This window comes from Erithacus rubecula (assembly GCF_903797595.1).
Source record: "Erithacus rubecula genome assembly, chromosome: 4".
In the NCBI taxonomy this organism is placed as follows: domain Eukaryota; kingdom Metazoa; phylum Chordata; class Aves; order Passeriformes; family Muscicapidae; genus Erithacus; species Erithacus rubecula.
Window position 1 is genome coordinate 13,807,845 of NC_136686.1, and position 144,179 is coordinate 13,952,023.

A 144,179-nucleotide genomic window follows, 5' to 3' on the forward strand; every position below is an offset into this window, starting at 1 on the left:
GTAGTTACTGAATGGCACTTTTGAGGTAATGCAGAACTTTGGAAGGCAAAAAGACACCATAATTTATTTTCTTTTATTTGGTTATTACTGGAATGAAATGTGTTTAACAAATAATACTCAATGCCCTGAAATGTGAGGGCTGGGAGGACTGATATGCTTATGTAACCCACTAGCCCCACAGTGTAGCAAAAGAGGCCATTGCAAAAGGAGGGAAATAAAGATATGGCAGAAATAATTGCATTGGTTTTGGTAAATGGTTCATGTTCAACTCAGCCTTGCTATAATTACATTCTTAGGTTTGGACTCTCAGTGAATACTCTGCTAGTAAGCTCATGAATGAAAGGGGATTTGAGGAAAGGCAGGGCTGCCTTTCTGTTACTCAGAGCAGAAAATTAATCCGTGCATGTGGCAGCATGATATTCCACTACAGGCAATTCAGTCTTTGACATTATCCACTGTTGTGCCTAATATAGAGATAACAAAACTGGGGATCAGAAGAACTGATCTGGCCTTGTTTCATGTGAGGGTTTGTTTTATTTCCAATTTAAAATCCACGCAGAAAGGATTTATGGAACTTGTCACTCCACACAGTAGCTTGGGCTTCAGTGGAGTAGGATGTTGCATGCTAGGCAAGGCAGTTTTTGGGTGAAGTTGAGGAGGCTGAATACCAGCATTCACAGTGCCTGAAAGGCAAGTGAAACTGCAAGCCTGTAGCTTGCAGGTGACACTTGTTAAAGTGAGGAAGGAGGAAAGCTTTTTGGTAAAACTGTGGCAAAAGGGGAAAAACAGACAAGAGAGGCCACAGCAAAATAAAGACCATCTCTGAAGTTCCTTCAAGGCAAGATTTTCTATAAATTTTTAATAGAAAGATTCCCAAAAGTCTATAGAATTTGGTGACATGCAGGAACTGAACAAGCAATACTGTATAGAAATCATATCCTTGTAAATGTCTGTAATGAAAGAAAAACTAACTTCTTTTAAGCTTCTCAATTTCTACCACTTGCACTGTTGCCATCTGGGACTATTAAGCTCCAAACTCACTGTCAGCAAATGACCCTTGTGCACAGGGCCAGAGTTTGTTTACCTGCCCCTTCTTTTGTAAAACTTTAGATTATTGCCCCTAGAAACACCACAATTAGTCAAAATATAAAGATTTTTACAAAATACTTTAAGGAGAGGGAAAAAAAACATCAGCATCGCTCTTTTCCACTCACTCTCTTGCCCTCAAGATGCATTCATGTCAGGTTTGTAACAGTTTTGCTGTCAGAATGCTTTTTACCTATTCAGTCCTGCTAGGCCACTACCATGATTAATTTGGGGGCACAAAAGTGGCAGAGAGATACTGTTAGCAAAAGTGACAAATTTGAAGTGTGCCATCCCAGCACCACAGAAGAAACTGGGAGCTGTGTCCCAAGACAACATTCACTCATCCATAGGAATGTCTCAATCACAGGAATGAAGAACAAAGATCAAAATCAGTCAAAACTGGAGAAGAGGACAATGAGTTTGCTAGTAACTCTAACAGACACATGGACACATTCAAATCCATAAAGAGATTTAAAAAAAGTCTCTGCCCTTCTGCTCCTATCCCTGGATGGGAGGCCAGGAGCTGCTGGGGCTCTTCAAGGATTTTTTCAGTAGTGTGTGGGCTGTTTTCACCATAGCCACACTTTTTGAAGGCACCTCTTCTTGTCAATAAGTTTTTCTCCACCAGAAGTGTATAAAGCATAGATCTGATGGATTTAGCACTTGCTTTTGTCTCCTTCATGCTTTGTGAATGCCAAACAACAGATCTCTGGGGTCCACTTGAGCATTCTCATCCCTGCGAGCATTTGTACAGCAAAAAAACCCAGCCAAACAAAAAAACCCAAAACAACAACAACAACAACAACAACAACAAAAAAAAAAATTAAAAGAAAGAAAGAAAGAAAAAGTAATCTGACCTATATAGATGTGTTTGTTGTTTTTGGACTGTCTTTCATCAGTCAACATTTAAATACTTTGCTGTCTTTGAAAAAATCCTGGGATTTCTAAATCAAATTAAAATCTCAAACAGAAAGAAGGCTGACAAGCTTTTCTTAGATTTTTTTCTTACTGGACAACAGATTTTCAATATTGCTTCAACTTCCTTTCTCTTTCTTTCTTCTCTCTTTCTCTCTTTCTCTTTCTCTTTCTCTTTCTCTTTCTCTTTCTCTTTCTCTTTCTCTTTCTCTTTCTCTTTCTCTTTCTCTTTCTCTTTCTCTTTCTCTTTCTCTTTTTCTTTCCATTTTTTTTCTTTGTTTTCTTTCTTCCTTTCTTCCCTTCTCTTTGACCACAGACATCCTTAATATGCAGAAAAGTTTCCCACTGGATTGATGCATTTCCAAGTTGCTGTTCTCTTCCAGGAGTGTGAAGGTAGGGCTGTCCCATGACAATGCAAATCACTGCCTGTGGGCTGCCTCTTTCTGGAAATAATGAAAGAGGAAGAAAAGGAGGAGGCAAGAAGTTCTAGCTGCAATTTTTTTGTTGGTTATTGGTTTTGGGATTTTTTTTTTCTTTTTGTTCTCATGAGTTACCTGCACAGTGTGCTTGATTTTTGTGTGAAACAGAAGTGGCCAGTGCAGCACGTGGTGTGGATATGCAGCTGCGATCCTCTGGCGAAGCCCAAGGTGAAGATGAGGCAGCTCCAGCAGCAGGGCCACCTGGGGCCTTGGGGACCACAGGGTGCAGGTGACAGCCAGGGAAGCTGAAGTTAATAGGGAGAGCTGTTCTTCAAGAATGACAACTAGATCCTGCAGAGCTATCACTCAGAAGAGAAGTGAAACCTGGTGAATGTGGTTTTGGACACAAGTAAAAATACGAAAGCTCAAAGGGTACTCAAGAACAAATTACTTGCAGTTCTGAACTATTATCACATTTTTGCTTGTTAATTTTCTGCAAATGTAAATGTACAATGGAACTGTTATAGGGTGGAAGCACAGAGAACTGTGTGTCCTGCAAGTCTTTTAAATATATTATAGCACAAATCAGAGCACCTTGTCTTTTAAGATCAAAAGTGAGAGTGGTGCTAGGGAAAAGTGCTAGAAAACTTCAAACTGATATTTTTCCTTTGCTTGTTTATTTTTTTCATGAATGCTGGCCCCAAAATACTTTTCTTCCTGCGGTATTTTCAGTGTCATCATATCATGTGATGACGGAGTATAATTGTTGCCTTTTTAACCTGTAGGAGTGTCTTAGCTGTTAGCTTAATTCATTATGAAAAAGTAATAGCTTCAAATGTGAAAATAAAGAATTTGCACACCTGCCAGAAAACCAGAATTAAAAGATTAAGTATGGCTGTGCAAACCATTATTTCCCAGTTTAGAGTACCTGTTCTATTGATACCCACAGCATTTGCTGAAAAAAGAAATAGGTATGTTTCTTTTATGAAACTTTTATAAACAGGTCAGACTTAGAAATTGAACATATTGGATTTTATTTTATCTTGGGATTTTATCTGACTATTTTAACAGTATAATAGAATGAACAACCTAGGAATGTGTAAGTCCTTTGACCTGTGAAGGTAAACCTAGTGAATGAAAAGGCAAGAAGTGCTCAGTTTGGCAAGCTTTGTCATTGAGTTATTCTTCCTTACAAGCAGGAAGATGGAAACAGTGATAGTAGATATGACTCAAACAAGTGAGGACTGCAAAATTAGATCCTTGGCTGTATAGACACAGTTACACTAGGTTGAAATCATTAGGGGTATACATTCCTTGACTTCATATTGAGACACATTAATCGGGAGTTTAACATGGTTTAAATTTACTGCAGTTTAATCCTCCTCATTTTCACTTTCTGCTGGGAACTTGTATTACAAAACATGAAAATTGTCATGATACCTAAGCGCTTTGGCACTGTGTTGCAACAAGCATGTTGAATACAAAACTTAATTCTACCAGATTAATGTCTCTGTAATCTGAGAGGCTGAGATGCTGCTATTTTGAGGTGTATTTTGGTATGCTCTATTTCATCTATAGATGAAATAACAAAATGAATTGTTGTCCTATTTGGTGGGGGGCATTCACTCAAGAAAAGAGACTCTCAGGACATTGTCTATGCTCTTTTTGGGTAACAAAATATATAAGTGTATCATTGTTAGGACCTGGAAATTAGAGGCTTTAAGAAGGAGGTAAACAAAATATGCATAAATCACAGACAATCTCTGTTTCCAGTAATCTGATATCCTGTCCACAAAATGTTTAATTTTGCTACAGCAAATATCAAATATTTGAATACCAAATCCTTTGTCAGACAGAAATAATCTAAATTTCACCTAGTGCAGAGTAGCAAAAAATATTTGAACTTAACCATTTCCAGACTCCCATCCAGACTATTTCAGAATCTGGTTTTCTATAATCACAGTTTTTCTCTCTGCCTTTTTATTAATGTTACCTCTTGGCTTACAAGCAAAATATGGCTCTCAGGTAGTACAAGGCAATGTGACCATTATCTTTGCCAGAAAGCAAACAGCTTGTCCAGGATTCACCTAGAAAGGACACCAGTTTCACACTAAGGGCTTAGCAGAGCTTGATCAATGGGTATGTCAGTCTATCTTATTATTTTCCTCAATATATTAGTCATAGAATCATCTTTTGACATGTCAAGAGCATGGTCATCTAATATTAACTATTCATTCTGTGAAGCCTCAACATACCTCTTCATCTGTACATTCAACTTTAAGTTGATGTAGCCTTTCATTTTCCTTGTAATAATCTCATTTCTATTCTTCAGCTGAGACCCTTTGATTGGCCACCATGGTGGCTGACTAGATAAGACCTTTAAATTTACAGCTTCTTTTGACACTCAGTCTTGCCCTGGACAAGTAAGGTACAGAAAGGAAGAAAAGACTGATAAAGGTAAAAGACAAATCCACAGGTTGATGTTATGTGATGAACAAAGTGAACAAAATTGTCTCAAAAGCTTTGGTTTACATGGATGCTGAAGAAGTCTTGGCATGTAGCAATCTGCATGAGACCACATCTTTTAACTTTCATCATGTCATGATGAAGTAGTCACATGAAAAGCCCCTGGGAGGGGGCAAACAGCAGACTTGGAACAATACACAATGGTTACATATCGCTCATAAGTAAACCTTCAAAACTAATATGGTTTTGGAAATGGTGGTGTCATAAACAACATAAAAAACTTTCATCAGGATTTACCTAATATTAAGCTTCTTACATGACAGTGGCAAAACAGCTTTAGAGAACTTTGAGCTTTAGAAAATTTCTGCCGTGATTGATTTGGACTATGCAATGACCTTCCAAACTCCTATATGCCTCTTCCACACAGTTATTAATTTTTTTTTTTTAACCAGGATGAAAATGTAATAAACACATGCAGGTAGAAGAAAACAAGAAAAAGAGAATGAAAGAAGGAGTATTTTACACAGAATGACCAAAAATAATAGACTTTAAAGCCCTTCTGCAGAGTACTCTCAGAAAGTAAGGAACTGTGCCTCCAGTCCACATACTTGAATGATTTCTCAAACATCCTTGTGTCGTACTAAAGATTTATTAAAAAAGTGTTTTAAAGTGTAGTCCTCAGGGGTACAGCTGATGCCTCCTATCCATATTTCCACTAACATCCTGGATTGCACATTCCATAGAAGAGCATAAAGTGCTATAGCATCGAGGGTTTTAAAATTTAGTTTGGAACTTCTTCACCCTTTCCATAATTACTTTCATTATTATTTTTACCTTGTAGTTCCTATATTCTTGTAATGACACATAAGAAGGTGCTTAAAGGTCTTCTTGAAAGTGGCATTGCAGAGCGCGTAGCAGGCAGGGTTAATGGTACTGTTGATGTAACAGAGCCAGTAACCAATGGTCCATACGGTGGTAGGGATGCAGGATGTGCAGAAGCTGTTGATGAGCACCATCACATTGTATGGGGTCCAGGTGATGATGAAGGCCAGGAGGATGGCCAAAATCGTCCTTGTCACTTTTTTCTCCCTAGAAGGGGGTGGTTTCTTTTTGGCTGGCTGCTTTGTCATCTTGATGATTTTCCGGGCTACGCTATTCTGCTTCTCCTCTCCGTTTGTGCCCACAATCTCCACAGTAGTATTAGTAGGGGCAGAGCAGTCCCCCTTTTGGGACTTGGTGACTATCCTGATGCATGTCAGCTTGGAGTTCTCTGCTTTAACATGGTCTTGGGAGGCAGAAGCCTGTCTGGCATCTTTGGTAACTTCATTCTCTTTCAAGTTGGAAGCGACCACACTGATGGAGGTAGAGTCATTGGAGCTCTCCTTTTCCCCTTGAACACAGTTATTGGTCACAGTCTCTTCACTGGTTTTTCCATTCTGAATTTTGCTGTGCTCCAACCCATCTCCACTGGTTGGGATATTGTTATTGTTTGGTTTCACTATTTTACCTTGGACAAGGCTGGAGGAAACTGTTTCTTGATTTTGGGCAGCTTCCTTTTTTCCTTTCTTTATCCGACTCTTACTGGCTCGAGAGATTTGCCAGTAAAGGACAGTCATGATGATAACAGGCAAATAGAAGGCTGCAATGGCAGTGCCGAAAGTGACAGCAGGGTTGGAAAAAAACTGGATGTAGCAATCCCCATCCGGGACAGTCCTTCCTCCCACAATGAATTGCCAGAAGAGAATGGCAGGGGCCCAGAGGATGAAGGACAGCACCCAGGCGGCTGCGATCATCATGCCAGCCATCTTTGTGGTCCGCTTCACGGGGTACGTCAAAGGCTTGGTGACACAGAAGTACCTGTCAAAGCTGATAATGAGCAGGTTCATGACAGAGGCGTTGCTGACCACATAGTCAAGAGCCAGCCAGAGGTCACACACCACAGGCCCCAAGGGCCAGTAGCCTATCACAGTGTAGAGGGTGTACAGGTTCATGGAAAAGATGCCGATGATCAAGTCAGCGCAGGCCAGGCTGAACAGGAAATAATTGTTGACAGTCTGGAGGTGCCTGTTGACTTTGATTGACACCATGACCAGGATGTTCCCAATTATGGTGACTAGACTGAGAGACCCTGCCACTAGGACAATGAACACCACCTCAACAGCTTTATAGGGGCTCTCCAAGGCCATCACATTTTCAGTGGAAGAGTTTATGTACGTTGAGTTATTCATTTTGCTTCTGATAACAAGATGCCCAGTTACAACTTAAACCTGCAAGGGAAAGAAAAGAACACAGATAACATCAGGTAGTCCCTTTGTACTTAAGGAATGGATCCCAAAAAAACCAATTTGGCAGAAGTTTAAAGCTAGAATATGTATTCAGGAAAAAACAGTCAGTTTTGGCTGAAGGAAACACCTTACAGTGTACAGTTTAGGAAGAGCAGAACAATAGGCTAGCTCTAAACATATGACAAAGGCACACATTTGGACCCAAAACTACAATTTTAAGTTCTCAGATGCATTTTTCTGTTTGTTTGTTTGTTTGTTTTTTTAACTAATATTGACTATTTTAAAACTAATATTGACAAAATGTTCATATTTTGGAACTGAACATGCATATTGTTTTCTTTCTTGCTAACAAAATAGTTCACTTTGGTCATTTCAAACCCTATTCCAAATAAAAAGTCCAAAAAAAAAGACTGAAGGGTGTAACATTCTTATAACCCAAAGAGAAGCTGTAATCTACTGAGAAGCAGGTCATGGGAATGAGATCTCTGTTTCTGTCTTTCTTTCATTTTCCACCTGGGCATGCTTCTGTGAGGCTTATGGAATGGGGTTTATCATATCTCCCCTCCAATTTTCTTACCCTGCAGTTCCGTGTTTTGGGGAAAACATACAAAGATTTTGGCACTGAATCAAACTAATTAGTCTGTCAATAAACAAAAGAAAGTGGGTCCATTAGTAAACTGATCTCAGTTGAGCATTTGTCTATCTGGTTAGATGCATACATATTTTATTTCTATTTTTTTCATTTTCAGTAAGATTAAAGTAATTTTTTCTTACTTTTAGTATTTGTACCTGGATAAGGCATTGCTATTTGTTCGGGATTTTTTTTTTTTTAACATGATATTATCTTTTGATGCTTGCTTGATTGCACTTTCCACATTATTTTTTACATCACAATATTTTTAATCTGTATCATGTTAAGCTACAACAAAAGGTCTGAAATGGATAGCAGGGTAATGCTAAATAAAGAAACAGATAAGAATCAGTTCTGTTTCCACATAGCAATTATTTTTGTGCCCCATCTACATTACTGACAGTGCTCAATAAATAGAAATTAAATTGCTCATGATACACATTTGACAGAAGATTACAATAACGGTGCATGCTTTTGCCTTCAGGATATATTCTATCTTTTTGTGAATCCCCTGAAACTGAATAGAATGCACTTGAATTTTATAGCCCATCTCTGAGTGCTCATTATTTATGAGCTGCACTCAAGGGATTATTGAAGCATGAAGCCAGATGTGACAGAGAGGTTACATTTTTTTCTAATTTCAATATTCTGCTTTTTGTTCCCCCACACATAAGGCAACACTTCTTTAAACATGGTGATGCAATCAAAGGAACACAAAAAATTATCTATGTATGGTTCCTCTATACACCAGGGATTAGAGAATTATCCTCTGGTCCCTCTGACTAACCTGCTGATGCACAGACATATGCAGTCCATGCCACTTCAAAGGAGAAATGCATTTTTACTACCATTTCAGAACTATGTCTTTTTTTTCCAGATGCAAAAGAAAGAAGATAATGCAAAATGTCAGCACAACAGCAAAACTCCTTCTGACCTCTCAGAAAAATAAGCAAGTCTGTCTCCATGGAATAGTCAAAATGCTGTACCAGGGTAAAAGGTTTTCTGTCTGAAGCAACTTGCAGTTTGTACTTAAAGAAATACAACTGGCATAGGGTGGGGCTCATGTATTTGCCTTTGCTGTCAAAAACAACTAAAATTTATTTACCACTTCTATGTTGAAGTAAATAAATGAATAAATACAGGACCATAAGGCTCAAAAGACATATTTTTCTTGTTTTCTATTTAGAGGTACATCACTAAAATCCTTGGGATCAGGTTCAAGGTACCAAAATCAGGAAGAGGAATGCTTTAGCTAAGTGTGTTGTTCATGCAGTCAGAATAGGCTGTGTGGAACGTAGAAAAATTTCTACTCTGTGTCAAAACATCAAATGGACACCTTTAATATATAGGACTGCCATTTCAGCAATTCCCAATCTATTTTTCTCCCAAAGCTTCACAGCTGAGCATCTGGTTACCCAGTTAAATGTAAGACATCTAGTTAGATGTAAGACATCAATTTTTTGGACAAGCCAAGAATTTCTCCCAAGCAGAGTTGTTTATGAACATTTTTAACGGAATGGATTCTTAATGAAGAGACAACATCATGCATAGAGATGTATTGCTTAAAAAAAAAAAGAAAAAGAAAAAAATATATCAGCAGAAGAGGGTTTCTGAGCCTGGGCTCTGCAGCTGCCTCTGGTGACAGAAAGTGATTGGGGGACCAAAATGGAAATGAGTGAGAGTGGATCAGAGATGAAAAAAATGTGCTTTGTTATAAGGAAGCAAGTGTTTCTCTAAAATATCTTTTTGAAAAACTGTTCAAAAGTTCTTTTTTCCTCCCATTGAAAACAAAATCAGTTTTAAAAACTTGAAATTTGTGAAACCAAATTACCATCTCCCAGCTAACTTTATTCCTGGGTCTTTTCAAGTAAAATTTTTACCCATTTTCAGTGGAAATATTGGTAACTCAGTAATAAATCCTCTAATTTCATGGGAATCTATGGAATGCAAGGAGATGGATGAAAGCTAAAAGCTAATCTTACTTGCTAGGAATAGGATTTCATTTTGAAGCAAACAAAGGAGTCCCTTTCCCAGTGGTCTCTTCTTGCACAACAACTTTCCAGCCCTTAGGAAGGTTAGCTCAGGACTGCAAATCACATGGACACTTTCAGCTTTCTGAGGTACAGGGAACATCTGTAGTCACCAGTTCCAGTAAAAACTTCTCTTTGGCTGCATCAGTGGGATTGTAAAGTGAAGCATACTTTACTGTTGTGGTGGTTTGTAAAGATTTCCTGAATTTTTTATCTGCTGAGACTTGGGCAGCCTCCCTTGTACCTGAAAAGGACTAATCAGTGTGGGATTTTTAATATTTACACAGTGCTACACTAATGAGAAAGTTTATGCTCTTTGTGATAAACACGTGTAAAGATAAAAAGTCCTGCTGTTCCTCAGGGAAGAGAAGGAGAAGGAGAGGAGAAGGAGAAGGAGAAGGAGAAGGAGAAGGAGAAGGAGAAGGAGAAGGAGAAGGAGAAGGAGAAGGAGAAGGAGAAGGAGAAGGAGAAGGAGAAGGAGAAGGAGAAGGAGAAGGAGAAGGAGAAGGAGAAGGAGAAGGAAGGAGGAGAAGGAGAAGGAGAGGAGAAGGAGAAGGAGAAGGAGAAGGAGAAGGAGAAGGAGAAGGAGAAGGAGAAGGAGAAGGAGAAGGAGAAGGAGAAGGAGAAGGAGAAGGAGAAGGAGAAGGAGAAGGAGAAGGAGAAGGAGAAGGAGAAGGAGGAGGAGAAGGAGAAAGAAGGAGGAGGAGGAGGAGGAGGAGGAGGAGGAGGAGGAGAAGGAGGAAAACGTCTGTTTTTCAAAGAAAAGAAAAGCTTTTGTTTAAACTGTTATAATCCTTCACATGCATGCCATAAATTGATATTATGATCCTCAGTAATGGTTGTAGGGAAACTGTTAGTCAAGGAAGGCATTTTTTCATAGTAAAGAAATTTCCATCTCCTGGGTGGGTGATTAGTGTAACATCAAGGCCACGAGAAAATTTTCTTGTGGAGACATCTCCATAGACTGAAAAGAGAATCCTCCTCTCCCAAATGAATTAATAAAAGACTCTTTGACTTTTTGAAAAGATGGTAATCTGACTGGTTTTCTGTATGTTGTCAGTGTGAAAGAAAAGAAGTGTGTGGGGGGAGGAGGACTATTCAAAAACTGTTATTCTATATTATTTTTTTTTCTTATAGTTTCTAGTAATAACGTTTCTCTTTGTACCATTTAAAGTTGGGCCTGTTTTGCTTCCTCCTAATCCTATCTCACAACAAGAAAATTTCAAATTAGCAAACCAAAACCACTACACTAAATTAGTATTTCTGCCTGGTTAAACCAAAACCCCTATACTTGTCTATGCTGATGAGAGGGTGTAGGGTTGGAGAGACACATCTGATTTCCACTGTGGTGTATTGTCACTGCTCAAAGTACTAAATTTACACATGCAGAGGCAGGGCTGTGCCTGTTTCCTAACACAAGAGCCCCTGTGATCTTCTGGGATCCTTCCTGCTGGCTCCAGGAGGGTTGGAATCAGGTGCACAGAGAGGGTTCTGTTTCTCATCATGGCCACTTGCTGCCTCAGTCCAGCACTGCCTGTGGACTACTTTTGTTTTAGTCGTGCCACAAAGCTCATCTCTCCTGTTAGAGAGGCAGCTGTTCTGGGAGCAGATGTTATTCATCAGGCAGACCTACGGGGCATAGACATTTTAAGGTAATATGACCTCCTGTGTGAGAAATACCAGATCTTATTCTTGAACAAACAGAGCTCTCCCCTGCAAGCCCATGGGTGTTTGTGTGAGTTGCACAATATGGCACTGACTCCCATGGGCTACGATAATTTATCTTTCTATGCTGAGTGCATTCTTGCTAAACAGAGAATACCCAGAAAAGGAAAGGAATGTCTCTTGTGACCTGAAAAGCACCCAAGGTAGTTTTCTGAAATATATTACAAAACATATATGACTTTTTGGAGTGGAAACACCATAATCACTGCACAGAAAATGTCCAAAGCCAAGAAAGCCACATATAAAATAATTCATTATTCGATATTTGATATGTGCTTGGGAAATGCTCCCAGTGCAGTAGCTTTTCCCTCTAAAGAACTCATAGTACTGAAAATCATTCCCTTCTGTTGACTGGGCAACAGTTTAGGGCAGAGGTGGGGCATACTTAAGCATTGCATCCTGCTGAGTTGTGCTTTCCACTTACGCTTTCCACTACCCTGACAGGAACACATCCATTTGATGCAGGCAAATCTTGTAGCAAACATTGCAATTTTAAATTTCAATATATCACAACATCTGTCACAAAAAGACTACATAAATGTTTGGTGTATTGAAAAAAGTGGCCAATACATCATGCTTGTCAAAGTTTAGACAAACCCTTCTTCTATACTGTGCATATTGACAAGTTTAATTTTGTAAGGATTTAACATCTTTGAATTCTCTGAAACCACATAAAGGTCAAGACAGGAAGAAGGTAACAAATGATCAGCACCTGAAAGTTATATTTGTGATTTAAAAAGGATTACCCAAGAATGTATCTGCATTGCCATTCTGAGTGCACATCTAGGCATGTCTCAATCAGAAGGAAATACACTTCTTAACTTTCTTTTTTTTTGATCTAGCTCCTCTTCAGCCCAAACCCATTTCAATTTGATTTGATATTTGCTGTAGTAATAATGGAATGTTTTTTCCTGAACTGATTCTTATCCTGAGCTGAAATTTATTTTTGATTCTAAATTTCTTCCTGGTACCATTTTAAACTCACAGTGTGAAAACAAGAAGAGAGAAACAAAGTGCCTTCATGTGTGATAAATATCCTAGGCCTGGTACCCAGAATTATTATAGACTTAAGAGAGAATATAGATATAGTCTTGACTTTTGCTAAAAATACATTTCAGAAAATACTCAAACACCTGAAGACTAAAATCTTCACCATATAGATTAGCTTCTGCCATCCTTTTGAAACTAGAAACATTTTTGATAAGTGTTACTGTCTTGGCGTGGTCTTTTTTTTTAATTTTTATGTCCTTTTGTTTATCTCAATCAATACATGTCCTACAAAAAAAGATATCCTGTGGGCCTGCTTGGATCTACTCTTTCCCATCTAATTGTGAAGGATAACTAAGGGCAAAATTAAAAATTTCTGGACAGATCTTGAAACAAGTAGATCAGAGTAAAAAAAAATATTAAAAAAACAAACCAACACTGTGCCACAAACAACAATTGAAACAAAGCAGAAATTAAAACATCCCCTAAAAGCAGCAGGGGACAGTACATGAGTAGGTGTCAATGCTGGCACCAAAACTACTGCCCCAGGGCAGGTTAGAGTCTGAGGATTTGTAGAGCTGTTAACTACATCTTGCACACTGCTGCTCTTGCAGTCTAAAACTGTATAGAAGGAATTACAGAAAAATCATATAGAAGTAAAATAGTGTCATGAGCCCAACTTGTTAGTATTAAATATCACACAAGTAGAAGTACAGACAGTATAGTAAAAAAACCCCAACAACCAAACAATAATCTCTCTAGTTTCAGAAAACGAATAACAACAACAAAAAAAAAAAGGTATTTTTTCTACAAAGATCTGGATAACAAAGTATTTCTAATATATTGCTATTGTTATGATTGTCACCATTGGTACTAAGGCTCATGAAGTATTATCTTTCTGTCAGTATACTCTTGGCTGCAGAAATGTTTTTGTTTTTCAGAACCTGTGTAATCAATGTCTTTGGGCAGCTGATACGATTACAAGCTAAACTCTGCATTGAGCAAACCTGAAAAATATGCTTAATTGGCATGGTTCAATCTAACTGGTTTTGATGCACAAAAAAGTTTTTTACCTCCTAGACTAGACAACATATTTTCATTCACATGCCTCCTTATTCTTGCTAGGATTATCATAAAAATCCTTGGTCCAAACTAGTGAGAAAATCAACAGTTGTCTTGGTGAAGTTATAGAAGATTTCCCTCTCTACTCTTTGGAACCATGAGATTTATCCATGTGATGAAAGTGACTGAATGCAATGATCCATACCATTCCTTCTGAGTCCCATCTGCAATCCTGTGCACCTCACCTTGTCAGAGGTGCATACACAGTAGAGGGAATTTTCAGAATGGCAATTTTAAAGCAGAGGGTTTCAGCATTACATTTCAGGCAAATAATAAGGGATGCTCTTGAAAGCTAGAAGAGAAGAACATTTTTTATGGGTTGCTTTTTTGTCTGGTAAATTGCAAAATAAGTCTATTTGCTGAGATTAAAATAAATTTATAATCTAGAAATCAGAGAAAAAAGAAAAATTTAGTCTTTGGAGTACGAAAGTAAAAATTGAAGTGTCCCACAGATGCTTTCTCTAATGGGCTGAGTTAAATGGATAGGATCTCCATCTAGAGGCAAAGATAAGCAGCTGCCACATAAATCAGTCCCTTCCAGTAGTAGAATGGCTTAAAAATATTTTAAAAACGTACTTACCTCTCAGACAGAGAAGACCTGCATTTTATTGTGATTTTAATTTTATTATAATTAATGAGCAGAGATATAATTTCATGAAAACCTGAAACCATTACAGTTAAATATTACTGGAGCAAGCAGTTTGGATGAAGAGGTATATTATCTGGGATAAATTCAATCAATCAGAGCATTGATCACACCATCACACCATGATTGTGGCTTTGATCCCTGGATGAGTCTTCACTTAAGATCTGGACTTGGTGATCTTTGGGGGTCCTTCCAAATCAGAATATTCTGTAATCTAATTAGACTGGGTCAGCCAGTCACAGAAACACATGCTTAGGCCTGAATTTATTCACTGCAACCACCATCATTTAGTCATCAATTTGGGCATGACCCATCTTAAAGTGTTTCACAGAAGGGCATTAATGGTCTGGAAGAGTGGATGATGACACCAAAAGGTAAAATCTAGGGACTAGCTCATACCACATACACATTTCATCAGTGCACCTATCCTGATTTCTGTTAGCAGTGGTTATAGGAGATACAGAAAAGAGACATTAAAGTGACAGATTTCAGGAAATTACTTCTCCTTTCCAGCTTGTGCTGCACCACTGTTGTTGGAAGTTGACTGAAGCTCCTCACATCCATCAATAAAACAAGCTTTGTCTAACTATAACCACCTTCTTCAAGATTTTAATTAAAATTTTTGTGCTAGAACTCAGACTAAAATTATACCTATCCTCAGCCATGAGAAAGGTTTCCTCGGTAGAAGAGTTATTTAAGTTTCTGTTCAGATTGAATTGAAGATCATTAGGTTCAAGCATATAACTTTTGAAGGAAGAGTGTGGTGAGAGTTAAGTAGTTTCTCTGCAGCCCAGCACAAATTGGAGGCACAATGCTTCATTATCCCCAGATCACCTATCACACCTGTGCTGTAAAATGCAAAAACCTTGTAAGAGCTAGTCAAAGTTCTTGAGTGACAAATGGTGAACCTGGTGAAAGAGCAGAGGGATCAGAAAGCCGACTGAAACCAATTTAGAATTTATTCTTACCCAAAGCTAATGCATAAGAGGAATGCATCTCTTTTAAAAAACATACAAGCAGACCTAAAAAAAATCCCCCTCAAATCAAACCAACAACCAACCAACCACCCCCCCAGACTAAACAAAATAATAAAAATAAAAACTCAAACCTCAGTCTTTCTAGCCTTTCTTCAGTTTCCTTGGTGTTTTTTTTTTGGGTTTTTTGTGGTTGTTTTTTTTGTTTTGTTTTGTTTTTGTTTTTGTTTTCTTTTGTTTTTTTTAACAAGCTCCTGTAGGAATATTGGTCATGAAAATACCCCAGAGAACTGCAACACAGTACAAATCTCTCAAGGAACCATAAATTAACCCATGGATCAGCCCGCTAGTGAGTCCAGAAAAGATTCTTTGATATTTCAGTGAATGTCAGCAAATCCTCCAAGTCATAAAAGTCCTATCATAATAAACCCATGGAGACTCTCACTCTGTTCTTCAGACAGAGTCAGAGAAGGGCTTCTGATGGGAATATTAACATGAGAGCCCAAAGTTACTGTTATTGAATCTAAAAAAGTCTTTCATTTTCCCAAGGTTGTAAATGGTGTAAGCAGCTGGCTTTTGTATGGGATTTTCTTATTCTCTCACTAAGATCTATCCTCAAATTTGCTTTGGAAAGTACCTTATTTCTTTACTCAGCAAATGCTTTTAAAATTCTTATAAACATCATCATGGTCAGTCTTACATGAAATTTTCAAGATCTTGAAAATCTAGTCTGTTCTTCTGTGTCCATAAATTCTGAGAATTTTTACACATCTTCCATTTTCCTCAACAGCTTACCTAAGATGTAGATTAGAACCACGGAGAAGAATTCTGACTTAGACATAAAAGGGAATGGCTCAAACTCTTTGCAAGAATTTAAGCATATATTGAACACAAGTTCAATTTTGTTTCTGAGAGGGCAGTTAAATCTTTTTTATGCCTGTGTTACTGTAGGCTGCATTCAAAGCAGTGATAGTGAAATACTGAAGGAACTTAATTGGCTTCTTACCTTACCAGAAAGCAGTGATATCTAAATTTCCAAACCAAAACCTATATTTCCAAACTCATTCTGCAGTCTGAGAAAAGTTTGTTAAAGATGGAGAGTCAATGCCTAGCAAAATACATATAAAAACATTTTAAAATCTGAAATGAAGTGTTTGCTACAGCTAATTATAAATATGTTGATCACGATCATGATTGCTTACTGTAGGTCTGGACGATCATCTCCCCTTTTGTGAACAGAGAACCTCAAAGATTGCATAGTTGTTGCCAAAGAAAGGAGAGATTTATTTATCAGCTTTTCACAGCTTCTGCATTAGAATAGGTTCCCTAAGTCTCTGACTGTGCTGTGTTCCACTATATGACTGCTACCAACTTTAATTACATAGACTATAGCCTTTTGACTACATTACAGTTTTAACAAATCTGTGTCTAAATCTGGCTCTGATGCATGGGTCCAGATATTGATCCCAACATGCTGCAGCTACTCTTAGCAAGGCAAAGTACCTTAACGTTGCATTAATTCACCATGCCTTTAACAAAAGTCTCTATTATAACATAACATATTGTTTAGCAAGCTTAACTTAATAACAGGAAACCGAGGGATTTGCCTCTGACCATGTACCTTCTATAAAAATTATATTCATCATCACTAGGCAAGGAAGACTAAAATTCATAAGCAAACATTCTCAAGCTCTCTGCCCATTTTGGTTTTTAAAGAGGCACTGTAAAGTCTGTTCACATCAGATTCTGATCACTCTTGAATATTGACCAAAATAAAATAATGGGAAAATTTGAAATGTAGGGTTTAAGAAGGAATAAATTGAATTCTTTGAAGCCAAAAAAATTAAAGCCGGAGGAGCATTAACTAGTGCAGGATGGAGAAGAGCAGGCTATTGCTGTGTGCACAGGTCTGCAAATTGCACAAATTTACCTTGCTATTTCAGCAATGAAATCTGTGTGATACAAAATTTCCACAGAGTGATGGTGATGAATATATTTGATGCCCCTTGCACATTCCATTCTACGTCAAAGATGAGTTTTTAATTAAAAGAGAGAAAGAGGTTGATTTTGGAATTCAGAAACCATGCCATTGTATTTTACCATGTGGGAGCCTCTTTTACATTGTGGCAGAAGCACCAGGTCAGCTTCAGCACAACTTTTTGTATAATGACTTGCTGAATAAGTCAGTTCCTCTCCCATTTGTGGTGTTGAGGATCTCAAACTCTTTTTGTCACAGTCCTGAAATTCCACAATTTTGCTGTGCATTACTCTCTGCCTTTCCTTGGCAGACTTATCTGTTACTGTCTACAAGTTTCCTGTTTCTGCTTTTACATCTAAGACCATCTTTCCACCACAAACATGTCTAAGGACAAAAAGACTACTGATGAATCTATTTCATTTTCTAACTTCTCACTTTACCCTGTTTTTCTGCAGTGGTCCACTTCTCTGAACCTAAATCCATCTTTACATGACTTCATGGTAAAGAAAACTTATGGAAAGTAAAATCCAGATAGGAATAGTATCTAGCAGAGTACCTAGGGTACAATCTCCTCCATCAATCTGCTGTGTCCCTGAAGTGTCATGTTGGAGATTAAATCCCTCCCACTGTGTCATGCAACAGCAGCAGAACGACTCAGCAGTGTTTGCAGCAGTGATTGCTGCATTGCAATGTGTCTCCACACTGCACAAATCTATTTGAAGAGCACAAGAACAGAACATACCTAGAGAAAGGCATACAAGCATGTGTGGGGCAAGAGAAAATAATAAATGGGGTGAATGTGAGAAAGAAAAATAGGAACAAGACTTAGACATGAATAAAAAAGAAGTTGATTAGAAGAAAGAAAGAAATTGTGACTGCAAGAGAAACAGTTCTGCAAGAGCATTCACATGGGCTCTTCAAATTGTCACCCTTTAATGCCTGTTTTCAGTACAAATTCCTCACTAACCCTAGTTTCAGTACCTGTCTGTATTATCCTATGACAGCCCACTGAGAGATGGGGTAACATTTCTTCAAGCCTTGCACTTTGAACAGTATTGTGGAAACTGAAGAGACTTGAAGTTATGAAACCTCACCTCAATTGTCATTCAAACATTTAAGTTCTTAAATCCACTGCCATTCACTGAGACTTGGCCTCCATAACCTCTTCAAGGAAGAGGATAGAAAATATTTTTAAAAAGTTATAATCTTCTTTAATAATCAGAAATTCCAGTGTATTAAATATTTGCATAGAGATAATTTTTTATCCAATATATTGCTTTTGTTGTATTGTGGGTGATTATCTGGGCTGGGAACAGGAACCTATTTCTTCCTTTTCCTATCATTATTTTCTTGCTAGTTCTACTGCAAAGCCGTTTTGGGCTTAATAATAATGGGATCATAAAGAATCATTTCCACAACTGGTCTGCCTCTATGAGATTCTGATGAACAAGTGGGTTTCAGATTTTTATCTCCAGGTAAAATTGGCAGTTATCAAAAGGTTTCTGTATTTCTGCCTGTCATCTCTGGGGATGAGTAAAATATTCAAAACCACAATGGAAAGAAATTACATAAAGTGAACAGAAAAGGGAAACTGACTCAACCTGGGGGACCCCTGGAGTGGGGTGTCCAGTGCATCAGATCATCCCTTCTGTGTCAGCTGGACAGATAAAGGCACAGCTCAGTGCTGTGGTACAGCCACAGCTCTCCGTGAGGTAACATCTTGGGAATTTCAGTTGTTTTGGAGGGTTTTTCCCCCCTGCTTTTGGTTGTATTACTAAGTGCTGCCTCATTATCTCCTTTCCTTAGCAATGACACTTTATCCTCAGATATTTGCAGCAGCTTTGCATTAGGACTATAGGACTATTTGTAGCCTATAGGTCTGGGACAGACCTACATCACTCTTCTCATTCATGCATCTCCCTTTTTATTTTTCCTCACTGTCTAATGCAACACCTGCTCTCCTTCAGCCTCTTTGGTTCTTCTTATTTTGCTCATCTGCTCTCTGCTGGTCACATTCATCTTCTGGTTATCATTTTTCCTTAGGCTACCACTGGTTTCTTTTCTCATCCTCTGGTCTAACAGATACTGATTTTGCTGGAATTGCTCAGATCCTACTACTATGATTACTTTAAACTGCAGAAGGACAAAAGTGATTCCTACAGTCTCAAATAAACCTCCTAAGGAGTGTAGTAGGAAGCAATGCTGTGATGGCACACTCTGGTTCTGCCCTCCCACTGAAAACAAATATTGGGTGAGGTTGATCACTGTCTTTAGCAGATAAACTGCAGAAGTAGTGCTAACCTTCAGCAGAGCTTTGCTCTGAAGTTTGTAAGAAACTGACACATCATTACTGACTGTTGCAAAATCATGAGAGACAATTTTGCTCCCTCTTTAAGAATTATCAGAAAGGCAGAGTATATTTTTGTAAGAAAAGTGATGTAAATTGTTTTGGATGAGAAATGCAGGCAACCTGTGACTGGAGAATCAGGAGACATAATTAATGAATACTTGAGTATTCTGCCAATCTCTGTGTTAGGCCATGGTGGGAATCAGACCCCTCTTAGCAGGGATTATTTTCAGGAAGCATCAAGAGCAATCTATGGTGAAGGTGGTTGAAGGGGCAACCTTACAACAGCATTTTAACAATGAGAAAGTATCCAGTCACAGACCAACAGCAGGACTATGGGGAAGAGAAGATGGTAACATTACCTAATTTATGTGTATATAATAAACAATTATCTTATACACAGAATGTATGAGTATGCTGAATTATTTCCCCATAAGCTGGTAAACACCAACACTGTCACTACCCAGAGTGGAAGTGAGGTAACCCAGTTGGGAAGGTGGAATGAAGATGGGAGGTGATTTTCCCCTGCTGAAATTCGTCGCTGCCTGCAGCTCTCAGAGTCTGAGGCTGGACACAGCCTCAGTAGCACCATGCTGATTTGCAGATGCTCCCCACGCCGACATGCCTTGTGACATTCTTTGAGGAATCTGTGGCTCAAAGGCGCATTTCACAGCTCCTTGCTCTCAGCCACTCAGGCTATAAGCCTGTGACTTCAAAGGGACAGCTGAAAGGAAATGTTTGCAGACAAAAAAGGGAAAAAGAAAAAAAAAGATTTTCTACTTGTCCCTTTTTTTCTATTCATGATATAACAGGCTTAAGATGTTTTGGTATAACTGCTTCTCAGAGGGTTTTTTTTCCCTTCTTACTTTACAGAAACCACAAAAAAAACCCCTGGCAGTGAGGAAGAAAACAGCTGTGTGATCCCAATCCAGATGCTTTCATCTTAGAGTGGGCTTGTCAAAGAGCAGGCAAATCACTTTCCATTCTCTAAACAAGCTCCTTGGGTCAAGCTGGACTGATGTCCAAGACAGTGACCCTCAGTTTTTTTATTTTAAGCCTTTCAGCAATAGCACATGCTAAAGCACTACTGCTCCCTGCTGCAGACCCAGACACAGATTAAACACAAAAATCCTGGAGGGCTGGTGGTGCCCTTTCAGGCTGTAGGCAAATCACTAATGTGAAATTTTCTCACTTCTTAGTGTAAATGAGGCTCAGTTCTAAATTCAATACTTTTTAAGGCTTTAAACGTGTTGTCTATAAAATCATAATATCTATAATATCTATAATATCCACATATATAAAGTCCTGAATGTCTTTCATTAAATTTCTTAAGTGTTTGTTCGGTTTGGATTGTTTAAAATGTTTTTATTTTAAGTATGTACAAAACTATATTAAAATAGGATTAGTATTTTAAAAAGTTTTTAATTAGTTTGGATCTGTTTGCTGCTCTGCTCTTGATCTTTTGTGATATGCAGTGCAATCCCATTGAACGTTCGAGGCACTGAACAGCAAACAATTAAAATGCAGACACTATTATTTGTTAAAAGATATAATGGAGGGATTTACAGTCAAGTTAATGTTTACCTCTTAATCTTTCTAATTTTATGGTTGGAAAACACCCTTTAAGTTTAATTATCTGCTTCTATATATTTACTATTTTGCAAATGAATATTTAAAAATGTAATTTTTCCTTACAGAGACCTTTTATAGTTTTGTATCCACTCATGATTCTGATCATCTTAAACAAATGCTATCCAACCCACGATGTCACTGACACAGGAATTTTTTCTCTAACTAATTGTGAAAAGTTTGTAGATCTCAGACCTTGTAATTTAAAGGATAGTGTGCTTTCTCCTTAGCCCCATCAAAACCATTTCAATGATAGCACATTTGCAAAGAAGATCAAGCATCCAAAAGATGACATTCACAAATAATGTAATTAAATCTGGTAATAAGAAAAATGTCTTTTCTACCTACTTCTGCTGGATTTTGTGATTTACTAAATTAATACCCCATACCTCTGCAGAACCTGTTTATAACTGAACATAAGAACACAGTTCATAGCTATTTTCAAATACAGGTATGCCAGACAGCTTAAGACAGCTGAACTTTTACACTTTCTCTGGAAGAATCACTTCTTGCTGCCTTGTAATCTGCACAGGTGAAGGGTGGTTGTTGCTCCACATCAGGTAGTGAGAATCTGATGCAATTTGTCTTGTGCTGAGCAGAGTCAATATGACCTCAACTCCCATGTAAATATGGACTTCAAACACAAACAGAAATTTGTGTTTCAGGCATTCTAGCAAATTTGTCATGATTATGCTGCACATGAATTGTGATGCTATCTGTTCTTTCAGTACTGGGAAACAGGGTAATGTTTGAGAGTAAGTCAATGCTGATGCAGCTTGTTCTGGTATCTGGCTGAGAATAAAGATAATGTAGCAAGAAGAGGAAAAAATATCATGCATTTATTTCTTAGCTTCTCTTTCTAAATCTTGTGATGCACATTGTGTTTCTATGGTCAGGAATTGGTTCATTCTCCCTGTGTTTGTAAGGATAAAAATAAAGCTTATGTAGTGAGTTTGGATAAGTGAGCCAGCAGTTTTGGTTTTTCAAGGCTCTATGCAAGAAGTAACAAGAGACATTTGAGATTTTTCTCTGTCTGAAAAGAAAGTTTATGAAGTTGTTCTGACACTTGTAAACAAACCGACAAAGGTAGTGCTATTATTGATGGGGAATGTCAAATAATTTAGCTTCACCTTAGAAATCTTTTTTCCTTATGCCCTCCTATTTTTATTTGAGGTGTTATATCACCAAGAGTGACAACAACTACTCCAGCAAACACAGAAATTTGTTAAAGCTAATCACAATTCAAGTAATCATTTTTTCTGCTTCCTTAAAATGCGTTTGTTCTGCAACAGATAGAAAGTCAAAAGCCCATAAGCCTTCAAAGCATAATCTCTCTTTCTCCGTATATGTACATACAGAATACATATTATTGCTCTATTGTAGTTTTATTGTTTCCTATCTTTTCCATTCTTTACTAAGATATTTCTCAATATGGTTTATCTGCATTGCATTTTTTTCCTCTTTATCTGTTTTTTGTGTCATCATGTACACAAGGGGTTTAGACAGAACTGCGAATATTAGACAAAGAAAAATAAATCCAATATGATCCAAATTATATGTGCTAATCATCAATAGCCAGTGTTTCTGTCAGAAAGTGCACACCCATTGAATGTATTGTGTGTTTATATCTCTCCTCTATATTGTTTGGGTTTGAGATTCACAGAATTAATCTCAGCTCCCTCTGTAGCTAACAGATCTATCTATCAATGACAAAAAATACACAGATATTATTTGCTTGTGCTAGATTCACTTCATCTGCTCTGCAAACACACTACTTTTGTACAGGTTTAAAATTAATTAATTATCAGTCTGTTCTTGAAAGCAGCAATCACTGGGAGGATATTAGAGACAGGATATTAGAGAGTGTTCACGGATTGAGTTGTGAAATTCCACACATCAGCACTGGCGCTGGAAGCCTGACTTCAGAGAGTGCTGAGAGCAGGGCTCCCCTATATAAGCTACATTACTCATCCACACTCCAGTTTCTGAGCCTGAAATCTGACAATAAATTGTTCTGAAATAAGATCAATAGGTCAAAAGCCCTGTGCATGTCAATGGCAAAATTTTTGTTGCATTTGGTAGGCTTATGACTTCTCTATGAAATAGGGGAAAAACAGGATTGGTGTCTGGGGACTAATCCTAGTTCATTGTTTTATTAGATCCAGAATCATATTCTGCTCTTCCCTGCTGTAAATTGTCCTGGGATCATCCTTGCTATTCATCACTTAGGAGAAAACTCTGTCTTCAGTACCCATTTGTAACATTAAGAGTGCTCAACCAAGCATTTCCTCTTTCTGAAGGACAGTATTTCTCTTTTCTCTCCTTAAGACACAGTCATGCAAAACTACCTGTGGCTGTGACTCTTACCAGGTTATTGGCATATATATTCTGAAACAAAAAAAATACATCTGCAAAGTATAATGTTGGGTTCATGTTTGGAACCTAATAAGCTTCTGATATTCTGGAGCTGTAGATACACTCTGCTTTGCAGGCTGGTTCTCCAGATGTATTTATTGGACAGTGCTTCCCTACTTTTAAGCATGAGCTGCAGTTCACCCATCCTGTTTATGTCAAAATGGATTCCCACGTATATGACTTAAAATGAGTTCATAAAGTAGCATGAAACTTTAAGTTATAAAATAACTTGGTAAACGGCAGAGACTAGCAGAATAACAACAAAAATTAGCATAGTAACTTTCCTATGAAGATTGTGATAAACAGCAGAACAACTGAGGAATAAAATATCATCTTTTTAATTCACCTATTCAATGGAGGAAATGTCACTGATAGGTTTCCTTCATAAATTGGAAATGAAAACTCTGAGGGAGAAGAGCTACTGGGATGTCATGGGATGGAAAGAGTTGGAGGAAACCCTGACAAAGACAAGGTTATCATAGTACAAACAGGAGAAAAGGAAGGAAATTACAGGACTGCCAGGAACAAGTTTTTTGTCTGAACGAAATAAAATAGATATAAGTCATCAATATTCTTATTCAGGTCTTGTCCTTTAAGCGAATAAGACACAGGAACAAATAAATAACAGCAAAACAAATTGAACTCACCCACACTTTTCCTCCCTCCTCCTAAAAAAAAAAAAAAGTTTCCTGTAGTAGAAACATTAGTACAAAACAGACTTTTCTGTAGCTCCTGTATGCCAGTCCTGTGGTGTAAGGTAATGTAAAAGCTTCCAGGCAACCGAATATTTTCCCCCTGCTGTAAAATCTCTGGGTGGCTTAGACCCAACATTTAAAAACACTTACAAATGTGAATAACCTCAAGATACCACGGGTGGCCACATCTGACAATTTAACACGAAGGCGACTAATTAAAGCTCTTTCTGCATAAAAGGAAAGCAAAAAGCCAAGCTATTTATATGTCCCCTTCTCAGAAAAAAATCAATGGAAACTACAGAAAATTTCTTGAAGAACTGTTGGAAGTTTGGTTCTTTCAATTCAATCACAGAACCCACATGGAATGGCTGAAGTGATGCAATATTCCCTAAGGCACCTAGACTCTGCCTGCAAGGCTGGGGATAAGAATCATCACTGAGATAAACATGGTGTTTCCTCCTTTTACTCACCTTGCTTTCTGCCCTGATTCTTACAAGTTTTACCACTTCAGCAGCAGTGGCTGTCATCCACCAGCTTTGGATACCTCCTTATTTTCCAACAGCCATGAAACAGAGGGAATGTCCAGGGTCAACTGTGTCTAACACATCAGAAGTATCTCTAATATAGAGATTTCTAATTTTTAAAGAAATGCTTTTGTCCAATAACTGAGGCATCTTGGAAAGTAGTTTGAGAGCAGACCATATATCCAAGATCAATGACAAAGGATATACTGTCAGATGAAGTGAAGCATGGGACCTGTGAGGGAAGACTGAGGGCAGGGAGAGTGTTTAGCCTGAAGAAGAGATAGCTGTGGTAGAAGCCTGCCAATACCTACAGGGAATCTAGTGAGAAGATGGAGCCAGCCTTTTTATAGTGGTGTGTAGTGGAAGGATGAAAGAAATAAGACAAAAGCTTTTGATAACATTGAAGGGGAAAAAAAAAATCACTATGAGGCCAGCAAAGCAGTACCTGTACACACAGATTTGTGTACAGGCTCCACCCTTGGAAGTTTTTCAAGCTACGGATAAAACCCTGAACAACTTTGAGCTCAGCACTGACCCTAATTTGAGTATGAAATTGAAGTGGAGACTTCCCAAGGCTATATCCACACAAATTATTCTATGTTTTTGTGATTCTAGCATATGCCATGAAGTTTGCAGGTGCTCTGAATCAGGAAAGCAGAAGCATAAATATCTTTGTTTAACATTGAATCAGACATGTTGAAAGCAACCCATGTGATCGTGCAGAAAGAAGTCTGTGAGAAAAGCACATTGTAGAGAAAAAGGAAAGAGCATCATGCAGATCCTTGGCTTCTTGCTCAGAGTAAATCAGCATCTGATCTGCACCAGAAGTAACTTCCCCAAAGTTTGTCCAAGAGGAGCCACCTGCCTGCAGTATGCAATCTGCTGCTTCCCAGGAGTTGAAGCTGAGACAACCCAGGTAATCTGAAAGACCCCTTGCCCTGATTTCCACAGCTCTGACCTGTTGTTGACCCCTAGGTATTCTTTGCAGTCAATCTGAAAGAGACCCCAAGAGTGGATGGAAGATCCCATAGAGACCAGCTTAAGGAATAAAGATCAGACTCTTACAGTTCTGCTCTGATTACAGCATTTTCCTGGAGAAAGGTTTAATGTGAGCAAAGCTGTATGCTGGCAAAATTTCACCACAAGAGCAACTCCTCAGGTGCATACCTTAGCTCATTCAAAAGCAAAATGCCTTTAAGTGCAAGTGAATCAAGCTCCAAGTTTGCCCTTAACCCTTATTTCTGTTCTTGTTCACAAGTTCACATAGCTGTTGTAATGAATTGTAGGAAAAGATTCCAAGCTCTGCACTCTGTGCCAAACAAGTGCTGCCCTGAGCATTAGCAAGAGGAATGCCTGTTTTAGCAGACTGTGGCAGAACTGCAGAACAGCAGTGAACAGAATCACACAGCAGTAAGCCTTTACATCTCCATTACATTATATGCATTGTATAATATGTATCTTTTCTCTCCTGTTCCAATTGTTTTTACTGGCAACAGTGACAGCTGTCCATCTCTGATCCCAAGCATGCAGGTCTGAAAAGAGCAGCTGGTTCCTCTCTGAGCATAATAGCCCTGATATGAATGGAGTCTGCACTGATGATGTGGCTGAGATTCATTTTCCATTTTCCTCAGAACAGAAGCATCAAGAGTGCCAATTACATACAGTTCAAACACAAAGGCTTTTAGGAAGGTAGACATACTCTTTGGGTTATAATTTCTGCTGTTAACTTGGAGGTTCTGTTGTTCATCCATTGTTGAAGAGGATGAGGTTATAGAGATTCAGTCCATTTAAAAAATAGTCAGTTCGCTGATGGGCTGTGAAGAGTTATCTCTATAACTAATCCAACTCTAATTACAACCCAGCCAGATAAGTATTCTCAGTTTTTTGATTGCCATTATAGTATCAGAAATACACTTTGCAAAATACTTGGGTATGAAATATAAAAGTAGAAGGATGTGTTGTGGCAGAACTGTTACACTACAAGTGATGATGATATTGCACATGATAACACAGAGTTTTTGCAGGAACAGGATTTTGGTGTAAAAACAATTACTTAGATTGAAATTTTCTGGAATCAGTGTCTGTCCCTGAAAAATGTGGGCACAGCACATCATCCCTGACACATAGGCATGTCTGGCACCCAGAAGTGCTAATGCTTATGGTAGTCTATTTATCCATTTCTGACTCCTGTCTGTCCATTTTTTTTCTCTTTTTCCTGCTCCAAGTTTATCTTGCTCAAAGATCTCAGAGGTCAGAGATCTACAGGGCATGGGTAATGTCTCACTCACCTCAGGGCAATGCTGGACACAAACAGCAGGCTAAGACACTAGAGCTGGTCTTTAACTTCATGGCTTGCCACAGCTCAAGGCAAGGAGGAGACCTGGAGGTTTGTGCACCTTTTAATTTTCTTGACTGTTTACAGGCAATGAAACAAGCAAACACTGAGGGGTTTTTTTAGCACATTTTCATACAGAGCCTATGCTTGCTGGGAAGTGGTTGGATTTTGGAGCACATCACTGATGGCAGGCATTACCATGTAAACACACAGAGCTTTTGCTAAGAGAGAGCTACAACAATGCTCAAAGAGAAAGGAGAAAGCAGGGTATAAGAAAGAAAAAAGGGAAAATGAGAGGATTCATTTAAATGCAGTGGAGCTAAGTTAAAACCTGGATCAAAGCCTTGAAATGATACCATGAAGTTGGTGGAAGCATAGTAGAACTGCCCCAAATGAGACTACTAAATAATAAGTGACTCATGCTTATAATTCCCTCTCTCTTTCATCTTTGTGTGCTGAAGGTAAGTGAATCGTTATTCCATTCCTACATTCAGTGAAACCATAAATAAGCCAGTTATTCATATTATTACAGCTCCAGCTGTAGTGATAAAACCTAGCAAGGGCCTGAAAGATTTTCAGTAGTTTCACCAAAAATAGCAAGAAAAAAACAAGAAGCCCACCATCTCCAACTGTCATCAAGTTCTTTATATATTAAACTACTCTAGAAAAACATAATATATTGCCAATTTTATGTATTATTGCCTCATGCATACCAGATAGATTGCATCATCTTTTTTGCTTTAGAAATTCTTTCAGTGAATCCAATAACAGAAAAACTCCATGGAATACCTATACATCCTGACTCATTAATTCACACTTTTCACTGTCTCTCTGATGCCATTTGAAATTAAAGTGCTGAAAATATTCCAAACACATTTTCTTTCCTATAGATTGTTTGATACATATCAGTGTTTTCCATCATTTGTATCCACTAAGCTGTGCACCTTGTCTCTCTCACTGTTCTGTCTTTTGCCATGCTCCCAGGAGATTAGTAAAGATAAGTTATTCAAGTTTTGACAACTCTGCAGGGCTGCTTTCAAAGTGGCATTTTTTTTTCATGGCATTTTTTTTCTACTTGGAGAAAGTGTCTTTCCTTCTTGAACAAACTTCTGAAAAATATTCTGCCTGGTATTTTATTTTCCTGCTAATCTTTATCTCCACTGTTGTAGACATTCAGGAAATAAAAGTGCCAGTTCTGTGACCTGAAGGGATGTGGTGCTTAGAAGGTGTTGAAGAAAGGTCTTGTCAGAGGGTTACCCTTCTTTGGATTCAGAGCAAGTCCCCTACGATTGGCTGTTCCTTCTGAAAACACTCTTGCAAACTTTCCAATGGTTGTCTGAATCCAGAAAAAAAAAAATTCTTTATGACACTTAGATGATTTCATTCCTTCACAACATCATAGATATTTGAAATACCACTTTAAAATACACTTTAAATGGAGAAGCTCACAGCTTTAAAGAAAGCCACAGGCATTTCATGCCTTGTAAGAAATTGTACATTATGATAACTATTTTAAATCCTGTGAAAGAAGTCAAAGCAGGGGTGCCCAGAGGGGTATACCTTTTAATTATTATTGTTTTGTTTTCTTGCATATCTTAATATATTCAAAAGAAACCTGAGTAGTTTTCTGCAAAGAATATTTCAGTTACTAGTAATACCACTAGATAGGAATAAAAGTCATGCAGGTATCAAGAGCCTAGTTATGTGTCAGCATGCAGTTCAATACCTGGCTTCTTGTGGTGGTTACAGATTTACTGACCAATTACAATACAACAAATAGAGAGTGAAGGAGAGTGGTTTTATACCTATAGCACTGGTACCTAAGTTAGAAGACTCATCTTCAGCTTTTCAGTGAATGAGGATGGGGAAGTTCTTTCACAGTCATTTGGCTTTTCAGACCTCTGAATTAGGAATCCAAAATCTTTCCCTCTGCTCTCTCTTAGGCTTCTAACCCAAGCATCTCAGCTGCAGCTGAGTGGAGCATGAGCCCCCATCATGACAAAGATTGAATTGTGCCATTTTGCCTCTGATATCCAGTTTATTCTTAGGGAGTCTTTCAATATCTCATCTTTGTCTCATCTCTCCCCCACAAATTATTGTGCAACATGATGTGGAGAAAAGGACAGACAAACAAGGATGTTATAAGTATGTTGCAATGAGTGGAGTAAACAGCATGGCAATAAAGTTAACCAGCCAGTCTCCCTCATGAGTTGCTTTTTATTGTGTTCTGATGTTCTGTCATTCCCCTAATGCTGCCCATTCATCTTGTGCTGGGTTACAAGTCAACCTGCCTACACTCATGTTCTCTTAGGGCTGGAGAGATCCAGCTGTGGCCCACACACAGCAAATAAACTGTCTCATAAAAATACAAGGGTTTTTTGCCTGACTTTTTGTATCGTTGCTATGGAATAGATGATTGCAACTGGACAGTCCATAAATACCTTCTTTGGCATATGTCAGATAGTTAGGCATCATTTATTTGAGATGCCAGGGCAATATCAGAGGGATTTGGGGCAGGGAATGAGAAATATGGTACAATCTAAGCAATGTGTGGTGGCACTATACTTGAGGGAAGATATAGGGAAATGGAGTTTACCTATGAGTAAACCGAGCAATTTAAATTTTCTGGTACTCCTCTAGTGTAGTAACACTCACTGAGGAAGGAAAAAGTTGTTTTATGAGGTGGGGGGGAACAAAGAAAAGAGAAAAATTCAAGTGTGTTATTGTAGAAGATTATAGTGGTAATTTATATGAAAGCAGCTGCTCAATGTCTCACCCTGAGTCAATTTGAGACAAAAGGTCAGTGAACACAGTGATGGCAGTTCAGTATTTTCTTCAGTAAGCAGCAAAGTGACTTTGCCTTCTGCAGTCTTTCAACATGAAGAAAGATTGCCTTGATTTTTTTTGCACTTAAAGAAAGTAAATAATGTCCAGCTCTAGAAAGTTCAATAAACCTTTTTGGTTAACATATTTTAGAAACTCCAGTCAAACCATCTAGTTAATCTGAAATCCTAAAGCAGATGCTTTGATAACTCCACAATATTTTCATCTTCTAATTCTGTCACTACAGCAGGCAGAAACTTTTTGTGCTTCACTATAGAAATGAATTTCCTGCTTCTTATTTTTCTGTTAAGTCATAAAAAATCCCCCTGCTATAAAAGATCCAAAACCAATTTACATCTGTCTTTTCATATCTGGTTCAAAAGTTACCTTAAATGCTCTGTACTGTCCAAGAAGTAGGTAATTAAATAAACAATTTAACTGCAAGGGAAAGAAGATCTTTATTCCTGTATTTGCCACAAAGTACTTTAAGCAACTGGTTCCAAGCTGTATAATGACTCCCCTGGGTTAAGATTTTTCTCTCTAAACATTTCAGATAGAAAGGTCTTCTACCTCTTCTGTTTCTACTACGATTAATTTAGCCGACCTACTGAGACATCAAAGACTTCTACTGTCTAGCTGGAAGAGAAAAAGGAGAGGATGATCACATGAAATGCACTCTGTGTCAGACAGGTTGAACTCAATGCTTATTTTGACCCATTCCTCACAAATAGGGGACTTTAGAGAAATTTGAAAGTCCACAGACAGGAATCTGGTAGAAGAAGGTGGATTTTCACATGCTGCACATATGGCTGCAGAGCTCACTGCCACAAGAGTGGTTTGTGGTCTGATCATCATTTAAACAGGGCTGAATTAAGGAACTCACAAAAAAAAAACATGCAAAATTTTCATAATACATATGCACAGGGAGATGGCATTCCAGTTCTCACCCAGCTATGACTGGATTTCCAGGACACTTTCTAAGCAGTACAATTTAGACTCTTTTTTCTTTTCTTTTCTTCTTCTTCTTTTTTTTTTTTTTTTTTTTTTTTTTTTTTTTTTTTTTTTTTTTTTTTTTTTTTTCTACTTGCTTTTTGTTTAGCAGCTTCCTAAATAGCTGATAAGATTTGAAACATTAATGAACATAAGCAGAGGGAGAATTTGAAACTCACTGGGCAAGTCTTGTGATTTCATGGTCCAATACTATTTGACTATCATAAGGTGTGCTGAGATCAACCCTGACCATGCACATCTTTCAGCCTTTTTTAGATTTTTAGGTCTTCCAAGTATGGTGTTTTTTAAAAAAAAATATGCTTCCTCTCCATGCTCTTATGTGCTCCAGGGACTTTAGTTTAGTCCTGCTCTGAGAGTGAAGCAGGAAGGCTTGAAGAAGAAAATGTATTGGCTTTTGTATCTGAAGGTACTTACATTGACATAATTGAAATTATTAATACTGCTGACAGGATGCGCCCAATCTATAATTTGAGGTAATGTTTGGCAACTTGAGCAATGTGAATCATGAATCATTCATTAAGTGAGCAATGCATTTAATGAGTTAGAATTAATTTTTCTATGTCCTCTGTGATTTTGTTGTGTAATTTAAGGTCACCAGCAGTATTTTTTTGTACATCATAATTTCATTGAAGATTATATGTAATCTCTATACTGCAAATACATTATTTGCTTCAGTTCAAACTTTTTTTTGGTTAGGGGAAAGACTTTGAGAATGGTGCCTGCTTGATATTTCAGATCCTCTTTGGCTCTAAATTGGCACAGCTACATTGAAGTTAGCAGAGCCTTACTACTTAAAAAAAAAAACAAAACAGGTCACAATGTGGCTTTGAGCAGGGATCTGTTTCTTAGTCAGTAGGTTTCCAGGCTGCCTACCACTTGGCCAGATACCAATACATTCCAATTAATTACAGTCTTTTTGATTGCTTCACCAAAATCCTCAAAGGTTAGTAACCTCAGGACATGGTACCATTGCATTGTGTCAGCCCAAAATGTAGTGGCTTCAGCAGAGGAGCTCATCTTTCCTGAGATTCAAGTAAGGCATCTTTTTCTGCACTGACTTAGGCTCCATTTTTCTTCTGGTATATCCTAATAATAACCAAGAAAATCCCCTTTTTTCTGCACAGTCCTTTACCTTACATTTTAGTTGTATGTGCTCTGTCTCTGGAGACAGTCATCCTCACACTCCATCACCAGAGGAATGAAGACAAAACACCAGCTTCCTGAGAGACCTCTGAAATGTCTTTAACTACATAATAATTGATGCTTTTATGGAGTTCCAGATCATATACTGATATTGAACACTTCAGTGGTTTAATCCTTCTTCACACAATGTGTAGACAAATAATAACTTGATAGACTTCATCATTCTTGAAAGGCAGACAGAGCAGACAAGCCAGCATGAAAATATTTTAATTATACTTTGTCAGAAGTATATCACAGGAGATAAGAGTGCTCTTCTTTCACCAGTTTCATTTGGGGAATTTTCCTAAGTATAAATTTATTTGCTCTTAATTGCACTTGGGTTCAGATGCTGTATTTCCAGAAGGCAAGAAGAAAGTGAGGCAAGATAAGAACAAAAAGTAGCAGAACAATACAGAACTTAGGAGAGCAACTTCTTGCTTTAGGCCAGGCTTGGAATAGAAAAAAAAAAACTTATTAGAAAACAACAAGTAGTACAGAAAAGAGGATAGGACAAATCTCATGTTTCATTAACTCTTTGCTTTTTGCAAGTTTAATACAGCAGAGTACCACTGGACACAAATCAGCAGTGTTAACTCACTGCAGAAAATCTTCCCTTTGGTAGATGTTCTCCAGCAGAGTATATGTTCTGCAGGCATTTCTCCCTACCTTCCCAAACTATATTTATAAAGTATAAGTATCTAGACTGTAAATGAATGGTATCTGGGGTTGATAAAGCACATAGAGAACCTGCTTTCTGATCAAATATAAAAGTTATGTCATAATTTTTTTTTTTTTTTTTTGAGCTGAATCCAAGCTTACTAAGCCAGAGAGAAATTTTTCTACTATGTTTCCATAGGTTTTGGATTGAGCCCCTGTGAAACTCCACAACACAAAACAGGGTTATTGATCATTATACTGCTCAGCTTCTGCTTATGTGGGCATTATTATTTTTATGTTGTATGAAACAGCATTTGATAAAGGTTGTCAAAATTATTTTGTCTCCTGTGCGAATGTAGTATTGCTTTTATGTGTGGCTGATGTTTTGTTACTGGTGGCTTATCTTCTAACAATATGACATGGTAGGAAACAAGTGAGAGAATAAAAGATAACAAAATACGGTAAACCATCTAAACAATTCTATTTTCTTTCTTGTCAGTGTTATCATAGCATCATAGGCTACAGAGTCCCCATAGTGCTGAGACAGATTGCATTGAAGGACTAAAGATAAGACTTAAAATATTTACCTGGGCTTCATTGAATGTAGAAAGTGATGACAAGTTTTTCTGTCACCTTGGTTGCCACTTGAATGTCTCTGAGCAAGATCTAAAGAAAGGATTTCCAAGTAGTAAGATTTCTAGAATTTGGCCTATTCTGCTACCATTTAAAGTCAATAACAAAGTACTCTTGACAGTCATAGTGGTGAGGTCGTAGGAGGACAGGGAATTGAAATTCTTCCCATCCTACAAACTCTACACATACTATCAAGGTAATGGGATCAAGTCCCAGCTTTCCAGCCATATACCTTGTTAGACAGTAACTCCAAAACATAGGCACGTATCCACTGTGTAATTCTTACAAACTTTTTTTAAATCTTACCAAGCTTTTAGCATCAGTAAAATTTCCCTGCCATGAGAAACAATAACTCAATTAAATGTTGCATGAAACTGTTTCTTTTCTCCTGCTGTATATTTGCTGACTATTAATGCATCCTGTGCTATTCAACCCAAGGTAGACAGACATCTCTATTTCGCTCTATCTAGCTTTCTCAATGTAATTAATTTAATTTTTATAACTCTTTCATGATTAATATAACTATTTTCTTTGGCAAAAAATTTTCCTAGTGCCTTCAATTCCTTCTTACACCGAACAAGAATGATGTAAGATATCTCCCTCAGTGGAAGGAGGAAAGATGTTCCCTCCATTCTTTAGACTTCACATTTTTTCTTTCTTAAAGGCAAGATAATTGAAACAAAAGACAAGAGGGCTAAAACTACTGTGGATAAGACACTTAACTCTTCGTTTTATTCACTTTCTCCCTCTTCAGTTTTATGTTTTGCATTAACTAGAGGCCCTTCACTGTTTTTTTTTTCTTTCCCTAGAAAGCTTACTTTGATTTCAAAGCTGATGTTTGTACATGGATGCACCTGAGAATTCCCATTACATTTATCAGCTTTGTATGTAATGCAATTATTTAGGAGTACATTAGAACCTTACATATTCTATCTTGGCTAGCCTAACCACTTCCATCAGCTAATTTTGCCAACTCTGTATTTCCCTTTAGCCTATTGACTTCATTAGGTGGTAAGAATTGCAGCTAATTATGAATAACTACTGCAGACTGTAGTCCATTCATGTGCTCAATCTTATACTGAGGTTTGACAGTTATTATTTCTGTTTCTTACAATCTCTTTGGGAAATCTTTTTCCTTGAGTGTGTGGGCTCTGAGGAGAGCTGAAGGATGGAGGTGAAGAGTCGTAAAGAACATAAACCAAGGCCTAAATAGGACTTGAGGGTATTTAGGTGAGGATATTCATGGGGCTACAAAGCCCACATGATATAAAAACACACATTGGTCTGAAAAGCTTCTCAGTCAGAGAAATGAAGAAAATTGAATTGTCTCCCTGTAGGACATATTACTAATTTGTTTTCAGCCCACACTGATGAAATTTTGACATCTCAACTATTTGCACATAAAAGACAGTGGAAAAAAATTGCAGCGTGGAAATATTGGGCTGCAAAATATTTTCTTTCTTGACCAAAGATTATTAATCTCAAAAGGCTGATGTGTTTGGCATTCAAAAATTTTTACAATACTTCTGACCAATGGATATATTAGTGTTGAAGTTTTTTTTTTTTTTTTTTTCCATTGAAATGTTTGTTTTGTGGTGGTGGTTTGTTTTTACTTTTTATATTTTAGATTTTTAAGGAAAAGATTAATTCAAAAGGTTTTAGACACCACATATTTCTGCATTAACTCAAAAATTCAGTTTTTCTCATTTGATTATTTTGGGCCATGGATTGTTTCTGACATGCCGGCTAACACATTTCCTTAATGGTTTCTAATTTTCCTTTTCATTAAAACATTTTTGATAAATTACATGCTCTCTTTATTTGATGTAGTTGTTAATACACTATGGGAGGAAACAGAGGAGAAAAGCTTGTTTCAATGTGGAAATGAAGCCTAAAACCCAATAGAAGGAAAATCATGGTTTTGATTTCTGTGCAACTGGAATATCCTTCCTTCCTTCCTTCCTTCCTTCCTTCCTTCCTTCCTTCCTTCCTTCCTCCCTTCCTCCCTTCCTCCCTTCCTCCCTTCCTCCCTTCCTTCCTTCCTTCCTTCCTTCCTTCCTTCCTTCCTTCCTTCCTTCCTTCCTTCCTTCCTTCCTTCCTTCCTTCCTTCCTTCCTTCCTTCCTTCCTTCCTTCCTTCCTTCCTTCCTTCCTTCCTTCCTTCCTTCCTTCCTTCCTTCCTTCCTTCCTTCCTCCTTCCTTCCTTCCTTCCTTCCTTCCTTCCTTCCTTCCTTCCTTCCTTCCTTCCTTCCTTCCTTCCTTCCTTCCTTCCTTCCTTCCTTCCTTCCTTCCTTCTTTCCACCAAAAGAGAAATTCGATTAAACTAAATGTTCAAGCTACCTTGTTTTATTTGAATTACCTTGACTTAATTGGATGAGAGAGCTCTGTGGCAAAATGCATGCCATCTTTCAGATTTCATGAGGGCTCCATCTCATCCCTGCCACCACAGGCAGGTGTCCTTATCCTCACTGCAGGCTTGGCTCACAGGAGTCATTAGGAAGAGGTCACGTATCTATGCATTTACAGATTCTCATTGAATCACACTAACCTTTTGCATAAGACAAAATTTTAATATTTTAAAAAACCTTTTTTTACTTCCACCTCAAATTTCTTTTTCTGCCTAAATTTAGCCTGCATGAATTCCTGAATTGCTTCATTGCTTCATGCTGCAAGGCAACTTTCTACTGGAAGTGGCAAGTTTGTGCTGATAACAGTGGTACTGGCATCACATGAAGTACAGGAATACAGGTACCACAGTGTTGCCCTCCAACAGAGACATCTGAGACAGTAGAAATGGACTTTGCATTTTTACTGATTAAACACAAGGATATCAGATCAGGGGAACTAGATCACCAGTGACTGAAGAATTACTACAGAGTAAGCTACAATTATTATTTTGGTTTTGATTTAATCCAGATTCAGGCTGGAGCTACTTTACTTTCAGAAGTTGGCTAGCCAACTTCATATTACAAGTGCTCATCTGCCTTGCTTCCATCCCCCTTCATTGGCTGTGTAATTGGAAAAAGTCAGTACAACTGCACTTCTGTGGTTTGGTTTTAGTTATTCACACTGACAACACTGTGGAATACTGCAACATATTGCAGTTTAGAAAATCACTCATATACAATGGCCTTTCATAAATATCAATTTTGAAAGCTCTTCTGAAACTGCATGGGGTAGATGGGTATAATTGATTTTTCAGTCAAGCTAAGGAAGCTGGTGAAGGCTATGGTAACCCATAATGGGTTAGAGGAATTTCAACAACTGTACTGTAAATAGTTCTCTGCTAAGCTCTACCCAAGCAACATGACTTCATATTTCAAAACATATTCAATGTGTGATTCCAACTCTTGTTTTGGGAAATACGGAGCATTTTCCAAGCAAACTAGATTTTTCAGTGAAAACTGGGTGAAATATAAGGTTGCAGTTTGATTTATTTTCTGAGACATTTAACTGTTACATTTTAAATGAAAGCAATGAGAAACAGAAAGGAAAAGGCCTGCCAAAGGTTACAATGGAAACCTAACACTTTCACAGTTCAAGTCCTGGTACCTCACTTCTTGGTGTCTCTATGTGAAAAGCAACCATATCTCTGGAGGCTTTTCCACTTGAGGAATGTAAGTTTTATCAGAATTAATTAAAATCTATAGATGCTTATTATACCAGACTCATGAGATGAGATGACTCATTACTGGAGACCAGTAACGTTCCTTAAATCAGAGCTGAATTCACTTAACTCTTTTACTTATGGTTCAAACTCAAGCTAAATTCTCCTCTGTGGGAACTTACCAGAAGAAAGCATTGTAAATTGTCCATCTGTTGCATTAGATGACCACATTGTTCCCGGACCAAGAGGCCCTCATAGTTTCCTTCTCACTTGCCTTCCTGCTATTTGGTGCAGCACATTTCAAAGGCTAAAAGAGCATCTCTGAAACCTTATCCCAGAAACCCAATAATATGCCCTGAGGAGACATTCTCCTTCGAGGGCAAGTCCCTTTGGTACTAATTCCCATGCAGGTTTGTTTTCCTTCTCCTCTCCCATACTGGGGCTAGACACGTGTGCTGGTTTTGCATGGAAGTCACTAGGAAGAGGGCACACACATGCACACACAGAAGCTTTTCTCTATGAGAACTTCCTCTGTGAGCTGATGAAACTAATTGGACGGTGATTTAATAATTGACAACTGAGAAACTAATTAGAGAAGTAACTTGTCTCTATGAATCACATTGTTAAAAGCAAAGAAACATCAAAAAACCAGGAACCCTGATGGCCAGGTGGGAGGAAAAGCCTTTTGCTAAAATCCTATTCCTCCCACCTCAGCATGGCCACAGCTTGACGAGGCCCTGCCGCCATCTCAAGCAGCCGGGGGGAGGTGAAGCCCCCCAGCTCCCACACGGCTGGGGGAAGGCAGCTGGGCTCCATTTCAGCAGAGCCCCCACGGATTTGCCTGCGGAGCTTTGCAGTTTCATTCCACCTCCCCAGAAGGGCCTGCTCACCCTGCCGTCCTGGCACAGCTCGAGCAGCGCCATTGTGGCCTGGCCCACCCCCCTGCACCTTCCCTGTAAAATTTTAACCCTTCCACTGCTCAGGTAAGACTTGCAGACCTTCTGTCCTCCTCCTTTAAGTAAGAAGTAACAGAGCAAAAAAAATACACTAAAGTCAGCAAAGTAAGAGTAAGGTTTCCAGATGGGAAAAGACTGAGGACATGCCATGAAAGTTAGTTGAGAAATCTTTTTGTAAGCTATGGGCTAGACTGTACTGCACAGAAGATTCCTATAAATCATGGAGAAAACATGGAGGAGTAGAAGTCTTTAAGAAAAAGATCCATTGTCTGGAAGGAAAGGGGGATCTCTGTTCTTAAAAATGAGGTATGAACAGAAAAAAAATTGAGGAAAAAGAGATAAAAAAAAATCTTTTGCTTTTAAACAGCTTACTCTAAAAACTAATACTCCATGAGTTTGAAATGGCCCACAAACACAGTTCTGGGAAGGCTCTGAAGATGAGAGGAGCTTCATGATTTTATAGATTTCTTTTCCTGGGCAAATGTGAATTGTGAAACTGAAGACACAAGAGAATTTAATTTTTCCTCTTGGAAAAAATCCCTAAAGCCAAACAATAGCCAAAATACTCCTCTCCCCGAAGTAAACTGAAACAATTATTTGAGTAAAAGACTGACAGAAGTGTCTCTATATGTGGTAGTTAAGAGATGTGGGAGGTGGGGGGGAGGAGGGAGTGGTCTGAAATCTTATTCTGAATTTCTTATTTTCTCTGTGTTGCAAATGAAGTTCTTCTTTTTACCTTTTTAAATTCTAGGCCTGCCTTGTTATGCTCCTAATCCTATCTCGCAACAAAATTGAATATATTAAAATTGACAAACCTAAGTTAAACCAAGACAATATGGGTGTCCATTGTGTCTCTCCATGGCTTGTCATTGCTTCACTTTTAAAACCTCGAATTCTCTTCAGCAGATGTGAGAGCTTTAGGCTCACTTCTTGCCCTCCGAGTCACAGGGAAATCCTGAACATACAGAACCAGATATTGTGTGAAAACAGTAGGCACTGTAGGTTGAATCTTTGTGTTTAATGATCAGCTACTAAACCTGTAAAGGCTCCTAATTGTTTTACTAAAAACTCTCAAGGGAGGGCTGACCTTCACAATATAGTTCCTACCAAAGTTGTTTTTCTTCTCCCAGGGCTTCTCTTTTAAGATGTTTTCATTTTCCTGTCAGCAACTCTATTCTCTATTACTTCAGTTTCTCTTCAGTGGTTATTCAGATTAAGCAGTTAGAAATTCTTTGCACTTGAGCTCTGGAGTTTTCAGTTGTGTAAATGGTAGGCAAACTGGAGTCCCTGAAGAAGTACTTCCTTCCTCAACATGCTGATAAGTAGATCAACTCAGATCCTTTTCTTCAAAGCATCACACTTCAACAGTTGAACCGTGTGTTTTCAGAGACTATACTGGAAATAAATGTCTGCTGCTCCCATTTTCTACAGCCTGTGACCACAGTGATTCCACCATCCCAGCAGTGACTGCTGCTCTGCTCTGGGCTCTCGGTACCTGCCAGGGCCAGGAGTTCTCTCATGGCACTTGTGGTGTCAATTATCTGTGCATTTGACTCAAAACACAGATGTTCAGATACTCTTCTGAATATTCAATCAGGTAAATTTAGGACACTCTCATCACAAAACACAAATATTTGTGATTCTCTTGTGCATCTACTTTTTTGAGTTAGGTGTATAAACCTTTCCCCCACATTTCCTTCTGGCTTAGAATTAGAAGCATTTGGTTCATATACAACAGTTTCAAGGAATTCTTAAAACAAGAGCATAGTGGGAGCACTAAAGACTGTCAGTTGTAAAATTCGCAGACAAAACAGACAAAATGTTTAACAGTAGAGTTCAGGTAGGTGTCATCTAAATTATCCTATGAAAGTCAGTGTTTCTCTGCAAGTGCATTGCAAGGATGGCTTCTTATACACTCACTGCTAATATTTTGAATGCCAAAAACAGATTATTTGTCTTTGTTTTAATTAGCTGATGTTTTCAGTTGTCTTGGAGTGAAAAGTTGCACAATTGCAACTGGTACAGTCACACAAGGGAATTCAGACACTTCTGCATCACCTCACGAGAAGCAGGGATGAGAATGGAGTAGGACACACCATTCTAATTGGTATTGCAGAAGATCACCTAATATCCAAACTCAGTGCTCTATTTTCCTATATCACCATAGAAAAGGGCTTTATATTGCAATTATCAATAACATCCACTGTGCCTTGTTTCACACCTGCTTAGACCCATCTGAGATATATTTTATCTTTCTTTTATCAGCTTTGGCTTTTGAGATCTGTGGCAGAAAATGCAGTTGAAGAGTTACATCAGCCATGGCATATTTTTTTGAAACTGTACCAAGGGATAGCATAAATTCTGTTTTTCAGCCATTCACTGCTGCCATGCCTTGGACATTTTTCCAACTCTACTGGTGAATAAAGCTGCACTCAAACTCTGTGAACACACAGTAAGCACATACCAGCACATACTTAACCTTCTAAATCATGGCACACAGTAATGTATCACCAGTGAAGGTGCCAGACAACTGAATTACAATCTCTTTGGTTTCATTGCTGACAATTGAATTTGAAAAAAAGAGAGTAAATAGTGCACCTTTTTTAAAAGACCAAACTGACATTAGAATAACAAAATTTTAAAAATCAGTCATAGAATGACAGAATGGTTGAGGTTGGAAGAGACCTCTGGAAATCATCTTGTCTACCCTCCAAATCAAGGGGGATAACATAAAACATGTGACCTTTATGCACCTTTAATAAACTTTTGTTTTGATGCTTTTTAGTTCCATTTGCAGTAAGTGACCCTTCAACAGCTTAATTGAATTTAGATAAGCATCTAAGAGCTAAAAATTCTCACTGAAAATAAATTTAATTTCTCTGAAACTTAGTAAACAAATCCTACTGAAAAATCTCATGAAAATCACTTATTTTGTCACACTGAAATAAAATGGAATAGAAATTTATTTACTGGATAGATCCTTAGTTGTGTATCAGAATTTGAAAAGTAGCTGGCTTTGTTCTTTAAAACATTGATCACATCTTTATTTGATATTTCTAAGAATTCCTATTTCTTCTGTTTCTGAACTAATTTGATTAAAATAATCTTTATGTTGCTTTCTTGGTATTTTAAAGTATGGATAATAACAAAAGGAAAAAATCCCACATGAACCCAACCTTTTCAAAATTGCAAGTTGTGCTTAAGTTATTGAGAAGCAGTTGTAGTTCATTAGTATTCTTCTGAATTCTGAATTCTGAACCACAACTTTGAGGTTTTAATTACTTTCAGGTGCCAGAGTTCATGGCTGAAGAGTAATTGTAATAAAGAGAATAATCTGAGTCTCCTATGTATGTAGACAGCACACCTGCTCCAAACATGACACAGGGAAAAGGCACAGAAACTCACCCTGCCTGAAAACTCCACGATTATCCTGACAGTATTATTAACACTTCAGAACCTAATGGGAAGCAACAACGTGAGGGGTAGAAGGTGCCTGTAGAAAATTACATTAAACACGTGAAACACCAGAGTGTTTTCAACACTCTGCTTGTCTGAACTGAAGGCAGCCCTTTTAAAATCTGTTTCAGGACAGAACATTGGGATCAGGACCCCACAGTACTGGAGTGTGTTCCTTTAAAATTTTCAGGGCAAAGTCACCAACTCAGATAATGCAGTATAACTGCATTGTGGCTTTAATTAAATTATGTCAGTCCCTGAGCATCTTGCCCTTAAATAGTTGAAGAAGGAAGCTCTTTCCTCTCAATGACTTTATCAACTAGATAGATAGGCTGGAAGAAAGGAAATATTACTGTCTGAATTAAAACTTAATTTATTATAGGCAAGTAATTAAGGGATAAAATCATAGAGTGCTACATTTTCTTTCTCACCAAGAAATCTCTGCAGCAGAGTAAGGGAAGACATCAGAACCTTACTGATGGCTGCAGCATTTTAATTTACATGGTCAGCCACAGACAAGTAGTGTCTTAGAATAGCTCTATTGTTTGGTGTCCCCTCAGAGGACTTTCCATGACTGGAAGGATGGTTTAAAAGAGATTTCTTGTCTCTGCTTCCTCCTTGAAGAGGGGAAGAAAGGTGACAGATACAGACTTCTATGACAGTTAATTTGCACTGAGAAACTCCCTTTGAGTATAAACAATGAGGACACCAAACTTTTTCACAAGTGGTGTGAATTAAAGTAAAAAAATAAGAAAATTTTGCTCATAACTTTTTCCAATGGAAAGACTAGGAAGTCCATGACAGAGTAGAGTTTGGAACCCAGGTTTGAACATGTTTGTAGCTTTACTTTTCATGAAATTGTCCTCTATATATATTTAATTTCTTCTACTTTATTTCTGGTTAATGGAATACCCTGCCAATCTCTTTGTTACAAGAATAATACTAGGACACATTTGCAGATTTCTTAGTCACTACTGTATTTGTGCCCTAATATTCTTCAATGGAGCTTCCATTTGATTTAGACAGCAGGAAAATAAATTTTGATCTCCACTCCATACCTCTTCCTACTGATCTCTTTGTTTACTTATATCTGCTTATACTTAAACTCTACTGAATTTCCTCTTGACTTCCTTTTTACCTTCTAATTCCAGCCATTGACTGTGTTGAGGTTACTTTATGCACTGATAAAGGAATTCTTTACAACCATCTGAAATGCCTCCCTAAAACCAAGTTACATTTTGACTTCATACTTCTTGTTCTTGATCCTGCACTTAATCACGTGCTTAAAAGATAGAAAACCGTCCTAAAGGGGATAAATTCCTGATTTTCAGTCCACTTGCATCCATTTCTTGTACACAGGGTCTCTATCTAGCATGATATATTCCACTTCTCAGAAGGAAGTCATTCTGTTTGAGGGCAACTTTGATAATCTTTCTACTGGTTTTTGTTCTGTGTTAAAACTGAACTAGGACCTTTCAAATGCTCCTGTAGAAGGGAAATGCTATTAAAAAGCTATTGACAGACCAGGATGCCTTGAACCCTACTAAGTATATTAACTATTTTCCCCCTATAATTCTAGCTGCTGACATTATGGAGCTATTATGTGACTCTGTGAATTCACAGAAAAGAAGCATGGTGAATAACAAGGTATTACTAATTTTCAAATGTGATCTGGTATGAGAACCATCCTACCAAAATCCCCCAGTGGTGTTTATATTGGTAACATCCTTGCCATTACTCCTTGTCTAAGAAGGTACTTTATCTTGCTATGAATTGCAGTAAATTTCAAAACATTTTGAATCTGTTCATTGCAAAAACAAATCAGCAATTAAGTAACCCAAAGTCAGGTGTTAGTGGTTCCAGAGTGTCACAGCTGCTTGAACACTCCTGCTGTATAAGAAACTCACTTTTAGAATGACCACATCATCTAAAAGAGCAAAGGAAAGAAGGAAAAGAGGAGGATGGGAAAGAAAGCTTCTTTCCCACAGAAATGCAACGCCAGCTAAGCACAAGGATAAAATACCATGACCCTGCTAGTGACCTAAGATTTCCAGGAGCTGTGTATGATCAGAATGGAGTGAAGCATAAATAGTTTTGTGTTCCACCTCATGCTGACAGTTCCCACTGCAGGAAGGAAAGAGAATGTGTTCATCAAAATGTGTAGGAATATTGTAAATGTTGAGGTTTGGACTTGTAGCATTCTCTGTAATGTGTTGTCAGGGATTTGGAAATTGTACAACCAGTGGGGCAGCCATGGATGGCTGATACTCCTGGATAAGCTGAGGCATCCCTTTGGTGCCTTCTGCCAGCTGCTGGGCACTGTTGCTGCTGGGCTCTCTGGAGGCTGAGTGGATACACCAGAGGAACCACATTGTGGACCATAACACATGGAACTCTCTGTCCAGCTTCAGTTTTGTATTTGTAGGGAAGGGACCAGCTTTACCAGTCTTTCCAGGTGGTCTGTGACAGAAGAAGAATTCTCACTGAAACAAATGTGACACCTGACTGCAGTGGTTGCCATGAGAGAGAAATCGTGTGGTCAGTAAGATAACTCCTTGCCTCATTCAATCACTTATGTCACTGGAAATGCCTGCTAAACTGCCATTTCTTGGGGGAAGTGAACAGTTGAGAAGGAAAATGGCCAGGCTCAACAGCAGAAATTATATAATTGCAGAGCCTGTTGGAGAGATTATTGAGTGAAGTGGGCTGGATGATTTACTTTGAATCTGCTCAGAAAAGATTTTACACTGAGAGACATGGGACAGTGCCAAGGTTAACTTGCATGGCTTGTCCATAGCAAACACTCCCTGTGTAGACATCTATCTGCTCTTTAGAAAAGAGAAACTATAGGGTGTAATCACAGAGTAAGAAAAAAAGTTCAAACCCTCTGTATCATATATTCAATACAAAAATATATTATTTTACATTGCCACATCTTAGTAATGAAACCACGAAGTTAACAGAGCATAAGCAGAACAGCACACCATCTCCTACATGGAGTTTGCACTTTAAAGCACCCTAGGGCATGTCTTTATATGTAAGAAAATTTGTAGAACCTAACTAAGAGGTGTTTTATAAGTCAAAAGTGTTTCTGCATGATTTCACTGCTTATTAAAGATGCAAAAGATTGAACTGCTCTTCCAGAATGTTTGATTTCTTTAAGACTATTTGACATAATTCTTTATGGCTGGTTTCATGTTCGTCAGGGAAAATACAATCAACACTTTCAAAAGGTCCTTGAATAATAAAATTCAGTACAATGCCAGAGACTCCATCTGGTCAAGAAGGGAAAATATGCTAGCTGGGTTCTAGATGATGTTAGAGAAACAGAAGACTGATGCAGCCAATTTCACAGAGGCATACATGTCAATTCCATTGTTTATAGCAATTGTCAAATTCAGTTCTGGTTTATGAAGGCTTAAGCATTTTTAAAATTTATTAAGTGCCTGCAACATTTAAGGCATATTTTGCAGGTTATTTTGTCTTCAGAAAAAACAATCATATTAGTCACATTTCTGCATAATTGATATTCACAGTATAAGAAATGTTATCTTTCAATAACTGGCTGCTTTTGAAATATTCATTGGTCATGAAGAACAGAGGAATGCAAAAAGGGACAAAGACCTTGGATATTGCAATAACAGATTTACCATATAAATTCAGAAAGTATTTTGAAGTAATTTTAAATTAAGAGTTATCAGAGTTATTATTGTATTTAATGTTCTAGACATAGGTAAGAATTAAAAAAATAATAGCAATTTCTTGTTTACAAAGGCAAAAAGTACATTTTTGTTTTAAAATATATTTGAAAAACATAAAATCATACAAAGCAAAGCTTTGGAGGGAAATACCTCTGTTTCTCTTACTTTTGAAATCTTCACCAAGATGCAGAATTTAGGATTTTGATAATACAAATTATGGAGTTTGCTTATCATGTTGGGCCTGCATATTTGAAGTCCCTTTCCAGGCAATACCATGGTGAAAGAGAACGGTGAGGAAGAAACATCTTATCTGTGGAAAACCATGTACTCTGTGGAGTCCCTGTGGTGTTTTTCCAATAGAAATTATTCTCACTTGTTATACCTTAAACACACGTGGGCTGGTCAAGCAGGGAGAAGTTACACACTAAAGAAGCACTTGGGAATAATTTGTTCTTTCAGCCTTTTGCTACCAAGGATGATAAAGAATAGATTAATCTGAGGACATTTAATGGTTAGGGGTCCTTGACTATGTAATACACAGATGGAGACACATCTGAACCCTGTTTAATACATTTCTAGCAGTGGAGGGCTTGTCCCACACACTTTACCTTTGTGTAATCCTCTCAGCTGCCAGTTTTTCCCTAAAATCAGGGTGGGTAGCAGGGTTGGCAGACTTCAGGCATGTTTCTGCTTACAATTTCTAGCATAACTTTGGCTTTTTCCTTCTGTATGAATTATACACAGGGTCTTTCTCAAAAATGTGAAACCCTGCTGCCTTCACACCTGAGCCTGATGACCACCTCTGCCCAAAGCTGTGCCCTGTGTTGAGACAGCAATATTTGAGCAACATGGTCATACTTATATAAAGCTGATGAAATGACCTTATAGAGATAGGCTTCATTATGAACAAACTGTTAATTCTTTAATCCTTTTATGTGTCCCCAAAAATCATCAAAGAAAATGTGGCTGCAACCAACACCAGCTCTAAAGAAGGCAAAGAATTTCCTTTTTCAATAAGCAGTGATGCCTGGAAAAGGCAGCTCTTAGCCATGCCCTAAGAGGATGTGTGGTGCCCAGTCATAACTGAGCTTAGTATTTCTGGTTACAGACCCCTTCCTCGGGAAACCAGTGTGATTTAAAACCTAATTACATTGTTTTCTCTGTCCCTAGTCTGTATGCCTTGACTTGGCATTAGAAGTCTCATTTGTTTAAGCAAATGAAAGATGCCTGTCCCAGCTAATTAAGATTTGGTAACACTGCAGTTGAAATTTTTCAAAGAAATCATTGCTCCTGTCTTCTTGCCAGAGTCAGGTAAATGTGATGTAAGTGACAACATGACTGCTGATTCTGGCTTAAGAATTAAGAGAGTGAAGCTGAGCCTCTAATATGGAAGCATAGGGGACAAAAAATCTTGGCAGTGACAAGGGTGTTGTAAACTATCTGCACCAGCAATGCCAATGTTTAAAGGCTGCATAAATTCAAGAAGAAAGGTCACTAAGGAACAGTTGATTGCAAAGTTTGAATAGTGCTATTCTGAGAAACTGAATTTCATAAAAAAGTTTATGTTTCTGTTTGGGAGACTGAGTGATATTACCATTGGCCATTTTTCTTCTCCTGTCCTGTCTAACCATAAATACAATGAAATTCTGTTAAATTCCATTATGATTTCCCTACCAATTGTGGTAACCTTAGTCTCTGCCAAGTCTCTTGTCAAAATTCCACTGTGCAGCTGGGAAAATCCATCAGCTATATAAGCAAAAATCTTGGTAATGCCCAGTTATAAATAGATGCAATTGCAATTCCTGAGGTGTGCTCAAGATGAGGGCAGTGCTAGAAATAGTGCATTTATTTTAGATGGGATTTAATATCTTTTGTCTAGTCAAACCTAATAGGAGTAGATAAATAAGCAGGTATTTGAAATTTGGGAGCAAAACCAAAAGGGACAATACTTCTGGTTTCATGAAATTGTATGTCTTTCGAGAAGGAGGGGGAAGGAAATGTTAACTATTATTAACTGAACTGTGAATTGCATCTCTTAAGAATAAAAAAGTGGCAGGTCTGAGAAAGAAACCCTTTCAGAAGGTCCACACATGTTGAAGCATAGAATTTAGTTACAGGTTAATGTCCAGAAATGTTCCTAAATGATACAGTAATAAGGAAGAAATAAAAACATCACTGAAGAAAAATGAATGGAAAATGATTCTATAGGCCATCAGACTTTAAATTGTCCCTGTAATTTGCACAGGTAGAATGGTGCAGTAAAAAAAATCTAGATTTGGAAAGGAGTACAAAAACAAATTTAAAAATCCAGAGACTGAACAGAAGGTAAATCAGAATTTAGGTTTCAAAAACTGGAAAGGTCATTAACTGGGAATGGGAGAAAGGTGCAAATGGGAAGGAAGAAGCAGAAGAAAGATGTGTCTCTATGTTTTGTACAGACTTCATGTCACTGTTATCTGTACACTTCATAATCTCACTGTGAGATGAATTAGTTCATACTATCACATTCCTGAAAACTGAATAATGAAAACTTTCCTGGACAGTGGAAATGAGAAATAAAAAAAACCAACACCAAAATCAAAAACAAAAATCAAAAGAACCCCACAAACCAAGGAAAATATTGTCTTTTTGGGCTTTAGGTAATTAAATTTTGGCATTATAGTGCATGGCTCAAATAAGCAGTAGGATGTTTATTTGCTCTTGGTATTTTCTGGTGGGCTGTGTTCTACTGAGCTCAGTCTTCTGTGGAAGAATCAGTAAAGAACTTTTCTCCTCTGCTTTCTAGACCTTTCCCCAACTCTCTTAATAACACTCAGATTCCACATTCGGTCTCATTATTTCCCAGGGCACAGATGTGAAGGCAGTGTGGAGGTGCTGCAGCTGTGAGCAAAGGCACGTGAGGGCTGGCTGCCCTGCCTTTCCTCCTGAGACCCATAGCGTGGGCACCCTGCTCATGCACCAGCTTGGTGCTTGGTCCTGTGTCTTGAGCGTGTGACATCCACAACATTTGGCAGTGGAAAAGAGGGTCCCTTCCACTCTGGTGACATGGGGACACAGTGCAGCGAAGGGGAGGCTCCCAGAAATAACTCCCAGAAATAATAATAAGTGTCTCTCAGCTTACTCTATGCCCATTTCTGGAACCTCTTAGGACTAAATCAGGCTGGGTTATCTGTTCCATTGGTCATGCCCTGCCCAAAGGGCTGTATGGAGATTACAGACCAAAGCATATGCAGTTTATCTGGTATCGGTTCCAATCCCAGGTGGAACAGGACAATTGGTAGTCATATTATTCTTGACTTTGAGGATTGGCCTGGCATGCAAGTTTGAACCCTGCTGGTCATGTAGTACTGCTACATTTCAGGCAAAATTTTCTTGCGCTGGTAATGCCTATGCTGTGAAACAGAGGACTTTGTTTCTCAAAGTCATCAGTCCAAAAACTTTCATCAGTCCTGAACAACCTTGAAGGAGAAGTGTAATTTCTTTAGATTTTTTTTTAAATATTTTCACCTTATGGATGTTAGAAGACAATCAGTTTCTGACTATTGTAATCATCTTTTACAGGAGAAATGACATGTCCCAATCAGACATCCTTTGTGGACACAACCTCTTTTATCAGTACACTTATTAGAGTGGACCACTGGTCTTAGAAGCTACTTAATGAATACAAATCTCCTTGCAAAGTAAAAACATTCCTGTTGAAAGCCTCTGCAGAGGGTTTGAATACATGTTTGCTGTCCTGCAGCAAGTGGAACTTTATATTTACATCCCTGGAGGTTTCTATGTTTATCAGTTACCAAAACCCCACATCAATATCCTGGAGTCCCTGGCTTGTACCTTGCTGAGTGCCCATTAGGGATAGAAAATGAAGTCTCTGGGAGTCTCTGGGGTCTCAGAACTGAATTAATTGCAATGAGTAATTCCCTAGTCCTGGCTGAACATTGATTGAGAAATTCTCCCATACAGCATGGGGGTGTTTCTAATCTGTTTGTAGAACCTTCTGTGGGAGCATCTGATCCATCCATATCACAGGATTGAAACCTTGGCAGGAAAGATTGCAGGCAATTGAAAATGTCTGAAGATAGAGGAGTAAAAAGGAAGGGCAGCAAAAGGAACACCGATGGAAAAAAGGAGAAAAATGGGGAGAATGAAAGTGAGAAAATGAAAGGCATAAGAAAGGCAAATGAGATGTTCTGAGGCTTATACAGAAATGGCACAGGTATTCCCTGCAGGATGTGTACAGGGGTTGTAGTTGGTGCATAATGGTATAATTACCCCATGTTTGAAGCTTCAGAAGTTTCAGTTGGTTTCTGGACACACAATAGTTGGAAGCAGCCTAGACTAGTGGATATCCTTGTTTTTCTCATGTGTAATAAGGAAAGTTTGAGCCTGTTGATAAAGACCCATGATTTTTTTCTTTAGACTTTTTTCAAGCTAACAAAAATTAAAGACAAAAACAATTGATATTGCAGGCACATCATTAAATACCAGAGCTCTGTCATCTATCTACTTTCATCAATTGTCCATACATTCTACCTTAGGGAAGGTATATTGTCAACCTTGATAGAGGATATTGAGGAAAGCCTGAAATACCATTAAAAACCTGCTTTCTCACTGTGCTTTAGGATGCTTCTGCTCATCCTAATGCTTTTAAGCAAAACTGACTGTAGTACTGTATGAATATCAGATAGCAGCTCGTAAGAGAAGACTGTCTGCTGCCCCCAGAGCACTTAGCAGTGTTGTGCTGTCTGGCTGTAAGTGATCTGAGCTAGCACATGGCACAGATACACTGCATTATTCCAGGCTACCATGTTACACCACCACCACCATGAAATGCAGCCCCACAGTGTTATCACATTGTTGAGCTTGGCCCTGAAAATAAGCTCTCTATAGGTTGCTGTTATAAATAGACCTGGTGCAGGGCCTTATCACCTTTACAGCCTGAGCTGAGGGGTGGTGTCTGGTGCTGGCAATGAAGTGGGGTTGACTGCATGTCCCCAGCATGCCAGAGCACATCACAGCAGCGCCACCATAGGCCTGTGCTTTGCCACCTGCATAAAAAGTCGGATGTTTCCTCTGCTGGAATCTGGGTGGCACCCTGTCAACACAAAAGAGTGGCATCGTTTTAACCAGCTCAGTAAAGATCTAGCAAGCATTTGGTGACAGTGACCTTGGGGCCCAGTCCCGTGCTGGGCAGAACCGCCCACTGTGGGTGGTGTCAGATGAGTAAGCAGTGACACAGGTCAGGTCATGCCTTGCTTATGCCAGCACCACAGCTGTGACAATACCCCCTGTGCTGCCACCAGGCACCTCAGAGCAGGCACTGCTGCAGCAATGGCTCCTGACAAAACCAGCAGCTGCTGACTGCTTTCTCCAGGCTTTCACCCTCTGGCTCCCTCCTTATTCCTGTTTGCTCCACCTTCTCCTGCCTCTGTGCTAGAGGTAGCAAGATTTGGTCACACCTCTGAAACTTTAACCCAGCTCTGAATTATGTGTATCAACATCCTATAGTTTCACAATGTGTTTGATGAGTACCAGAGCCCTCAGTTCAGGAACTATATGTGCTAAAAAATAAATATGTTATAGATGTTTAAATTTGCATCCTTATCATATGCTCTATCTGCATATTAATTTTGCTCTAGGAGATAGAATATCAAATAATTTTCTAAAATGATGTAGTATTATATTAAACTACATAATGTAGATTTCCATGAAATGTTGCTATCCCCAGAAACCCCATCTGACTTAAATAGGAATGCTACTGTCTGTGAACTAAGAAAAAAAAAAAAAGACTGCAAATAAAGATAACAGTTCTGTGATATGTCTTATCTGGGGAGTGATATCCTCTAATGTGGCTAGTGGGAGAGCTGTTTGATTTAATTTTATTTAACATATTCATTAATTCAAGAACATAAACAGCTTAGAAATGAAACAATATGAATATATTATAAGAAATAATGGAGCAGAATATAATATATTAATATTATATATATTATATAATAATATATAATGGAGAATAATACAAATTATCTTAAGGTCTGACTTGGGGAAACAAGCAGGCACTTACTCTGGAAAATTCTTAGAATGAAGCATCAAATTTTAGGAATATGTCCATATTACTGGTGGCCAGAATATTGATGGGAGACATGGCACAGTGACACCTCTTTTTGTCATATGTCCTCATGAGTGCAGGAATGAGAGGAGGGGAAGAGATTTTTCCCCTTAGTTGTGAAATATGATGCTGCAACTTTGAATTGAAACTCATGATTAGTCTTGAACTTTTTGTTCAAGGAGATATTTTTGTGAATTGAGTACTCAGGAGATATGGAACCAGAGCAGGAGTAAAGCTCTATTGATTGTGATGTTTGCAGAAAAATTGTCAGAGTATTTATTTACCATGAAAATGAGAAAAATTAATACATTTAGAGGGGTTTGAGCAATAAGGAAAAATGATTAGGTAGTGTAAGACACTAAAAGATGGATATCAAGGAACAGTATTAATTAAAACTTTCTTTAGAAAGTTGATTTTCCAACCAAAAACAGCAGTTGGCCTTCCACACCACTATGCTGATATGACAAGATGGATGAACACATTTCCCTCAATGGGCTGGGTGAAGAAAATTACAGGGGGTTCCACAAAGCTGATAATCTTTCCTCCAATGATAAGCAACTAGCATAAGAATGAGAATCTCAAGTAATCCAGTACATTGGAAAAAAATTAAATCAGAAATTAAAATTTAATAAAGAAAATAACAAAGTCTTACTTGAAGGAAGTGAAAAATAGATAGACAAATGCAAAATGGAGACTCTTTTTCTTGTGGAAAAGATGGTCATGTCAGTGAGATCCAATATGAGTGTTGAAAATATGCAATAGGATCATGGAACATGCAAATCTGCAAGTTAAGGAAAATAATTATTTTGGCACCTTACAATAATGAGTGCTAAGCTGGAATTCTACATTCTATTTAGCATGCTGCTTTCAGAAAATCCCAAATGTATTATCTGGGGTCCAGGGCAGTAGAATTCAACTGATCAGAAGTCAAGAAATCCTGAAATAGACTGAAAATTGGGAGGATTGGGTTATTTTCATTCAAGAGAAGTTTGAATTTCAGAAGGCTGTTTCAAAGGATAAGAAATTGTTCTCTACACTCATAAGCAATGGCACAAGGAATAATTACTTTGACCTGCAGAAAAAGAGATTTTGGTTCCCAATTAGGTAAAGGTTCTAGCTAAAAAGAGAGTTAGATTCTGGATTAGTGTACCAGCAGATTTTTGTAGCATCTCTATCCATGGAGATCTTTAATATCAGAGTATACAGATACCTATCAAGGATAATCAAGATAACTTCAGTAGGGCTTCCATAGAGGAAGGGTGAAAGCATCACAGGCCCCCTTCTAGAACTTTATGGTATAATTTTTAAAATTCCCCCTGAAGAGAGGGAACACACCAGTGAGTGGTTTGATAACTCTTCCATTTTTACCCGCTTAGTTTTCACCTTTGTCTTATTGAGCTTGTTCGGCATTCTGAAGGACGACTAGCAAAGTCACATATGATTTTAGTGAAGGGAATGTCCTTGTGCACAGAACAGCAGTACCATTATCTATCAGAGGGGGCTAAGTTATATAAAAAAATAGTAATTCTTCCGTATGAAAGAGGGATTCTCTCATACAACGCCTGAACTTATGGGAAGAAGCAAAGAGATCTATTTCATAATTTCAGTGAAGCTGCGTAACACAATCTGCATTCACCTCTCTTTCTTGAAAGTTCTGGAATGAGCTCAGAAAGAATAAATTGGAACAATCAGTGAAAGGCCCTCAGATGTGGTGGTGGGGGTGCTGGCTGCAAAAGTAAGGAGAGAGGGAAAAAACATATTCCTGGGAGGGTACAATTGAATTTTTTATCCATATTGACACAATTTGAGGAAGTCACTTGCATGCACCTCCTAAAAGGTGAGCTAAATGACTTGCATTCAAATGGGAAAAAAATCCTCTGCACAGGGTTCCCTGTAGTTTCTGAGCTGCTGGAAATATTATGGCTGTACAAAATTATCCTTCTATTGACTGTAATGAGGCTGTGTCATGTAATAGTTGCTGAGATGCTGACATTAGAGTTACCAAAGATAAAATGCCTTTTGACTTAATGTGATTTCTATTTACAGTCATTTGTCTTTACATACGATCCAAAAATACAAACATTTATCTATGTATGTCACTTCACACTTCTACTGGGCTCCCTTAATAATTCTGCCAAGATCAAATAAAGAATTAAATGGGTCAAAAAAAAAAAAAAAAAGAGGTTGTGTAAGACTTCCTGCACAGATCTTTCGAATCTGAAATCAGATTCCAAGTTCCAATACTTATAAAATGCTACAGGGCAGGGCAATAAAAGTGAGTGACCTCAGAGTGAAACAAACCCTCACACTACTTTCATTCTTTAGGTTTCAGTTCTTTGCTGACAGAACATCTGAAAACATATTCATTTGGGCATTACTTTCAAGTATATGTAGATTTGGAAAGGTTATCAGGATAATTAGAAATTCAAAGCAATCCTTTACAATGGGACAGAAGCTGTTAGCCCCTGTAATTCTCAGTGTATGCACATTAGGAAAGTACATGTAATTTAAGTGCACTATAATTTAAAATCTGTCTAGCTCTGTAACATGCAGCTCATCTGTTCTGGGGCATGCAGAACAACTAATTTTGTAGGCTTTAGTGACTCTGCAGTTCTTTATAGTACGGCAATTAAATTTTCAGATAACCTGAAACCACATAGAGAAAGAGAATCTGAAATCTTAACATTGATGCAAGTTGTGGCTGATTCAAGGAAATGGATAGATGAAAAGGAAACTACACCATGGTATTTTAAAAACTTTACCCTACAAAAGGGAGAGCATTATTCACTTCCAAAACACAACAGGTTGTGTTGCCTGGCATCACAAAATTTTAAAATAAGTTTTAAAAAGAGCTAGAAATCCAGATTTCATTGCCTGAAATCTTGCTTGGGTGGATTTTTAAAAATTAATATTTGACCAAAGTAAAATATTCATATGGGATTCAGTAATTTTGAATTAAATTTCTCTACTGGAAAAAGAAATTGCTTGACACATCAGAGTTTTATACATAGGTAAATATAATAGCAATTGATAAACAGAGCTGCATATTGTAGTTTTACAAGGTAATGAGTTTGAAAAAAAAATAAAGAAAAAACCCAAACAAACAAACAAAATAATCCCAAAAAACAACAAGAACAACAACAAAAACATCACAATTATTTTCTACCCCAGAAGCTGAGTTTTCATATTAAATATTGCAGAGACACAGAGAATATAAAGTTGGAAAGGACAACTAAGATCATGGATATTGTGGAGCATTGGTTATCTACTTTTTTCTAAGAATAATCTATTTATGAATTGTCAAGAATCAAGCTGTCTTGAGCTAAGTCAGAGCTCATTGCTTATTCAGTATCTAGTACAAGGGGAAATTTTGTGGGAGTTTTGAAGCCTCCTCTGGTGGCACCATTAATTAAATGGGAATTAGGTAATTTAGGCATACCTTTATTGGTTAGAAAAATCCCTAATCTATAGAAGTAACTTGCTCTGCATCTTAAAACTAAGGCAGAGCATTACAAATATTGTGCTGGGGGTTAGGGTATGTTCCAGGAACAGGATTCCAGATGACAGATATCTTCTTCAAAAGCAGAGGCTACTGAAATGATTGACACTGTGCAGATGAATAATAAGTTCACTACCACACCTGCTGATAAAAATCCTGCTGAAATCAATGGATCTGCTCCCAAGAATTTCCACAGACAAAATTTGAAGTCTCACCAATGTAGGTGGCAAGGGAGAAGAACAAGCAAAAATCTCTTTGAAGTAATAAGGGAATGAGGTACCAGGTCCCTGTCCCTGGGGTATTTTATAATTTGTTTCTTGTTCTTCACATTTAATCAGAAGCTTTATATCAAGGGCTATAGGAAGGAACCTCTTTCTGGTTCAAACAAATTTTCATTGGGTTTTGAGGCTGCAAAGAGTAAGCAACAAGCAAAACAGCCTTCAGAAGACTTTCTTCCTTCTTCTATGGGATACTGTTTGCACACAGATTTTAGCGTTCTGAAAGTTTGGTACCTTAACAAAGCTATCTAGGGTCCTTCTACAGCAAAGAGCATCAGGGAATCTGCCCCGTCTTCCTTATTCCCACGGTAGAATGGAATTAAGTCCCATCAGTGGATACTTGGCTACACAGGAACACTAGTCAGACCTGGCAGGCTAGAAGGCCAGCTTGTAAGTGGATTTTGAAACCTAATTGGGAAGAATCCCACCTCCAGTACTGAAATGGAGTTCCTCACTGGACAGAGTAAATTTCACTTGTGAAGCTAGCCACTACATGAAAAGACACTTCATCACAACTGTGTTAAAGAATTCTCAGTCCTTACTAAGTAGTAAAGCTATTGTTCCTTCTCCTCGGCATTAGAAAGGGCTCTTAAAGCACACAGATTTCTTTGGCTATTGTTAGGTAAAATGTCAGTCCTCTAGCCTGTGATTAGAAGGCTTTCAAGCTAAAGATATTATTTCCTTCTTTCCATTATGTGTGAGAGACAGAACTCACAGTTAGTGGAAATGAGCTGGAAAGGAGTTCTGAAAACAAAGCAGAGTAATAATGGGATTTTTTTACCCTCACCTCAAAGATTGGTAGTAACCACAAAAGCCACACTGTGAAAGTACCAAGTAGGGTTCTAGCTCATGTTTGCTACCTTATGTAGATTTCACTGTCATATTAGCTCAGTGCACAAATAAGAAGTTAATCTGAGTTTCTAAAAGGCCTGCAAACCCAGCCTTATTCCTAAAACCTCCTACAATAAAAGTGCAGTGACTAAGGCAGAGCTGACAATCCTGCTGATGGTGCACACATCAGATCAGAGCCCAGCTCACTCTTCCAGACTCTAATTGCTTTGCATTGCTAACAATAGAAAATCTTGGTCAGTAAACTAAGCAGAAATCTTCAAGGACACATACATAATGTGCATCAAGAAGTGTCTTAAAAGTGTCTTTTTCACACTTTAGATCGAGGCTATCTTAACTGTATAGATTTGTGCTCTGCTGTTCCTTCACAACACCATTAGTGGCATTGTTCCATCACAGCCCATCAAACACACCCATGAGGAGTGCTTCCTAATGAAGGTCTTTGATGCAGAGAACAAGAAAGCTCATCCTGTTGCCTTCAAGAGGGTGACAAGCAGTGTTCACACAAGTGTGATATTAACTGGGAATTTAATGCAGGATCTCTCCTGGCACCTAGCCCTCAAAGAAGGAATCTCTGACACAGATGTAATTAGGGGTAGGAAGGTACAAGCATGATGGAAAATCTGTCAGATCCTGTAATTTTAATGCCTTGTGTGTTTGGGTTTTTAATTTTGTTTTTCTCCATTAAAATTCCAGTTCTGTGAATTAGGTTATGATAGCATCTCATATTTTGAAAGAAAGTAAGTTTACGGTCCTCAAAATATTCCAACATCTGGAAGGAATTGAGAACAAACCAAATATTTTGTTTTAAAAATGGTTGTTGAGGAATGATCTTCTGTGAGACTAATATGGGGAATTTACAGGGTTGAGGTGGAGATGATTCCATATCTATTGTTTGTAGAAAGAAATCATAAAGGAGCCCAATGAAACCCTGAACCTAAAATAAAGGTTGTTGCTGTCTAGTGTCCTATATATGAAGTGGCTTGTGCTACCAGTGAGGAAAGACGGAAACCCTTGCTGTGCTGAGGGTGGCTCAACTTAAAACATACACTCTCTTAGCTTATGTGCTAGAAGATGAGAATTCCTTCACTTGTCTCTACTCCTTTTTCTTCCCAGGTGTGAATGACCAAAGAAGGGAAAGGAAAAAAGCAGATTCAAACTCATGTGGAGGTGGACTGGGCTGAACAGCTTTAGAAGGTCCGCCTGGTGCAATATTAAACTGGATTAGTCTGATGCATCGTTTTTGCAGCTTGTGGTATCCAGATTCAAATAACTGCTACACTGTTTATCCAGCCACACTGGAATGGGAAGGATGGATTTGTAACTCTTATGAAATAAGCAGGTTGAAAAGGACAAGTTGATTAGCTAGTCTGCAGTACACTTTGCGCTTTGCAAACTAAACACACCAGCTGGGACTAGTTACACTGCTAGCAAACATCCAAATGCTATGAAATTTCATAAACAAAGAAAAAAGTTATATTTTTCTCTTTGATTCAAAATATAATCTACTTTTTAAGTGTGTTTGCATTTTTAAGAGATTTTGCAATGACACAGAGAGCAACTGAAGTCAAAGCTGCAGTTACAAACGTGAATAAACAGCTGCCATGGGGTATTGCAATTCAGCACCAATCACACTCTAAAAATAAGAGCCATAAACATAGGGATGAAAGCCCTAAACCCATAAAAAATGGTGCAGAGTTTCTTAAGAAAACCTGAGGGTATAGGAACATATTTTCTTTTTCAGAAGACACAGGAAAAAATAGGGACAATGACTATACCCTACTCTCTAAGGGCATGTCCAGATAGATCAGTATAGACAATTCAGAGCCCCTCGGCCTCAGCAAGGTCCCGAACTACTCCAGGAGTTGTTTGAGGACAATCAAAGATGCATTGCTGGGTGACAATTGTTTTCAAAAACATCGGTGATCTGCTTGAGTATAATCCACTCTCACAACCAAAATTTAAGATGCTGCATCACAGAACCCTTTTGAATAAGCAGGAGCATTCATTTGTTCCTTATTCAAACTGTTTTGCTTAGTAACAATACCTGGTGACTCCTGTCCACTTTGGAGTCCAGAAAGTTTTCTCATGATATTAAATACCCAGCACAAAAGTCACACCCCATATGCCTTTTTTGCTTTCTGTCTGCTGGAGACAGATGACACTACTGCACATTGCTTTGGAGAGATCTGTTACCCCAAGTCAGCTCAGCAGTGTGATAATAGGGCACTGGAAATTGTAACACACTGCCTCCACTCTTCCTGGTTATTGGTTCCCCACTTTTCCCAGTCATTACCAGCAGTTATAAGGGCTCAGGTAAAAGGGTGAAATGAACAGCCCCTCACTATGGGTCCTGTATCAATTTACACACATGAAACAGCCCTGGCGACACAGAGGAAGGGAGCTCATAATTCCATGTAACTCACAGCCATGTCACAATCAGTACTGTATAATACAGGTGCATTGTTTGTCTCGAGGGTAATTTTATCTCCCAAAGAACTCTTTCACTCTCCTAATCTCTTTTCCTTTCTTTTTTTTTTTTTTTTTTTTTTTTTTTTTTTTTTTTTTTTTTTTTCCCAAGGAAAAGAGAAATACCTTCTGGAAAGCAAAAGAACTCTGAAAATCCTGTCACTTTCAGATTGCTTGTCAGTGGCAGACCAGATATATGTAAATCACAGTTCAGTGAAGCATGCATAAGGATGCATCCTGCTTTACAGAGCTCTTGCTCATGTCTATTCTCTTCCAACCTCCTACCCTCACTTAGAAATCCTGTTTAGTAAACACAAAATATTAGACCAGAAAGCAATGGCCTAAGCTTTACCACTGACTGTTCCTGAGAGCAAAAAATTCCTGGTTTGTAACAATTCTTTGTCAATATCCTTGAAAAGCCTTGGTGATCACAGAGACAAAAAGTAAGTTTCCCAACAGCCACAAGGTCTTCAACCAGAGCAGCTGTCTTCTTGTTCCATGGTAATTCCCCTCTAAAAAAATGATAAGGCTTGCTTTTACCCAAGTGAACCACAGAGAATTCAATATTGAATTATATCAATATACATGAACACATACTATCATGCAAAAGAACATGATCCTTCTCTAGGTATGTCTACTCTTCCAGATGTAAAGTGGGCTCAAAAATAGATGTCAGGGTGCCATTCCCCATGACCTCAAAGCTTTCAATTCACACTAGTATTTATAGCTCAGATTTCCAGGAAAAAAGAAAAAGCAGTCTCTCACATATGTGCTGATGAAGTGTGAGGATAACATGCTCTGTCTGGCGACAGCCTGTTCTGCCTAGAACACTTAAGATCTGGGTTCATGCAGAGCTTGGGAATGGGTTCAGGCTGTCCTCTCTCAGAAGAATCCTAAATAACCTGAATTCAAAACTGCTACCACCACTGTGGGGTTTCACTGAGGATGGAAGGCATACATCCACACATGTTGGAGAATGGCCTCATACCCATAAATTTTTGACAGTGTAGGCACAACCCTTCAGAACATGCCTGATTTCTTTTGATAATTACTGACTTACTATTTTAAGGGTTTCACAGGGAACATCATCTGCCCGTTCACCTCTCCCTGTGACAAAAAATTGAAGTTTGCAGCATTCACAGCAAGATGGGAGAAAATGCACCTCAGATGTGCACACACATGCATTAGCTTGGTAACAACCTGGAAATCTCCTCAGCTCTGTATCAGTATTGATTGTGCTTTAGTCCCCAACAGAGAGATGCTTTGCTCCGTCTCATCAGTTGTGGAAGGTTTTGAGTTTTCTCCATGGGCAATTTCCTCCAAAGTGAGCGCAAACAGTGCAGCCAGAAGAGCTCCAGAGGCAGGCAGGCAAAATAACCTGGTAGTTGAGAGGAGTTTACTGACTTCCGCTGCTTATGAACAGCTCAACAGCATGGAGTCCTCCAGGTTGGTGTATCTCTATAATCTTGACCCACCTGGAGATCCATGGTGTCGAACCATGAACTCATGAAGATAGCGCCGCTTCCAGTGTTCCTCTTCATCCTCAGTGTGTCGAACTGGGAATTGCTGAATCCACAACTATATCTTCTATGACAGGCAAGTTCCTTTGCTCCTTTTTATTGCCCCTTTTCCACCATTTTACAGTTTAATACACATGTATAAGAGGTCACATACGGTTTTCCTTTCAGTATTTGGTAAATGGCAGTGGCACCACACCTTCCATACTCAGTACCTGCTGTATCAATTAGAGTATCAAGGTGGAGACCTCCATCAGGAATTACAAAATCTGTGACTCCTTTCATGTCCTAATCATCTCTGAACAAGTTTTGTGAGTATGCAGCAATGCTGAAGTGAGTAATAATGTGAGAAATATATTCTGGTTGGCCAAGAAAGATTTATAAAAGGAGATTACTCATTATTTCTCTAAGATGAGCAGAAACTGTTGAGCAGCCTCAAATCATATGCTGATGTCCAAGGAAGAATATATGCTATGGTGATAATGATGATTATCATGGTGATCTTAGAAAATTTTCTAACATTTCCAAGCACTGTGTGAATGTGCATACAGTGTCAATAACTGTTCTTTAGCTCCACTGACTCTGTACTTCACTTTGGTGTCTCTAATGAGACCTCACTTGCAACCTATTATTTTCAAGCTTTCTGGCCTGCCCATTATTCTTCTTTACTTTGGGTTTGATGTATAAATAATAAATGGTCAGCATCATGACTTTAGGACCTTCAGGGTAAAGTATTAAGAAATCTTTTTTTTCTGTGAAGGTTTAGATAAATTAATTTTGCTTAAAGAGCAAATTTCAGCTGTCTGCTTGACATTAATTAGCCTAGCCTTACAAAACTCCTCCAAGGTATTACATGAGTTTTACAACATGCTGTGCATTTTACAGATAGATATGCTGAGGTTCACAGAAAGATTAAATGCCACATTATTATTTTATATAAATAGCTGACCAGTGTGGTGATTAAAATTGTGGAGCGATGTATTTTTGACAAGAGTCTTTAGCTTGCTTCACTGCGGAGTGATAGCAGGACATTTTGAACAAACAGGCATCTGTTTTGGACCTCATCTCCCCTACTGATTTGAAACCTAGCTTTCTTAATTTTTTCAGTGCCTGTGCAAAGGCAATCTGCTTAAGCTGTGCTTGTACATTCCACCTCCCCTCCTTTTTTTTTTTTTTTGACTGAATGATAATTACAAAACAAAACAAACAAACAAACAAACAAAAAAAAAAAGAAAAAAAAGAAAACCGAAAAAAAGTCACTCCAAGGGATAGAATAATTTGTGGAGACTTGTGGAGAAGTAGACCTTGAGAGGTAGACTTAGGATAAGTTGTGCAGCTGTACATGGAAAACTGAACTATACATGGAAAAGCAGGAACTAGAAAACCTCAATACTTGTAAGTTTGCAGGTAGGTTTGCCATTCATTTTTCTGCCACTCAATTTTTTTTTCTTTTCAGGGGGAAGAGGCTACAATTATTCACTGCTGATATACAATGACAATACATGATAGCAATTCCTGGCTAGAGAAGACACATGCATGCCCCACCACCTTTCACAGGGAAGAAGCACACACAGCCACCTCACTCTGTAACAGCCTGGCTAACCCAGGAAAAGCATGAGGAGCCCTCACACACATTTCGGCACCTGTTCAACAGCACAGTAAAAGTTACTCTCTAATCTTCTCTTTTTCTAGAACTGTAAAAAAGTAACCAAAAAAGCAAATCTAAGATTTAGTACTGATATATATGATGCATTTAAAAAGCATATAAAGATGCCCATGACAATTCAGTTAACTTCAGTTTTGAAAACTACACTGTATCAAGGAAGTACTGCTTAAGTCAAAGAAATTGTTGCTGCATCTCTCAGGTCATCCCTATAAAGATGTCTCACATAGCGGCTGTGATAGCATTTGGGTTAAAGAAATTTTTGATTTCTACAATGGATGTGGTTGGTGTTTATCTTCTTCTACAATGTATTGGTATGATTCTTTGCTCGGAGTCAAAATACATGTGCTAGAGCTGAGGGCTTTTAGGGATGTGCATCTGTTCTTACTGCTTTATCTGAAATTACAACGCTCTTTGTGCCATTAACTTTAGTTGCAGCAGAGATGCTGCTGATGTCACAGCAGGGGCTAATTAAGAGTACAAGCAGAAAGGACAAATGAAATCTTCATCTGCTTTCATGCCCTTGCCAACAGTAATTTCAACTAAATATATGCACAATAATTCAAATTATGTTGATGACATATACTTAGTTTACTGTGAATAGCACATTATTCCCTGAGTTGCGGAGAGGAAATACATGGGATTCCTGCTTAGTAAGACATTATTCTTCAAATAGCTCCGTTGGAATACATAAGCTGCTTCTGAGTAAAGCCACAGAAATGTGCAAGACTGATAGGAAAACTAGCTCTTCCCAGAATGAAAGAATGTTTCAAGATCTAGCTGTAAGGAAGAAATAAGTAAAATACACAGAATCTACAGAGTGAGTAAATGAGACAGAAATTACAAGACTGTATTTCAGCAAGTTTTCTACAGCTTATAAGCAGTCCTTTGATTACTTTGCTATGCAATGTCACTGTAGATTTGTTGTTTCCTGTTTCATTTCCATCAGATAAGAATATGAATAAAGTTTTTCTAAAGCAATTGTAATGAGAAAATCTTTAAAGAGTGGGATAGGGGGCTGCCAAAAGATACTACCGAAGGTGAAAGACAAATGAAATGTTTAGTGTCACCTTCCAGTGCTCTTTTCATTTTTGCTTACCTCTCCTGCCTCCTTCCCTACTCAGGTATGACTGTAAGCCTATTCTTCAAATATGCTGCAGTGATGACTGTCAGCCATGATGCCAATGTACTGTGGAAAGATAATTGATGTTGCATTCTGTTAGACTCCCTTATGATGTTATCACTGTAACAGCAAATTTCAGTTCACCACCAGAGACAGTTCCTTAAGAACTTCCTGACTGTCAACAACAGAGCAGTCTGATAAGGGTGTAAAGAAAAATAAAAAGAGTTTGAAATGTTCTTTCTTGGGACAGAAAATATTTGGATTTCTGTTTCTACTTCTGTCAAATTTCCTGGCTGGGGATCTGCTCCAAGGTTTCTTTAACATGCCTGGTTATGCATAGTACCTGCTGACTGACTGATCACTGTCCAGATCCCAAGCAGAATTTGATACAATGAGAAAGGGACAAATCTCTTTTGCAGGTCTCAAATGATAACCTCATCTCTGTGATTTCCTCTGTCCACAGAAAACAAAAGGGAGTTTTAAGAAAACCATGAATGCTATTAGAGGTTTTCAGTTTGGAGTTCAAATTTGTTGCTATAATACTACAAAATCATATTAAAATATTTTTAATGTAAAACATGTAACATATTAGATCTCAGCTAGATCTCTATAGATCTCTCATAGATCTGTATGCTTTTGCAAAGTCTTTCAGTGATTGGTTTAAAGGCATATGAAAGGCATTCTTCAAAGAAGATTTTTTTTTTTTTTTAATATTCTTCACTTTTTCCTTTAAACAGTTCTGGTTTGGGGCTATTCTCTTTTAACATTACAAGGACTGGATAAAACTACCTCTAGAGACCATTGGTATCACCAGCAGTAAATTACCAGCAGTTGTGCTACTCCCTGGCATGATAACGAGCTGGATAAAAGGAGATAGAGGACTGCTACCCTAATATAACTTGGGTAATTAAATTCCAATATGTAAAATTCTATCTGGTGTTGCAATGGGATACCATACTCTATTTCCTACCCTTTGATAAGGTGTAATTCTGCTAAATACTCAGAAGCAGTCAGCATGTTTCAGCCCAGAAGTGTGCTGAATGCGATGTAGTAGAGAGTTTTTAGTGTACTGGAGTTAAATTAGTTGGTAATATATTTTATTATTCCCTTAAGGTGATAGACAACATGAAAATGCAAACTATTTCCAGTAGCATTTTATTATGGAGAATCTAGAATGATTTTTGGTAGTGTTGAGGTCTAACACCTCCAGCAGAAGGCTATGAAAGCAAAGAGATTCCCAAAATCTCAGTAAATCAGCCTCATGGACTTCCCTAAAATGCTATGGAAGACTTTCTTATAATTACTGCTAGTAACATGAGGGTATGCAGCAGAGACAAAATGAAAGTTCTGGACAGTAATTTTTATAATCATCATAGAAGAGAAAGTTCCTGGATAGAAGCTATAAGATGGAAGTCCTGCCAAATCAAGGCTTTTCCTACCTATGTAAAGTTACTAGTCCAAGGAATGTGTCAAAGGAATTGATTAGTGTTTGTATAAATTTATATCAGGGTGGAATCTTTTCAAAGTGAATTTCAGTCAAAAATTTCCACTAATTTCTGTGGAGGACTTAATCAAGACAGATACCTGTTTCATAAAGTTGCAGGTTTCTCACAAGATTAAAAAATTCATATCCCTTAGGATGTCTGGGGAAGTGTGTCTGTGTTTCTTCATTTTAATATGGAGTAGATATTGTCCAATATGACCTTGCCACAAAGGTATAAGTTGAAATTTTCTTACAACTAGGAAAGAAAGATCTACTTTGACCCCTGTGAAAACAAGATTTCTGTTTGTGAGCCGAGATTTCTAGATTTCTACCTAATGGGCAGAATTAATTTGATGGGAACTGCATGTTGTGTACTATTGAACTAACGAACAGTCACCAATGGATATGGTATCTGCAGGGCATTTCACTCTGCTGAGTCATATAGTTTTTGCAGCATGTCAAAAATGAAATGATTTTTCTAAGGGCCAGCATTTTTCTGAAGACAGATAAAGACCAACTAAAGTCTTTTTAAGGGACAGCACAATCCATCATTTCAGACATTATTTTGACATTATCCAATATTTTAGCAACTGGCCATGCAAACTGCCTGCCCCCAAATACTGCCACATGCCCTCTTCCATCCAAGGGTTACAATCAATACTGAAATGATGAATGGTTTACTAAAATTGCTTTAATTGTCTAATAAAACTGAGCAGCTCTCTGATAAGTACAGGAGGTGATTGCCCTGCTTTACTCCAGGCTGTGCAGCCTCAAGTCCTATGCACAGTTTTGGATGCCATAATAATAAAAAAAAAAGATATAAAGCTGTTTGAGAGCATCCAAAGGACAGCAATGAAGATTATGAAGGGCATTGAGGTGAAGCTTTATGAGAAGCAGCTGAGGTGTCTTGGTGTGCTCACCCTGGAGGAGACTGAGGGAAGACCTCACTGCAGTTACAACTTCTTGTGAGGGGAAGAAGAGGGGCAGGCACTGATATCTGCTCTGTGGTGACACTGACAGACACAAGGGAATGGCCTGAAGTTGTGTCAGAAGCTTAAGTGAGACATTAGAAAAAGATTCTTCACCCAGAGGGTGGTTAGTACTTGGACAGGCTCCCCAGAAATGTGGCCACAGCAAGAGTTCAAGAGTTCTTTGGACAATGCCCTCAGGCACATGGGGTGATTCTTGGGGTGTCCTGTGGAGGTCCAAGAGTTGGACTTTGACAGCCCTTGTGGGTCCCTTCCAGCTCAAGGATCTTCTGTGACTCTATGATAACACTGTGGCAGAAGCCAAGGGAAAACACACGACTGAAAAAATTTCATCTACTCCAAGGTACACAATAAAGAGATCATAGTTTTGAAACACTTGTTCATGAGATGTATTCATAAAAAGGGAGAAGAGAATTTGAGTCCTGAAGAGTGTTGCATAGGACAGTATGCTAAAATATTACCAAAATTATCCACAGGAATATCAGAGGCTACAGTCATTAGAGAAATTTGCTTGAAAATGAAGAGATCACCATTTTTTTCACCTAAGAGACAATCTTACCCCAATCCATGGGTGGTCATTCCCATCAGGGATTTAAATCAGACAACTCTTGGAAAAAGACTCGTACTAGCTGTACCATTATGCATTGAAAACAAATAGCCTGCTGAGCATTGCCTACAAAACCTTGTCTCTTTGATGAGTTTAGCTTCTGCTGTGAGGAACATGGGGTGTTTAATCTTCATCAAATGGGAAAAGAAACACCTTGATGTCCCCAGCATTTTCAAAAGGGATTATCTTTCACGTTTAGATTTTTAACTCCTTGCCAGCTCACTCCTCAGTGTGCTAGTCATTTGCTTAATGCCAAAGAATGAGACACCTAAGTACTGAAAAATCTCAAGCACATCACAAGCTATTTCTTGCACTAAAAGGCTGTTTCAAGATAGTCATGTGGTATTTAAACGAATTGCACTCTGTCTTCTACAGTATTAAAAAAATTATCCTGGCAAAAGTAGTCCTTTTTCATAATGCTGTTTTATAGCCAGTCTTCAGGTAGGGCATTAATAAACTAATTAATTAATTAACAAATAAAGGACAATTTTTCACAGGAGTGTAACTTTAGAGCCAGAAAACCCAGTATTTTCACAAGGGTTCTGATCTATACAGAACTGAGCACAAGCTTTAATAGAAAGCTACATATTGCCTGAAGAGTAAGTAGCTTTAACAAAGCTTTGGAATTTTATTTCTGATGTTACTTTCAGTGTTCGTTTGTTTGTTTGTGTAACAGGTTTGTGCAGGTATGTGCATTTGTACAAAACTCATGATGCCAGAAAGAAACTGATGAGAGTGAAAGGTAAGGGAGCACTACTGATTCTCTTGTGTCCCAGGCTTGTGTTTCTGCTGCAATGCCAAGCTCTGGAAATTAGGTTAATTTTCAGGGAGACTCTCTGCTTTGCCAGCATCTGAAAGCTCCTAAATTCTATAAGTCTGCTACACATCACTCATGACAGGTCACAAAGGGAAAGAACACTCGCCAAAGAGAAAGAACAATCTAAGGAGGAACAATATTACCCAATAAAACTAAAACGCTGCTTATTACACAATGCATTACATGAAATATGGATATATAGAGTATATGATGATCTCTTCTCCTACCAATAACACAGATGCAACTAAACAAAAACCTAGACATTTATCTTAAAGGAAAGTTGCTCCTTCAAAACAGAAATATCTCCAGCAGGATGTTCTCATTCTGAGATGGTCCTGTTTAGAGACTTAACTGGAAATCCAACTTTTTGGTTTGGTCTATTTTTTTTTTTGGCTTTCCTACTTCACAATAATTTTGTCTAAAAGCTAAAAGGACAAGCAGGCAGGCAGAGAGATCTTGTAGCTAAAGGATAAATTGATTAAAATGAAGAAAATGAAATTACATTAAAGGTCTGTGATGTGTTGCAGGACAAAAAGGAAAAAAAAATCCACCACCAGCAGAACAAAATTCTGGAAGATGAGGGGCTTATTACTTTTTTTCTTCAGAAAATGATGATTGCTCTTTCGACCAGTTGAAACATTGTTTTAGAAGAACCGATTTTTCCCAGGTAAATAGAATAAAACCAGATTTTCTCTCTTACTACTGAAGCTCAGAAGAAATATGGTATTTTTGGAACAGGCTGCTATGCATATCAGAAATAACTGGATAGAACAACCCAATAAAGTACACAAAATCAGGAAAAAAATTTGAATTCAACTCTAGTCAGTGTGTACCAACAAAAAAACCAGAGCAGATGCACTGCATAGAATTAGTTAAGGAGTACCAAGAAATACTTTGCATCTTGTCAGAAAGCAGGTAGTAATTGACAGTCAGCAGCCTCATGGTAATACCCTGGGGGGAAAAAAAATTCTTTAAAGGTATTTTGGTTATCCTTGCTTTTGTGGGGCTTTTTACTATCCCAGGCTTTAAGTAATTTTCCAGACTTCTTGCCTTAATAAAAGCAGAACAATATGTCATATAGAAGAGATATTTACCAGCTGTCAGGTAATTTCTCAACATAACTCTAAGCTGTTCTCCTCAGCAGAAGGCTTCCTGTAATTCTCCATGGGTTTTCATGTCACCCAAAACCTCCAGTTTTCTTGTGAATTATTTTCCTTCTCCAATTAAAAGACCGAACTCCCTCTTAAACAGTTTCAGGGTAAAGTGTAAGACTTGCTCCCACTGCTCCAGGATAAAAGGATGACAGCTGCAAACAGCCATAGAATGCAAAAAGATTTCTAGTCAAACATTAGCATTAACAAGAAAAAGTCTTCTTCTGAAGATTGCTACTGAGTTGAATGAGTAAGAAGGGCTTTCTGATTAAGTTTTTACTTCTCCTAAGCCTTTCAGGATCTTTATCAGTAACACTTCAAGAAAATCTACACAGATATGTAGAATGAAAAGAAGAGAATAATAATAGTAGTAATAAGGAGAAAGAAAAAAAGAATAAGATGGTTTCTTTGTGCATTTTTTGGGCTTTTTTTTTTTTTTTTTGCTGGTTTTGCTTATAAATCTGCCTATAAATTATGTTCTAGTGTTGAAAAAAGGGAAAATTACAATTGCTAAAATTATAAAGACAGAACTGTCTTCTTTTTTTCTATTTCCAGAGCAGCCTGGGCTTTAAGAATTATTTATCTTCCATCTTTACAGCTGAAAGATGCTTCTTTTCATCTCAGGGGAGTGTGGCTGAGACAAAAACCACCCTGTGCCAGCTCTGCTGGGGTACATTCTGAGTAGTCAGATCATTGACATAACCAGACAAACACAGACATGCTCAGAGAGGCAGCATCAAGTGTGTGTTTTATATCCAGGCAGTCTGGAGAGTCTGGAAACACCCTGGGCTCCAAAGCTCTGCTAAAGTAACATGGCACGAATGAAGCAGACACATGTATGCTCTCATTTCTGCTCCAGGCACAGGCTGCCCATCAGGGCTCATTATTAAGTGCTTAATGTAGGAGGCCTTTGAAGTCTCTCTGGCCTGCAATTGCCAGCCTCTCTTAATTTAGTGTTCCTTATATTATTGCATTTGGGGACACTGCTGGTAGGTAACAGTGCAGGTGTGAGGCTGCTGGGAGCAGACAAAGGCTGTTTGTCTGCTATTTATCTGATGCTTCTGAAATAATTGCTGTCACTATTGCTGACAGCATGAAGGAGACATTGTTTTTACCCTCTTCTTGTATCCAGATATTTTTAAAAGATATACAAATGCAAGGGCTCTGACAGTAGCTGACAGAGCAGCTTGGCTGGGGTGAGCCTGCTCCAAGCACGGTGGAGGTGAGAAATACTGCTGGATTTGAGGGTGGACCCTCCCTGCCAGAGTCTGCCTGTGGACATGATGGAAGGCCACAGTAAAATGCACCAAGCTGGTGCAGCTTTCCTGGCAAGCAAGTTGTAAATTACCCTGGGATAAGTCTCTTTCAATCACCCTGTGTGACAAGGGCTGGAATACCAAACCCCTCCCTGCTGGTAGAAAAAAAAGGAGAGGTAGAAAATGAAAATTAAGTTTATACTGCACCTCCATTATTCTAGAATGCATTAAAAGTAAAATAAAAATCAAGTCCCACATTTATCAATGAAATTATAGCTACTTTACATGGTTTTAGAATTCCCTCTATGATGCTCAGAGCCTGTAAAATATCAGAGGATACAATTTTGCCATCTCATTCACCTGCAAAAAATCTCTACAAATGAACATATAGGGAATTAGATATCAGGTAGGGAGGTGGAAAAGAGAAAGCAGAGGTAGGAAAAAACCGGAAATACCTGTGTGTGAGTATTGAAACAAGCTCCTGAAACATGAAAAGGAAGAATGGAAAGGGATCATACACCAGAAAAAGAACAGAAAAAGAAAGAAAGAAAAAAAAAAAAAGACAACCCCCCAGAAGATAATAAACAAGGAAAAAAACCCCAAAACTAGTGAATTAGGTAACATAATCAAACTCCTTGTGAACCCCACCCAAAAATGTAATCTAATTTAAATGAAACACATGAGGAGGACAGCTGGAGAAGAAATGACTGACAGCTAAACAGAGTTTAAGAGACAAACAGGATTTTGGCTTAAAACATGGGATGTATCCATCCCTAACTGATTTATCTAAAACAACTATCTTCGTTTGCTAACTTCGTTCATTTCTCAGCCAGCTGATCTATCTGTGTTTCCCTGCAAGGGTACAGTGGTTATCTCAAATTGTCTTCTAAATCCATTCCTTCATCTTTAAATTACATTCTCCATGGGGCAGATATTGGGAAGTATTGTGGTGATTTTATTTATTTTCATATACATTTTCCATAAAATAAAGACACATATCAGCACTCACTTTGGCTCAGAACAGAAAGGCATAATTGGTTTGGAATCATGTTTAAAAAATTGTGTAAGCTAGATAATTTTACTGGGTCAGAATTTCTTTTATATGTCTAGCCAAAAATGTGTTTTCTCAGCATTATTCCCTCCAGGTCTGTTCTGTTCTTGAATTGCCCACACAAGACTCTCCAAGTCTTCATGTGGTAAAAGAAACTGAATCAGGTGATAATTTGAAGATATTACCTGGTAATCAAAACCCTGCCACAGTCAGGCAGTCACAGACGACTGTGATCATATTTCATCCCAAACAAGCACTGAGGCAGGACTTTCAACAGGAAAATACAGAACAAGGATTACCTTCAAACTCATACCTGCCTACTCTGCCCAAATACATGAAGAGGTCACACAAAGAAGTGTTTCTGTTCAAAGTAGCAAATTAAACCTCTTCTAAGAAATTCTCTTGGTAGCTAGTCACAAAAATGAAAAAGAAAAACAAACAAATAAATCAAAACCAACCAGCCAACCAAAAAAAAGTCTTCCAAATTTAAATTGATCCAAGCCAATCAAATACATATTCTACTATCCTGTAGAAAAATAACAAATTTTTAGGTCACAAACTTATCATGTAATGGACTATATTATTGTAGTAAAAAGTGGGTTTTTTTATAAAATTACAATTATCTCCTAAGGCTTATATTTCCTCATTCTCCTTTTTCTCCACTAATTAGATCTGTCATTGTATTTGGTTTCTTCACATGCACCTTGTATGCTGCTGAGCTGGTACTTTGATCCCTCAAAACAACATTAAACAAAGAAGTTCACCAATGTTTTTAAATCTTTGCTTTAAAATAAAAGAAATTAAAGGCAAAGAGTTCCAATAACCAGTTGAAACATAAGAATATGGTTTACGGTTTTTTTGCATTTCTAATGAAGCCATTAGTAGTTTGTGTTGATTTGTTTCTTTTTAATCTAGGCAGATATTTTCCACTAGAATTTTTAGCTAATAGAAAATAAAATATTTTACTGAGGAAACTTCTTTAATAAATTCATTAAAGCAATAACTTTAATGAGCTTCTGTAATTTTTGTCAGTTATTGCTTTTTAATACAAATAAATGGCAGGTAGTGACAGTTGGAGCTGTTTTCTTTTTTTTTTTTTTTTTAATCTTCCTCTTCTAAGAGGTCTTCTTTTGTTCTTAAACACAGGAAACTACTGAATCTGAAAAGAAATAAACCTTCTCTGCTCTAAAATACTGTTTTTCATTAAAGACAGTAGTAATTATATAATATACATACAAATAAGGAAGTTTAATACATAAAGAAATACTATAAAGATTATGAAATAAATGAAAGAGTAAGACCATTTTAAAAAACTACTCAATTGGAAATGGAAAGTTCCTTGCACATAAGGTGTCAGCTCAGAGTCTTAAGAATTAATCAAGAAAAGTAAAGAGAAAGAGTGAAAAAAATCACTAAAATGGTAATACTTCATTCTAAATCTGGACATTCAATAGATATAAGCATAGATGAAATTCTGCTCTTCAATTCCACGCGAACACTGAAAATACATCTCAGGTGAGAAACAGGTTTATGAAACAAACCTTGGTTTTTTTCCCCCATTTTTCTAATGAGACTTCAACTCAGCCTGGTCTATTCTGCTATCCAGTCAATGACATGTTAACCTAAAGCAACACTGGGACACTTCATTAAGTACCAAAGTACCAAAATCAGATAATTTTGGTCTCAAACAACTTATTGTAAATATGGAGTGAACATTTTGTCTTCCAAGTCTGTCTATATGTTGAAAACCTGACTAATGGGACTGGGCCACAAAGCTTCAGCAATAAAGTGCAGTGCCACTGCATAACTACAAACCCAACCAGACTGCTCATTGCCTGCTCTTACAGTGAGCCAATCCTGAATGCCAGCAGACTTTTCCATGCTTGTGAACGCACACTTGTATCCTGCATGTTTCTGAAATCACAATTCCTATGCCATGTCAGTAGCAGCCTCCCTCTGCAGATATACAACACACAGGAGGGAAATCAGAGCTGGATCTCTCCATCACTGTTTGGAGACAGTCAATGAGAGCTCCTCATTCCCAGTTCCGGACTCAAGTCCTGCTGTTCTAGCTCAAAAAAAAATGCCTGTTACTCATCCAAATCTTCTAACTTTTTCTGAGGGACTGCTTGCGAGAGTGACAGTGTCCAAAGTGTCAGCAGGACCCACTTGACCTCAGGATAAGGATGCAGAGGCTTCTTTAGAGATGGCAGCTGCTCAAAAAGCATAACCCTAAGCACTTTGCTATTTGCAGAGCATGGGGAGGATAAGCCAGCCCACAAGTCTGTGGGCAATATTGTTAAGTGTTGTTCAAGCTACCTCCAAACACATCTTCTATAAAACAGGCATGGGCATACTGTGCCAGCTGTATAAACAGGAGGCCTAACTATTATAGAAGTTGCTAACAAAAAGATCAGTTATTATTTTACATATAAATATTACAATTTTAAAAAATCCTTTATCATAAAGATATATATAAGTGATTTATCATAAAGAGATCATAAAGAGATTTCATCTCCCCATGGAAAAGTCAGTATGGAGATCTGCTCTCAGGAAAAACTCTTAGCAAAGAAAGATCCAGCGTTCAGGCAGATATTATCTTTACCTCTTTCTTCTCCAGGCTGCTTTTCACTTCTCTCTTGAAATCTGAAACTCCCAATGACATGCTGTTGAAACCCTTAGGTTTCAACCTGGTGTTTCAGAATTTCTGGTAGTGGGATCTTTTTTCGGATGGTTTGGGGTTTTTTTGGGTTTTTTTGTTTTTGTTTTTGGGGGTTTTTTTTTTGGTTTTTTTGGTGGGGTTTTTTTTGTGTTTTTTTGGAGTTTTTGTGATTTTTTGGTTTGGTTTGATTTTTATTTTTTTTTAACTGATAAATTAATGAAAGAAAGCTTTAAAAATTCAGTATTGCAGTATTTCGACTACTTGTATGATTATTGTCCAGACCAAATTGAGAAAGAAGTTTATGTTGAGTGTGTTACATGGAAGCTCCATCACAGTTTATCCTGCCTTTTGATCTGCCTGAGTTCATTCCCTCTCAGTCCCACTGCAATGTGGACCTGTAAGAACTCCTCTGTAATTCTCAACCTCTCTGCTGCTGCTTGACAATAAAGATACCAAAAGTATGAAATCAGATTTTACTTGAAAAACATGATGGCAAGTAAATATAAAATGTGAGTGCAGAAAGGAGATTTATAAAGTAAGTGGATAGCTGGCATTTATTTCAGCTCAAGACCTTCACCATTCAGGAGCTGGAAAATAAAAACAGTTTGTGACAGGCAATAACTTGTAGTGATGGTAGAACAGCCCTTGTAATGAAGCTGCAATCACTCTTCTGATCTCCTGTCGTCTTGTTTCATTCTTTTCCTTCTTGAGGAACTGGCACTTCCAATCTGTTCTAATTCTCCTGATTCTAGGCTTTGATTTGTACTGCTCTGGCTATTGTACATCCTTTCAGAGGAAGGAGGAGTTAAGCCTTTGAGGTGGAAAGAGAGGCAGCAGTGACATGAGGGTGAGTAAGAACCGAGAATAATACCAGCGATTAGACAATGCTGATGGGTGACGTGTGAGCCTGCCTTGCTCTGTAATTACACATAATATTTTTTCTTCAATCTTAGCTGATGTGAACAAGTACAATGTACCACCACTCCCCAAAACCATAGGGGGGAAAAATAAAAGAAAAAGAAAGAAAGCAAGCTCCATGTAAAATTATAGACCAATAATAAAATCATGGTACTGAACTCAGGGTCAGGACATCTGGGTTCTGGCTCCTTGGCATCAGCATGAGACTAGACAGAACATATTTATTCTCCCTGCTGCCTTTGTTTACTCTGATGCTTTGAAATAGATTTCTAGAAGATCTGCTTTGCTTACAAAGTGCAACAAATGAAGAACAGACTCTTTGGAAGTGACGTCTCAAATAGAAATTATCTCACCCTGCCAGTTATCACACTTAACTGTATATTTACAGGTCCCTGGGGCCCTGTGAGTCTCCCATGCTCTTTTTGGTCATTCTTTAATGGCTCCGAGACATTTTTGAAACACAAGAATCCCCAAGTAGGCAGACAGCACTGATGCCCCTATTCAAGAGTACAGCAATCATAAGTTGACATATAATAGTTATTTATATATATATGTAATAATACAGTAATTATAATAATTTATGCATTCACTAAATAATACTATACTAAACCAACACAGTAATTTATATTTATATTTAAGTATTTGAAAATTATGCACTTCACTAGTTAATCAGCAGCTTTTTATTGAATGGAAGGATAGCCCTCCGAGCTCAGAAATCAACATTAAACCAGGCACATAAAGGCTGATACCACTAGTTCTTTTAATCATACTTGAAGTGATGTCTATTTCCACATGATTGACCAATACTTCTTAAAAATGCATTACATTTCTTAGTTCAGCAACTGTCTCTATTCTGCTTCCTAACAGTAAGAAAGTCACTGATTAAAATACACCCTGCAAACACATTCACGTGTGCTGCCCTGTATTTTCAACATGTGTGAACAAGGTTTTTGTGTAAAAGAGATGCTAACTAATATGGGTGAAAAGCTAATGAAAGATTTTTTCAGACCTTGCTCAGACTACATACTATTTCATTCCTTTAGTATTTTGTGCTAGGTGTAGGGACTATCACTCACAGTATGAAGCAATTGCTGTGACAAACACTTCTAGGATGTTTTCTCAGTGAAATACTACCCAAAGTGAATAAAAGAGCAGTTATCTCAATCCTAAAGTGAGCTGAAGAGAAAAAACAAAGACAGTGCTAAATCAGGAGCAATGTCATAAGAAAGAGAGGAATTCCTTTGCTTGCCTTGCAAGTTTTCAAGAAAGGGGGTGATGAAGCAGCCAATGCTGAAGCAAAGGAGACTGTAAGGCAGAAATTAACTCCCCAGGGAAGCCAAGTCTAACTTAAAATCACACATTTTTCCTTGGGACACACACAGCCAACCAGGTTTGCACTTCTGGAGTGCCATTAATCAGGCCATTAATTTAGAGGTGGGAAGCTGGTTCATATGTGTTGAGTGAACACACAAAAAGTACCAAGTTCTCAATACTGAATGTGAAAAGCTTAAAAGAATCTCTTGGCCTTCACATAATGACATAATCAAAACTATTAATCAGACTGTGAAACTTAGCCAGCACACTTGCAGATGTACAATTTAAAATATAGGGGGGAAATATCCAGTCGACAAATTAATGACAATTAACAGATTGTTCAGTATAGGTCATTTTATTTTCAGTTATCTGAAAGCAAAAGAAAGTGTCAGCTGTCTGATGAAACCAGTGACTTATGAGACCAATGACTGAGGGTATGTCTGTTCTCAGAAAAGCCCATCTTCACACAACCCTCTTTGAAGCTATTGGGAAGACAAAATTTGTCTCACAAGCCTAACAACTTTTTGTGTCCTGCCCTTTCTTCCTTAGGCTGAGAGGCAGAGATAACATCCAGAAAACCCCACATAAGACTGCAAACTGCTCAAAACAGCAATGTGCTCCTGCAGTGAATGTGAAAAACCAAGAAAAGCAGCCTCTCTGTCTGTGAATGGGGCTGGGTAGGTGACCATAACTCATTGACTCAAAGTCTCAAACAGCAGATTAAGTCATTTTGTGACAGACATGGCTGTGTCTTTGAAAAAAGTGATAAGAAGTCCATGGTAGAAGGAAGAAGAATATGGAGGGTGGAGGAATAAAAAGGAAACTGAACAGAACAGTTCTCTACTTTCAATCTGCTCGATGCAGACCAAAGGAAAAAAGCTCCCTCTATCTTCTTACAGCCCAAACCAGAGCACTGTTTCCATGTAATAATAAATCTTTAATTTGTTTTTGCAAAAAAGTTGTTCTCTTCAGTTAGATGTTTAATTAGAGTAATAATAGGTTATTTTTAAAAATAAATAAATAAACGTGGGACGGCTTTGGCAAAATCTGTCTTTTTAAAAAACATCAATGAAAGAAGTATTTGATTTTCAGATTATGTCCCCGAGTAATCCTTTCATTCCTCACTGTGTGGATGACAGCATAATCATCTATGTATAAATAGTGGTAAGAGCAACTGCATGTACTCTGTTGTGGAGAATATGGAGGGTTTTTTCAGAACTTTTTTTCTTTTGCCCTTGAGGGACTGTAGGTAGTCATTTCAGCAAGCAGCAAGAGAGAAAAAAAACCAAAGGTATTGAACCAAATCCCAGGTATTCCTGAGCTGATGGGACTGGTTCTGCTCCTCCAAAGTTCGGCCTAGCTGGGATGGCACGTACATAATTTCCTATAAGAACACAAATAGCTGTGTCATTGTTTTGTTAATTTGCTTGAGAGTGCTTATCTAAGCAAAGATCATCTCTCATTTTCCTCACTGTGCAATTCAGTTCACAGTTTAAGGAATGGTGGGAGATCAGACAACATGCAGAAGACCTTCTGCCTTTTCCCTGGTGGGATGTACCCACCATTTTCAAGCAAAGACAGTGATGCTCTCACCTTCTAGCTAATCGATTCCACCACAAAAAAAGGACTGACATCTTAACAGCAGCAGCACTGAGGGATAACTGGAAACAAACCTTGGCTCCTACCAGAGCAAAGTAGTGCATCTGAGTTCTCAGAGGTGCTGTCTTCTTTTTAGCACCTGTCCTGCTTTCATGCCTGCCTCATAAACACCCATCAAGCCCCAGCTGGTGGTAAAGAAAACATGCTGCCAGCTGACAAGACCTGGATTAGGTTCCTTCTGAGGCTGCACTTTTAGCACCCAGAGTGGTTCACTGCAGAGCAGCAAGAGGTCTGGCACTCAGCACACACACTAATCCTCTCACATCACGACAGGGAACTGAGGCTGAGCAAGAGAAAGCAGTCTTTAAAATCCCTGTCTGTACTCACTCAGTGATCCTGTGTGCCCTTTAAGTGGCCAGGATACCATGAAATCAGGATGGGCTCTGCACTGCCTGAATGCCCCCCCAGCCCCACCTGTGGCTGACCATTGCAGCAAAGAAGAGCAAGTTAAAGAAGAGTGGCAAAGAGAGTTGGCATGATGACCACAGAAGGCTTCTAGGTGGCCTGTACAGTAACTCATCCTTACACAGAAAAGAGTCATGATTACTCCTTCACGCTGCAGTGCAGGAATTGGCTTCATGGCAGAGTACGGGTGGTTGAAGAGATGAGGATGTTTGTCAGCACAGCAAAAACTGTTGGTTTCAACCCTAACAATGAGGTCTTAGTAAACCCTCAAAATAAGCAAATGATTCCTCTTTATTTAGTTATCATCTCTTCTCTCTATGTACAGTTGCAAAAAAATTTCTTCCTTTCTGGTTGTTGTGCTTTTAATTTTGTTTCTTTGTTTAAGAAGCAATAATGTGCAATGACTAAAATGTTGATCTGGAGCTATTATTGTGAAATAAATAAATTATTAAAGAAAAGTGAGGGCTTTTTTCCTTGTTCTTTTCATTGTATTGTATTAACACCACTGACAGAGAGTTAGGAATGGGTTTAACCACAGTCTCCTCATGCCTTGAAAGAAAGGGATGAAGACTTTTTTATTTTCTTCATCTTCTCAAACTGGAATAAAAGTTAAATTGAGAGCTTTTCACCTGCTAAGATGTGCAATCAGAAGTCTCTGAGCCCCCCAGCTGACTCAACCTGAACATAGCATACACACAATGTCAGAAAATGCAGAGGATGCATTTTTCCTTTGCTGTTGTTCTGTAGGCATTTATTACTCTGTCATCCTTAGCACAAAATCAAGGCACCTCCAGCTGGTCCTGTCTACTGACTTGCACTGAGGAAACTTGGTGTTTCAACTCTTAAACGGTGGAGAAAAGAAGTAGAGAGGGAAGGGGCTCATTCTCGTTCATGTCATAGAGCATGCAGATTGCCAGAAGATCCTTTTTGAGAGAGAATGACCAGCCTACCTGTTCCCCAGAAAGAGGTGATTCAGTCTTCAGTGGGACTCAGTCTTTAGAAACTGCACCTTTTGTCCACAGCAGCCAGATGCAATGACTCTTCCTGAAGAGCAGCACATTTCATTTCTAGGCTGCCAATATATTGCCTTGTCACATCTTCCCAAACTGGGTAAATACTGCTGTCACTGGTTTGTGGGGCTAAGTGCTTTCTCTCTGCAGCTTTGCACCTGCCTTTCCCTTAGGGCAACTTTCCAAAGTGTCTTGTAGTAGTTTTAGTTTTAGTAAGAAACCCAGCCAAGAAGGATGAAAATTTCTGGTGAACAGAAAAAGTAAAGCAATGAGCATTTTCCAAGGAAGAGGGTTCACTTGATGACTCTGAGTGCAAAACCAACTCTCCCTAAGCCAGAGTTTCCACTTATCTCTCTCAGGAGGGTGTGACAGCAGTGAGCAGGCAAAGGGAACAAGCACATAGAGGTATCATCCCTGCATACCATGGGTCAGTGGAAAGGCTCTTACTCTCCAAAGGCCCATGCTATGGTAATTTGCACATGGAATAAAAAGCAAGTGAATATTTAAAAGATTATATATTGTTCATTTCTTTCTACAGATGCCTGAATTTAGGTTAAGGGTAAGTTTAGTGCTGACTGTTCCAGAAATGCTGCCAAACACTTTAAACAGGAAGAGCAGACAAAATTTGTGAGAATGAAAAAGTAATTTTACACTATTTCCATGTTAGATGCTGAGGTACAAGAGGTTACTGAGTTTTTCCAAGGTCATGTCAGCAACCTGTGGTGAAACCAGGAATTCAGCCTGTGTCACTACTTTCTGAAAGCAATAACAAGAAAATTTCTCCTCATCTTTTTAGCTATGCGCCATTTCCAACCCCTGCTTTGATTTTTAAGAAGAATTAAAGACAACAATGTGGAATATTAATTATCAAATCTGTCCTCCAGAAAGGATGGCAGTGCTTGACTTATCTAGGCTTTTTAAAATCTGATATTTTGCATTCCCCTGTGCTTCAAAGGAGATAAACAGTCTCATTTTTTTGCTAAAGAAAGGAAGAGAGATAGTTACAGGCTTTGTTCAGACAAAATGTAACAAATTCTTTTGTTCATCTGCTTTCTTTTTACTTTTCTTACTTTTTTCATTATTATATACTTTTGGGTTTTTTCCCCTTTATTGAATCACATAGCAAAATAATTAATAACAGGAGGATATGCCTTGCAGGAAACTACTTCTAATGTCAAAACCTTTCAGTAAAAATCCCTACAGTTACTCCCAGTAGATCAGATTGTGGTAATGACTAGCAGACATCAAACAGACATTTTTAATGAGAATTTAACAGTGAGCTCTCTATGCACTCTTTCCTTCTTGTGGCAGTTAAGTGTGCTGGGTATCACAAATGTCAAAAGCAGAAGGATAAGTTATTTTGTCTCCCTTCCTTCCTGCTTTCCCTCATATTTAAGATCCTTCTGTGTTTGGCTAAAGGAAGAAACTCCACAACTAAGATGCCCTTTTTAAATTCTCACTGTGAGGCTCAAGGTCACACTGAGAAGCATGACATTGCCAGGTTAAATATAGCACTTTCTTTGGGGATGGCCTCTCACTACATGCCACTTGTGCTCTGATAACTTTCATGAACTGAATATACACTGCTAGAAAAGTGAAATTAGTGTGAGTGAAAGATGCCAGTAAGGGATAAAGGGATCAACTTGAGCTTAGTCTAAGCATGGAAAAGCAACAGCAGAGAAAACATCTCTCTTTTACATCTCACCAACATCTGAAGCAGTTGCAGCTTCAGTACCTTTTTGTTTGAGGGATACTGAACATTTTATTTTATCCTCCTTTTCTGAACAGAAACTTTCCCAGTAAGCATCTCCTAAAGGCTCAATTTTTCAACACTCCAGTGCAAGGAAAAACCCTGTGGATCTAGTCTGTCTGCTCTTTTTTTTCCATTTGGCAGCACCAGAGCTGGCCCTCACTATCTGACCATCTGTGGGAAGCAAATCCCTACAACACTGTCATGGGACCAGGAAGAATTTTTGTCCCTGCCTCAGGATGCCAAGCCAAAGCCCACTCAAGGTAACAAGAGTTGCTCTCTGACCTCAGCAGACTTTGTGTCAGACCATAGGAATGTGTTAAAAATCAGACAGTAGGTTGGTGGCATGATTAGTGGCTTATCTGTGATCAACTTGGTCTCAGTCCAGTGAGCTAAGTGAAAAAGATATCCTCTCTAATTCAACCCTGATGCTTGCACAAAGCACTAGCACCCTTAGTCCAGGAAATGTCTTGGGTATTCAATGGGCTATTATGGAGAGAGATCAAAGAGGTATGGAAGTCTAATAAAATGGTAACCATTGGTGAATTCAGCCACCTGTGTGTTGGTAGACTAACTGGTACAAACAGATTTAAAAACCCCATCAATTCCTAAGTGGTTTCTGGAATAAGTGGAGAACACAAGAGTAGGTGCTCTTAACTAAATAGCTGAAGACATAATACAGTCCAAACACTGAAAAATAATAAACTTATTACTGCGTTAAGAGCATGAGACAAACTGATTATAATTAATGAACTGCTTAAAATGTGCTGAAGGCAGAAATAAAATAATTTTAAAATAATAAAACCCCCCAATAAAAATGAATGAAAGAGAAAGGAAGTAAAACCCATGGATTCAAAACAACAGGTATTTCAACAGACAGTTTCTGACTCAGTGAAGTCATGCAGAAAGCAAACTGGAAGGCAAGATAGGAATAAAGTTATTGTGAAATGCTAAGGTCCAAGAAGTTGAGCAAACAACCAGGTTTGAGGGAATGACACTTCATGTCTGGTGAAGCCCATGGCTAAGGGAGGGAGTTAAAATAAAACACAAACAAAATGTCAGTGGTAAATGAAGGGGGACAATGGTGCACAACCTGACAAGAGCTGGTGGGGGTGTGTGCAGAGGGGGAATCTGCAGGATGTTTTTCAAAGGTCTTAAATTCACCCAGTTTAGGAGGGAACCAGTGGTATCTGCTGCACATCAAGGGACTATTTGGAATAATTAATGAGGAAAAGGACTTTGCAGAGCTTCTTAATTATTTTTTTGGTTAAATCTTCTTTGCAATTGATGCTGTGTCAATATACATGTTAGACCTAATTTTTTTCAAGACCAGAAAGCACATGAGCTGTCAGAACATGAAACTCTGAAACAAACTTGTAAACTAAACAACAGCATATCAAAAGGACCGACCTTGTGGTTATATATGCAAGGGTTTGGAACACATTTGAAATTGAAGTGTCTGTGCTGATAGCAAAAATATGCAAGTTGTCACTGAAGTCAGATAGGCTGCAGAAGGACAGAGGGTAGCAACAAGCATACCTATATTTAGGACAGGCACAGAATTAATATTAGGCATTCTATACTGAAAAGTCTTGCTTCACTTCTACCTTAATTGATTGAAACTAACAAAAACTAGATTTACATACAGGAGAAGATAAAAAAGAATCATAACTTTTTTTAAAAAGATGCTGTCTGATATATATTCTTTGAAGCATCAAGCTAAAAGACCAAGAAAAGCAACCTGAAAAGTCTGCATATATAGGTATTCATATATTGTATGAAATTCTTCGACAAATTTAAGTTGTAATAGAATAGGTAGATTATTGTCACAAGCTGGAAGCTAGTTAAGAAAGAGAAAACAGAATCTACACAGAAATGATCATTTTTCACAGTAAAAGATTAACACTTGGGTTTTCCAAGAACTTCTTTACTGAAATTATTGCTCCTAGAAAAGGAGAATAAGGATTGAAGCACTTCATGGTATGTTAATTAAGTTGTGAGAACTTAACATTTGAATCACTAATGGAAATTCACATTGGCTGAGAGAGAACAATCACAGGTGGAGCGAAATATTTGAAAGCCTTTCTGGGTTCTAAGCCAGCTGTGGCCACTCATTATGGCATTACAGTGAACAACCCTATTCTGCTCTATTACAGCAGCCGTCATAAAAAGAAGCCCAAACCAAACAGACAAATCAGAACTTTCATTAGCATGGGAGGAGTAAGAGGTGTTGAAATAATTTCCATTTTATTGTTATTTTCTCATGGTGGAGTAAATGAATGACACTTATACCATGTTCTGATATATGATATTCTGATATGGCTGTTCCAGTTCACCTTTTTATGTCATATAACAGAGAAGTATCAATAACACCAAAAGACAACTAATTTAAGTAGATCAAAGGTTCTCTGGAGTATGATTTTCCAAAGAAAATATTTAATTTACCTACTGAGTTCCCTGCTACATGCTATCACTAAGGTACTGAACTTACTGGAAGACAGTACTGAGTTAGTTTCTTATTTAGCCAGAGTGTACATCTGCAGCTTATCTGAAATTGCTAGAGGTTTCCATTTCCACTCTGTGTAGAGAGCAAACCCAAGCTGGTGGGTATAAAAACATTTGTTCTGAGGACAGTTCAGATATCTAGGGCAGCATTCACCGCACCTGCCGTTTTGGTAACCAACATTGACAGAAACACTCTACAGGATGAGGCAAAACACCTGTCTGATCCAATGCTGTAATCATTATGTTCAAATGCTCTGTAAGTAGATGGCTGATGCCTTTTTGAATAGCGAAATAATGAGCTATGAGAACAAATAAAACAAATTCTGTTAATCATTCATGCTAACATTCATGAAACTTTCGAAATGTGTGAATATTTTCATGAATAAATCATTGGTCATTGGCTTGCTTTAAAGGATTTCAGAAATAATAGCGGAATAAGCTTGATGCCATTACTCATGAACAAAGTTATGAATAATTTTCAATATATAACTGCTCTGCTTTCTAATTGACTGAACATGAGATAGATGAGTTTAAAATATACATCAGTAACTCATTGCAAAGCTGAGAGAAAATTTCTCAGTAATCTATGAAAGTGCTAAGGGCTATATCAGAAACCTAATTTTTGTCCATGTATAATTTTAGCTAATTTTTGTTTCTCACATGGAGAAACATGTATTACAAAAGAGAAGGATCTAATCTTCATGTTTGAAGATCATCCTGTCTGCATAGAAATAAAGATATATTTATATATTAAGGGTATCTGAAAATCCTGAGCCAAAAAAAATCACTAAGCAAGAATTATTTTTTAAATTACTAGGTTTATTTTATCACTTTGGTTTCCAACGCTAATTTTGACAATGATTCAGAAGAAAGACCTATGGAGACATTTTTGTCTCATTACACCTCTCATATTAAAAGCCAAAAAAAAACCCAGACAAAACTAAACACTAAACCATAAAACACAAGCAACAAAATAACTAAGAAAACCCACACATGCCCACAGTTTACTCAGAGCTTTCCTAAGAGCTTAAGAGTAACTCAAGCTGGGAAATATTGGCTTACAGAATTCCTCACCTATTTATGTTGTGGCTGCTCACAGAGATCTTTATTGCCATCACTGTGAGAGGTGCCCCGTGTTATTCCCAATGCCCATTATCACATTGCATTTCCCTTTCAGCAGAGTCTGATGAAACAGAGCTGTTCCATGAACAGTTGTCAAAACACTGGCATATTCTAATTATAAACACTTACTATGTTTCTATGAAAGTCAAATTCTGAGCTCAGTTGCACCAGAATAAACCAGACTCGATTATAATCACTGGAGGCACCCCTGATTTGAAAGATCGTAATTAAGATCAGAACCTAGCCCATGGAGTCTCAAGAAATACTAGAATGGCAGAATCAGAGAATCATCTTGTCAGACAGAAAACATGCAGAAGACTCTGAGCAGAGCAGCTGATCCTAAATGTGGTCTGTTTCATTTAATCGATATCATATCCTTAAAAATGAGTACATGAAGCACATGGACTACTGAAATCCCATTGTACATCTTGGTGGCATTGGCCAGCATTCTTTAAGAAGAGCTTGATGGAAATGAGATGAAACTCACTTTCCTATCCTATCCTATCCTATCCTGTCCTATCCTGTCCTATCCTATCCTATCCTATCCTATCCTATCCTATCCTATCCTATCCTATCCTATCCTATCCTATCCTATCCTATCCTATCCTATCCTATCCTATCCTATCCTATCCTATCCTATCCTATCCTATCCTATCCTATCCTATCCTATCCTATCCTATCCTATCCATCTTATCATCTTCAAATTATATGAGAGATATTGTTTGGAGGATCTGCTGAATTATAACCCTCTCTATGGGGAATGGATGGTGTTAGACATAGGTAACAATATAGTTTATAAGGCAGGACAGGCAGTCCAAAATGCCTAAAGCATTTTTACAGGGCAGCAAGCTCAGGGTGTAGGGGAAAAGGAGGCAGCCCTTTAATGAAACTTCAGGAGTGGTCTCAACTTTTAATTCTGCCCACTTCAGTCAGGGAAGTGTAGGTGGGATAAGTCAGCAAGGGATCCCTCCTTGATTTAATATGCAGAGCTAGGGAATGCAATCTGCTAGGCACAGGTGTTTGGCAATCAGCTGGTGGGATGTGGACAAGCAAGTAGGGAACTGTATTTTTTTGGCAGCTCTGACATAGGAAAAGATGTGGAGACCCTGGCAAAACAGCAAGATACCTTTGCCAAAATACAGAAGCTGGAAAAGATGGGTAGGTTGTGTTCATAGAGTCTCATTTAGCTATGTTCCTCAGTGCTTGGCTTTTTTTGCAGCCTGGTTCTCAGAGATGGGAATCTCTAAGATGGGTTTAACAGGGCTTGAAATGCTACCACACAATTTAATGCTACCACACATTAAATACCAGCATACAATTTAAGCTTTTTTTAAGATTTAAGACTACAAGCATTTGTGAAAAAGTTATTCCTGTCATTCATATGAGCTGGATCTTAGCCCCTTCAGCTTTCCTTAGCCTGATTACTGTTGCCTATCCCATCCACCCACCCAAATAGCCAGTAAAAGATCAGGGCAGCAGTGAGTAATCCTCTTCTGTGCCTTCAAATCTCTCAAAATTAGCTGAGAGTTGCTTCAAGCTACAAATCTCAAAGCCAGAGAGATCCAAAATTTTCAAAAAAATGGTCAGACGTGGAGCTGGGAAGTCCAGACTAATTTCTTCCCACGTTTTACTCCAGTTTAACCCACACAAGCCATAATCTTCTAGTGACCAAACCAGGATCAGCAAAATCAGCTGAACGCCATCTGCCTTTTTTTTTTTTTTCAGCTTGGGATTTAGAAGAGGGAAGATTTGACTGGCAACAGACCCCGGGCAGAAGGGAAGAACTTCCTTTTCTCATACCACTTGCTTCTCTCCCTCTGCTGTAGCTGGCTATGAAGCCTGACATTCCTTCTGCCCGGGAATGCTCTTCCTCGCCTGCCTCTGGCACTAGAGGGCGCAGGGATCTGGGCATCGGGCTGGAAATTCCGCTCTCCGCGGCTTTTTACTTCGCCTTAAACTGAGCTCAACTTCCAAAGAGGTCTTGATTTCACAGAAAGGGAATTGGCTTCATTATTACTGGCTTGTCTGAGTTCCCCACGCTGCATTGCTATGGAAACGAGACCAGAAAATACGTCTTTTGCATGTAGGTCATGATATTAGTGGAGAAGGGAAAGCTGGGTGAACGGGTGAGTGGGTTACAGGAGTGAAGTGGGGCAGAGTAACCTCCTAGGATTGTACTAACAGTGAGGGATTTCATAGTAGGTGTCCTCAAAAGACTTCTAAATAAGACATCAAACAGGCTGAAAGAGCCAAGCATTTTGAGTAGACGAGAACCATGACACACACACACACATACACACACACAGGGTTTCAGCCCAGAGATGACAATCAAAGTGATGGTGGGCACTGGGCTGAACACCTAGGAGGAAAAAAAAAACCAAACAAAAAACTTTTGTTTATAGATTCTGTTTTTAACTGATGGTCTCAGTTTTCTCCTTTCGATCTCTGGGTCTCCATCCTGGATGACAACAGAACACCCCCAGACTGCTGTTCCTTCCATCTCCTCAGGACATTCTTGATCACACATGGTCCAGGTTCCCCTGAGCTCTTCCCAGGTGCAGAGTTACAACCATTTGGGTAGAGGATACTACTAAAAATCCTGGGTTTGGATGGCAGAAAAGCATGACATCTCCTTTTTATAATTCTACCTTCCATCTCAAGCTAGCTGGGGACATTCTAGACCCCCTCCACTCCCCATATATAGTGCCTTTTTCCCAAGTGGACTGCAATGCAGAAATCACAGAATGCTGAGGGAAGGAGCGGAGAAGGCAGCTCGGTGGGGCATGCACTCAACAAAGCAGTGAGATTACTGCACTTCTCACTCTCCTGGTGCAAAAGCAGGAGAGATCCCGCAGAGGGGAAGTTCAACCAAACTTATACTCAAAGAGATCGTAAAGGAAAGAGGAATTGTATTCTGTGTAGCTTAGAGAGGTTTATAGATGAGCCACCAAGAGCAGCTGGTGTCATAAACCACACGATCAAACTGGTGTGTATTCAGGAGGGGCTGTGATTGCTAGTGATGCTATACTATACAAGCAGACAGCATGCATACTTCTGATCTCCCATATTGACCTTCCTTATTATTTTTTATAGTTTGTGGATTTTATATATACCCCAAATAGAGGAAAGAACAGACTGTCAAGCAGAGGTTAGATCCTTTTTTTTCCTTGCCTTTTTCCTTCTGTAAAGAAAATATCTTTCTTAAGGGACGAGGACAAGCCAGTGTGTACCAACACACTGGTTGATACATAATGGGAATAGATGTCATTCTGGCAAGATTTGCAGCGAGAATTTCTAGTTGCAAATAAAGCCCTCTCCTTGCCCTAAAAGGAACTTTAGTGAGTGAAAATGGTAGGAATAAATAATTTTACATGGGTGGGAAAATGCATCGCTTGTGCTTCACCCAGTGAAGGAGTAAGGACTCACCCATGAGCCAGTGGGATGAGTTCAAGCCCTGACAGCCTCCACTCGGAGCTGGCAGCGGGCACAGCCATTTTCCAGGAGCACCTGGCATCAGGGCTCTCCGGCTTGGCAGCCGTGCCGAGGGACGAGCTGAGGAGCTCCGAGCCTGCCTTGCCCCATCGCCCTGGTGCCGGGGCAGCCGCCAAGCGTGGCACGGGGCAGACTGGTGGGAAGGCGCAAGCCAGAAGAAGTGCCCTAGACAGGGAGATGCCCAGAATCGGCTTTTGCCCGAGAAGAAGCAGAAAGCACTTCGTCCCTTCAGAGCCCCCGATACAGCCTTACTGTGGGGCTGCACCAGGACCTCGATGCCCCAGGGCTGTTTCTGGGAGGCAGTTTTTCTCTCACAGCTTGATCTGAGCTCCCTCTTAAAGTATCAGCTCGCTCCTGCTGGCCCCAAGCACCCGTGGCAGCGGCACAGGCGAAAGGAAGGGGAGCCCGGAGGTACGGCCGGGACCGGCATCGCCCTGCCGAAATCTCAGCCGGACCGGGGCAGAGCGGGAAGCCGACCCAGCGCTGGAGCATCCTCTCCCGCAGCACCCTGCTTTCTGCTCCGGGGGGCGAACCCCAGGGGCAAAGAAGCAGGGTTGGAAATGGACAGGGAAAGCCCAGATCCTTCCCACCTCCGGCGGCACCCCCGAGCCCGCACTCCCCGAGAAAGGACATGAGAGATGAGGCAGCGGGAGCTGCTCCCGGGCAGAGCAGGGATTCTGGGGGCGAGGAACGGCGCCGGCACAGCAGCAGCCCCCTCCCCCGTACCCCACATTCCTCTCGGTTCCGCAGGACAGGGATCCCTCCCGGCCCGTCCCTGCCTGCCCGCCCGGCAGCGAGCGCGCACCGCGGCCAGGCTCCGCTTCCCGGGGACGGCTCCGCTCCCCGCTCCCGGTGACCTTTAGCAGGAGTCGTGGACAAACATACCACAGCGGGCTTTGGGAACGGTAACCCGGCAGATGAACCTGTATTGGAATGTAGCATTTGTAATAAAACCCCCTGTGTATAGCGCTTGAAAAACGTGGAGGTTTCTCTAAATCAAGACACTGTGTCTCTCCCGCTATACCATGCTAGGCTCGGTTCTGGGATTAATATCGCAACTGAAACTCGACAGAGAATGGCTCTGTGCTGGGAACAATCGCTTTGCCTAATATCCTCTCGCTGGTTTTCACCAGTGGCCCGCTCAGCTGAGACCCATTCAGCAAAAGTTTCCCTATGGTCTGCTCTGCTTCTTCTGCCAGGAATCAAAAGCTCTTTTCTTAGACATAATTTCCTTGGCGGGAGCTTTCCTATGACAGCAGCAGTTGAAATTCTAGGTGCGGCGAAGAAGGGGCGGAGGGTAGAGGACGTGAAAGAACAGCAAAGAGAAAAAAAAAAGAAAAAAAGAAAAGGAAAGAAAAAGGAGAAAGAAAGAAAGAAAGAAAGAAAGAGAGAGAGAGAGAGAGAGCGCGGAAACGTCAGTAAAAAGCAAAGCTTTCCTACCTGTGATCCAATTAGCAGAAGTTGCATCTCATCCCGCTGCAAGCGGCTCGCTGGAGCGGTGGCTGCGGAGCGGCCCCGGCTGTGGCAGCAGAGGCATGCGGGCTGCGCGCCGTCAGCGCCGGCAGCCAGCAGCTTTATCTTCCTCTTCCATATCTTCCACGAGGAGGGAAGGGGGTTGGGCTGGGGGAAATGCAGATCACTTGGTACCGTGATAGCGGGGGGAAAGAATAACAGGTTGGAAGCTTTAAACCAGAGGTGTCATTGTCCGGGCTGATGGAGTTTTTGTCTCTCGCTCTCTCTCGCCCTCCCACACCCACAGGCACACATATATACACACACCCTCGATATCTCTAACCCTCGGGAGTCGCTGCTTCAGTTCAGCCAACAAGAGCTTAAAAAAAAAAAAAATAGAGCAATAGTGCTATCAAACCTGGCTTAATGGTTTAGACAAAACTGGAGTAATTAAAAACAGGTGAAGCAGGGACTCGTGAGCGAGCCGGAAATAATTCATACTTCCCCCGGAGCTCGTGGGCAAATGAGGGTAAAAGCTGCCCTCGTCTCTAGGCTGGTGGCGAGCGAGGGAAGCGAGGTGTCTAGGTGAGCATCCCGGGTGAATGTCCTTGCCGGGTGCTGCAGCTGTGGGTTCGCTTGCTGACCGCCCGGAGGGTGTGCGGGGTTGTGTGATGTGTGTGAGCGCCAAGTGGGCTCGATTAGCTGCAATTGGAAGGCAATTTCTGCAGAGAACATTTACAATTTTCTTTCAATATGACAGGATTAGTTGCTGTTGAAGGCTTTCCTCCAATAAGATCTCACTGCTCTCTGATTTGGTGGCTTTGCTGAATAGAAATTACTTGTTCTTGTTATCTCTCAACACACTCTCACTTCTTCCTCACCAGGCACTCCCTTCTTTCTCATCACAAGTCTTTAACTACAATTTTCACATCAGAACCACTTTTTTTTTTTCTCTTTGTTTTTTTTTTCAATTACCTCGTCCCCATCTTTCCCTGCAATACTGTCTTCATTACATCTGTTTGTTTGTTTTGTGGTTTTTTTTGGTTTTTTGCAACTCCTTAGAAACTGTAAATCTAAAGCAGTGTATGGGAGGAGAAAGCAAGAAATCTTGCTTTTAGATTATTGCAGTTATCAGAGACTCCACAAATTGTGGAAAAATGTTGTTGCACTAAATCCAGTTCAGTTTCTTAAACTGATTATTGTTTTGAAATTTTCGTGGGGAGAGGCTTCCTTCACACAATGACAATTAAATTAGGGAAAATAGATGGATTCTGAAAATAAGAGTTAGTTCTCATAAGGTGTAAAGAATTCTTCTTTAAATAATAGTCATCAGGCTAAGAAGTGTTCAATTTGCTAAAGCAAGCCTGCTAGTTCTATGGATATAATCTAGATCTTAAAATCTTCAAGTTTTCTTTGTTTTTATTTACCTCTCTTCTGGACCAGAACTGATTTGTGGTCTGAAGTTTGCTTTTATCCTCTTGGGATAGGGGCTGTTGGAGTGCAAAGCAGTAAATGGAACCCATCTCATCTATTGTCCAAAGAATAGTAGGGGGAAAATGGTAAGTGCAGAAAAGCGAACTGGACCTTATGACGGCAATCCAAGCTTTTGGCTACTGGCTCCCCTGCCCCATCTCTTGTCTTGAAAGGCTGAAAGAGCCGCAGCCACAGCCCAACCACTCCACTTCAACCACTACTCCTCCAAGCATTTCTTGGCCTGAGATTGCTCCAGGAAGAAAGCTGTCTGCACTACTCACATACATATAGCTGTTGCTCCTGGAAGGGTCTTAGGGGTGGATTTACCCCAAAGGATGCTGTACCTTCAGGGTGAGGCTGCTGCCTGGAAGGGTTCAAGGCCAGGCTTTAAGCAACCTCATCTAGTGGAAGATGTCCCTGCTCATGGCAGTGGGGTTGGAATTGAATGATCTTTTATGTTCCTTACTACTAGCTAATTTGGAGATGGGCACTCTGAATTTTGGAGGTACTTGTCCTTCAGTGTTACACAAAGCTGTGTTTCTTTACCTGAAAACATTTCCACATTATTTAAGGGCCAGATTATTTGTAGCTCTTTAGGAGCATCAAGGCACCTGGGACCTGACTTCTGCCTCTTGGTATCTCAGCTTTCACAGAAAATTTTGCCTTGACCGTACAGCACAGTTGGAAGACAGCTAGCCAGGCAACTCAGGTACTATTTGGTACCTAGAGGTTGGAAGCATGCCATAAGCACACTGCAGACCCATGGGACTGCTCCACCTCAAGTGCCAGGGCAGGAGACAATCACCCCCACAGTCTGAGTTCCCCTTCCTTTGACAGACAAATCCTCAGCTCCGGCCGCCCCTGCACTTCCCACGGGTTGTCTCTCAGATATTGGTACTTCACACACTTTAACATTAACTAATCAGGAAGATCAAGCAACCTCAAAAGTCACAACGCTTGCCTCTTCTTCCCCTTATTATTATCATTATTGTTATTTTTTCCCTCCCAGCGAGTGTTTGATTGTGCTCGTTGATTTATGGAGATGTAATTAGAGTTCGGTCACTGCGAGCAAGAGTCAGCCCTTCCCACAGTGGCGAGCAGGGAGTGGGTGGCGTCCCTGCCCTGGGATGACCCCGGCAGCACATGGCAGTCCTGGGGACTCCCCAGCCTCCCTCCCTCCATTGCAGGAAGGTTTGCAGAGATCCGGGGATCGCTTCCAGCGGCACGGCTGGAGTGGAGGCAGGAGGTAGCTCCGAGCTGCAGGGGGCTCCCCAGTGCCACGCTGCTCAGCGCCTTGTGGTGGTCACGGACCGCTGCAGGGAGATCCTCCGCCGTGCCAACCTCGCCCAAGCGTGGAGCATCTCACTTTCCCTCAAGCACTGCCTCCCCGTGGTGATCTCCCACGGAAATAAAAGCCTGCTCCTGAAAACCCCTGGTGTGACCCTCACCTCCTCCGTGCCTCGTCTGCAGCCTGCCCGGGGAGAGCAGAGAAACCCCCCACGGACACGCGAGTGAGCAGCGCTGCCTTCCTGAGCCCACCGAGCCCGGCTCTTAATCAATCTCGGCAGATATATCTTGATGGCACCCGGTGAAAGGTGGTAATTGGCACCTTTTAAGCTTGACAGAACATCCGTCAATTACCGGCTCTCCTCTTTATAGATGTACGTGCTTGACACGCCTCCTAAGGGAAAAAAAAAAGCCGTTTCTGAGCTTAAAACATTTAAAACACATCCACCACCCCTGTCCCCTCCCCGACCCCCCAACTCTTCTCGTCCAAGAAGAGAGAGGGCGGGGGAGCCGAGTCATTAACCATTCGCTAAACCGCTGTAGAGCTAAATTCTTCGTAGAGCCGCAGAACAAAGCACTCAGCCCTTCTTCGCTGGGAGATTTAAAAAAAAAAAAAAAAAAAAAAAAAGGACGCTCGTGAGGAAGCGAGTGTTTGCTCATGCTGAACTTCCCCTCCTTCAGAGGGACGGGGAGTCGCTCCCGGGGAGCTCAGGCGAAGATAGCAACTTTCAGCGAGGCTATTTCTCAAGAAAACCGCATCCCCATCCAGACATGCCTAGTGATCTCTAGTGAGACTTTGCTGGAGGCTCTCCTTGTTTTTGGCTACACATCTCCTAAACGGCTCCTTCTCTCGGTATGGAGCTGCCTCGTTGGGGTTTGCTCCAGCAAGATAAGTCCCCTGTCCCCGTGGATTTATTGGGTGGAGAGGGAGGAACGGTCCCTGGGAGCCACTTCCAAGGGGAGCTTTTCTATTATTTTCGTAAGAGTGAGATCCCTTTCGAATTCAGCTCTCATCTGCACCTGGGGGTCACAGAGATATCTGCAGAAACTCAGGGTTCCCTCAAGGCTACCAAGGGGCTGGGCGGGGGGGTCCCCATACTCCCACGGCTCTTATTTTCCCCTCCTCAGCGTCCCTCCACTCCTGCTTCATCCCATTGCCACAGGATTAGTGTTAGAAGGGGAATGGGAAAAGGGCAGGTGTAGGGCCACAGGCAGGCTGTGACTTCCCTCTCACTGTCAGAGGCTCTCATGCCCACCCCTTTGAGTCTCCTTTGAGTCTCAAAGCCCAATATACCGGGAATTATTCAAATCAGATGAAAACGGGTGCAGTGGAAGTTGCCTCCAGGCTTAGATGGGGCTCAGGGTCTAATTCTAAGAGCCAAATGTATCCTCTCTCTTGTGGAGCAGCTAGGTGGCGAACTGAAAAATCAAATCTACTGTTTTATTAAGGATAAGCACAGTATCTGGAGAAGACCTTGCTAGGCACAGCAAAACTGATGGAGCACTTTTTAAAGTAAGAATGCATGTAGTTATCATCCTAGCAATAAGCCTCTATCAACTGCAAATCTTCACTGCAGTTTTTGTTGGTTTGTTTGGGTGTTTTGTTTGTTGGTTTTTTTGTTTGTTTTGTGTAGGAATAATTATCCCTTGCAAATGCTGCAATGTCCCAGGTGGGAAGATCTAAAATGAGTTGCAGGACAATCTGCAAAATACATCCACTGAAAATCAGTGTCAACTTTGTCCAGATTTGGGTAGACAGTGGCTGGTAATCACCATACAGCATATGTTCAAGGTTGTCAGGCATACTTCAGAGTACAGAAAAAAGAGTTAGTTTCAGGAAAAAGAAAACAAGGAAGAAGTCTTGTGCCTCAATTCATGTGATATAGGAGTTAAAAAACATTAATGAGCGAACAAACAGGGATATGGTTTTGTTTTTAACATGGTATGTTTTACAGCTGTGACACAAAGCTCTTAAAGGGCAAAGAGTTAAACAAAATTCTCTCTGAATTGTGTACAGGTGTGTTGAGTGGATTATCTGCCCTGTAAAAGCTTTACTTGACGCTGACCACAGAACAACAGACCCCCCCCCCCCCCCCCCCGACCTGAATCTCAGGTGTTGATATCCTGAAGTGTCGCTACTGGGGAGAAAATGGGAAAATCCTGAAACGGACGGAGTCGCCGGAGGAGTCCAGAGCCTCTGCCTGCAGCACCCTGGAGAGCAGCATGCCCGCAGCTGTGCTGATTCCCCATGTCCGCGTGTCCCTGATTCCGTGTGTCTGTGCACACACACAGGCACATCCCCCTTTGCACACATGCCTCTTGCTCGTATTTGTGCTTGCAGCTGTTCAGGCAAACACAAATCAACAATCAGCTGCACGTCCCTTGAGATCACATCTCCAGTTATGGATCCCACACTGCTTGGAAGATGACTCCCTGCAGGAAGCTGGAGAAGGGTGTTTCTGTGCCTTTCACATACCCATGAGCTGAAGTCAGAGGCTAGAAATGAGGAAGAGTTCATTGTGCCTTTGAGAGTGTCAAAGAATCCCAGAATCCCAGAATTCTGGAAGGAATTTGGGATGGGAGGACAGAGGACAACTAGTCCAAATTCCCAGTGCCCCAGCATGTTAGTCAGGACTGCATTCAGATGGTTTTTGAATATTTCAAGAGAAGATGTTCAAATGCAGACAAGAACACAGTAACCTGAAGCTCAGCACTAGGAAAACTCCTTTCAGTACAGGCTTAAAACTTAAATAAGTAGTTGCATTATTACAAAAGAGGAATTTTTGCACAGAGAGTCTCAATTACTGGAAACCTGCCCTCTTCACTCATGTTGTACACAAGGATGATGTGTGGACATGGGAAAGCAGGTGTCAGGCAGGCCACACACTTCTTTTAATTTTAATTAGCTGGGAAAAAAACCAAGAGGTGTTTCAAACACATTATTTTCTCAGAGCAGCCAGACTGTTGGCAGCCTTATGTGCACTCCAGTGACTCCGTAGAGGCACCAAGGACTGTTTGTTTGACGAATAAATTTAAAGAAGGTCATGGTTCAGGGGAAAATATTTCTCCCCAAATATTACTTTACAAACAGAGTCAATAGTTCATCTTCCCTGGGCATGAGATCAAGGGTTCTGTCTGCCCTTTAAGCATCCAAGCCCACATATGAAACTCGCCTGCAGTGTAACTCTGGAGCTACATCCCATTTGAATTTTTGACTCCACCACAGGGTTTATGCAAAATCTGATCCTGATACTGCTCACCCAAGCACACCCAAGAAATGAATGGTTATCTGAAGCCTATATGAAGCACATAATCCTGAGAAGTCTTTTAGTATGCTACTTCAGCAAGCAGCTTAGATCCATCCTAAAAAGGAAATACAAAGAGGTAAACAAATTCAGTTTCTTTTAGGGAGAGAGTGTTGGAAACTGTGGAGGCTGATGGGCCTGCCACAGCTCTGTCTGTAGCTCTGTCCTGGAGGGATGTCCTTTGAATGGGACATCCCTTGAATGGGCTGTGATAAGCTCATCTCAACCCTCCTGGAAAGATGCTCCTTAGGTTGGCACATCTTCCTTTATCATGGTGAGCTATTCCCAAAGGCTTCAGTGATCCCACCATGCCTTAGTACTCATGGCAATCCTTTGTAACCCATTGGTCTTTCTCCCTTGGTACCACCCTTGTTTTCCCCCATAATAAACCCAGTTTTTCCCCCAGTTCTCCAGGGAGAGGTCGTCCCTGGCCCCCTTCACAGATCTGCTGGATAATAAAGGAATCTCTGTGGAACTGCCATAGGACACATCTTTCTCTGTCCCTGAGTCAGCCTGGGATAAACTCACAAGCAGAGCTGAAATCACTGAGCTGATCTCACTGAGAGCTGATCCCTTGTGGCCACAGGCCACAGCTTGCTGAGGTTTATCCAGCAGCCAGGAGACCTGCCAGAAGACTCCCTTAGAAGGCAGTCCCTTCTGGAACCCTCCCTCTGGGAAGGTTGAAGGCTTTCCAGGTCAGAACACTGGAAACATTGGAGCTCCTCCATGGACCCCCCCTAGCAGCCTAGAGGAAACTATACCTTCTAGGCTTCCTGCAAGTATTTTTCTATGAGATTTTTGTTTTCTCCTCCTGTAAATGCTGTAGTTTGTGCCTTATGTCACTTGCTGGAGCACTGATGCCTGCAGAAGGAAAACATTGCCTGATTAAATGGCTTAACCTCACACTGGTCACACATACACTCAACTAGGATGAGAATTTAGGCAATAATAGCAAAACCAACAGGCACTTCATTAATACCAAGCATTAACAACAACATTCAATGAACAGTGGTGGGTAGCCCTTTCTCCTTAATGTCCAGTGAGTTGCTGATTTGAATCTGAGTGAAACTAGGTCTATTTGTCCTGTGTTATGGGGCAGACATCACTCATCAGGAATAATAGGACAACATTTTAGCTTTTCCTTTCTCCCACTGGTAGTGATGGGAGTGACACCCTCATCAAGGGATTGCACCACACAGTGCCAGGAGTCTTGAGATATCAGAGGCGTTTCTGCAATGAGGCACAGTATTTTATAAGTATCTCTTCTATGGATCAGGGCTTATGGGCTCAGATAAAGCTCCATGTTGTTGTTCCTGCTCTGTTTTCTGAGGCATTACACTTCAGTGTCCTCTATAGTTATAGCCTTTAAAATACACCTTTCATTGTCTTACCTTACTCCTTAACCTGAGTTTTGTGTTCATTTTTTTTCTACATTTTTCCTTTCTTCTGCTTCACAGCTTGAATTTCTCTTGAAGTTTTTTATCTTAGGCTCACAGCATGAGGAAAGGAAGGAATTTCCAATCTGTAGGCTGACAAATTTAGTAGCCTTTCTCCAGAGATGGCCAGATTCAGGTATTTATGTAGAAAGAGCCAAACAGTTTAACCCTTAGACATGGCAAAATCTGCCTTCTCCTAGAAGGCTCCTCTGAATCATGGAGAATTATGATTGCATAAATTCTCCCACATGTTTTTTGTTATCTCCTCTCCTGCTTATCTTAGCACTGAATTCTGTAACTTAGGATATGGCTGATACGTCTAGAAATGCCCTGTTCTTTGAATCTTGGAAAGTTTCCAGACCCAAGCTCATCCTTGGCTTTGAGAATATGTTCTACACTTCAAAAGTCTGTGAAAAAAATATTTTTTATATGAGTTTTGAAGTTGATACCTAGTACCTCAACTAATGGCTCCACAATGTTCGGTTTTGTCTGAAGTGGCAAAATCAGAGATTTCCCATATTATAAAAGCAAATGACCATATTGGAATTATTCATTGTATCTTTACTTTTTCTATTTTTTTTGCTTATGCTCCTACTCTCAAAGGGTAAGAATTCCACTTTTTTTTTCTTCATCCTCTGTTCTGCAAAGTGTCCCTGTTTTTTCTTTCTTCATGGCAATTATTTTCTCCCTTTCTGATTCCCTTTTACAGCATCTTTCTTTAGACAAGTTTATTTTATTGCAGATACTATTCTGGATGAAACCATACCACTTAGATAGATGGTCCATATAACATCTGTATAATGTTCTAAAATGATTGCCCAATATTATTTCATAAATCAACATAAACTTTGTTGCTTACCATCCTTTTGCCTTATTTATTTAGCTAAGCTCTGAACACATCTTTGCTAATCTGTTCTGATTTATACTTGTGTCACTGGTATGTTTAACTGAAAAACTTCAGCAAAATACAACAGCATATATTTTTTTTTCTTCTTCAGCACTTACTGCTTTGTATTTTTCAACATGGAACTTTGTTAACTGTGCTGTCGTTCAGCCACCAAATTTTTAAAATGCCTTCAATTTTCTTCACTTTTTCCTATTACTTCCAGCCCTGTACAAAACCCATTCTGAATTCACTGCACTCCTCTGAACTGCTACAAGAGTCTGTTTGTCAGAACCAATTTGCAAATTCATTTATTACTAATGTTTGAGTGCTAAATTCCTGCTCTTACTTCCTTTATTACATTATTCCTATCTTATGTGCTTATTCTTTGAAAGAGAATAAAACTCCACCAAATGGAGTTGCTTAGACTTCCCCTCCTTTTCACTTCTAGCAGTTGCACTGAAGTTGTATTGATTCACCATTATCTGTGTACCTACAGCTTCTCAACCTTCAGCTTGCAAATCAAGATAAGATTGGTACCAGTTACCATCACATATCCCATAATTTTTTACTCTTAAATACTTTTTTCTCTTGTGCAGCTTTGAACTGTGTCCAGTATTATCTTTCCATAAAAGTTCAAAATCCTACCATGTTTTTTATCTCCTCACCTTCATTATCAACACAGAAAGAACTTCACTATATTCCTCAGCATCCTGGGGAATTTACTTGTGTATTTGGCTGAAAACTACTTCCACCTAGAAAGGGTGAAATGTGCATATGAAACATGACAATAAGAAGCTGTTCTTTGCCTTTTTCTATGATTTTAGGTTATTTCTTGTCAATAGGATATATTTAATTGTGACAATACTAATAAAAACAGTAACAAAATGTTCTGATTCAGTTTGACTCAAAAATATAACATTTATAGACCCTCTGTATTGCTTAAAATTACCTGTTTTCACATTCCTCTGCTTTAAGTTTTTGGTTGAATTTATTTGCATTAGAAGGAAAAGACTCTATGAGGATAGACATGACAATAGTTTTGTAGCTCAAGCTGGTGTTAAATCAAGTATAAGCAGCCTTCCTAATAAGCTTTTAAATTAGAAGGAAAAAGCTCTCAGATGAAGTTCTATATTGCTGCAGTGATTATTAAGAGCAATGAATCTTGTGGGGTCAAGCTCAGGCAGCAAACTAAAGTAGTTTTGGAGCATTTTTAGAAGGTGTCTTGCAATCAAACTTTTAGTACTGTTAGGTGATCCAGCAAGACTGTAGATCACAGCATATGGCAATCTTACACAGCAACAGAAATTTGTATCCATGGCTGTCTGATTCCCTTGTGAATCCTTGGAATATTAGCATGCCAGTGTTTTTTAGAACCTTTAGAAGAAGTCACTCTCTGGTGCAAACTTAATAAGCTGCTGAGACTGTTAATATTCTATTCCTGATATGTCTCTTCAAGGAAAGATATTCCTGAGTACCTGAACTGCCAAACCCAGGGTAGTATTTTTTTAAAGATACTTAGCATTACAGCTAAATTTGTGCACAGAAACTGGCCCAAGTAAAAAGACTACTTCTGTAAACCATTAGAGAGACATTTTCATGCCTATTTCCATATGAAAGATAAACCTAGATATTGATATCTTTTGTAAAACGGTGTCATCACAATTATTATCCTGATAGTTCATGAAAATAGTTAATGAGAATGCCCAAGTAAGTGTTCAGCACAAAAGTGTTGGTTAAAAGGACCTAATGTGGATGCTATGTTCTCACCTGGACCTCGGGGAGTAAAGAATAAGCTCAGGAGTCAGAGTTATTACTTTAATAGTCACTTGAGTGCCAGTTTTCAAAACAGTTCCTGTAAGTGCAGGTTATACAGCACTTGTGCTCCAAAAATAAGGCTGCTCAGACAGAACTGCTGAATATCTACTGTATCTGAGCAGAGCAGTTGTTACTGAGAATCACGCCTTTGCTTTGTCAAGTTAGTTGTTTAAAACTGAAGAACTTAGTAAAAATAGAGGCTACAATCTGTCTTGGACTTCTTTTCTCATTTGAGAATTCATTGCAGTGATTATCCCCCTCAAAGGAGTGTTGTGAGGCATTACTAACTGAAGTCTTTCACATGTGGAAAGGTACATGTGGCAAAGATGCTGCAGCACAAATTATTAAAATTTATTATTATTAAAAGCAGAGAGGCACATATGTATTTCATGTAATAGGTGGGTTATTCCTTCCTCTTACTCATGTCTACGGTTCAACAGTTAAAATTTACATGCCCAAATACTCATGAAATAACATTAGATTCATGTTCACAATTAACATCACATCTGTCAAGCTGTTTCATTGATTTAGGATCCATTCACTAAAGCAGTAAGCAGAAATAGATCATGTGTTTATATTGTTCTTTAAAATGAAAGATAAATGCATCAGAAAATTTTTTTTGTTTGGTTGTTTTTTTTTTGTTTTTTTTTTTTGTTTGTTTTTTTGTTTTTGTTTTTGTTTTTTTGGTTTTTTTTTATTGGTTTTTTTGTTTTTTTTTAAATCTGTTAACTCTCGTAGTTTGGGATTCTTTTATTCTTTTTTTTTCAACACATTTTACAGAACACCTGTTGTTATGTCCTTTCTGTCAGAGATTTCCACCTCTGATCTACAGTGAGCTTGACTTTATAAAAAGAAAATGGCAATACTAGAAAAAACTTCCTTACATCAACCCCAGATTTTTGTACAAGTTGTTACTTGAGACCAAACAAAGCACACTGGAGAACAAGGACCAAAAATGTTTTCAGTTCCAGGTAATACTAATATACAGGGAAACAGTACAAAAACTCTCTTTCATCATCCCAAACCATCTTCTGGGTCTCTGAAGCATAAGCAACTAAGCAACTGCAAAATGAACTAGTTCGTACAACATTAACTTGCAGACTCCAGAGCTTGGACCTAGGCCCTTGAGTCTTCCTGTAGAAGTTTAAGACTTTGGATTCATTCAAGATAGTTCAGACAGCAGACGAGTGCAGAAAGTGACTAGTAAGAGTCCAGGCAAAGAATGACCCTTGGTGCTCAATCTTTCTGCCTCTCTATGTACCACTAGATTAAGTTTCATCCACTGTGTGTGGCTGTGGACAAGGAGACTTGGGACTTCTTGATGACCAGTTTCTGCCCACATAAGCATGATATTGGCAGCCAGTTGTATTGGCTTTGTCTGTGATAAAGCTGGTTTTCCTTCTAGTAGCTTGTATAGTGCTGTGTTCTGGATTTGTGATGGCAGCAGTGTTGATAATAAATGAATGATTTAGTTATTGCTGAGCAGTCCTGACACAGCTTCCAGGTCTTTTCTACCTTTTTTTTTCTAAGCAAGAATGTGGGAGAGTACACAGCCTGGACAGTGGACCCCAACTAATGAAAAGAATATTCCATATAATGTGGTGGTGTACTCAGTAATAAAATACAGTGGCAGAGGAAGTTTTCCAGGATTGACATTGCCTGGGGACAGACTGAGCATCTGTTGGCTGGTGGTAAGCAATTGAAGTTTTTTGTACCAGTTGCTTATAGTGTTAGATTTTGGCTGGGTTTTTGTTTTTTGTTTTTTGTTTTTTGTTTTTTGTTGTTTTTTTGTTGTTGTTGTTGTTGTTTTTTGTTTGTTTGTTTGTTTGTTTTTGTGGTTTGATTTGGTTTGATTTGCTTTTTGTTGGTGGGAAGAGTGTGATAGTGGATCTGTGGTGCTAAACTGACTGCCAGGATAAAATCATAACACTGGCCAACCATAGTTTTCACAATGTGATGCAGAAACCCCAAGCTCTAGATGTCTACTAATGCATTTTAGACCACCAGACTCAGATTGTCCAGACTTTCAACAATTGTTTTATTTATTTTTCAGTAGAAAGGACAAATAAGTGGAGATGTGCTGCATTCAAAAAATCCCATTTGTTGATTTTTTCTTTTTCTTTTTCCTTTTTTTTTTTAATAGAGTTTTGGGGATTTTTTTTGGTTTTTTTTTTTTTTTTCTAAAATCTGGCAAAACTAAGTTTATTATAAGATATGGTGCTTATCCAGGATTTCTGATTAAAAAAATAATGTGGACTACAGGTTTTTACTTCCTTTGAGAAAATGTTTGAATGTATATATAATAGATACCATTTGAGATTGCCCTAACTGTGTGGGGCAGCTCATGGAATAATGGCTACATAGGGAGTCTCAGGTAGAAGAATTCACACAGGACTAAGGATGTTGTGTGTGCTTTTACTGTGGAAGTTGCAACTGGCTGGAGAAGGTCAATTTAATTTTGTGATACCCATCAGTGTTTCACAATTTCTTGTTGCTCTTCGCTATGAAGAGGAGAACACTGAAAAAAGATTTTTATTCTGAGAGAAGTGTCAGAACATTAGGTTGTGACTCTATGAAGTCAGCCTTAGAGGAGGAGGGCAGGGGAAAGGTTTTTCTTCATAATTAGTGGTTACTAATATCATGATTATGTGGGCAGAAACTGGTCAGCAGGAAGTCCCAAATCTCCTTGCCCACAGACACACACAGAGGATGAAACTTAATCTAGTGGTACATAGAAAGGCAGAAAGATTGAGCACCAAGGGTCATTCTTTGCCTGGACTCTTACTAGTCAGTTGCTGCTCTTGCCTCCTGACTGAACTATCTTTTATGAATCCAAAGTCTTAAATTTCTACAGGAAGACTAAAGGGCCTAGGTCCAAGCTCTGGAGTCTGAAAGTCAATGTTGTACAAACAGGGAGATTTCTGTTTCCAAAACAATCCACCTCAAAAACACCAACAAATAAAATTCAATAAAATAGAAAAAGAAATATTCTTCCTACAACATTTCCATTTCAATTAATAATAAGAAGATTGGAAATAAAGGTTGAAGAACTGATGAGTTTTAAAAATTGTTATCATTATCTACCCTCAGATATATGAAAAACAATTAGATGTATTAGTACTTCAGAATTTGACATGCAAGAAAGTGTAGGTCAGAGCTGGCACTCCAATTCTGCCACAGACAATAAATCAAGATGGAGTTCCCAGATGTGACTTTTGTAATGAAGTATGATCTGCTTAGCCATAACACCCCTGCAGAAGACAAATATTTGTCTTCACTAAATCATACTATACTGCCCATTGCATGTTCCCTTGAATGTTGTAATCAGATTCACTACCACTAATGAAAATATATATCTTTGTTAATGACTCTGAGGATATAGGAAATGAATGCCCAAAACACAGACACACAGAGACGAAGGAGAAGGAAAAAAATATAACAAAAAGCTAACGAGCAGTTTCTCTCCTGATATAATTTTTTTCCTAAAGAAAATACCCACTACTCAAACTGAATGTAAAGTGCAGTTGCCTTCTTTATTTTATAGTGATCTGCTAATTGGTGTCTTTTGAGTTATTTTGGTTCTGACATCACAGAATAAGTTCAGCTCCTCTTGCACTGTGTGGTGAGCAGGGATTTGGGGATGCCCCCAACATCAGAAGCACGTGGACCTGTTGGAGTCCAGAGAAGAGCCATGAAAATGGTCAGAAAGCTGGAGCACCTTTCCTATGCTGGCAAGCTGACAGGTGGGATTGTGCAACCTGGAAAAGGGAGGGCTCCAGGGAGATCTTAGATTACCTTATAGCACCTAAAGGAGCCCTAAAGGAAAGCTGGAGAGGGATGTTTGTTTACAAAGTCATGTAGTGATAGGATAGGGAGTGATGGCTTCAAACCAACAGAGGTAGGTTTAGATATCAGACAGAAATTATTCCCTGTGAGTGTTGTGAGTCCCTGGTATATATATATACAGAGAAGCTGAAGATGCTTGATCTCTGTAAATGTCCCAGGCCAGGTTGAGTGGGACTTTGAGCACATTGGCCTAGTGGAAGGTATCCCTGCCCATGACAGGAGAATTGGATTTAGATAATCTTCCAGATCCCTTCCAATGCAGACTTTTTGTGATTCTGTGGTTCTATGTGATTCCTGCAGACATGACTCACAGAAACTGATTATTCTGGGATTAACCCACAGCACAGGGCAACAAGCACTTGCAGTGATTAAGCAGTCTGTTCTTTCTTGTAGATATTTAGGGGGCAGAGGCAGAACTTGCCACTGCTTTCTAACAGAGACATCCAATTTGAGGACATGTCAAACCTATCCAGCCTGTTCTTCCTGTTGTATAATTACAGTTTGCCTCACTGAGTTACATCCTTGCTAATAGGCAGTCCCATTACAACGGCTCCCTCTCATCCACAGTGAAAGCAGCAAGAAACAATCACCCGTTATTTTTATGAGGTTCAACACAGCTCTGAGAGAGCTGCAGCAGAGCTATTGTTATGCTGTCTACCAGATCTATTTATACACAGGCATATGGAACATTTCCCCTGCACTGATGCTTTTATGCTCAAGTGTTACAGTTTGCTTTTTAGGTTATTAATAACAACATCAAGAGCAATAATAAAAACAACAAAACAACAATATTAGTAATAATTCTACCCTGTCTGCCCTTTCTGTAAATTTCCGTTGCATCCTTTTTCCTCAGTTTCCCTGTTACTTGTCTTTTTTCCATATACTGTCAGGTGCCTAATACCTAGACTGTAAGATCCTAGAGCAAAAGTTTCCAAACTTTTTTATTTTATATATCCTGAAAAAAAAAATCCTAATGGAGCTGCAAATATAAGACTAGCGAGTACAGATTTATTTTTGTTGGCTATATTTCCTGTCTTCACTAGAAATAGCCAAAGTACCTCCAGGGGATTGTAGACAAACCACTGGAAAACAGAGATATAAAAGGTGAGTTTTGTGTTCCTTGAGGTTAGAGTCAAGCAAAATTTCAGGTGTTCTCGGCAGAGTTTTGGGGTTTGAGAAAAAAGCTCCTCTGCAGCATGGATGTAGCAGTGTGCTAGCAAGACATAATCAGTGGGATAGAGATGATGCACTCTGACAGGCAACAAAAGGAGAGAGAAACAGTATTTTTAGATTAAGAAATATAACAGGTCTTTTTGAATCTAGCAGCAGTAGATTTCAGTGTCCCAAGGTACACAATATATAATAAAAATATACCGAATTCTTCTTTATATGAAGAGCACAGGGTAACTTTGCGACTCAGCTCTTTTAGCAAAACTACATTGTTCTTTATTTGTTCAGAATATGCAGTGGAAGTTGCACAAATAAGTGCACAGTGTTTTAAATGGTTTTAAGATCAGCACTGGTTGATCAATATAGCATATCATATTTTTTAATTTATATATTTCAAATTTACATTACTCAATAGAATATCAGTGACAATAGTAGCTGAGAAATAATTCAATAATTATGCCATCCTCCGAAAGTGCCTTTTTTGCCATGGTGGAAAAGACTGTGCTTATTGTTCCTATTTCAACATATGTCTGAATTTAAAAAAAGTATCACACTGTTTTTTTTCAGAGAGAGTTCAGACTTAAAGATTTAGTATGTCTAAAACTCAGTAGAAATTTTAAAAAATAGGTTTTTATGGAGACTTAATTTTTGTTTATACCTGTAATAAAATTTAGATAAATTATTTCAGCTTTTAAAATATTGTCTTTAGAAAGGCAAATGCATTCATTAAGGGCTCCTTAGATGAAGTCCTTATGAGATCTCTACATATGCACATACATATTTATGTTTGGTTGTCTGTATGAGAAAGGATAGGTTGTTTTGGGTTGTAATAATAAATTAATTTTATGGCCTAAGGTTTTCTGTAGTCTTTTTCTGACTCATATAAACCAATTGCTCTCCTTGCCTGTAACCATCACTCCAGGTGTGCTAGATCTTTCCAGATTAATTTTCTTTGTGTTATATTCAAATATGTTTAAAACCTGCTGCTTTACATCTCAGTTACTGTAACAACTTGGGTGAGTGAAGGAGAGAGATTAAAATCCATTCCTAACAATATTGTTCCTTCATCTGCCAGCAGGATCCTCCCCACTGATGTTATTAGGCAGCTCAGAAATACCCAGTGAAACCCATATTTATCTGGTAGAAAGACTTCAGTCATTGGAATGGTTACGGATTTGGATTGCTTTAGAATACCTGTTGCTTATCTCTCATTGACTGCACAAAAACAAGAGAAGAAAAAAAAAAGGAAAAGATATAATATTCTATAGAAAACTCATTCTTGAGTGTCTAGGCTAAAAGAGTGCTTGCTTGTATCTAGTAAGCACTAACCCTTTTCTTGCTTCTAGCTAAAAACAAAAGATTTTCGTCTCTAAGCCAAAAATCATCAAGCACTGGGTTACAGAAGAAGAAAGTGTTTCCACGTCTCAGGTATCCTCTTTGTTTTCATTGCTCTTCCCCTGCTAAAGCTGAAAGTGTGCCATTAAACAGAGCAACTTGATCTACTGCCTTCTTCCTCTCTTTTAGCAGGTGCTTTAGAAATGCTGAATTTTGAACAGTGATTTCCGAGGTTCAGAGACCTGGTCTTTAATCAGCTACAAGTTATGGAGGACTGCAGCTCCCATTGCATATCCTGGGTGGATGGACTGCCACTGGCAAGGGTGAGTGGGTTCTAATCTGCCAAGAGAAGAATGATCCCCTAGGCCTTGGAGCAGGTACAACAGACTCAGTTTGAAAAGTGAGGGCTCCAGCTGGTATACACCTGAAATTCATGCTGTTAAACCCTTTCCTGGCAGTACTTGAGAAAGTTGTATCAGGAAACACAATATGAGGGTTTGACCCTCACCATACAGCTCACACCAGTCCAGCACTTTTTGCTTTTGCACACACAAACCAGAGGCTTTCAGGAGCTTTCTAGGACTCAGGAGTTGCCACCATGACCTGTTGTAGAAAAACTTATTATGGTCTCTTTCCTAGGAGGATTGTGTGTGTTTGGTTGAAGTGGCCAGAAATGTGTATCATCAACTGTCGAAGCCAGGTGGGGTAGTGATTCCTTATCCCTTAGGCACATATTATCTGCTAATGGGCCATCTTTAAGACAAGAATGGGCAATCATCTTTATCATTCCACAATTCATCCTCCCTCTAGGAAGATATCATCTGCTGGTGAGCCATTAAGTCCCACTGTATGACTGATAAAATTACATCATCCCATTGGCAGATGCTCCAGCCAGGGGGAGGAGCCAAGCCTTTCCTACCTGGATAAAAACAGAGCTGTTGGACAGCAAGTATTTGTCTTTCCACAGGATTCCAGAGGAACACTGGACCTTTCCACATCATCTCTGGACCTTCAGAGGAAAACTGCACCTTTCTACAGGAGCACTGCTTCAACTGAACCACACCTACCACTGCAGGAGGATGCAGCCACCATTTAATCAGACTGCTACCAACACCCTGACTGACGGGGTGTCAGGTTGTATTCTGACCCTGTCAGGGTTGAAATTAGGGGTTTTTTTTGTAATACTGCATTTCTATTTTAATTTTCCTGGTAAAGAATTGTTATTCCTAATTCCCCTATCTTTGCCTGAGAAACTCTTAATTTCAAAATTATTAGAATAATTTGGAGGAAGGAGGTTTAAATTCTCCATTTCAAAGAGAAGCTTCTGCCTTTATTGCAGACACCTGTCCTTCAAACCAGGACAATGTGTTTAAACTTCATGGAGTTAGAGGGGTCTTAACTAATCTCTGCTTTACTTAATTAGATGGGCTAGCAGAAATTTCCATGCCACCTCTTGAGGAAACAACTGGAGGGAATTTGAAAAGAGGCTTTTGGTTAAAATGAGTAAAGATATTATACACACCTTTTCTGCCTGCCTAATTACTCATTACATGAATGCACACAACTGTGACTAGGATGCACCAGAAAAAAGAAAAAAAGTTCAATAAATTCACAGCAGTTTCCTGTGTATTCCAGAAAACATGTAAGAACCTGCAGAAAATGCAGTGTCAGTGGTCTCTTGGCAACTCTGTAAACTCATATGAGGACTGTAATAAACAATAAAAGCATTCATTTACAAAAGGTTTTCATTCCTTCTAAGATGTTGAATACTTATCTCCTGAGGGATCAATTTGTTGGAAGCAGATACTAAATGTTCCCAAGGCCTCATTGGGAATTTTCTGCTGAGTGAATGTGAAGCTTCTGCAGCTTTTGCTGAAGAAAAGATCAGTTTAAGAAGCTTGTCGAAGTATTAAGAAGTATGTCGGAGAAAACACTTTGGTTCATTTTCTTCTGCCTTTGAAAACAGAATCAGAATAAAAATAAGATCAAGCAATTTTATTATAAGGGAATGAACATAAATCTATGAAGCATGATTTCTCTGCCAATTACACTAGCTTTGTGCTAGGACAGCTACATGTATTTCTAGGTAATTATTCTCATTTAGTGCTGATATAAGTATAAGGATAACCATGGCCTGTGGTCTAAGAAGAGAGGATTGCAATTAAACACTGACTACTTCCCATAGACAATATTTTGTGTAGTTTCAAACAAATTCTCGAGCTACATCTGGTTCCATTTTAGCCTTTTCTTAACTTATTCTGGTTACTTCAATTTGCAAGAAGATTTTTTGCAAACCCAAATACCTTTATGAAGGCTCATGAAAATAATAACTATCATGCAGACCTCAGAGTAATTAAAACTCAGAAGAAGAGCAGATGTTTAAAGATTTATTTAAAAATGAAAATACATATACCGATGAAGAAATTCCAGTATCATCTTCAGATGTTATCAGGTAGAGATACTTGCATGCTGCCAGGGAGCAGAGGACAAACTCCTACTTGTACTTGATAAAATATCATTACTTTGTATGATGAAGGAACAGGTTTCACAGTGAGGAAGGTCATTTGCAAAAGAAGTCGTTCCTGCTCACTTCAAAATATACCCAAAAATTTATCTGAAGAAATGGTGTATTCTATTCAGAGAAAAAAAAGGCCAAAAAAGAAAACATGCTTTGGTAAAAGGTAATTAAAAATAATAGTTTTTTCCCCTTCCTTGTCTCCTTTCTCTATGTGTGTGTTTTGCAGGTAAGCAGGAAATTTACCATACAGCAATAATATGACAAGCTTGTAATAACTTTTCATGACTCTGTGGTCAGAGGGCCAAGTCCTGCCTCTGTCAATGTGACTTGCAAAAGTATAATTGATTTATATAGTCTTGTTCTCAAAGAGAGTCATGGAACAGACACTTGAGTTTTTGAAAGGTTTGCAGGAAAGGATTACTTTCAGTTTTTGTTTCAAACACATGATGAGTTAATTTACCTTCTTATTCCTTTGTTCCACATAGATATAGATTGGAACTTTATAAACTCAGCCTTTTTATTTTTAATCCCACACTGTTGATCATACAGGAGGACTTAAAATTTATGCAATCTTTCCAGAAAGTTTCACTGTGTTCAGTCTTTGTCCAAAAAATTGCAAACTTTTCATGGAATTTTGCTCACATTTTTCAGAGCAATAAACCTACCCAGAAAAGTAGCCAAATACAAAAGAAAGCATCACACAAGGACTTAAATTTTTTTACTTTAAATCATGCCCCTGGCACCGGCCGCATGCTTTCCTCTTAACAATCTGGATACAATTTTAACTTCTTAATGCCTGGATAAGATTCTCTATCTCCTGAACCCCCCTTAATGAGAAGGAATATAGCATGGAGACTACAGAGGTAAGCAGAATGAAAATAAAGTTCCTGATGGGAAGAGATTGAAAAGATGCAACTGATGAGTAGCTGAAAACCTTTTTTTTTTATGGGGCTATGAGGGGGATGGTGACTTCACTAAAATTCCTTTAAACTGTGAAATATACTTGGGGAGGATGGGTGCTTGAGTTGAAGATTTTCCTTGCCTCGGGAAATTGAGCTCTCTGTTTTGGGACTGGAATATGAACAGAGACATTTGATAGAGAAGATGATGAAGAGGATTTTGTTTTTCAGCAGCCTGCCTTTAAAAGCAGAACCCCATGTGTGCATTATAACCCATAACATGGCTCTGGAAGGACTGTGGCAATGAGAGGAAAATTCATTGTTTTGTAAGTCCCCGGTGGATGCAGACTGTGAAGGTGAAGACATCCCCTAAGTCTAAAGCAGAAAAAGGAACTTTTCTCTCTTAAGTGAACTGAAATGGTTATTTGAGTGGATAACTGACTGAAGTGTTCTCTGTATGTGGTTGGTAAGAAACGTGGAGTGAAGAGAGGAGGGAATAATCTAGGAATCTTATTCTGAATAATTTTTTCTCGTGTTATTAATAAATTTCTTCTTGTACTTTCTTTTTAAGTTTTGAGCCTGTGTTGTCTTTATTCCTAAATCCTATCTCTAAAGAAAATTAAATTTTTTAAATTGGCAAACCCTTTAGTCACACTGTGACAGCTCTAGAAAGAGCATTCCATTCTGCACCTGTTGAAACTGGGGTCACTTAAAGCACATCCTTTTCACAAGTGTCAGAGTTTTCCACGGGAAAGCTGTGTTTGTTGCCACTGTTGGGGGGAAGAGAAACACATGGTCATTTTAATGAAGCAGCATCCAAGACACTGAGAAATGTTTTTGAGAGGCCAGGAAAATGTTGTGGAAAAGTTTAAGGTGGAATAACACCAATACTGCTGAATTGATGGGAGAGTCCTTTTGAGGGTCAGCTTAGAGAAGTCGCATGCAAGGAGTACCTGAATGTTGTTGGAATTATGTGCTATTGCATAGATAATGAAGGCCATGGGATTTCCATCTTTTAATGATTTTAAATCTCAGTTGAGAGCTAAGATGGAATACTATTTCAAGTAGGAGTCTGAGTCAAAACCCCAGATCTACATGTCCATCATCCTGAGGCAAATTTGGTTCTAGAGCCAAATGCTGCTGCCTGGGCTCAGTGCCAGAGATGTTGTGGTGACTCACTTGAAGCATACCCAGGGTAAATGAAGGCTTTCTGGAGGTATGAGCATACTGGCTGAAAGCCCAGTAGTGCCAATGGAAATGCTCCCTACCAAGAGCTTTAAATCGCACTGTTAAAACTGGATTCCTGGGGATATTACTAAAACCCCATTATATATCTTGGGCTCCTGGACAAATATAACCATAAGTTTACTTGATGAATCACTGAGATTTCTGATAGAAACATCTCATCTAGTACTGACCTGCCAGTTTCTATCTAGTTTAAGTTCCTGTAACCAGTTACAATCCAATGAGTCACATTCTTGCAGGTATCTTAGACACATCAGTGTTGCCATAGTACATTTTTCTCACACTTTATTTTTTAAAATTGCCTCTGTTATTGAAGAGGTTGAAGCAAGAATCCATGGCATCAGGAAGGCAGGAAGGGTTTGCAGAACCAGTCAACCTTGCTATTGCTATTTGGGATACAAAAAACACATTCATATCACCTTCATCTTCTAACAAGTAAATGAGTCAACAGAAAAAAGAGAAAACTGTTATTAATTGCCTCAGAGATCTCATATTCCAAATGTAGGCACAATGACATTGAAAGTTGAATTTATAAAAGCAAATAATTGAATATGCAAATTATTAAGTTTAAAATTGAAAAATCAAAGTTTCAACATCAGCAAAACATGGGGGAAAAGGTAGTTGCCTCTGCTTTGCAATCTATGCAGCTTTACTGGAAGGGCTGCAAAGAAATTAACATACTTTGAAGGACCTCTTTACTGCTGAGTGATGCTGTATATCAAAAAAGTCTTCTGTAAATGCACATGAAAATGCTAAAGTATGTAAAAATTTTAGAAAACTAGTAGGTAAAGACAAGAAGAGTGAGGAAGGAAACAACTATCAGCTCCTTTCGAAGCACTTGTCTATTTAGTCCAACACAAACAAGCATAACTGAACCCAAATTTTCAGGGAAAGTTTAGTTTAAAGGAATAGAGAGAATTTTTAAATCAAATGCTCTACTTACATTTTGTGACAGCTACACCTTTTTCTCCAGATTTCCTTTCTGCAAAGCAGTCATATTTTTTTAATAACTTTGGTATTTCTTGGAAAGCCAGAAAAATGTGTAAGAGTAGGTTTTGATGTTTTCTTAGTTTTGATAAATGTCCCAATTTGAAGGCAAAAGAACCTCTTAAGTTTCAAAGGCATAGAAGTATTTCCTAAAAAACATTTATTCTGAATAGAGATTAAAATTACTCATAATTTCAAAATTTAAATTGACATAGCGATAACTACTTTTAATGAAACATCTTGGAAGCACACATGGCTGAAATTCTAGATACCTATTAACAACAATAAGAGCAAGTCATTGATTTGTATGACTTCATTAGGATTTATTACGCTTGAATAGATTTGTTAATAGCTTATTAAAAACAATATAAGAGAATGGGATCTTAATGGTAAAATACAGCAAATGAAATATCCAGATTGCAAATTAAATGAGAACACAAAATGAGGCAGATTTTGAGAGAACAGAAATTAGTCAGAGTCCATTCAAGTCAGGGGAGATGGAGCAGTTGATGCCAGCTTATCATGTAGCTCTGTTGCCGTAAGAATGATTACAGAGTAGTGGAAAAAAAACAGCAACAAGAAACTCTCTTGCTTGGTGTGAGAAAGAGCAAGAAAGAGCAATTTATTGAAGGAAGCCATTGCCTTAAATAAGGCAGTTAGCGCAAAACAAAATACAGACAAATAATTGGTCAGAGGAGACACCTCTTCTCCCTGGCCTTCTCAGGGATCCAGCAGGTGTTTATCTCTGTTATGATTCTTTGTCTTGTGTTTACAGAAAAGAAGGAGTCTCTAGCCTGAGAAGAATCCTGGCTGGAGCTAAGAAAGTTTAATGACCTAAAAAAGGCCTGGCTAAAAGAAAAAGGCCTGGCTGAAATGTGCCTAGGCCTTCTGCAGTGTCCACATAGCTCCAAAAACTTAAATCTGTTGTCCTCTCACTAACAGTGGAACAGCTAGTGATCTTAATTCACTCGACTATGCTATGCCTTTGCACAGTAAAAAATCACATTTTTCTTCTGGTATCATAAATGGAATTTGGAGGTGTAAAGAGGTTAAGTGATTTGCAAAGGTCACAGGACAGATAAGTGGCAGAGCCAGGAATAGATCTGGAATGTCATGACTCCTTGCAGTAACCAGAGAACCATCTGGCTTGTCAGAATAAATCCACATTTAATTAGGTGATGTTCTAAGGGCAGACAAAAATGCCAGCATAGGTTAAGTGTCATCTAATAATTTGTCCTCACAACTGTTCGTCTCTAATAAGCCATTGTGTAGCTCTATTTCCAATCTGTTGCATCACAATTTCTGCTACATAACTGCTAAAAAAAATCTTTCATCTTTGTCCTCAAATGCAAATTTCGAAGATGTAGTGCTGATTAGGCCATGCTTTGTCTGGAGATAAAGGCAAGGAAATGTCTTGATTTATTCTATGCAACATTTTATGCAAATCAGTGCCCTTACTGCTCTTTTATAAATTACATGTATTAACCCACTGGTGAAAGAAATCCCACCAGATATTATTGAAGGCAGTTCTCCTAAACTGAAATTGAGTTTAGCTCCTCCTTTGCAGCAGTCCAGCACTGAGTAGAGTGAGGATGCCTGTCACCTGTAACAAATGGGGCAGCTCAGCCACATCAGAATCCAGAACTGGCCAAGACACTGGTACGTCTCTCACTTACTTTGGCTGAGCTTGTATTTGACCTAAAAGTCCTAAATTCCTTAACATCAGTCTTCCTTTCCCTTTTATTTCACTACCTGCTGCTTCCCTAGCTGCACCAGATACAGTTAATGGGGCTGTTTTCTCCACTCCTTGGCTGTAGGCACAAATTTAATAGTGGGATAACTCTTAACCAACTTTACATTATTACAATACATCTCAGAGCATGTTTTGCTCAGATACTCTCTTTGGCTGCAATTTAATCTTTTCATGTTTTACTCCTACACTCTCCTTTCTAGAAATGTTACCTTGATGAGAGAATTATTTTATTTTATTTTATTTTTTTTTTGTTTCCCTAAGCATGTCATAACATCCCATTTACCTGCAGAACAATAATTGCCCATAAAATGTTCTGCAATGTTAAGTGCAGGAAAGGCAGTACATAAATAGGGAGCAGAGTTTTAGACACTGTAATTCTCTTCCAGTACCCCATATTGCAATGCCTTCTCTCAGCTAAGGACCTGAATTATATCCTACAACAACAACTAGGCCACAGACTAAGATGACCTTCCTCCTTTTATTGTGAATCTTTGAGTAAAACTTTGTGTCTTGGTTTGAAAGACAAGTATTTGTCAAGAAAGGCAGGAGCTTCTCCCTGAGATGGAGAGTGCAGACCCCCTTTTCCTCTTGATTATTATAATTTTGGAACCAGGGGCTCTCAGGCAGAGATATGGGGATAGGAATAACAGCTCCTTACTAATATATCCAACCAGACAAGAAAAAACAACAACAGCTATGAAAATTAACAACAAAACAAATTTTCTTAGCATCACAATGGGGAAAATTCTACAGAGAGAAAAATGGAAAAAAACCCAACCTCCAACACTTTGTAATTTCTCAGGGAAAGGAGAGAACTCTTCTGTTGAAGCTAGCTATCATTACCTATGCCAGCCATATCCTGCTCCAGAGATAATTACCAGAGTGTGAGAATTTACCTGTAATCGTAAAGTAAATAACATATTAAACATATAAATAAGGCAAAAATGAAAATGGAAACTTAAAGAAATAATTTTATGAAAACTTTCAAGATTTACTTTAACTGATGACTGATATTCATATCTATGTGATTAATGAAAAAAAGAATTGAAAAGGAAATTTAAAGAATAAATTTAAGATATATATCTAAAACTTATTCTGCCTGACTACCTTTGCTGTTGCTTTGTAATTATCCAGCTGGGTTGTCCAGTTGAGCAGAATGTCATGATTCATTCCCAAATTTCATTCCCACTTGGCACCTCCTTCCTTTCAGTAAAACCTTTTGCCAGAGTATTAAAGGCCTGACACTGCTGTGGCCAATAATGGTACTCCACAATTTTTAGCTAATACTCTGGACATAAAATCTGCCAGGTGGTTTTTGTGTTCTGGAGACACTGGCACCTCCACCATGCTCCTCAAACATGGTCTTAGAAAGAAGCAAGAGATTTGTGCTCCTCATATTTCCTCAGTGCTTATTAGGTCTGTGATGCTGGTGTATCTGCAGGTTGACAGATCTCACTGCAGAGTCTCCTGCTGCTTTCTTCCTTCTCTGTCCCCAGGAGTGTGACTATGCATTTTGATTATCCATAAAGATCATAAAAACCTGAGAATTACATTAAATTTTTTTCCCTTTTTCTTTGGTGGGCTCTGTTTCAAAGTTTCTTTCTTTGAGGTGTCCTGGACAGCATTGCTTTCAGACCCTACCAATCACCACGTTTAACTCTGTGAAGTTATCACTGTTCATTTAGCAAGATGTGCATACTTCAGATAAAATTTCTGGGGCTTTTTGGGAAGGGAAGTGAAAAGACAGAAGGAAAAAATAAGAAAAGAGATTACAACAGTACAAGCTCATCTTAACAGACTGTCAATTATTCAATGTAAGCTTATTTTTCATTGCTCCTTTCAGAAGAACTCTTCTCCTAAAATGCTTTGCAAAATAAATAATACAAGACCATTGATATTACACTGTATAAATTACAGACCAACAGAGGCAGAAAGACACTGCCTGTAGAGCATATTAAAGAGAGACAAAGGCCAATAACAGAAGAGAGTGGAAGAAATTAAGAGGTGCAGACAGGGGAATGAGGAGAGGTTTGCAGAAGAGATCTGATAAGGGATGGAGAGTTGATGAGGCAGAGAGATACTGGAAGGCTGTTGCAGATGGCAAGAGACTGTGCAGAGGAATCTGGAGTTAAACCAGTGGAGGAAGAAGAAGGATTGACAAATGCAAGGCCTGGAAGTGCACCAACAGGGCAGGCATTTTGCAGCCAGTGCCTGAGATGAATGGGATGCTCAGGCATTTCCCTGGAAATTAAGGGGTTATGAACTGCTGGTTTTGATATGGTAACTACACGATAGTGGACAGTATTTTGCTTGCTGCCAAGATGCAGAAAAAAGCCTGGGACAGGCTGTGTCATCAAGGCAAAGAAACTTGGAATTTTACAGTTTCCTTAAAGAAGAAAAAAGGCAGTGGGGGAGAATAAATTCAAATAGTTTATATTCAGATATAACTTATTTATTAAGTCCAAGTGCAGTTTACATAGGTATAGGTGACAAGTGATAATAAATTTCCCTCAGATCTAGAAGCCCACCTATCAGAGGAGGCTTTTCAAATTCCCTTGCTACACTGGCTGTGCCTCTGACCTACCTCTACCAGTGTTCTCTATGAGAACATCCTCTCTAGACAACAGTAGGTTTGATATTATGTAAATGTTCTAGAAATGGCTCCGTTTTAGAATCTGCATTTTTAAGTACAAACATGTTAAACATACAAATTTAGCTGTGCACTTGTGACTTGTGGTCACAAATATGATTGGGATCCTTAAACTAATTTATTCAATGTCTGTGTAAAATCAGGGAGTATTAGGAGTTTTGCAGCTTCATTTTCCACCCCTTACTACCCATAATCCCTAAAACTATTTTTTGTCTTCTAACACTGGCTGTTAGACATTTGATTTTGACCTTGGTTCTAAAGGTCACAATGGGGTTATATCTGAAAACTGAAGGCTATTTTAGTCCTGTGATCAAAAGGTGTGCTTTTGAGCCCGAGGTCTTATGAGGGTTTTTTTTTTCCCAGAAGTATTGAAAAGTAAATATGCCTATGTCACTTCTTTCATTCCAAACTTTCTGCCAAATTCCATATGATGTCATTTCTGTGCAAAAACAGCAGCTTGAGAAGAGTTAATAAGTGAATTTATTTATCTAACCAAATATTTTCAAAAATAGAATGACTTCTCCAAGAGCTAGTTTGTGGGCCAGTTTGATGCTCTTTAAAGTCATTAATATTTAACCAACTGGCTTTAAGCCTCTGATTTTGCTCAAAGGAGAAAAAATCCATTACAGACTTTGGAAATTGTTAATAAAACACTCCTTTGATCTTCCCAAAATTTCAGACAGCAAAACAAAACAAGACTAACTAATCAACATATTTGATTTTCTCCAGAGGTTTCAGAGATCACTCGTGTCCTCAGACTAATGTAAATGCAAGATAAGGAATTGTGCCAAAATGTGCTGAAAGCAGATGCAAGTAAACAAAAGAAGCTGAATGCCAACTGATGTGCAGAAGCACCCATGATATTAGGTAGAGGTAATCTGCACAAAAATACTTTTTTTTTTTTTTTTTTTTTTTTTTTTTTTTTGCAAGAGAAGTTAATTTTAATGAGGTTTTAGCTAAAAACAAAAACCACGAATTGCTGAGCTAATTGTCAAGTAATTTTGCTAACAATTGTAGTCATACTCCAGCAAAATAAATTTTTGAAATGATGGCCAAAGTGTGATATTTTCTTCAAAGTCTGTAGCCCTATTTTCCACATTCCTCTGTTCATGCTGCCATTGTCCGTACTTTGGGCAATCAATTTTGTTTCCCAAAATATCAAAAAGTTACATGTAGTTTGCCACTGACTGTGCTGCAATTTAATGAAGACAGTAGTGATATCCATTGGTTTTACGTAAGAAAGAAAAGAAAAAATATCAGAAAAGATACCTAATAGCTTAGGTGATTTTTTTCAATTTTGTTTTTAAGGCAACTTGATAGAGTGGTCTTCTGATACAGAATTCCTTCATGTACAGAGAAATGTTTTATTTTCTCTAAAGGTGCAGATGTATCCAACAGACAGATGTCAGGGGATGTTTGCATTGCAAAACTTCAACTGCTTCAGTTGCTGGGGTTTTTCTTTAATAACCTGAATGTACATCTCAGGATATGCATATTTGTTAGCTACACTGCTCATATGAAATAATTAGACACAAAAATCACATAATCACAGAATTAACTATACCTTTGAGATCATCGAGCCCAACCTATGGTCTAACACCACCTTGTCAACCAGACCATGGCACTGAGTGCCACATCCAGTCTTTACTTAAACACTTCCAGGGACACTTCCAGATAACAAGAAGTTCAAATTTTTATGCCTGCAGACAAGATCTGGCAAGAGTTATGAGTTTTTCAGTATTCCATACCATTTGGCTTGGTTTCCAGTTAATGAAAGAAAGTAAAGTAAAGCTCTGAAGTTTTAGACCAACAAGATTTCTGATCAAGATGTTGTCAGTTTTCTGATAGCTATTTCAAACATAAATATACATTAATTAAAATACATTTGTGTCTGCATGAAGTAAATCGTGTTTTTCAGAATAGAAAGCTATTAGGGTTCTGAGAGTTGATTTGGCACACATAAACTAGCTAACCTGTGTACCTGCTACAGCACTAGAAGGTTTCCAAGTATTGTCTGGTGCAAAGAACAGAGTACTCAACCTTTGAAAAGCTGTTTTCCACTAATTCGTGCAATTTGGGCTAATAATATACCAACCAAGCCCATACAGAATTCTTCCAGCCTGAGAGCATTAAGTTCAAGAAGAATACAAACCTACCTACCTTCCTTCCTTGTGAAAGACAGTCTAGAAAAATCAATTAATGGCTCTTAAAGTAGAATACAAACAAAACAGGTGATGCATAAGCTATTTCTTAGGGATTACTCCAGCCTCTAGATTCTTCTGCTTCTCTCCACCATTTCTCACTTTGAGAAAGCTTGGCACTTATTGGACCACTGTGTGAGTGGTCAACTCATTACCTGAAGAAAAAGAAAAATCCTTGCAAACTGACAAGAAAGAGAAACCTTGGAACCTGGAGAGTTCTCTGCAGGATTCGTGGGTTGGATTAGATGAAAAAAGTCTACCAAAGATGCTAGCGCAATATTATAGCCATCTATTCAAGAATAAATGAGAGAGGAAGACATAATAGGTTTCTTTTTTTATGGATGTTGAATTTTAGTTTAATTCTTTATCATGTAGCTTCCCTTATTCACAAACCACACTGAAAAAAACACTCACCTTGGTAGTTGTGTAGCTGCAGTATTGAAAATATTTCAAGGACAGATGCAGAAGAGTTGTTGCTAGCAGACCCAAAGATCTTCTTGAATCCATTCTGCAACAAAGTTCTTATGGCCATATACCAACTCTGTGATTTACTTTTTAATAAAAAGTCAGTCCTGCTTGGGTCATTCAGAGCAGACCATATTGGCCTGAAAATAAAGAGAAGAAAGATGAAAGTTCATAAGTCATCTATAGTCTTCCCATGATTTGGCTGACTCAGAAGCGACACATTTTTTGACTCAAGAATGTAATAGTTACATTATTTATGGTGGGGATACTACAAACACCAAAATACAGTTAAACTAAGTCATTCTGTGCTACCACCCCTATCTGAACAGGATTCAGCTATGAGGAACCTGTCAACTCAGTGATGAGCCTGTGAGAACAGCTTGAAGGGGCAGAAAGAATTCCAGCTCCAGTCCCACATTCCTGTCCATTAAAAACAAATATTCAACTTTAAAAATGAAAGTAAAGATGCATAGAGACCAAAAAAAGCAGTAGCAGTAAAGCTTCTCATAGCCCTTTATAGCTCTCTGGAGTGATTACATCCTATTTACTTCCACTTCTTGAAGCTCTGTTATTGTATTCTAGCCACAGGAAAAAAAAAAAAAAAGCCTCTTTAATTTTTCTTCAATGCTTTTTGCAAGCCAGGTCCTGGATTGAAATCAATGTTAATGGCTTTTGAGACTCCAGTGTAGATATATTTTTTAATCGATGTCTCCTCTTCCTCATGCTGACCCAATTCTCATTTTCATTAAATTCAAAAGCAAATTGATGATCCACTCAGATCTGATAAATTATTTTGGGTCCTTTCTGCAATAACTAAATTTAATAGTGGTTTGTTGGCGCAATTTAATTACTGGCACAAATATTTGAAATTTGTGAACAACAGCTGAGCTGCAGTGACAGAAAACAGATGGTCTGGTGGCTGTTAGGATCCAAGTAGAAAGGAAACTAAAAATGCAGGCTACTGGGTAGACTCATTACTACAATTTTTGTTTGAACCTCTTCCTTATCCATCAGTTTTAATCTTTATTCCATCTGACAGGGCAGAGACTTCCTCTGTATATAGTTTATAGTAATACAGGAAAGAAGGAATGGAACGAAAGCAGAAGAGGTGTTTAGAATGACAATTAAATTATTTCAGATTCTGGAGATAAAGTGTAGAATTTTTTTAACCTGTGGGCTTCACTAATGCAGCAAAGAGGCAGGGAGTTCTACAGTCAAGGAGAAGAGTACACAGTTAAAGCTGGCAGAGGGAAGGAAGTTCCTTAGATGCCATGCTGTGATATTTCTTACGGTTTTATCTTTGTCAGAGGTGAATTTGCTGGACTCGTACTCACTGCGTTAGCGCTGCATTCTGTGGTGGGAAATGTGATGCCTGCAGAGCCTCACTGCTGTGAGCACTGTGCCTGCATGTGCTGTGCCCACAGCCAGGCCAGCAAGCACAGGTTTGGGCAGTTTTGATGTGCCAGGCAGGTGGATAAGCTTTTGGTGGAAATGTGATTGAGCTCACTTGTTGCCCCTGTGCTCTGGGCCCAAGAAACATAATTGTCCACCTGCTTTTTCCTGGGCAATATTGCTATGAATCACATCTCTCAAGGTGAGATATTCCAACACAAGGCCTGCAGGAATCCTATGAAACACCTTACTGGTCATCAATGCCAGACAGAAGCAGGAGCACTACATCCCTCAGACTTTCCCATGAAGTTTGCTACCTACTTTAACAACATGCTTCACCTGGGGAAGAAAACAAACTCCACAAAAGAATTCTTTTTTTCTGAAATACGCTTTAGAGGAATTTTCATTGTACCACTATCATTAGATTCAAAACTGTGGTCTAGCATGAATTATTAATGGAAGTTTTCTAAATACAGGTCAAGCCCACATAATCCCTGTTCCAAACAGTTTTGTAGCCCACAGCAAGAGACAAAAGGTGAATTTATGATGAAAAAAAAGAGCAAGGGAAAACTGCAACAGCCTTGTATCAGTGGGAAAGACTGACCAATATGCCAGAGTCAGTTTGTTTTTTCCTGTTGGCCACTTGAAAGCTAATAGACATTTGCAGGAAAGTTTGCAGCTATTTCCAGGTAGGTCTGATGAAGCACAGGTGATCATAAGGAAGATTTTTGTCTGAAGAATCAATTAGGAGTTCGTGTGGTTTCTAGATAAGTGTCGATTCCCTTTTGAGTTTATTACTTAAGATGATTGTCCTGGATCTGGATTACACAGGCATACCACGATGACTACTGGATGAAATGGAATAATCATCAGAAAAAAAAAGACCCCTGATATTCTTAACAATAAAAGCTTGTAACAAACTCTCTGTACCTGAAAAGGCTAATGGGATATTTTCAGTTGTTTGTGTTCATTCAGAATTGCTGTTGAAGGGGAAATGTCCTTGCTTGAGGAGATATTATACATCAAAGTTGTGATTCAAAACCATGAAGATGAAGAGGTAATCAAGGGTGCTAATGGTCACAGTGAGATGTGACAAATCTGGACAAAAGTGATGATTGTGAGCAATAAATCCAGTGACCTGCTGGGCCTGGCACAGAGCCATCAGAGACAGGCTGATTGCCAGTAGTTTTGAAGGGGAGCAAAAAATGAAGCATCCTTCAAGTTAATAATACTCACATAATGAATATTGTCTTTTATTAAAGCACTAGGTCTATGAACAATGCAAAATTAATCTGCCTGAGTACATGAGCACGTGTTCAGAAGGGGATCTTGAGAGAGGCAAGCACGATGATGAACACATCTGCAGGGTGTAATTTTGCCTTGCCTTTGGCTTCTCCAGTCCTTGCTCAGCAGCTGTATTCTCAGATGGCTGTTTAGTCCTGAATCTGTGGTGCCTCATTGTAATGTTATGCAGTTCTACTGTGCTGGAAGTAGGTGAAATCTGGCCATATTAGGATCAGATCTAGGACAGATGAGGTTCTGGGTGCTGCACTGTGACCTCAGCAACCCCTGCAGCACTACAGGTGGACTTCAGGATCTTAAAGATTTTTTCAACCTGAATGATTTTGTGATCCTCCAAATCATAGCTGGAGACCTTTCCATTCTTTTTCTTCTTAGGGAAGCACACTGGCAGGAAGGGAAATCCCAAAAATTCTGACTGGGAAGCTGGTTGCGCTTTCTCCGTCCTGCCGCACATTGAGCTCTCTGCTGATGTGAGATGAGGGATAGCCTCAGGGCTGGACAGCCTTTGAGGTGACAGGACCAAACAATTTCCTTTGAAACTATATTTTAGGATCTCTGTGGGTAGACAGACATTGCTGTAATGTATATGGAGATGGGGGAAGCTTTTTCAAAGATGAGTCAGAAAATTACACCTTTGTCTGTGGAATAATAGCACAAGACCAGCACATGGTGCTCTTAAGTGATACCCTGTGACATCTAAATCTTAGCTTCTTTTTGTAGAAGACTAATACAACTTACTACAAGGAGGAAATTTCCAGCAATTGGTTATCAAGAATTGGTAATAACAGCCTTGTTTTTTCCTTCCACCAACCACATAGATTGATTCTTACAATAGAACCAGTACTTAGAAAGCTGAACTAGATAACAGATGAAGCAGACCCCTTGAGAAACTGTATTTTGACAATTCATCATAAGATGTAAAGTTTTCAGTCCTGTGTTTGATATTTCTGGGGTTTTTGTTTGGTTTTTTCTTTTTCCTTATTTACAGAATAGGTTAATAGGTTTCCTAAACATCCTCAGCTGGAGCTAGGAAGGCTGCTTCAGGACCCCCATTAGGCATTCCCTTTAGCAGCACACAGTAGGATCTTGCAGCTGCCCTGTCTCTGCAGTATTGTCCAAAGTAGATGCAGGAGTTGTTACCAGAATCCTGTCAAAGCAGAGTTTCCTCATCCAACGGACTGAGGTAACATTCAAGGCTATGATGTCTCTTTCAAGCCTCAGTATTTCCAAATTAATATCATTGTGCCTTTCTGTACTTGTGCATTTTTCTTTGTTTGATGCGGCATTTATATGCTTGCATTCATTTCAACCAGTCACTCTCTGTCTAACACTACTTAGGCTTCTATTTTTTCAGCTCACTTGAACAGATTACCTCTTGGTCTGAAGATTCAGAGGTCTGGCTCCACAGTTAAGACACTTCACTATGCAGAAAACAAAATAAAAATATTAGCTAGTTCTGCAACAGAAATAATGCGTAAAACTTAGTATTTTTAATGAATCTTTCTCTTTTTTACTAGAGAAATGCCTTGTGTATTGAAATATAACTTTTTTTGGAGGGAAGGAACTACTTGTTCTGGTAGAACTTTGAACTTTTCTCATATAGCTTTTGCAGATCTAGGGCATATTGCAGATCAGTCCAAGTTCACATCTGAGTCCTGGTTCAGCAAGCTGTGGAGCACATAATTTCCCAGTCTTCCTTATCTCAGGAGGATGCCTTGGCTGAGTACTGCACTGTGGGAGAGACCCTGGGAACAATGGTCCGAGAGGGAAGATGTTCAACCAAAAGGCTGAACGCCAAAGTTATGTTCACCAAAAGGTTGCAGAGATGTGAGCTCCATTCTTCTCTCTGTTGCAGAGTAGGGCTCTTTTGAGGAGTCTTTCTCTCAGTATGCTCAGTTGTTTTCTTTCCCTTCAAGAAAAAAAAAAAACCACCAAACAACCAACAAACAAACAAACAACAACCACAAAACAAAAACAGCAACAACAACAACAAAAAAAAAACCCAATCAAAAACCCCCCACAAACAAACAAAAAAACCCAAAAAAACAAACAAAAAACCAAGGACCAAAATAGCCTTCATATTCTTAGTTTCTGCTAGCAAGGAGAAAATATATTTTGTGACAATTCATTTCCTGTTAAGTTTTGGATGGACCTCAGGTTGAAGAACAGATTCCTTTTACTGCAGTTTATTATCTGTGCTTAGAAGTCAGAAACTGTTTCAAGGGCTGCAAACATATAGATTTTAAATCTGTAGGGGTAGGATTTCCCTTTTATTTATATACACAGAGTAGAGCAGGACTGAAGCCTATGGGCTTCAAAGACACAAAAATATTTAAGTAAGGGAAAGGACATGTTTCAGACAAAAGTAAATTATCCTGGTGTAGCTATTACACAAATGCAAGTACAAAGATATGGATCATGGCTTTCCTTATGACATTTAGCAACCTAATTCCTACCCTTAAAATTTCACAAAATAAAGCTACAGAAGACATTCATGGGAGTGAAAAGGAATAGGTACATAGAACTCATCCTCCTGGGAAGAGAACAAGGATTTCCCTTCCTCTCTTCTCCTCTGCCTTTCTGCCTGTGCTGAAGACTAAGATTTGCAAGTTGGCAGCTCAAGCTCCTGCCATTGTTTCATGTGTGGAGCCCTCAGCAGGCAATGCACAAGGATGTTAGGGATTCTCAGAAACTGTCTGAGTGCATCTCTTAGAGCTCATAATGATTGGTACTAATGTCAAATAGTCAATTTTGCAGCAATATTTCTAGTATTTAGTTCCAGTGAAATTTCTACATTTGGCTTTTTCTAATTTCCAAGGGATTCTTTCTTATATGATCCATGTGCACACTCACATCAGTTAAGATGTCTGGGATGAATATTTTAGAGCTGGTGTTTTCAAAAACTGTAAAAAGATTGAGGTTGGGCAATAAGAGATTTTTTTTTTGCAGATACTACAGTCCAAATGCTTGACCATGTTTGAAGAAGTTTTACTAAAGGCATTGAAATCACAGGAAAGGTGGAAAAAGGGAAAATAATTAGATGCCTAGGGAAATTATTCTGAACTGCTACATGTAAATGCTCTTTCCTGGTGCAATCATTTTTTGGTTACTGGACAGTCATCCAAGATTATTGTTAGTGCCAAGAGAAAAAGGAAGTGATATTTCAACTGCATTGTCATGTGTAAACTGCTAATTTCAAAAGATGATTCAGCATTTTTATCTTGACAAAAAAGATTCTAGTCTGCCATCATAATTGATGTTTCTTCAGAAAAATACTTTTAATAAAAAAGTAAATATTTAGTTTTTTATTTCAGAGTTGAATCTTCTTTGGGAAGAATTTTTTTAGAGTTTAGATATTTGTGTATTTTTGGAAAGGATTGACTGTCTCAAAAAAAATTTCATAAGAAACAGAGCAACATGTTTCAAGTGTTTTCTTCATAAACCACGCATTTGGGTTATGGCTCCTTCAGTTAGAGATAGCCACAGCATGAACCCATCCATTGCTGTGCTTGCCAACAAAGTGATAGTGGGAGGGCAAAATGTCACTTCCATTGTGATGTCCAAAACACAGTGATCTGCAAGAAAATTTTCTACTGTCAGTAGTTAGGAACAAGCATCACACTTGTGACAATACAATTATTCATATGCATACACACCAAGGAAAAATCTGCATAGTCTGTGTTGAAAAAACATAAACTTCATATCAGATGAGGGGTGGACTAATTTAATAGTAGCTAAATGTGTGTTGGAGTCCAAACTCTTCTAAACACAGATGAGTAGATTAGACCCATCCTCTAAAGCATATCTGATTCTTTGGATACAGTTCTATAGCTTATCGTGCCAATTAAATAATTTTGAATTGAACTGAATTGAGGAATGAATCGTTGGTTGCAAGCCAGCTCCCAGTGTGCAGGTGTCCACTTCAAATAAAAGCTCACTACAATGTTTTGGCATCATTTCATGTTCACTTGCGTGACTACAACCTGCCAACAGAAACCAGTTTATTTCCTCAAGGGAGATTAATACAAACATATATATATGCATATATGTATATATGTATATGTGTATATATATATATATGTATATATGTGTGTGTCTGTGTAGATATATATGTGTGTATATATATATATATATATATATATATATATATATATATATATATATAAAATCTGCTTCAAGCCACAAAGCTATTATTGGTTTCAATCTGTTCTAACTCACATCCCACTGAAATCAGTTGGGCCTCTCTATTGTCTTCAGTGTCCATCCTTAGACAGAACCTCTGACAGTCTAACAATGTTTACTTTTCAGAGAGCTACTTGCTTGAATATCCAGACAGGCAGATTGAAAAGAACATCTGAAATAGCTACAGAATGTTAGTTGTGATAAAATATCTTGTTACAATATCTTTAGAGAAGCACAATTTCCAAAGCACTCCCAGATGTGGTCTGACCTTTCCACATGGATGGCTGTAACATTAGACATAGGTGAAAAGTTTATGGAGTGATTGGTGAAAGTGTTTCAAGGAATTTTAGAGATAATCAGCACATTTATTACTCAGAGCTATCAGTCACCATTTCTACTAGTGACAATGTCAGTTTACAGAGTTAAAAATGGGTTATTTTTTAAAAATTCTATAATACTGTCTTTAGGTGCCACTCCAGAAGGAAAGTCAGCTACTCCGAAAGAAGAATTCAGCTAATAATTTTTAATCTTCCTTTGCAGTAAAATAATTCTAAAATTAAAACTAAATTAAAGAACAGATTGAAGTTCTAATCTACATTTCAGCTGTAAACAACAACAAAATTAAAAGCTCAGAATGGTTATAACATGCTTTAAAGGCTCTAATGAGATGTAACAATAGGCTATATGAGTTTACAGAAATAAAATTGAAAAAATAGAAGATTTTCAAGTGTTTGCAGTTGAGACTGTCAGAGGTTCTGAAGCAAAAATGGAAAGTTTCCTTACATTAACATCATTTGGAAAATTCTTTATGGAGACTTCTGAAGACCTCTAGTACTGATAGCAAATATATTTGGAAATAAACAATCAGCCATCAATAGGAGTCACAAATGTTAGCACCAAATTCACCAAATACCACTAAGCTACAAATGGCCCTGCTTGAACCAGATCCTCTTCTATTTACTCTCCATTCACCATGGAACATTTCCATTGCCTTCAGATATTATTTAGTAGTTATTTTGGTGTGAGCACGAAGTTTGAATTGGGCTGTTTTTGAAGGGAAGCCCCAGTTCCACCATCCCTTGACATAATACAGCTGTAGTGATCCCATGAGAAGCCCTTTTCATTCTATGGAAGCAGCAAGGAGCAGCCTCACTGAGAATGTGCTGACAACCATATATATTCTGCCATCAGTCTTTCAGTTCTGACACAGCTAAGTATTTTCTCATTAAGATAACACCGCAGACTTTGGCTCTCTACACTCAAAATAAAATAAATATGAAGTAGCAACCCTGCTGTGTTTACTAAGTCATTTTCAAGTGTTTAATAAATACTGGTTATTTGTACTTGCCACAGTCAGTGTTTCAGGTAACTGAATTGATTTCAAGTAGTCAGTGAGAGGAAGCCAACCATTGGAGCAGAGCCAAAGAACAAACTTTACTGAAAGTACCCAAGGAGAGACATTGAAGGGAAGCAGGACTGGAGGCCAATGGTACTGTACATCTCTCTTTTCATCATTACTGATGAGCCTCTGCATATCAATGACAAGGCACTTTTTATTTTAAAGCGAAACTTTTGTTTTTAAAAGTGTTAATTCTTCTCAATTTTTGCACAGCTACAAGTAGATTACTTTTCACCTACCTCCTACCAATGCATAATTCAAATCCGTGCTTTCTTTACTGCACAAGCAGTTATCTAACAGCTCATCAAACAAAACCCAAGGCTTGGAGGAAGGCTAAAAGATATTGTGGCAGTCTTAGGTATCTGAAAAACAACTGTCATGGTTTGAGCCTAATTTGAAATTAGGCCCCATGCTCTGCTCACTGAACCCCCCCACAGTGAAGAAACCTGTAATGATCAAGAGATGAGATTTTTCACATTAGATTTGAAGTAAATAGGTTTAGGACAGCCTATCCAAAGATGTTACTTTGCATGAAGTATGAAGCAGCACTTGCCTAGAGGGGCTGGCAGGAACCATGACACAGTTTGCACAAGTTTAAGTTAAAGAGTTTCATCAGTGGAAACGAGAAGCAACTTGAGTGAAGGTTCAGAAGCTTTGGAATTACAATGCCTCAATGCTGTTTTGGGCACGACTACACAATACAGACATTTGTTTTTATAAGTGGCATGGAAAAAAAAGATCCAGGAAAACATTGAAGTATCCAATACCACATAAAGAAGGAAGTTGTTTCAGACAAAGAAGGCAGGCACCTCTCATTTTATAGAAGGAATAAAGGAGACAAAAATCCATGTACCTTACTTAATTTGGCCAATTAGTTTAGTGAATAGAAGTCCCCTTGAGTTGTACTGCATTAGCAGGCCAGCAAATAGATATTCACTTCTATTCATGTATCTTTTCCTATCCAGGATAGGAACTGCAGAAGATATTTGCAATCTCAGCATGAGGCAAGCTGTAGGCAAAGCCTGAATAGGCAAAGTCTCTACTCATCACCCTAGAGACATAACATTGTAAAGCAGGAAGTGCAAAACACACAGGATAGAAGAGGGCATGGAAAAAACTTCTTCATTAAGGCAAATTGGTAGAATTACCAGTATACTCAGATTTTCTTTACATATTCAGCTTTTTCATCCCAATAGCAAAAAAACCAAACCAAACCAAACAAAACAAAACCAACCAACCAAACAAACAAAATCCCCAGTAAATGAATAATAACCAATTCTGAAGTCTCTTTTTAGTGCATTGTTTGAGGACAGGTGATTGAAAGTCTGTAGGTTGGGGACACAGTTGCACAGGACATCCAAGTGCCTACCGTAGGCATTGTTCTATTAATTGATAACTTAATTGCCAAATACAATTTTCTGGTCTTTTGACAAGCAAAATGCTTGCACTGACTAAGTAGTAAATTAAGTGACCAGGAAGTTTCAAATGTGTTGGTGGCATAGTGAGCTAATAAGAAAGAGTTTGTTGTTCCTGTTCACTCCCAGCCCAGACAAGAGAATGGCTCACGTTGCCTTGTTGCAATAAATCTGGCTGTCTCAACTCCCCTGGGAAGCCAGCTGGCAGCAAGGTGCTTCCCAGAGAAAGGCAGGTAAGGAGAGGGGATGCTGCTCTGGGGAGATTTCCAGAAGGAAGGATTGGGGGATATAAATAGGAGGGAAAAAACAAAAGGAAATTAAAAAAAAAAAAAGAGGCAAATAAGAGAAGAGCAAGGCATGAGGCCGAATTCTTTGAAAATTATGAGTGTGTGGGTATTCCTAACTCTGTTATTTTAATGGCTTGGATCCTAAGCAGGCTGCACTAATGCATTGGTACTTGAGAGAAACAGCCATTTACTTAACAGCTCATGGATTAATTGAGTTCCAGACAGGCCTGGGCAATGGTCAGCAAACTCCCAGTACATCACCTACCAGCAGTATCTTTCCTCAAGACCTTTGGAAGTGGCAGTGTCCAGCTGAAAGCAGGTTCTTCCTTCTCTGAAGGGGAAGGGACTGCAGGGAATTCATACCACGGGGGGAATGGCAGGCAGTAATGAGCAAGAGAGAAAAAATGGTGATTTATATAAAGATAGTATGTCATCCTGACTCAAAAGTGATTTTAAATACTTTGCTTCTGTTTAAAGGCCACCTTACTCCTCTCTAAATCACTTCCTTTTTCACATTGCTTTGTGGTTTTTTTTCTTTTCTTTCTTTTTTTTTTTTTTACTCCTCAGAGAAACAGATCACTTCAGCTTTAAGCTAAGGCATAATAAACTCAGTAGCAGCCAAATCATCAGGAAACTACTTCTGACACATAACTTTTCTGGTGTGTCAAAAATATTATAAGATTTTTAGGTTAAGCTTGGAAATTATTTTTTATTTTTCCTCCCTTTACCAGATATATTCAATCAGCTATAGCCATATTCCTGTCTAGTGTATGAACTTGGAGAAGCATAATGATACAATTATTTAGGACATGCTTTATCTTTAGTTACTAATGCCATCTGTACCAATAGCAGATTTCTCTCCCTTACCTACCAATCCTCATGGAAATTGCAGACACAAATTTATAAATTGCTATGAATTCATTTCCACCTTGACTGCATTGTGTATTGTTACCCCGAAAAAGAGGATGATATTAAAATGCCCATGTTGTATGGCAATATAAAAGCATAAGTAATTCATTTATCATGTAAATATATTTACTGTGATCTCTAAGGTTCCACCTGCACACCTGTTAACAGTTAACACAATTAACATTACCCTTCTCAATAGCAGAAACGAAGAAGTTTGTCAGTGTGATGAAATACAGGCAGACAAATAGCTGTGGAAAAAAAATTAAAGTGAGGAGGGAAACTAGCCAGAGATTGCTCCTTTTTTTTTGTAACTTTTTGAAGGTGACAGAGACTGAGGTCATAAATGCTCTGGACACATGAGAAGGGTATCCCAGCATTGGCATTCCCAGCTGCCCCTGCCTTCACATCATATTTGTACCAACACAATTGTTTGTGTGTTTATATGAAAACCAGATCATGGAATGGATTTGTGACTAAAATAACACCAAAAAACCCCCAAAGATATATATTCCATAAGACTCCTGCTTGTTAAGAACAGGTCTACCCTATATGAGCAGACTATGCTCAGTTTAGTCTTTTATTACACAGCTGACATAGGAGCAGAAAATGAGGTTCTGCATTTGTCAGTATTTGGGTAATTGGGCACAAACTTGCCTGTGTGTTCTGATCCAGACCAAATCTGTGCCACAGCCTGAGCTGAGGTTTTGACTGGAAAGGTGGTTTAAACTTAGAATGAAGGAAAACTTTAGAGAGGGAGATTGACAGAGAAGGAAGAGAGGTTTCATTTCCAAATATTCCAGATATAGTCAGTGAGGAGCAACATATGCTTGGGGGGGATAGTTTAGATTTTTCAAGCCCTCATTATCTTGCCCAGGAGACCTGGTTGCACTGGGGCATTTTGTACTGTGTGGAGTGTAGTAATTCATCATATAGGAAAATTAACTGCTGATGGGATAGAGACTTTTAATGTTGGCAGCCTTTTCTTTAACAAGGTATTTCCCACTGATGAATCCTAAGCTGAGAAAAGCAATTTAAATTCAGCCCAAAGAGTTGAGTTTCTGAGTGTATTTCCCAGGGTTATAATGATTTCAAACACATAAACTACAGCAACTTCCACACTCAGAAAGTACAGAGGATAATTTTATTTTTTTTTTGTATTAGAGACAGATGGAAAGAGACAGTCCAGTTCCAAATCACAAACACACTCTCTGCTTATCTGTAATAATTCTCCTTAGCAAGGCAAAGATACCTTTGCCAGAGACAGGTGCTGTGTTAAAATGCACAACTGTTGTTTTTATTTACATGTGCAGCTGCTAACACCTTTGGTTCCAGATTTGAGTGTACAAGTGCAAAATACAGAGGTTTTAATTATGTCCCCATGTTTGAAAACAGGCTTTTGATAAGGTCACATGTATTTGAAATTAACTGAGGCAGCGAAGAGGCTAAAAAGGCATATTGCTCTGGGAAGTTTTACTGGAGAAATGGAAAATTATCTGTATCCAGTGGAGATATGCACTGGAGAGTTGCTGTTTTTCTATTCCCCTCAGGACTGAATGGGACCAGCTCAAAATGCACACTCCTAGTCTGTTCAAAATGCATTCATTTAAAAACTAGCAAACAGAAACGTGGGAATTCACATGTTCTCTGACTGGATCACAGGAATTGTGCAGGAATTGTTCAGATCTGTAAGGCTTTTAGCTGCTTTAGTGATGTTTTTATCCCACTCATTTCAGTGGCTTGAAGTCATTGTCTGCCACTGGAGTCAGAGATATCTCAGGCTTTGCAGAAGCTCAGGTTCATCATCTTCATGTCTCACTCAAACTTTCATTCCTGCAATCCTCTCATTTTTGCCTGAATAGAGTATCTGTAATCCTGTATGTCTCACATTCGGAGGGATGAGATGGTAGATGGTGGTGGGACAAAAAAAAAAAAAAAAAAAAAAAAAAAAAAAAAAAAAAAATTTAAATCCTCCTTTTTTCCTCTCTGAAGAAAGCTCATCACTGCCCTAATTGAAGAATGAGGACAGAAGTTTTCTGAAACACATGAAGAAACAGTGAGATATAGAATTTCTAAGCTCTGAAGTATTGTTTTCCTCATAGGACTTGTTTGCAAAGGGACACAAAGAAAATTTCATATTGTCGATTCAGTCTCCAACTAAAAGGTTTTCAAAATCTTCCTGTTTTGGAAAAAGCCTTTCTAAGTCCTAGAGGAACTAAAGGAAGCTCATGAAAAGTAAGGGCTTACAAAGTTTTAGCCTGAGATTTTATGACGAGGGTGGAGAGATGGCAGCAATGCTTAACTCTGTTTTAAATCTTTGGCTGATCAGAGGAGAATTTCTTGGACCTGCCTCATCCCTCTGCATGTTTGTTCTGAATTTTTGTTTTGTTTTGTTTTGCAATATAATAAAAATTATCTGCTTCAGAAATATTTAGGCTACACCAAGGAAAAGCTTTTGTTTGTTTCTTTGTTTATTTGTTTTTAATGTCTGCTGAAGTCTCTTACCAAAGGGCCAAATATGCAGATAGTTGGTGAAATGTTGTTGTCAGTATTTTAAAAATTTAAAACATGTGGTTAGGATGGGTGATATTAATTTGATACCAGCCTCTTTCTGGTTTTCTGGGTAAGAGGGTGAAGTAACCTCCCAGATAAACTCAACAATAAGAGAAATGTAGGAACAGAAATCCTGCATTTCCTCTGGCTTATTTAGAGGTGTGATTATATAAAGCTAAGAACAACTAAGGACTTCAAGTTTTAGCCTAGCAAATTTTTCTGCTGCATCATTTTCCACTTGGACTCAGCAAGAGCAAAATTGCCTATTGATTAGTAGATATCCACAATAGAGGATTCAATAGGTGCTTTTACATATGCTGAGTCCTAAAGGCAGAAAACTGAGCTAACAAAAAATAAATTAACACTGCCTTTGCCTACAGAGCTTCTCACAGCTTTCTTCAGAGAAATTGCTCTCTGAACATTGAACAGCTCTGAATTCCATCAGGAAAAAAAGCATCTGAGATAGGCACATTATAAATTATATGGAATTATTAGCAGAATTTATAAGGTCGTGGGCTGTTTGTCTTGCAACACCTCTTTGTGACACCAGTATCAAGCATCTCTGGATGAAATAATGCTTGGGAAAGAAAATTCCATTACATTAAATTAAAATAGACAAGACAGGAAAAGAGATGACCAAAAGAAGTTTCCTCACCACCCTTTAAAGACAGGGTGCTGAAGGGAAGGGCTAAAGAGTGACTTGGTTTAGACTACAGGGAAAAAAAAGGAAAAGGTTAAAATAAACCAAAACTTCCGTTCTGAGTTTCAAAGGCATTATTTTTTCACTCCCATTGCACAATAAATTTGCAGTAAATAAATAAATAACAACAAATACAGGAAAGATAAAGCTGTTTCAGACAGTCCCTTAAGAGTCTAGAATAGCATTAATAAATTTAAATGGATATAGTTTATAATGGATCCATTTAATGAACATTATCACTCTTCAGTTCAGAAATATTCTATATTTGAGATATGCATAAAAATGCAAGCATTTTTCTAAAGCTTGCCATGAATATCTGTAGCTACCTAGGAAAAAGAAAATCCTGGGCACATCCACTAGCTCCTTTTGTGGGCTCAGAGATCATTTATAAGGATCAAAGGCATTCAGTTTGATGGTGGTGATGGTCTAGGATATCACAGGGATCCTTTGAAACTATGAACAAAAATTAATCTCAGGTGAACAAGGTGAAATGCAAATTACAAAATTATAGAGAAATGGCATGAGGTGAGAGAAATGAGCACGAGATGGGAAATGAGGAGGGGGAAAATGGAGAAAGGCTGATGAGTGAGAAGTGAACTAAGCAAATCAAGAGCTTATCCCTGACAACGAAGAGAAGGAGATGGAGAAATTGTTTTAACTGTTCATTACTCTGTGGGGAGACTACTGGAATGGGTTGGCAAAATAATAGCCATATATTAATAAGTTTCAATTAATGAAAAATCTCATTCAATTGCACCCATTTCTTTCCACAGCATTGTACTCCTGTAGCTTCAATACATGGATATTTGTCCCTCTTGTAGAAAAGAAAATGTTTATAAAACAGAGAACATGTTATTTTTAATATCTTAATGGAGATAGAGCTTTGTTTTAATACTTCAGAATGTATACAGGCCTCATAAGTGTCTTAGAATTAAAAAAAAAAAACCAACACATGAAGCATTTCATAACCTCTCCTCATCTGCTATTGATTGAAGGCTTTGGGAGAACTGTTAATGTCTCTAACACTAAACTGCAGTCTTTGCACAGGGAAAAGGAATATACTATAGCTCAAGTCTTCAGACAGTAAATTGTTTTACAGCACACCTGAAAGGACATGATAATTCCATTTCATTGTGGTAATTACACGTGGATCTTTTCTTTACATTGTTCTGTTTTTAGGGTCTTAAATAAAACTCCTGCTTTCTTGGAGTGGACCCTTTCAAAGGCAAGATTCTCCAGTCTTAAATATAGTTACAATTTTCACAGATTTCACGAAAATCATCAATATCCTCATTTATTTCCTACTCTCCTAAGTAGACCTTATTCATAGTTCATGGCCTTTTGTTGTTTGTGTAATTTATCTTCCAAGTAGACAGGAGAAGGAATCAGTCAGCATGGTAGGACCTTGGTTGTTCTCAAAAACGCAAAAGATTTTATCAGTGCAAGTCTCTTAGTGTTTGCTGGGCCAAAGGGATGGAAGTATTTGATGGCACTTTCGTTTCATAAAGTCACCTGCCCCAGGCAGCCCACAGTGGTAACCCTATATGCACTCAGGTAAGAAACAAAATGAAGAGGGGAAAGACAACAACTAGTGCTGGTTACACACTATAAGTGCACAGGGAGTTTGTCAATTTGTAGAACATTGTCTGGGAATTACACTCCCTTTACAGGGCTGCTAAATTCCAGCCTTAGTGCTTTGTTGCAAGATGTGACAAGAGTGTAGAGAGCAAATATTTCATTTAGTGAAAGCAGAAGTCATAAAAAGCTTTGGGAAGATTGAAACTATAATGGTGACCTGACTCCACAGGGAGGAAACAGGGAAGGAAGAACACAGTGTGCACTATACAGAAGAAATTCTCTCATGAAAAACCCAGGGAGCTGGAAACAGAAGGAGATAAAGTGTATTTCTGTATTTCAATCAGTCTGCCTTGTTCTCCATACTGCCAGACTCGGTATTCCTTCTCAGAAAACCACTGTAGTGAATACCCTGGTCACACATGCGCAGAAAATGTGAATATTTAGTGCACAGCCCATACTGGAAAAAATTGAGAAAGAGGAAATATAGATGAGTAAGTGGTATTTCAATCTTTATCACTGTTCTGAATTAGGAAGTGTTTTTTCTTCTTCTTTAGCTTCAGTTTGTGGCTAAAGTTATATGGGGTACCTAAATAATATCAGGCACTATCTGTGCATTTTTCTAGATAGCTTCTGTAGAACCAAAAAACCTCTTTTGATGTGTTAACTTCCGGTAAGCACAGGTAAATGTGAATCACTCTGCAGAACCACAATTTACACAGGTCATATAGCAGAGAAATAATTGCTTCTGACTTCCAAATATGGCAAGGATCTTTACATTTTGCACTTGCCATAACAGCACTGGTACCTATGGCCTCAGTAACTCAATGGATCTGATAGGTCTTACATAAAATATAGTCAGTTTCCATCTGTAAAAGTCCATTATAATGTTAAGAGTGTTATTCTAGTGATCTAGAGATTACATCTATAATATTATTCTTTGTAACCATCTTGACAGCTTCCCTCTCATATTCAATACTGGGCATTTAAAAGTAAGCAGAGTTTTGGATTTGAGTATTTTCTCTATGAATCTGTTTGCTAAATAAAATCCTGAAAAACTGAAAGTCAGAGTTTAAAGTCTCAAGTCCTGTCTTCAGTTTCCTATTTGTGCTTTCATTATGCACATCTCCTTCAATATAGAAGAATCATTACTGTGAATTTCTTAAGGATATGAAGACAATAGTAATAATCTATCCCAGCACATATGAGTTCATTTTGAAATCCAAATTCTTACATAAAATTACATTATTTGTGTTTAGACTGTCTCCTTTCCTTAATAATCCAGCATAAGGAAAAAGGCAAGTTCAGAGACAGTGAAGCCCTTCAATTTTTCTTCGGTGGTGATGTATGGATACTGAGATGCTTATTTCCCAATATATGATGCACTACAGGGTATTTTCCTTCCCTAATTAAGTAGTGTGAACTAACATTTGAACACCTCTGTTATAAGGGTAGAAATAAAATTTCCTAATAGGGTGAACTGAGAGATCAGTAAAGATATGGATAGAAATGCAGAGAAAATAAAGAGAAAGGGAAAGGGGTAATGAGATAGAAAAGCAATATGGCAAGAACTATCAGGCTGATGAGAGAGTGGAGATTCATGCTGAAATTATGCTCAGAGAACTGCAAGTGGAGATGAAACAAATTAATTTGATGCTGAATTCAGAATGAAGCAATGTAAGCAATAGTGTGGAGATGCTGTAATATAGCCTAGGAAGGATTTCTAAAGGATTAGCAGCCACCACTTTGGTGATAGACTGGAAAGTATTTAGAAATAGAGGCTGCTCCATATTTAATTTCTCAAAGCACCATTCCACTGAACAGCAGGACACTTTCATCTTTCCCAGACTACTGGTGATGATTTCCAAAACTTCCCTAGAGCTTCAGGGTAAAAGCCCTTCTAATATTAATGATAGGGGACCACCTCCATAGATACAGCCCTACCCTCAAAAACCTCCTGAAAGGCATTCATTTCTCTTTTAAACATGTCATCTGGACCTTGCCCAATATGAAGTTCTCATGTTTGGTTCTGGGCTTTTCTAAATTGCTTTTGGAGTTGAGTTTGGTATAAACTGATACAAACAGAAAGTGCTTTATGGGATTTGCTGTAACTCTTGCTTACTGCGCAAATTGTGAGGACTAGGAGAAGAAACTGTGATGAGAGAGGCATGAGAGGTTATTTTAGTGTGAGCTGAAGAGGGATGTGCTTTCAGGTATGTTGCAGTGAAAGAACTAGCTGAATTTAATGACTTGATTTATGAGCTATAACTAAAGCAAGGCTCGTAGAGAAGAAAAAGACTTTTCAGTCCAGGTGGCAAGGATATGAATGTTAGTACTGGCAGCTAAGTGTGAAAAGTTTTAACAAAAATAAGCTCAGTGAATGGCCTTTGCGCCCTTCTGGACCTGGACCATACTTGGTTAGTGAGCCCTTACAGTCTTTGCTTTAGGTGGTTTGCAATTAATTAATCTGTGCAGAATGCTGGAAACATCTTCAAGTTCCTTCAAACAGAAGCATCTTGAAAGTAATGACTATATTAACTCCTCAAGTACTTTCTTTCCCTCTTGCTGTCATTCTGATAAATGAAGAGGCCACATGACACCTACATACTTGATGGCTCTGTGGAGCATGTAAACATTCTGTTAGAGCCAAATCAGGACTTCTCATCTGCCAATTAAGAACATACTGAAAGTTTCCTAGCTAAGATCCTGATAGTCATACTCAAAGTAACAATTTCTTCAAAATCTCTATTCCTCAGAAAAAAAAAAAAAGGGAATGAAATTTCAAGTATAGAAATAATTTAGGTGAAGTTTTATCTGTATTTCTTTTAGCATTCAGGCTAAAGGCTTACAGAAAACATCGAGTTCAAGACTCCAGAGAATATTTCTGCTGTTTTCAGAGAGATTTGAAATTAGGTTATAATAAAAGATTTTTATTAAAGAATGTAAGTCCATTGCATAGCAGGAGATGATCTTTGACCCCACTGAATGTATCATCTAAGCAAATAGAGTGAGGTTATACTCCTTTTCAAAAGAGAAGGAGCAAAGTGGAGGACAGATTCAAGATACAGTTTTTAAAGGGAACCAAAGGGATGTAGATGTCCCACTCCCAGATGATTTCTGATTACTTGGGTGCAGAGCCTGTCCCTCCCATAGCTTGATCTGCAACTGGAGACTATAGCATCTTTTCTGTTGCCCCCAATGATCAAAGTGCGCTGCAAAAAGCATGTGAACATGATGACAGTCATTTATGTGGGTCAGCTTTAGATTTCAACTTAACAGAAATTGATGATAAAACACTTGGGTTATGACTAGAAAGTGTATGAGAGAAAAAAACAAATACTGAGATAGAGTCCCTGGCTTCCTTCATTTAGAGTGGACTTTCTGTGTCTCGATGATGAACAATAGGGCTTTTAAAGTGTAAGATTGTGAATGTTTTATGGAATCCAGAGTTACAGTGAAGGTTGAAAGCTTATGGCAGAATTTCCCTGTAGGGTTTCTGCAAAATACCTCTTTCACGTGTCTGAATTGTATCAGTGTGGGGCTGAGTAAAGATAAAATTTAGGAACACTTTAAGGGCAGCTCTTTATCCAACTGTACTTGTAAAAAAGTCACCATGGGTAGAAAAAGAAGCCTTGTTAAGGGAATAAATGAGAAATAATTTGGGTCCATTAGCAGTAGCAGAATACATACAGGCACTTGTGTCCATTGAGATAAGACATTTTAGAAAAGCTTGCTCTAGGAAGTATATTCATAATGAACAGATAACAGGGACTTACAGTCATATAATTTCATCTCCATATGGAAAAGACCATGAGCTACTGTATAAAACAGTCTTGGAGGGCATGAATAGTGTAAAGCTTCTGAAAGGATTAACCCAGGGATGCAAAAAGGTAAGAACCCATTCCTGCCCTGATAGTTCTCTTGTCACTATTTCCTCTTGCTGTAAAACTGTATATATACAGCTGAATCTCTGCTCTTGCTTGGGACCTTCTGATATCACGGTAAGAAAACATAAAATAAGCTCATGCTGAGTCAAACTGTACTGCATAAATAATGTACAGGCATGTACAAGACATGCAGTAGAAGTCAGTGTTATTCAGAGAAAACAATGACCATAGATTTAAGGTTTCAGTGAGGATGGAGAGTGCAAAAAAAAGAGATCACCCGAGGAGAAAAGGGGATCTTGCTGAACTTAATTGATGAGACCCATCAGCATTCCAGCTTGAAAGATAAAAGGTTGCTCTATAAGGAGAGGTAAAACTCAGCAGCAAAGAAAAGAAGCTGACTGGAAACAGGTAGGAACCATAACACTATTGGCTTCATTTTCTTTGTCAAATCTCAACCTTAAGGAAACTCATTTACTGCTTCAGTTAAAATGGGGGAAACAGAAGTGACAACAGGTTTAAAGTTTGATAAATGTAAATATCTATTTAAATACAAGGAATGTTTCTCCTCTCCTGTTTCTACTCTTGGTGTACAGTTCAATAGTGCTGTTTGTCATCTACCATCCACATTTATGCCATCACGTTATGCAGTGCAAAAAGACAAAGACAAAGATTACTGATCTGCATACACAAAGGAACACCCTCTAGATGTGAGTACAGAACTGACTTGAGCTCAGCTAATACACTTAGTTCAGCAGCTCATCATTTCTTGTTGATGAGCTGGAAGCTACTGCACAAGTGGGCTGAGAGATATTGGGACAACCATTAAGCATGTCAGATTTGCTGTGGCTTGTTTTCCTTTTCTCCTCAGCACTGCGTCATTGGAAGCACTGGATATGTACAAACAAGTGAAGCTGGCCAGAAAACAGATGTTTTCCACACAATCAGTTCACAAATAATGAGACTGCTCCCATGCATGCTGTTAGCTATTATCTGTGGAGTACAATGGGAGAGAGACAATGGAGAAAACACAAATGTAAACTATTCTGTTTCTGCAAAAGTGCAAAAAACTTTACTCCAAACAAGGAAGTCTTTCTAGAAATTCAGATAGTTTCACCACCCAAAGGGGCAGGATGGGTCAAAAGAGCATAGTATCATGAAAAATATTTTACTCATACCTGCCAAGCAGTTACCACAACTATACAGAATCAATAGTTTCTTTGTTTTTGTGAATAGTTGGTAAACAGAAGGTATTGATCAAACATTGAGCAAATATGTGCATCCAAACTATTCTCCTTGTGTGAGTTTCAGAACAGATTCTTACTAATGTCTTCAGCATGGCACACATCAGCAGCACTATCAGCTGAAGTGACATAAAGTAAGGAACATCTGTTACAAGTCCTGACAACCTCTCCTATTTACTTATAGTTAATTACAGTGTTAATTCCAAAGGAGGCCTTTCTCTTTTACTTTTTTTAATAGAAGTTTTTTCTTTAAAATGAGATATTACTTATCACCCTCAATATATACAAAATAAATGCATTTTTAAAAATCTATACTGTCTCATCTCATCAGTGGGAGGCTATAAACAACCAAAATACCCTTAAGTGGTGTAATTTCCGGCTGAAGCCTAATGTATTTCTGCAATGCAGCTCAAGACTATACAGCAGGCTACAGTCTCCCTTTCCACAGTAAATACAAGAGAAAAACTGTTGCCATAAAAAGTTATACAGATTCCAGGCCCAGAATGGTTTTCCTCTTGTGGTAATCAAAATAGTTGACAAACACCTGCCACCAAAGACATTTTCATTTACATTCTTCTGGTCATTAGGAAGGTGATAATAGCAATGCTTGCACACATGAATGACATGTTCATTAAGTGCAGGAGAAGAGTTATTTCTCTGCAGGACAGAACTTGGGGAAGTGTGAAGGGTAATGTCTTAGCAGACTCTTGGTTATTGGATCTCTGCTGGTGAATTGACAGATAACAGGAAGCAGGACAAATAGACTAAGGCTGCATTGTCAAAGAATGATTCTATTAGAATAGAAGGTGTTGGTGACATAGACTACCTTAAGAGAGACTGAAATTTTTTTTACCAAAAGTAATCTTTGTCTTTCAGAAAATGTGGTAACACCCAGTTCTCAGGAAATGTTTTATTTAGGGCTCCCTTTCTGTAGTGGTAGAGACCTTCACAACAGCCTTCAGTTCTGAGGCTTCAATTTTAGAAAAGCAAAATGTAGGGGACAAATACTACCTACTTTAGGGTTTAAAAGAAAGTCAGTGAGTTAATAATTTTGCCAGGCTGACAATTGTTCTGCAACTTTAAAGCCTGAGAAAGAAAAATATCACTTATCTTTGCAGTTAGATATTACCTTTGGGTATATTGAAGTGGGAAGAGCATTAGTCAATATTGTTTTTTGGGCAAATTGACTGTCTTTAGAATGTAAATTCATGCCAAAAGGGGTGCCTTTGCTTTTCCTCAAAGATGAACTAGAGGAAACATGAGTAAAATGAGAATCAAGCTATGCAGATACATGTAATAGGAAAATGCTTCATGATCCTTTCAGAATTGCCATTTACTAAGAATCAGAATTAAAAAAAAAAAAAAGAATCAGCTTCTGTGTCACAGAAATAATATTTTAAAACCTAGGGTTTGATAACAGCCAAGTCTAAGACAGTCTTATGAATGTAGCAATTCTGCAGGGCTTTTGGATGACTCCTTCAAGCAGGTCCTTTGTCTCCACAGTGACTCCTCTACAATTCTTCCTTCCTTAGGATTTGTTAAGCCAACATTGAGTATAGCTGATAGCAGGACTTAAGCATGATTCCAGCCTGCACATTTGCAGCTAACCCACAGTTACAGGCACCATGCAAAGCAGCAAGTGTCAGACCCCAAACATCACTAAAGGACAGACCAAAACCTTGGAATAAGAACAGATCATCAGCAAAACTTGGCATTTCAGTATTTATGAGGCTGAAAAGCAGCAATTTCTGCTTGTAAGCAGACCAAAAACAAATTGCAAAATTGCAGCTAGGATGAAGCAGTAATGAGGCTGAGGTTTCAGCTGTGGGACAGGGAGCCACACTCTCCCATGTGCTGGTCACTCACCATTCTCACATCTGGTGATGAATACAACTGACTGGCTTGTCCCTGGCATTAAATTAAAATGCTCTCATTTCATTGTGGAAAGGGCACCATGCTTGCCCAAAGAAAGAATATATTTTATATATACAGCACCAAAGTCGTGATCTGATTCTTTGCCATCCAAATGAATCTGTTTGAACAGGCTCAAGTTAGGACTGCAGGAAAGACTCTACAGAAAATATTTTTTGTCATAAATAGCTTTGTCGGCTTAAAAAAATTCTTATTTGAAAAATAATATAAGTTTAGTTGAATGTTTTCACCAGGAGAAGATAAGGAAATCATTGTGTTTCCAATTCCTGATAGGGTTGCACGGTGAACAAATCACAGTGAATGAAGGAGCCAGAAAAGAGGCACAAGAGCCTCGAGACAAACTTGACTGAAGGACTGCAGCTTTTCCACTGGATTAATATCAGTTTGCAAATAAATGCAACCCCTTTGCTATTTGAATGTTCTGTTGCATGTTTTTTAACTTTTGCTGTGTTGTGGAGAAGGAAAAAAAAAAATCAACACCAACATGCTGGAATTTTCTTCAGTATTAATAAGTGTACAGGTTCCTGGGACAAAATGGATAACATTATGTGGTTTTGCCCCAGGCTGCCTTAAAATGTACTTTCTCCACCTGATCTCATTTTACCAGGCACAGACATCTAAAGGCTGTGCAGAGGGTAAAGAAATGACATCGTGTAGAAAGCACCCCTTTACTTTCTCCACGTCCTAGCAGAGAATAGCACCTTAGAGAGCACCTTACCAAAGAGAACCTCATTCTCTTGCTCAAAAGAAATGTCATTGGATTTTCTTTCTTTCTCCAGGAGTCCTCTTCCTGAGTTTCAGTTATTTCTACTAGATTTGTGAGGAATATCAGAGCTGTGCAGTGACCATAAAGGTTAATACAACAATGTCTCTGTGGCATCAGCCTCTGTGCTCCTCCTAAGCACAGACTCATTTCAGAGACATGTTTGCTTTAGCTGTAGAGGTAATGAAGGATGGAGAGGTCAGTGAATCCTACCATGTCCATCCTGAATGAGAACAGGCAGGGCTTGGCTGCAAACAGCACTGATTTTTCCTGTTTCTCCAGTGTGCCAGAGGAGGAAAAAGTGTTTATGCTATGAAGTAATCTCACTATTAAGTTCATAAGCAGAGAGGAGCAGATTGTACTGCAGACCTGTTTTTTAAGACTCTCTTCTTAATTTTTCAGACTATATTGGCAGCCTTTGTACCAGAAAGACTATTTGTTCAGAGGACCACATCATCTCTTTACTGGTTAATTTTAAGAATCTGAGAAGAACTAGGAATTAATATTTTGGTAACTAGCTAAGATTTGTGAATAAACTAGGAAACAATCACTGCTGTTCTTCGTAAATAATATAAAACATTACCAGAGTGCATGTAATCTTATAGATCTAGTAGACATAACTATTTGGAGCTTAATTACACTAATTATTATTATTTTTCATTAGTGATTCAAATAAGGACAGTAGAACTGTACTTTCATGAAATTTGCTGACAGCATCACAGTGGAAAGTACCAACATTGCTAAGGTTTCAAATGTTGCAAAAACAGTGCTTGGCCTTTTTAATAGAAATGAGGTGAACTGCAACATGCAAGGCCAGATGCAGAAGGGTTTATACCAAGAAATTCTGCTACAAGTTGGGAGAAGAGGACCTTGGAACTTGGCTTGATAAAAGCCTGACTGTACCAAATGTGAGAAGTACAGAAGGGAGCAAATGCAGCCAGCAAAAACTGAAGGTAGAGAGTGTTTAGTGAGGAAGTTTCATGGTAAAGGTACTGATGACACTATGCAGAACCAGTTTGGTCACCTGCCCAGAAAGGTCCAGTATGAAGTGAGTATGATGGGCAGAAGAAAAATTATGTTTTGTTGGAATAAATTTCAACTACTGGTGCTAATTTACAGCAGTGGAATATTAGGTCTTGTCATTGTCTTTGATTCAACACCACAAGGAGCCCTAAAGAAGCATTTGCTACACTGCTGAATTCTTGTCTCTGGCTCTCCATCTATCTGGAAACAGACTGGCCACTGCTGCAACCTAAACAAACAATACACAGATGAAATATTCAGCTAGTTTACCTTTATACTTTCTGATGCCCATGATTCTAATTCAGAACAATGGTGGCATTTTTGCTTGGACAGTCCTTAATTAGAAAAGTGTTAGTTAATGATTGTTGTGAACAAAGAGCAATAACAACTAAGGGCAAATCATGCCTGTCAAATTTGGTGGCTTTCTATGATGGGGTTACAGCACTGATGGACAAGGGAAGAGCAATTGACAGACTATCTGGACCTAGGGTACATGGGATCTTATATGCCCTAAGTGTCTTTCTATTCACAATCTATTTTTGGGGGCAATTAAAAAACCAAAAATTACTTTCCTTAATAAGAATAAAAGGAAATTGTTCAATAGCAAATAATTGCAAGTTGAGTCAGCTTTAGAACAAGGTTATTATGGTAGCTTGACCCCAAAATAATACCCTCTCTTTAGCAAGGAGATATAGTCATGCATGAAGCATTTCCATTTGAAGCAAAATCACAAGATTTCACAAGTCTCGCTCACATTTATTTATTTCTGATCATGAATGAATAACATCTTTGTACTATTTAAATCAGTATCAGGATTTCTGATTTGCTTATACAACACAATTACTGATTGAAAACTTTTGTGCTTGGAGGACATCCAAGCTTTTTATTTACAGTGTGACATTTATTTAGGCATAGAATCAGACATAATGTAGCGTTATCTAGTGTATTCCTCTTGGACTGCCAGATTCTCTTTTAAAAAATTATCTGCAAATTGTATTCTAATCCTTTAAATACTGTTCTTTGTAATGCAAAACTCTGAGTTCAGATGGTGTTTTATTATGTCTTAAATGATAAACAGCCATTGACATTCACACAGACCTGCTTTACAGATAATCACAAGGAGAGAAAATAAGAGAAGAATAACTCCATAAGGTTTTCATTCCAAAGTCAGTCCTAAACACATCATCATAAGAATAAATGGGAAAATGTACTTCATAGTATAATATTTGTGGTAGCTATTCTTCAAGGAATGGAGCTCAGTTCTCTTACATGTTCTAATGTAAATTTCTCAAACCTCTGAGCCATTTTACAGTACTATACAGACCTTATCATACCTATTAAAATAATTTTGTATTTTTACATTTAACTTCACAACTTCTATATGGATTACTGCTTCCCAAAGCTTAGGATCATTTATTTGGATATTTTCTCTCATTTCTCAGCATGTTAAATTCTTGTTCCAGTCTTTGATTCTGACTAATTATTGTTTAGTTATTCCAGAGAGATATTTTCTTCCAAACTTAAAACTTCACTCTCCAAGGAAGTCAGTATCATCATACTACATTTTATTTCTATATGAATACAGCAACAATTAAACATACACCAAAATTGTTACTTAAAATATTATTACAGCAAGCAGAGGCATTGTAGAAACCAGCATCATCCTACTCAGTATATTGGCTCCCTTTGCAGTTCTTTGAATTTCATTTGAGGCTTTTAAAATTGATAACTGTAATGATGATTTTACTGCTGTTATCATTGCAGAACCAACACAGCCATGGAAGGCTGAGCTGGATTCAGTTTTGCTTCACACATCATTAATACACCTGACAGCTCATATCTGATTGCAGGACTTCTTTTTCTGATAATGAAGAAAGAATGCAGTTCAATTTTCCACTGTGGTTTGGATTTTCAACACCAGCATTTAGAAACATCAGGATTTGATGTATAAGATCAGCAATGTTGACC

At 38.6% G+C, this 144,179-nt stretch overlaps 2 protein-coding genes across 3 annotated transcripts; both read right to left on the minus strand.

The window, feature by feature from the left end:
* Window positions 1-3,557: 3,557 nt before the first annotated feature.
* CHRM2 (cholinergic receptor muscarinic 2) lies at window positions 3,558-89,079 on the minus strand. Of its 2 annotated transcripts, none has more exons than XM_079305112.1 (2): window positions 88,372-89,079; window positions 3,558-7,153 (listed from the first exon to the last, which is right to left on the minus strand). In XM_079305112.1, the coding sequence occupies exon 2, from the start codon at window positions 7,112-7,114 to the stop codon at window positions 5,717-5,719; it is 1,398 nt and encodes a 465-aa protein (XP_079161238.1). In that variant the 5' UTR covers window positions 7,115-7,153; window positions 88,372-89,079; the 3' UTR covers window positions 3,558-5,716. The 2 variants fall into 2 exon arrangements, with proteins under 2 accessions (XP_079161238.1, XP_079161237.1); XM_079305111.1 differs by lacking the exon at window positions 88,372-89,079 and adding an exon at window positions 21,727-21,851.
* Window positions 84,143-88,201, minus strand: LOC306801751 (uncharacterized protein). Its single transcript, XM_079305113.1, has 2 exons — window positions 86,989-88,201; window positions 84,143-86,946 (listed from the first exon to the last, which is right to left on the minus strand). Exon 1 carries the CDS (start codon window positions 87,871-87,873, stop codon window positions 87,160-87,162), a length of 714 nt encoding a protein of 237 aa, XP_079161239.1. The 5' UTR covers window positions 87,874-88,201; the 3' UTR covers window positions 84,143-86,946; window positions 86,989-87,159.
* Window positions 89,080-144,179: the final 55,100 nt, after the last annotated feature.

Coding starts and splice junctions, on each gene's coding strand:
- CHRM2 (XM_079305112.1), bottom strand. CDS start 7,114: ATGAATAACTCAACGTACATAAACTCTTCCACTGAAAATGTGATGGCC.
- LOC306801751 (XM_079305113.1), bottom strand. CDS start 87,873: ATGCTACATTCCAATACAGGTTCATCTGCCGGGTTACCGTTCCCAAAG.